Source organism: Hyla sarda, chromosome 9 (genome assembly GCF_029499605.1).
Source record: "Hyla sarda isolate aHylSar1 chromosome 9, aHylSar1.hap1, whole genome shotgun sequence".
NCBI classification, from domain to species: Eukaryota; Metazoa; Chordata; class Amphibia; order Anura; family Hylidae; genus Hyla; species Hyla sarda.
Window position 1 is genome coordinate 179,919,054 of NC_079197.1, and position 144,179 is coordinate 180,063,232.

Consider the following 144,179-nt stretch of genomic DNA (forward strand, 5'->3'; position numbering starts at 1 on the left):
CCCGGACAGCCAAAGGCTGTCCGGGCATGCTGGTAGTTGTAGTTCCGCAACAGCCGGAGGCACCCTGGTTGGGAAACACTGCACAAAGAGATTCCAAACCTTAAAAAAAACCTTTAAAAAAAAAAAAAAGCCCACAATATATAATAAGCTTTGTTAGAATATCTTATCATAGGCATCACCCTTCCCGAAACTGGGAACATGATTGTCCCTGGATTGGATAAAGCACACTGCGCATGCGCAGCTGCCACCTCATTCTCTACGGGACTGGTGAAGGTTTCCGATCACTGGACTCCTATAGATGGTGGATAACAAACTGATTGATGGGAGTTTGACCGCTGGCCCTGCTGATCCCAAGACTGGGGACATTATTGTCCCTGGAATGGATGTAGTACACCGCGCATGCGCTGCCACAGCTCTTGTCATTCTTAATGAGACTGCTGAAGGTTTCCGATCACTGATGGGAGTCTGACAAACTGATGGGAGTTTGACCGCTGGCCCTGCTGATCCCAAGACTGGGGACATTATTGTCCCTGGAATGCATGTAGTACACTGCGCATGCGCTGCCGCAGCTCTTGTCATTCTTAATGAGGATGCTGAAGGTTTCCGATCACTGATGGGAGTCTGACAAACTGATGGGAGTTTGACCGCTGGCCCTGCTGATCCCAAGACTGGGGACATTATTGTTCCTGGAATGGATGTAGTACACCGCGCATGCGCTGCCACAGCTCTTGTCATTCTTAATGAGACTGCTGAAGGTTTCCGATCACTGAACTCCTATAGATAATGGATAACAAACTGATGGGAGTCTGACCGTTGGCCTTGCTGATCCCAAGACTGGGGACATGATTGTCCCTGGAATGGATATAGCACATTGCGCATGCGCGGCTGCCCCCTCATTCATTCTCTATGGGACTGCTGAAGGTTTCTGATTCTGATCTCTAATAGATAGGGGAGAACAAACTGATCTTTGCTGGGTCTGATCTTTGTGGGGGTCTCTAATCCCAAAACTGGGGACATAAACAAAACTGATTCATCGGGGTCTGACCGCTGGCCCCACTGATCCCGAGACTGGGGACATAATTGTTCCTAGATTGTATATTACACACTGCGCCTGTGTGGCCACCGCTTCATTCATTCCTTATGGAACTGCTTAAGGTTTCCGATCCCTGGACTTCTATGGATAGGCAATAGCAAACGGATCGAAGGGAATCTGCTGATCCTGAGAATGGGGACATATTTGTCCCTGGAATGGATGTAGTGCACCTGCTGATCCTGAGACTGGGGACATATTTGTCCCTGGAATGGATGTAGTGCACCTCGCCTGCGCGGCCACAGCTGCATTCATTCTCTATGGGGCTGCTGATGGTTTCTGATCGATGAATTCCTATGGATAGGGGATAACAAACTGGTTGATGGGGATCTGATCTCTGGCCCCACTGATCCCAAGACTTTAGACACAATTGTTCAATTTAGCTCACCACTGCTCCCTGGCAGTGAGCAGGTGAGTTTGTCTGTGTTCCAACTGCAGTCTGAGATTTAGGACTCCTGCATGAGTCTGAAATCTATAAAAAAAAAAAGGACTGGTAGGGAGACCCCTAGTGGTCATTTTTTCAAAGTGGAAAATTAAAAAGAAAGAAGCATATTTTTTAATAACATGTTATTGGGAAGTTATTCTGCATACATTAATCTATAATATATCAAAAGTTTTTTTGATGAAAGGTATCCTTTAAATATGCAGTGGCTGGTGGGAGGTACTACTTACTCGTGCACGGCTGCTGTGCATTGATACAGCCGCCGCTGCCACACTGTAGCGCTGTGTCGGAGCAGAGGAGAGTCTCTCTACCGCCTGCTGCTGACTGAGCAAATCAGGTGCACCGCAGCTCCGCTGGCTGGCTAGCGCTAAGGTGGGTGGTGGCAGCGGTGGGAAATGAGCACTACTGCACTAGAGCCATAAATGTAAAGGAAAAAAAAAAATATATATATATATATACAGTGACCCCCGACCTACGATGACCCCGACATACGATCATATCAACATACAATGCTTTTGTATGTTGGGGCCATCGCATAAACGGCTATCCGACAGTGCTGACTGCTTCAGCTGCCCCCGGATAGCCGTTTACGGTGCCCCGTGTTGTCCGGAGACGATCACTTACCTGTCCTCGGGGCTCCGATGCGTCCTCTTCGGGATCCTCGGCATCGTCGGCGCTCTCCATCGTCGTCATCACGTTGCTGCGCATGCCGTCCCGTCATCCAATAGGAGCGGCGTGTGTAGCGACATGATGGCGGCGATGGAGAGCGAGGATGCCGGGGGAAGCAGAGGCCTTGCCGGAGCATCGGGGACACCTCAGGGACGCGGCGACAGCGATGGACAGCGACATCCCGGGGAGTGGTGACGAGCAGTGACGGTCCGGAGCGGCGGGGACACGTGAGTACAACTTCCTCTAACAGTGGTCTACAACCTGCGAACCTCCAGATTTTGCAAAACTACAACACCCAGCATGCCTGGACAGCCAACGGCTGTCCGGGCATGCTGGGTGTTGTAGTTTTGCAACATCTGGAGGTCCGCAGGTTGTAGACCACTGTCCTATACTTTACATTGCACGGGTCCCTCAACATACAATGGTTTCAACAAACGATGGTCCGTTTGGAACGGATTACCATCATATGTTGAGGGACCACTGTACATATCTAGTGATTTGGGGCTGGGGGGGCCCGGAGTCGGAACAGAACTTCATAGCGCCGGTGGCAGGCAGCTGAGCGGGGTCCTGCTGCCTGGGGAAAAGATATGAGGAATAAACTATATGGGGGCAACAATTAGCTGCAAAAAGGGACGTACAACAACTACATAGTGGCAAGTTGTGCCCCTGCCCATATAGTTGTTGTAGGCCCCTCTTTGTTCAGGCCTTTAGCTGTGTAAGGGGCCCCAAAATTCCTGATGGCAGCCCTGGTGAGCATCTGTAACCCTTTCCTTTCTGGTTTTATGCTATATACACACACACCGTGTGCTTACAGCTTTTGCAAAACTACAACTCCCAGCATGCCCACGCATCATTTGAGTTGTAGTTTTGCAACAGCTGGAGTCATATGATTGGTAAAACTCAGATTTACAGCAGTGTTGCTGCAGGCTGTGTTCCTCCTACTGTTGGAAAACTCCCAGCATGCCCACACATCATTTGGCTGTGCAGGGAGTTGTAGTTTTGCAACAGCTGGAGGTATATGATTGTAGTCCCCCTGTATTAGATACACACACATACATAGACTTAATTTATTCATACACATGCACATTACCTAGAAAACACAGATTTCCATATATATATATATATATATATATATATATATATATATATCCACACACACATATATACATGCAGTGACACTTACTTTTTAAACAAAAACTTCTCCATTCAGTCCCCATCTTATTTCACCCGCTTCTTTCATCATCTGCTCACAAGCAGCAGTGTACTCCCACCCCTGCCCCCTTCTCCTCACAGACAGCAGTGTACTCCCACCCCTCCCCCTTCTCCTCACAGACAGCAGTGCACTGATGCCCCTCCCCCTTCTACTCACAGGCAGCAGTGTACCCCCGCCCCTCCCCCCCTTCTACTCACAGGCAGCAGTGTACTCCCGTCCCTCCCCCCTTGTCCTCACAGGCAGCAGTGTACTCCCACCCCTCCCCCCTTATCACAGGCAGCAGTGTACTCCCATCCCTCCCCCTTCTCCTCACAGACAGCAGTGTACTCCCACCCCTGCCCCCTTCTCACAGGCAGCAGTCTACTCCCGCCCCTCCCCCTTCTCCTCACAGACAGCGGTGCACTGATGCCCCTCCCCCTTCTCCTCACAGGCATCAGTGTACTCCCGCCCCTCCCCCCTTCTACTCACAGGCAGCAGTGTACTCCCACCCCTCCCCCCTTCTCCTCACAGGCAGCAGTGTACTCCCCCCTTCTCCTCACAGGCAGCAGTGTACTCCACCCCTCCCCCTTCTCCTCACACAGACAGTGAGGCAGCCAATCACAGCAGCTTTAGATCTGCAGACCTGTCAATCATGAACAGGGTCCATGACGTAGGTGAGGACGAGTGGACACAGCCAGGCTTGTATGTATCCCAGGAGGCAGTATTTTGACTGGATTTTTCAGTATGAAATACAGAGAAAAAAAAATGATGAAAGCATTTGCAAAACCTATTGGTTACACATGCTTTACAACAAATCAAAAGTTTTTATATCTGACACTGCCCATTTAGCTCCTATGGAGAGGGAATAACAAACTGATTGATGGAGCTTTGACTGTTGGCTCCGCTGATCCCAAGACGGGGGACATGATTGTCCTTGGAATGGATGTAGCGCATCGCACCTGTATGGTCTCTGCTCCATTCTTTCTTTATGGGACTTCTGAAGGTTTCCGATCGCAGGACTCCTATGGATAGGGTACAACAAACAGATTGATGGGGGTTCAACCTCTGGCCTCGCTAATCCCAAAGACATGGTTCCCCCGGGACAAAGGGAACACACAGCGCTTGCGTGGCCACATTTCCATTCATTCTCTATGGTGCTGAACTCCCCTGAATACGTGTAAAACCGAGATGGGTTGATACCCCTTCAGGATGCATGCACCTGTTTAAAGGGGTACCCCCAGTGGAATTTTTATTTTATTTTTCAAATTAACTGGTGCCAAAAAGTTAAACAGATTTGTAAATTACTTCTATTTAAAAATATTAATCCTTCCAGTACTTATCAGCTGCTGCATACTACACAGGAAGTTCTTTTCTAATTGATTTTTTTTTTCTGCTCTCTGCTGACACCTATGTCCATGTCAGGAACTGTCCAGAGCAAGAGCAAATTTCCTTAAAAAACCTATCCTTCTCTGGACAGTTCCTGACATGGACAGAGGTGTCAGCTGAGAGCACTGTGGTCCGACAGAAAAGAACTACACAGCTTCCTCTGTAGTATATAGCAGCTGATATGTACTGGAATGATTAAGATTTTTATATAGAAGTACCGTATTTTTCGTCCTATAGGACGCACCGGCGTATAAGACGCACCCTATTTTTAGGTGCAAAATCTAAAAAATTAAAGATTTTGAACCCAATAGTGGTCTTCAACCTGCAGACCTCCAGATGTTGCAAAACTACAACTCCCAGCACGCCCGGACAGCCGTTGGCTGTCCAGGCATGCTGGGAGTTGTAGTTTTGCAACATCTGGAGGTCAGCAGATTGAAGACCACTGCATAGGAGGTAATACTCACGTGTCCCCGCCGCTCCGGACCCGTCACCGCTGCCCTGGATGTCGCTCCATCGCTGTCGCCGTGTCCCCGTCGCTCCGGAACGTCTCTGCTGCCGGCCGGGTATCCTCGCTCTCCGTCACCGTCATCACGTCGTTACGCACGCCGACGCACGTACGTGACGACGTGATGACGAGGAAGGAGAGCGCCGGCCATACAGGGGATCCCTGAACGGAGAAGACACCGAGGAGGCAGGTAAGGTCCCTCCCGGTGTCCTGTAAGCACTAACCCGGCTATTCAGTCGGGCTGTTCGGGTGAAATTGCGGCGGTCCCGAACAGCCCGACTGAACAGCCGGGTTAGTGTCACTTTCCCTTCAGACGCGGCGGTCAGCTTTGATCGCCGCGTCTGAAGGGTTAATACAGGGCATCACCGCGATCGGTGATGTCCTGTATTAGCCGCGGGTCCCGGCCGTTGATGGCCGCAGGGACCGCCGCGATAGGGGTGTATTCGCCGTATAAGACGCACCGACTTTTTCCCCTCAGTTTTGGGGAAGAAAAAGTGCGTCTTATACGGCGAAAAATACGGTAATTTACAAATTTGTTTAACTTTCTGGCACCAGTTGATGGAGGTTTTCCACCGGAGTTCCCTTTTAAAGTCTAGGCTGGTAACTCACAGAGCATTGTCTTAACTGGATACTTTTGTAACAAACACCCAGCTGTGAAGACTCTTAGATCACGGGGCGCAAGCTCAATATTTACAAAGCCTCAAGAGATACATTTTTGGCTTCACTTCTTCATTTTAAAGGTGAACTAGAATGTTAAATTTGTCCCGAATTTGTAAAAGTGTCATCCGTGGTTCTTTTAAAGCGACAAAAATACAAAAAGCTGCTGTTTTTTTTTTTTTAGTAAAAAGCGCCCCCTGTGGGCGGCCGGTGTATCACACGCACACACATTATAAAGTTTCCGCTTTCTCGTCTGTTCAGCATCTGAGCCGCGTTCATTGTACGTCCTTCCTGACATCATTTAGTTACCTTATTCTTTGCAGAATTATGGCGGCAGAAGATAAAGGGGAAAAGTGTGCAATAAATTACAATTGTGCTTCCACCGAAAATTGCTAAATGGAGTTTGAAATACATTAATCCTTGTGTCAACATATAAGCAAATGCATGCACTTCAGCGGAAACCTGCAGAGTTATACGAAGCCGCGCAGAGGATTGTCACAAAATCCCTGCCCCGGCACTTTTCTCAAAGTTATGAAGGAGCAGCAGATTCCGAAGATGGATCCATAATGTGTGTGTGTATATATATATATATATATATATATATATATATATATATATATATATATATATATGCTTCCCCGGTCTCTCCAGCCTCACACGACCACACTTTATACCAGTGTTTCCCGGCCAGCGTGCCTCCAGCTGTTGCAACACTACAACTCTCAACATGCCTTCGACTGTCTGGACATGCTGGGAGTTTTAGTTTTGAAACATTTTAAAGGGGTACTCCCATCGAAAACTTTTTTTTTTTTTAAATCAACTGGTGCCAGAAAGTTAAACAGATTTGTAAATTACTTCTATTAGAAAATCTTAATCCTTCCAGTACTTATTAGCTGCTGAATACTACAGAGGAAATGGTTTTCTTTTTGGAACACAGAGCTGTCAGCTGACATCATGACCACAGTGCTCTCTGCTGACATCTCTGTCCATTTTAATAACTGTCCAGAGCAGGAGAAAATCCCCATAGAAAACATGTGCTGCTCTGGTCAGTTCCTAAAATGGACAGAGGTGTCAGCAGAGAGCACTGTGGTCATGATGTCAGCAGAGATCTCTGTGTTCCAAAAAGAAAATAATTTCCTCTGTAGTATTCAGCAGCTAATAAGTACTGGTAAGATTACGATTTTTTAATAGAAGTAATTTACAAATCTGTTTAACTTTCTGGCACCAGTTGATTTAAAAAAAAGAAAAGTTTTCCACAGGAGTACCCCTTTAACCCCTTCATGACCCAGCTAGTTTTGGCCTTCATGACCCAGTCCGTTTTTTCAAATCTGACATGTGTCTCTTTAAGTGGTAATAACTTTGAATTGCTTTTACCTGGCAAAGTGATTCAGAGATTGTACTTTATATTATTGGTAAATTTTTGTTGATACTCTAAAATATTGTGAAAAATTCGAAAAATGTTCCCTTCTCTATGTTTGAAACTCTCTACTTGTAAGAGAAATGGTCATGCCAAATATATTTTGTTATTAATTCACATTCACAACATGTCTACTTTATGCTGGCATCATTTCTTAAACATTCTTTAACTTCTTTATGACATTAGAGGTTTTATATTATTATGAGCATTTATTTTTTTTTTGGGGGGAGCAAGTATATATATATATATATATATATATATATATATATATATATATACACAGGATGGGCCATTTCTATGGATACACCTTAATAAAATGGGAATGGTTGGTGATAACTTCCTGTTTGTGGCACATTAGTATATGTGAGGGGGGGAACTTTTCAAGATGGGTGGTGACCATGGCGGTCATTTTGAAGTCGGCCATTTTGAATCCAACTTTTGTTTTTGCAATAGATAGAGGGTCATGTGACACATCAAACTTATTGGGAATTTCACAAGAAAACAATGATGTTCTTGGTTTTAAAGTAACTTTATTCTTTCATGAGTTATTTACAAGTTTCTGACCAATTAGAAAATGTGTTCAATGTGCTGCTCATTGTGTTGGATTGTCAATGCAACCCTCTTCTCTATATACTGCTATATACTACTATATACACCGCAGGAGAAATGATAGCACAGGCTTCCAGTATCCGTATACACTGCTATATACTACTATATACACCGCAGGAGAAATGCTAGCACAGGCTTCCAGTATCCGTATACACTGCTATATACTACTATATACACCGCAGGAGAAATGCTAGCACAGGCTTCAGTATCCGTATACACTGCTATATACTAGACACAGTTCATAGACAGACAGCGCGGCACTACTATCCCTTCAGGTGCAGAACGATGATGACACGGCAGACCAGGACTATAGTTTGCTGGGGGTGGTGCTCTGACTAGCAATAGTGCATGGAATCGCAACAAAGAAGAAGAGAAGAATAATCGGCAACTCACCGCGGCCAGCTGAGTATATCTTCTTTTATTGATTCATACTCACAAACATCTCATTTGGGAAGAGGGTAGTGGGGGGACACAGGATGGCGACCAAGCTCCGTTTCGCACGATGTTCGTGCTTCCTCCGGCCGGAGGAAGCACGAACATCGTGCGAAACGGAGCTTGGTCGTCATCCTGTGTCCCCCCACTACCCTCTTCCCAAATGAGATGTTTGTCAGTATGAATCAATAAAAGAAGATATACTCAGCTGGCCGCGGTGAGTTGCCGATTATTCTTCTCTTCTTCTTTACTGCTATATACTACTATATACACCGCAGGAGAAATGCTAGCACAGGCTTCCAGTATCCATATACACTGCTATGTACTACTATATACACCGCAATAGAAATGCTAGCACAGGCTTCCAGTATCCGTATACACTGCCATATACTACTATATACACCGCAGGAGAAATGCTAGAACAGGCTTCCAGTATCCGTATACACTGCTACATACTACTATATACACGGCAGGAGAAATGCTAGCACTGGCTTCCAGTATCCGTATACACTGCTATATACTACTATATACACCGCAGGTGAAATGCTAGAACAGGCTTCCAGTATCCGTATACACTGCTACATACTACTATATACACCGCAGGAGAAATGCTAGCACAGGCTTCCAGTATCCGTATACACTGCTATATACTACTATTTACACCGCAGGAGAAATGCTAGCACAGGCTTCCAGTATCCGTATACACTTCTATATACTACTATATACACCGCAAGACAAATGCTAGCACAGGCTTCCAGTATCCGTATACACTGCTATATACTACTATATACACCGCAGGAGAAATGCTAGCACAGGCTTCCAGTATCCGTATACACTGCTATATACTACTATATACACCACAGGAGAAATGCTAGCACAGGCTTCCAGTATCTGTATACACTGCTATATACTACTATATACACCGCAGGAGAAATGCTAGCACAGGCTTCCAGTATCTGTGTACACTGCTATATACTACTATATACACCGCAGGAGAAATGCTAGCACAGGCTTCCAGTATCTGTATACACTACTATATACTACTATATACACCGCAGGAGAAATGCTAGCACAGGCTTCCAGTATCCGTATACACTGCTATATACTACTATATACACCGCAGGAGAAATGCTAGCACAGGCTTCCAGTATCTGTAGTTTCAGGTGATGCACATCTTGTATCTTCACAGCATAGACAATTGCCTTCAGATGACCCCATAGATAAAAGTCTAAGGGGGTCAGATCGGGAGACCTTGGGGGCCATTCAACTAGCCCATAATGACCAATCCACTTTCCAGGAAACTGTTCATCTAGGAATTCTCTGACCTGACACCCATAATGTGGTGGTCACCATCTTGCTGGAAAAACTCAGGGAACGTGCAGCTTTAGTGCATAAAGAGGGAAACACATCATCATGGAGCAATGTCGCATATCCAGTGGCCTTGAGGTTTCCATTGATGAAGAATGGCCCCACTATCCTTGTACCCCATATACCACACCATACCATCAATGTTTGTGTTCCAACAGTCCTGGAGGGATCTATGCAATGTGGGTTAGTGTCAGACCAATAGCGCTGGTTTTGTTTGTTAACTTCACCATTCACATAAAAGTTTCCTCATCACTGAACAAAATCTTCTGCGGAAACTGAGGGTCCTGTTCACATTTTAGATTTGCCCATTCTGCAAATTCAGTGCACCCATCTGGGTCATCCTCGTTGAGATGCTGCAGTAGCTGGAGTTTGTAAGGGTGCCATTTGTGAGTAGCTAATATCCGCCGAAGGGATGTTCGACTAATGCCGCTCTCCAGTGACATGCGGAGAGTGCTACGCTGTGGGCTCTTGCTGAATGAAGCTTAGACAGCCACTGATGTTTCTTCATTAGTGACAGATTTCATGCGTCCACATTTTGGCAAATCCAACACTGAACCAGTTTCACGGAACTTAGCAAGCAGTTTGCTGACTCTAGCATGGGAGATGGGTGGTCTCTTAAGGTGTCTTGCATTGAAATTTGCTGCAATGACTCGGTTAATGCGTTCACCAGACATCAACACAATTTCAATCCGCTCCTCACATGTTAACCTCCTCGACATTTCAATGGCTGTAAACAAAGAGAAACTTGTAAATAACTAATGAAAGAATAAAGTTACGTTAAAAACAAGCACATCATTGTTTTTCTTGTGAAATTCCCAATAAACTTGATGTGTCACATGACCTTCTTCCTATTGAAAAAACAAAAGTTGGATTAAAAATGGCCGCCATGGTCACCCCCCATCTTGAAAAGTTTCCCCCCTCACATATACCAATGTGCCACAAACAGGAAGTTAATATCACCAACCATTCCCATTTTATTAAGGTGTATCCATAGAAATGGCCCACCCTGTATATATATATATATATATATATATATATATATATATATATATATTTGATTACATTTTCTTTTATTTTTTTTTGAATACTTTCCAACAGTTCCCCTCTAGTGTCTAGTACGCAAAACATGCAGTACCAGGTTTAGGACACTAGGGAGAACTTTTATACAACTTAACAGCTCCTTTAAAAAATTAAAAAAGGAAGTGAAAGTGAAAGCAAAGCATGCCGGCAGGCACATTGTCGGCACCTCGGGACGGATAAGGGATGCCGGGGGAAGGGGACAGATAAGGGACACTGGGGCCTCCTAGCAGAGCAGTGTGTGTGTGCCGATCCCCGTGATCAGGACACATACTCTGCGCAGCACAGGATTTTTCTATGCAAAACGCTGCCATCAGCTAGTCAGATTTGACTAGCTGATAGGCGCGATCGCTGTAAGGGAGGGGGGGAACAAAACCCCCCTAGGTCCCGAGGCAAGATGGCTGGCTATCAGTGATAGCCACCATCTTACCGGGCGCAGTGGGATGCCGCGAGTAGCGGCCAGTATCTGCATGACGTACATGTACATTATAGGTCGGGAAACCCTTCCCGGTCATGACGTACATGTATTGCATGGGTCTGGAAGGGGTTAAGGCACAGTGGTTGGGAAACACTGATTTATACTTTACTTGCTGCTGGTGTATAAATTCCTTAAAGGGGTAGTCCAGTGGTGAAAAACTTATCCCCTATCCTAAGGATAGGGGATAAGTTTGAGATCACGGGGGGTCCGACCGCTGGGGCCCCCTGCGATCTCTCTGTACGGGGCCCCGGCTCTCCGCCGAGATAGCGGGTGTCGACCCCCGCACGAGGCGGCGGCCGACACGCCCCCTCAATACATCTCTATGGCAGAGCCGGAGATTGCCGAAGGCAGCGCTTCGGCTCTGCCATAGAGTTGTATTGAGGGGGCGTGTCGGCCGCCGCCTCGTGCGGAGGTCGACACGCCCCCTTCCAGCGGGCTGTCGGGGCTCCGTACAGGAGATTGCGGGGGGCCCCAGGGGTCGGACCTCCCGCGATCTGCAACTTATCCCCTATCCTTAGGAAAGGGGATAAGTTGCTCACCACTGAATCACCACTGGACTACTCCTTTAAGGACGTAGAGCGTACCTGTACGCCCTACGCCGGTCCCGGTTTTTAAAACTGGGTCACGCCGTGACCCAGCATCACAACGTGTCGATCCAGGCTGCTAATCATAGTCGGGACCCTGGGCTAACAGCGCGCGACATCGATCATTGTGCCGCACGCTGTTAACCCTTCAGACGCGGCGATCTCTGCGTCTGAAAGCGAAAGTAAACGCTTCCCGGCAGCTCAGACGGGCTGAGTGGGACATCGCGATAAAATTGCGATGTTCCGATCAGCTAGGACGCAGGCGGAGGTCTCCTTACCTGTCTCCACGGCGTCCGATCGGGGATTGATTGCTCCAAGCCTGAGCTACAGGCTTGAGCAATCATAGAAACATAGAATGTGTCGGCAGATAAGAACCATTTGGCCCATCTAGTCTGCCCAATAATCTGAATACTATGAATAGTCCCGGGGCCTTTTTTTTATATGAAGGATAGCCTTATACCTATCTCTTGTTGCATGTTATACTCCTTCACTGTATTTGCAGCGACCACTTCTGCAGGAAGGCTATTCCATGCCTCCACTACTCTCTCAGTAATGTAATACTTCCTGATATTACTGCAGAAACCTTTGCCCCTCTAATTTAAAACTATATCCTCTTGTGGTAGTTTTTCTTCTTTTAAATATGCTCTCCTCCTTTACCATGTTGATTCCCTTTATGTATTTAAAAGTCTCTGTCATATCCCCTCTGTCTCTTCTTTCTTCCAAGCTATACATGTTAAGGTCCTTTAACCTTTCCTGGTATGTTTTATCCTGCAATCCATGTACTAGTTTAGTATCTTCTCTGAACACTCTCTAGAATATCTATATCCTTCTGGAGATACGGCCTCCAGTACTGGGCACAATACTCCAATTGAGGTCTCACCAGTGTTCTGTACAGCGGCATGAGCACTTCTCTCTTTCAACTGCTGATACCTCTCCCTATACATCCAAGCATTCTGCTAGCGTTTCCTGCTGCTCTATTACATTGTCTTCCTACCTTTAAGTCTTCTGAAATAATTTCTCCTAAATCCCTCTCCTCAGATACTGAGGTCAGGGCTGTGTCAAATAATCTATATTCTGCCTGAGGGTTTTTACGACCCAGGTGCATTATCTTGCACTTATCCACATTAAATTTCAGTTGCCAGAGTTCTGACCAGTCTTCTAGTTTGCCTAAATCCTTTTCCATTTGGCGGATCCCTCAGGAACATCAACCCTGTTACATATCTTTGTGTCATCAGCAAAAAGACCAATACCTTACCATCGAGACCTTCTGTTATATTGCAAATGAAGATATTAAACAATATTGGTCCCAGTACAGATCCCTGAGGTCCCCACTGGTAACAAGACCTTGCTCTGAATATTCTCCATTGACTACAACCCTCTGTTGTCTATTACTCAGCCACTGCCTAATCCACTCAACAATATTGGAGTCCAAGCTCAATGACTGTAGTTTATTGATAAGTCTTCTATGTGGGACAGTGTCAAAAGCCTTACTAAAATCTAGATATGTGAAGTCTACTGCCCCTCTGCCATCTGTCATTTTAGTCACCCAGTCAAAAAAAATCTATACAATTTGTTTGACATGATCTCCCTGAAGTAAACACCTGTTGTTTTTCATCTTGCAATCCATGGGATTTTAGATGTTCTACAATCCTATACTTTAGTAGGGTTTCCATTAATTTCCCCACTATTGATGTCAGACTTACTGGCCTATAGTTGCTTGGTTCCTCCTTACTACCTTTCTTGTGAATGGGCACGACATTTGCTAATTTCCAATCTTCCGGGACGGCTCCTGTTACCATTGATTGGTTAAATAAATCTGCTAACGGTTTTGCTAGCTCACCACTAAACTCTTTTAATAATTTTGGGTGTATCCCATCAGGCCCCTGTGATTTATTTGTCTTCACTTTAGACAGCAAACATAGAACCTCTTCCTCTGTAAAGACACATGCATCAAATGATTCCTTAGTTTTTCTCTCTAATGGAGAGGTCCTTTTCCTTCTTTTTCTTCTATAAAAACTGACAGAAGTATTCATTAAGGCAGTCGGCTAGCCCTTTATTCTCTTCTACATATCTTCCTTCCTTTGTTTTTAATTTAGTTATTCCTTTTTTTATTTCCTTTTTTCATTTATATATCTGAAGAATGTCTTATCCCCTTTTTTCACAGACTGAGCTAGTTTTTTTTCTGCCTGTGCTTTAGAAGTTCTTATAACTTGCTTGGCCTCTTTCTGCCTAGTCTTGTAGATTTCCCTATCTTCATTGTTCTGGGTTGTTTTATAATTACTAAATGCTAGTTTTTTTAGTTTTTTTATGATTTTGGCCACTTCTGCTGAGTACCACAGTGGTCTCTTCCTTTTTCTGCTTTTACTGACAAGTCTAGTGCAATTTTCTGTTGCCTTCAATAAAGCGTCTTTTAAGTTGTCCCATTTCTCCTGAACTCCATGCAATTTATTCCAGTCTGATAGGGACTCATTTATGACTAATCTCATTTTTGAAAAGTCTGTTTTTCTAAAATCTAAAACTTTTGTTTTTGTGTGGTGTGACTCCTTCACTGTTCTTATATTAAACCACACTGATTGGTGATCACTAGATCCCAAGCTTTCGCCAACAATAACATCATATACCAAATCCCCATTTGTGAATACCAAATCCAAAATGGCCTCCTTCCGCGTTGGCTCCTCAACTACTTGTTGTAGAGATAATCCCAGTAGGGAATTTAGAATATCTGTGCTCCTGGCAAGCCCCTATCTCACTGATCCGTGCAAAGCTATGGCTCTGCAGGGATCAGCATAAGAGATCAGTGTGTGCAGTGTTATAGGTCCCTATGCGAGCTATAACACTGCAAAAAAAAAGTGAAAAAAAAGTGAAAAAAAAGAAAAAGTTAACAAAGGTCATTTAACCCCTTCCCTAATAAAAGTTTGAATTTTCCCATAAAAAAAAAGAAAACTGTGTAAATAAAAAATACATGTAAACATATGTGGTATCGCCGCTTGCGTAAATGTCCAAACTATAAAAATATATTGTTAATTAAACCGCACGGTCAATGGCGTACACACTAAAAAATTCCAAAGTCCAAAATAGTGTATTTTTGGTCCCTTTTTAACCATGAAAAAATGAATAAAAAGTGATCAAAAAGTTCAATCAATATAAAAATGGTACAGAAAAAAAACTTCATAACACAGCGCAAAAAATGAGTCCTCATACCGGCCTGTATGCGGAAAAATAAAAAAGTTATAAGGTTTAGAAGATGTGAATTTTTAACATATAAATTTTCCTGCATGTAGTTATGATTTTTTTCCGAAGTACGACAATATTCAACCTATATAAGTAGGGGATTATTTTAACCGTATGGACCTACAGAATAAAGATAAGGTGTTATTTTTACCTAAAAATGAACTGTGTAGAAACGGAAGCCCCCAAAAGTTACAAAATTAAATTTTTTCTTCAATTTTGTCGCACAATGAATTTTTTTTCCGTTTCCCCGTGGATTTTTGGGTCAAATAGCTAATGTCACTGCAAAGCAGAATTGGTGGCGCAAGAAATAAGCCATCATATGGAATTTTATGTGCAAAATTGAAAGCGTTATGATTTTTAGAAGGTGATGAGGAAAAAATTGAAATGCAAAAACGGAAAAACCCTGCATCCTTAAGGGGTTAAAAGGGTATCCTGCTGCTCCAGTGGGCAGGCAGTGGGGTTGTGACATCACAGCCATGCCCCTCGTGATGTCACGCTTTGCCTCCTCAATGCAAGTCTATGGTGGTGCCGGTGCCGGTACCACTTGTGCCATCTCCATAGACGACAATGCATTTTCCAGCAGAATCTGCAGAAACAATGAACCTGCCTGTTGTTTTTGTGGACGCCACAAATCAGGATTTTCCGGAAATTCCACCATGTCCTCAACAGAAACCCACAGCTTACAAACTGCCGTCACGCCCCCTCCCATAGACTTGCATAGCAGGGGCGGGGCATGACGTCACGCGGGACCCCGGCGGTCAGACATCTTATCTCCTATCCTTTGGCTAGGGGATAATATGTCTTAGGGCCGGAGTACCCCTTTAAAGCCTACATTATATCCCAGTGCACACGTGTATATTTGCGTTCCGCTGATGCCATCCAGATACGGCATTAATAGAAGGGAAGGAGAACAAGCCATGAAAAATCCCTAAATATCACAATATAATGAACTCTCCTGTAATATAAGGGAGCAGCAGGTCTCGCTATTCCACAGATGTCATGTGACAGGCGCTGATGAAATTTCCAAAGAGAAACCTCAGTGTTTCTTGTTCATTCAATATGACCTTTTGTCGGGAACGCTGGAGATGTGTCACTCCAATATTCCGAACAGGCTTCTGAAGTCTCTGGTGGAAACATGTAGTAAATTATAATGCAAAGCTAGAACTAGAGCTCCATCATAAAACATCGCACCGCGGGAACGTGAAAACACAAGCGAGGAATGATGGCGTCTAAATATTTTATTTCTTGTAGAAACGTCTTCTTATACTAAGAGAATAGAATATATTTACCGGAGAAAGTGCGGCACCTCGCCATGGAATAATGACATTTCAAAGGTTTTTTTATTTATTTTTTTGTCTTTTCTACGGAAAACGGCAACGAATCCTTCATGATCTCCTCCCATGTTACACGTCTGCAGTAAAGAAACATGTTACGTCTTCTCATCGACCATTGAGGGGCAACCGAAAGAAACCAAACAATTTACTCAGGGACATGAAAAATCTTTGTAGATATGAACAGTCCGAACATTCTCCATCTTTTCTTCTCCTTCTATCTTCACTTGTTCTATTCCTTCTTACTAGTGTCGAGCGCAACAATTCGAAATGCAAATTTTTACCTTGAATATCTGCCCTTCGTGATATTGTGAATATTTAGAATATAGTGATATAAATTCGTACAGACGAATATTCATTTTTTTATATGCAAATGTATGCAAATATTTATGCAAATATCAGCACTTCTAGACTGGACACTGATCCCCCCCCTTCTTTTAGGCGATAGATACAATTGTGCATGCGCACTATGCAAATTTCATTACGAACATAGCAAATTATTTCAGAATGAACATAGCGGATATAAAGAAAGAAATGAAGGAAAAAAATATTTGAGGGGCAAAATTGAAAAACAAAAAAAGACATTTTGTAATTTTAGCAGCTTCCATTTCTACGCAGTGCAGTTTTCGTTAAAAATGGCACCTTATATTTATTCTGCAGGTCCATACGGTCTCAAGGATACCCAATTTATATAGGTTTGATTTTATTTTACTACTAAAAGAAAAATCATAACTACATGCACCAAAATTAATATGTTGATAATTGTCCTCTTCTGACCTCTATAACTTATTTATTTTTCCACGTACAGGGCGGTATGAGGGCTCATTTTTCTGCGCCGTGATCTGAAGTTTTTTTCTGTATCCTTTTTGTTTTGATCCGACTTTTTGATCACTTTTTAGTAATTTTTTTATGGTATAAAAAGTGACCAAAAATACGCTATTTTGGACTTTGCAATTTATTTTACGTGTAGGACATTGGCCGTGCGGTTTAACACCTTAAGGACCAGGTTTTTTTCTGTTTTTGCACTTTCATTTTTTCCTCCTTACCTTAAAAAAATCATATCTCTTTAATTTTATACCTAAAAATCCATATAATGGCTTATTTTTTGCGCCACCAATTCTACTTTGTAATGACATCAGTCATTTAACCCAAAAATCTACGATGAAATGGGAAAAAAAATAATTGTGCGACAAAATTGAATAAAAAAACTGCATTTTAAAACACGTTTGGGGGCTTCTGTTTCTATGTAGTACATTTTTCGGTAAAAATGACACCTTATCATTATTCTGTAGGTCCATATGATTAAAATAATCCCCTACTTATATAGGTTTGATTTTGTCGGACTTCTGGAAAAAAATCATAACTACATGCAGGAAAATTTAGACATTTAAAATTGTCATCTGCTGACCCCTATAACTTTTAAATTTTTTTTGTGTACGGGTCAGTATGAGGGCTCATTTTTTGTGCAGTGATCTGAAGTTTTTAGTGGTACCATTTTTGTATTGATCGGACTTTTTGATCGCTTTTCAGTCATTTTTTCATGATTTAAAAAATAACCAAAAATACACTATTTTGGACTTTGGAATTTTTTTTGCGCGTACGCCATTGACCGTGCAGTTTAATTAACGATATATTTTTATAATTTGGACATTTCCACATGCAGCAACACCACATATGTTTATTTTTATTTACACAGTTTTTTTTTTTTTTTTTTTATGGGAAAAGGAGGGTGATTCAAACTTATTATGTAAGGGGTTAAATGATCTTTATTCACTTTTTTTTTTTAAATGTTATATCTCCCATATAGAGCTATAATACTGCACACACTGATCTCTTACATTGATCAATGATTCTGCTGCTTGACTGCTCCTGCCTGGATCATGACTGAGCAGTCATCGAGCGATCGGACACCAGGAGGCAAGGTAGGAGACCCTCCTGCTTTCCTACAGCTGTTTGGGATGCCGAGATTTCACTGAGGCGATCCCGAACAGCTCCCTGATCTAACCGACATTAGGGTACTTTCACTTTAGACGCGGCGTTCAACTTTGAAAGGGCTCATAGAGCACGGCACCGCGATCAGTGCCGTGCGCTATTAGCCACGGATCCAGCTAGGCCCGACCCGCTATGACGCAGTGCCACGCCACAGCCCCTGCGTTATAGTAAGGGAGAGGACTCAGGACGTACCGGTACGTCCTTGGTCCTTAAGGGGTTAATTAACAATGTATTTTTATAGTTCGGACATTTACGCACACACACAACATACTACATATGTTTTTTTTTATTTACACAGTTTTTTGTTTTTTTTATGGAAAAATGGGGTGATTCAAACTTTTATTAGGGAAGGGGTTAAATCCCATTTATTAACACTTTATTTTCCCATAGGGGGCTATAACATTGCACACACTGATTTCCTACACTGATCACTGCCATGCAATAGCATAACATTGATCAGTGTTATCGCCGCTCGATTGCTCCTTCCTGGATCTCAGGCACAGAGCAGTCATTCAGCGATCGGACAGCGAGGAGGCAGGTAGGGATCCTACTCGCATCCAGCAAGCTGTTCGGGATGAGCTAACCGGCAATGTTTACTTTTGTTTTAGATGCAGCGATCAAGTTTGATCGCTTCGTCTAAAGGGTTAATGCCGGACATCAGCCTGATCGGCGATGTCCAGCATTAGCTGTGTGTCCTGGTTGTCTATAGTGGCCTGGATCCCCTGGGTATGATGTGCGCTCACCTGCTGAGCACGTGTCATACCTCGGAAGCCGCAAATGGACATTAATGAACATCCATTTGTGGCAAGGGGTTAAAGTCCTCCATTAAAATGACTTCCCCAATAGGTATGGGGACCTCTTGTGATGGGATTTTCAGGGACCGTTTGCTTTATGAAATATACAAACAACTTTAAACAACCGTATTGCAAAAAGTTTTTCATTTTCATCAGTAACAACATATATAAAAGTTTTTGGATCTGACAGTGCCCATTTAAAAGTGAAAAATCACAGCCTGAAAGAGCATCAAAAACAGTGAGAAACAATTGTGTAAATCATCCAGATTGTAAGAATTTGAAAGCCACACCCAGATTTGGATTTTTTTTTTTTTAAGTGAAAAGGGGGTATATTGGGAAACTACTGGAAAAAATGATAATAAATATAGTGATGTGTGGTTCCCTTGACATATTTTTACCTAAATTTAAACAGAATTCAATTAGTCCATGGACCCCTTTAAAGGGGTTATCCAGGAAAAAACTTTTTTTTTATATATGAACTGGCTCCAGAAAGTCAAACAGATTTGTAAATTACTTCTATTAAAAAATCTTAATCCTTTCAGTACTTATGAGCTTCTGAAGTTAAGGTTGTTCTTTTCTGTCTAAGTGCTCTCTGATGACACCTGTCTCGGGAAACGCCCAGTTTAGAAGCAAATCCCCATAGCAAACCTCTTCTAAACTGGGCAATTCCCGAGACAGGTGTCATCAGAGAGCACTTAGACAGAAAAGAACAACCTTAACTTCAGAAGCTCATAAGTACTGAAAGGATTACGATTTTTTAATAGAAGTAATTTACAAATCTGTTTAACTTTCTGGAGCCAGTTCATATATAAAAAAAAGTTTTTTTCCTGGATAACCCCTTTAAGTCCTGTCACACATTGTCCTACTTCTCTTATTGAGTGTTTCTTCGCCAAGGCCGCACGCTGTACACCCGCCATCTACTTTGTCATTCACAAAGTAAAAGTTAATGTGCTCAATGCATTAAAAGGTAGCACACACTTTTATCACTACAGAGGGGGAAAAAAAACTTCTCATGGTGTTCTAGGCCACTTCCATAATGGACTTTTGCATTGAGTGTTTTTTGTCGAATAAAGTGACGTACTTAAGATTCCACAGACATAATGTGATCGCGGGCACATCGTGTTCTCCGCATAATGTCTTGTTTGTGTTCATATTTCATGGCTTGCTATAAAAGACATTATTTCAGCATACTTCCCCATAACTACCGCCATATTACAAAGTAGGTTCAAGTTCACCCTTTGAATTCTTGTCATCTCGTCCTCGCTCTTTTTTGTGGGTAATGCATCATTTTTACAGCGGAGAGATTCACTCGGTAAGTTATGGTTCACGGTCATAAAGCTGGAGAATAATGCAGAGTTAAACTGCTCGGGCTTCTTTCCATCACGGCGCTAACAAAGACATTTATTTAACTTGACCCTCACAAAAGACTCTCTGAGGAAACGCAGACTCGAAGTGAGAGGATTTGCGAGGGAAAAAACAACACAATTTTGTTGGGAAAGAAAGTTGTAAATGAATGAAGCCCCAAGAGGGCGCAGGCGAACCCCTTAAAGTTTAGAAATGTTTCAGAAAGTTTTTATTACCTTCATGTATTGTAAGTAATGTAATATACCGTATATACTCGAGTATAAGCCGACCCGAGTATAAGCCGAGACCCTTAATTTCAACCCAAAATCCCAGGAAAAGTTATTGACTCGAGTATAAGCCTAGGGTGGGAAATACCTCATCCCCCCCTGTCATCATCCAGACCCGTCATTAACATCCTCATCATCCCCTTGTCATCATCCCCTTGTCATCATCCCACACATCCCCCCTTCATCATCCCCTTGTCATCATCCCACACATCCCCTTATCATCCCACACATCCCCCCTTCATCATCCCCTTGTAATCATCCCACACACCCCCCCCCCCTTCATCATCCCCACCCCCCTTCATCATCCCCACACCCCCCCCCCCCCCCTTCATCATCCTCTTCTCATCATTCGCCCTCAGTGGTCTTCAACCTGCGGACCTCCAGAGGTTTCAAAACTACAACTCCCAGCAAGCCCGGGCAGCCATCGGCTGTCCGGGCTTGCTGGGAGTTGTAATTTTGAAACCTCCGGAGGTCCGCAGGTTGAAGACCACTGCGGCCTTCAACATGCGGACCTCCAGAGGTTTCAAAACTACAACTCCCAGCAAGCCCGGGCAGCCATCGGCTGTCCGGGCTTGCTGGGAGTTGTAGTTTTGAAACCTCCGGAGGTCCGCAGGTTGAAGACCACTGCGGCCTTCAACATCATCCAGCCCCCCTCTCACCCCCTTTAGTTCTGAGTACTCACCTCCGCTCGGCGCTGGTCCGGTCCTGCAGGGCTGTCCGGTAAGGAGGTGGTCCGGTGAGGAGGTGGTCCGGGCTGCTATCTTCACCGGGGGCGCCTCTTCTCCGCGCTTCCGGCCCGGAATAGAGCCGTTGCCTTGACAACGACGCATCTGCGTCATTGTCAAGGCAACGTGACTATTCTGAGGCCGGGCCCGAAGCGCTTAGAAGAGGCCTCCCCGGTGAAGATAGCAGCCCGGAACCACTATCCCACCGGACGACCTCCTCACCGGACAGCCCTGCAGGACTGGACCAGCGCCGAGCGGAGGTGAGTACTCAGAACTAAAGGGGGGTGAGAGGGGGCTGGATGATGTTGAAGGCCGCAGTGGTCTTCAACCTGCGGACCTCCGGAGGTTTCAAAACTACAACTCCCAGCAAGCCCGGACAGCCGATGGCTGCCCGGGCTTGCTGGGAGTTGTAGTTTTGAAACCTCTGGAAGTCCGCAGGTTGAAGACCACTGCGGGTGGGGGAGTTCACTCGAGTATAAGCCGAGGGGGGTGTTTTCAGCACGAAAAATCGTGCTGAAAAACTCGGCTTATACTCGAGTATATACGGTAAATGTGAATTTGGGTAGAAAAACAGACATGGTGCACATCTACAATCTTGTTTAATGATCTGATTGCTTCTCAGCATAATATCAAAAACTAACAGGTTGTTAGTATACATTTTTGATCAAAAAGTACAAGCCCACTCGCCACGTCAAGGCCACCTATTTTGAGTGGGTCCCTAACGTCCCTAGCATAAAATGGCGCAGCACCGAGCGGCGACCACCACCGCCGCGACACCAATGCCCACAGGGGGAAACGACCCACCGGCAGAGCGGCCCCAATGCCACTCAAACCAGTCTTTGGGCCGCACCCCCCCCGCAGACACGGCGCAACGGCAGTAACGGACACCGCACAGCACCACACCAGTGTGAACAGGGTGTAATGGCTCACTTACCATGCTCTCCCAGTCAGACTGGGAGGCTGCTAGGAATGAAATGACCCATGTGTAGCTAACTACTACTTATATAGGGTTGGGCTGAGGGGGTGGGGAAGAGTGCAGCACATGTTAAAACAAAGAAAAAGGAGGGGATAGAATCACAGTGTGAATTCGGGTAGAAAAACAGACATGGTGCACATCTACAATCTTGTATAATGATCTGATTGCTTCTCAGCATAATATCAAAAACTAACAGGTTGTTAGTATACATTTTTAATCAAAAAGTACAAGTCCACTCGCCACGTCAAGGCCACCTATTTTGAGTGGGTCCCTAACGTCCCTAGCATAAAATGGCGCAGCACCGAGCGGCGACCACCACCGCCGCGACACCAATGCCCACAGGGGGAAACGACCCACCGGCAGAGCGGCCCCAATGCCACTCAAACCAGTCTTTGGGCCGCACCCCCCCGCAGACACGGCGCAACGGCAGTAACGGACACCGCACAGCACCACACCAGTGTGAACAGGGTGTAATGGCTCACTTACCATGCTCTCCCAGTCAGACTGGGAGGCTGCTAGGAAAGAAATGACCCATGTGTAGCTAACTACTACTTATATAGGGTTGGGCTGAGGGGGTGGGGAAGAGTGCAGACAACATGTTCAAACAAAAAAAAGAGGGGATAGAAATCACAGTGTGAATTCGGGTAGAAAAACAGACATGGTGCACATCTACAATCTTGTATAATGATCTGATTGCTTCTCAGCATAATATCAAAAACTAACAGGTTGTTAGTATACATTTTTGATCAAAAAGTAGAAGCCCACTCGTCACGTCAAGGCCACCTATTTTGAGTGGGTCCCTAACGTCCCTAGCATAAAATGGCGCAGCACCGAGCGGCGACCACCACCGCCGCGACACCAATGCCCACATGTGCACCATGACAGCTCTTCTACCCGAATTCACACTAGAATTCTATCCCCTCCTTTTTCTTTGTTTTAACATGTGCTGCACTCTTCCCCACCCCCTCAGCCCAACCCTATATAAGCAGTAGTTAGCTGCACATGGGCCATTTCTTTCCTAGCTGCCTCCCAGTCTGACTGGGAGAGTATGGTAAGTGAGCTTTCACATCCCTGTTCACACTGGTGTGGTGCTGTGCGGTGTCCGTTGCTGCCGTGGCGCCGTGTCTGCGGGGGGGGGGGGGGTGCGGCTCATAGACTGGTTTGAGTGGCATTGGGGCTGCTCTGCCAGTGGGTCGTTTCCCCCCGTGTGGGCATTGGCGTTGCGGCGGTGGTGGTCGCCGCCCGGTGCTGCGCCATTTTATGCTAGGGACGTTAGGGACCCACTCTGGATAGGTGGCCTTGACGTGGCGAGTGGGCTTGTACTTTTTGATCAAAATGTATATTAACAACCTGTTAGTTTTTGATATTATGCTGAGAAGCAATCAGATCATTATACAAGATTGTAGATGTGCACCATGACAGCTCTTCTACCCGAATTCATAATGTAATATAAAGTTTACACGTCCTGTCCACTCTTGGAGCGCAGCAAGGATGGTCTGTGCGTTGCCATTTTGGCCGTACTCTGCATCTATGCTATGAAACATGTCCACGTGTTGCGTGGGAGACCTGTCCACATCACATGGGTAGTGTCATGGTATTGTGACTGGAGGGGAGGCCTTGGGGGCTTGCGAGGCCCATAAAGAGTCTTATTTTGGGCACCATAAAAGCAGAGGTGGTACAGTGGGGCAAAAAAGTATTTAGTCAGCCACCAATTGTGCAAGTTCTCCCACTTAAAAAGATGAGAGGCTGTAATTTTCATCATAGGTTATAACCTCAACTATGAGAGACAGAATGAGAAAACAGAATCCATAAAATCACATTGTCTGATTTGTAAAAAAAATTTTGGAAAATGATGGTGAAAAACAAGTATTTGTCACCTACAAACAAGCAAGATTTCTGGCTCTCACAGACCTGTAACTTCTTCTTTAAGAGTCTTCTCTATCCTCCACTCGTTACCTGTATTAATGGCTCCTGTTTGAAGTTGTTATCAATATAAAAGACACCTGTCCACAACCTCAAACAGTCACACTCCAAACTCTGTCTAACCTCAGTAAAGCTACCATTAATCCTTACTTGGTCTTGGACTATTATTGCCCTGCCTAACCTTGGGATAGCAATGGTTTCGTTCAGGTGGTTACCGGGAAAACCCCTCTGGTGTCATGAACATTAGGGGTTAATAACACCTTGCCCCTAGGCTATACCATCTGCCCCCATCCACCTACATCCTTCACACCCAATGGTCACAACACAACTTTGGCTTCACCACACAAAAATCCCAGAACCACATGGGGGGGTCTAGGGAATGACCCGCAGAGAGCTGGGGCCAAAGTAACAAAGGTTACCATCAGTAACACACTACTCCACCAGGGATTCAAATCATGCAGTGCCAGACTTGTCCCCCTGCTTAAGCCAGTACATGTCCGGGCCTGTCTGAGCATTTGGATGATCCAGAAGAGTATTGGGAGAATGTCATATGGTCAAAGCAGAACTTTTTGGTAAAAACTCAACTCGTCATGTTTGGAGGAGAAAGAATACTGAGTTGCATCCAGAGAACACCATACCTGTAGTGAAGCATGGGGGTGGAATAACATCATGCTTTGGGGCTGTTTTTCTGCTAAGGGACCAGGACGACTGATCTGTGTAAAGGAAAGAGTGAATGGGGCCATGTATCATGAGATTTTGAGTAAAAATCTCCTTCCATCAGCATGGGCATTGAAAATGAAACATGGCTGGGTCTTTTAGCATAACAATGATCCCAAACACACTGCCCGGGCAACGAAGGAGTGGCTTCATAAGAAGCATTTCAAGGTCCTGGAATGGCCTAGCCAGTCTCCAGATCTCAACCCCATAGAAGATCTTTGGAGGGAGTTATAAGTCTGTGTTGCCCAGCGATAGTCCCAGAACATCACTGCTCTAGAGGAGATGTGCATGGAGGAATGGGCCAAAATACCAGCAACAGTGTGTGAAAACCTCGTGAAGACTTACAGAAAACGTTTGACCTCTGTCATTGCCAACAAAGGGGATATAACAAAGTATTAAGATTAACTTTTGTTATTGACCAAATACTTTTTTTCCACCATAATTTGCAAATAAATTATTTAGAAATCAGACAATGTGATTTTATGGATTTTTTTCTCATTCTGTCTCATAGTTGAGGTTAGAACGTATGATGAGAATTACAGCCTCTCATCTTTATAAAGGGGAGAACTTGCACAATTGGTGACTGACTAAATACTTTTTTTTTGCCCCACTGTACGTGGAGGAGTGGTAGTGCTGGAGAAGCAGAACCACTATGCTCATTGCCCTGTGTTGCCTGAGAAGTGTCAGAAGTCCGAGCAGAGAAGTGTCAGAAGTCCTATGATGGGGATGCTTCTCTAGGATCATTTGGCTCCTTTCAGAGTGAGCAGGTTAGTATATAGGTCTTCTAAGTGTCCCCCAGTAAATGACTCCCTACATACTAAATTAGACATATAACCATACTTTTCCCTTTTTCCAGGGCTTGTGCAAGGATTTTTGCCACCCTAGTCAAAAGCTAATTTTGCCACCCCCTTGACTCCGCCCATTGACCCGCCTTTTGATATGCCCCACCTTACTACTGGGGTGACACACTGTAACAAACCTCCTCTTCATGCTGCTGGCTGAGAGAATGGTTCAGATGCTGGTTAACTTTCTTGTGGCAGGCAGAGAGGCGCCCCCATGAAAAGGGAACTCTAGGCGGCTACCGCTTTTGCCTATAGGCAGAGCCGGCCCTGCCTTCTTCCTACCCCACCCCAGGTCCTTGCCTAGTCAATCAGTATATTCTTGAGTAACTGCTAGTCCAAGTTGCGGTAGCACAAGTTTGCACAATGATTGTTGCGGCTTCATACAGAGAGCACCATACATTTCCTAGTGGCCATTACCTGGTACTGCAGCTCTCTGCATTACAGTCCCTCTGGTAAACACTGAAGAGGCCCCATTTGCTTCCGGCCCCTTGAAGTGACTCTTAGGTTTTGTGCCCATTTGACCAGTGTTTCTCTTAATAACTTGTCTTCTGTTGCAATTTCCATCACTTGAGAGCTACAAACAGCGATTAAAATTGTAATAAGGTTTATTAGAAATGCATTTCCTGCGTAATATAAAGACTTGACCCCTGCTGAGAATTTTTTTCCAGTGCAGTAAACTAGAAAAACCTTCATCATTTTTATTTCTAAATAGATTCTGTTCAATGTTTCCATAATGTAACTTGTTGCGATTGCAGAAAATAATTTGCTCCAGGAATCCTAATTACCGGCGGCTTATGCAGATAATTATACGTAAGCCGCGCTCGAGGTAGATTAGGCTCCAAGACGATATTAAGAGCCTACAAGAGTAAAAATATCCCAAGTCATCCTCCTGCTGCTCGGGATAGAATGGAAATCAGAAAAGACTCTCAATTCCCCAACATCTATTGTCTGACAGATAGGGAAGGGGGGGGGGGGGGGTAACGTCATTGACAATTCACTCTTTACTTTTTTATATGTGTAAATTGTATGAAAATCCTGGAGAAGTGAAGCGGTGGTGACTACAACACAGATGCATTATGGAAATGTGAACCGATGCCACAATAAGGGTCTATTCACACGACAGAATTTCCGCCAATGGAATTCCGCCTCAATGAAAGCCCAATATACTTCTATGGCATTCCGCACTCCCGTTGACACTTCAGAATTTCAACGGGAGTGCAGAATTCCGCAAGCAGAAATTCCAAAGTGTCATTGGGAGTGTGGAATCCCATAGAAGTGCATTGGGCTCTCATTTGAGGCGGAATCCCGCTGGCGGGAATTCCGCCGTGTGAATAGACCCTAAGCCTGGACAACAAGGGGTTAATGACAAGCGAACCCAAACGGGTTGTACAGATTTATAGAAAAATACCTGATTCCTTACAGTAACAGCGCCCCCACCTGACCATAGTTTGTGTGTAGTGATATGAAAATCTACAGTATTCTGGATTGATCTTTTTTTCATTTGACTCATCCAGATATTTTCTACCCCATGATGATGGCAGTGGATATCTTTTAAAAAGAAAATTTTAACCCAATAGGTGGCACACACCAGCCGGTGGTCTTCACAGGGAGACACATATGGCTGAGACCTTTGGGACCACAACCTATTGAGACATTGGTGGTTCTCCGTTGCCCATTTCACCAAGGGAGGAGGTCGCTGTCATCTAGGCAGAAATTCATGTGAAAAATAGAAGTAACCGGCTGCTGTCTTAACAGTTAGCACAGGGGTATAGGGACATAGTCAGAGGCTGCTCTTCCATTAGGCAAGTTAGGCGACTTCCTAAGGCCTTGTGTTTGAGGGGGCCTCACAGCCCCCTGAGTGGCAATGGGTACACTGCACACATCGCCACTGTGCAGAGCCGGGTTTGGGACTCATTTAACTATGAGCTCATCTTATAGACACGTCTATATGTTAATTGCGTCGCACGGCTGATTGACAGAGAGAAGAATCATTTTCTCCCCTGCCTTTTCAATCACTCTTGTGCCTGCCTGCGATATGCAGACAGCCGCAAGAGGCCAGAGCATCTCTTCCTCTGTGCTCCGGTGTGCTGTCAACACATGCCATCACGCCCTCTCCTATAGACTTGCATTGAGGGGACGGGGCGTGACATCACACGGGGGCGGAGTCGTGACGGGTGCCGAATGCAATAATGCGGGGGTCCCAAGCGGCGGGACCCCCGCGATCAGGCATCTTATCCCTTATCCTTTGGATAGGATATAAGATGTTTAGGGGTGGAGTACTCCTTTAAAAATGCTTTAAGACTACTTAAATACATTCCCAGCAGTATTATACAGGGGTTTAGACCAGGTTGGCAGTGTTAGAAATGTGTTAAGGGTCTTCTTGCCTTGCTGTTTTGCATAAAACGTGTGTGTCACAAAGTTTGTCGAGCCCAACATCATCCTAAAAGAAGTGCGTGCTAATAGAGATGTAGTAGTGCAGTGTTAAAGCAGTACCCATAGGGGAACTAAATGTTAAAAGGGTAATCCGGTGCTCCAGCGTTCTGAACAATTCGTTCAGAATGCTCAGAGCCAGAGGCCGTGATTGTTATGTCACGTGCCATCACGCCACACCCCCTCCATTCAGGTCTGAATGGAGGGGGCGTGACAGCACAAGGGGTGCGTCCATGACTTAACGACCACTACCGCAGGAACCCAGAAGCGGGACCCCCGCGATCAAACCGATAAGATGTCAAGCAGCGGAGTACCCCTTAAAGTAACAAACAGAATAAGAAAAAAAAAAATCAGTGGGGGAATTTGGCACAAGGAGAAATTAAAGGGGTACTCCACTGCTCAGTGTTTGGAACAATTTGTTCCGAACGAATGCTGGAGCCGGCGCCGGGAGCTTGTGATGTCATAGCCCCGCCCACACATAAATGTCATGCTCTGCCCCCTCAATGTAAGTCTATGGGAGGGGGCGTGACAGTCATCACACCCCCTCCCATAGACTTGCATTGAGGGGGTGGGACGTGACATCATGAGGGGGCGGGGATATGATGTCCCAAGCTCCCAGCACCGGCTCCAGTGTTTGGAACAGTTTGTTCTAAACGCTGAGCAGCGGAGTACCCCTTTAAAACGATCAAGGAACTGCAACAAGACTTGTCTATAAGTATATGACCCGCAGACAAGGGAGGGGGAATGGTTATTTTAGATACCAACAAATAAAATAAAGAATGTGTAAAACAATTAAATAATTCAAACACACACAACTACGAGGAGACCCCACAGTAGAATACACAGATCATCTAGGAACACTTTGTAATAAGGCACTAGAAAGGAATATTTTATCTCAATCAGAATTCAATTTCATCATGGGGACACATGAAAGAATACCCGTATTTTATACAATCCCAAAAATACACAAAGATCCCATAGCTCCTCCGGGTAGACCTATCGTCTTGGGTATTAATTCCCTGACGGTTAACTTATCTCAGTACATAGACCGATTTTTATAGCCGTATGTCAAAACTGTGCCATCCTATCTAAAAGACACGGCTCAGATGATAAAAATAGTAGAATCTCTAACATGGAATCCTGACTGGTTCCTAGGAACACTGGACGTCAGTTCTTTATACACGGTGATCAATCACAAACAAGGGCTAGAGGCAATAAGATCTATTTTAAGTAAAAAAAGGTGACCTACATCCAGAACGAATACAGTTTTTATTGGAAAGCATTGATTTTATCCTATCCCATCATTATTTTACTTTCGACCACCATTTTTGTTTACAAATCAATGGGACGGCCATGGGTACCAGGTTTGCACCATTTTTCATTGAGAAAGGGATGTGCTGTCCCGAAACGAGTCTGATACTGACTGAATAAAAGAATCCTTTGTACAATACCATAATTGTATTGTCATACATCACTACGGATTGCGCCTCTAACCCCCGGCATTTTTCCAATAGCGCTGCTATTTTTTGCATCTACTACTATCATCAGCTGGAACGTCCAGGACCTGATCTCCGGGTGGCTGCATCGCAAAAAATACATATTAGGCTCTGCAAAGTGGTGGTGTCTTCTAACACAACCCGGAGAGGTGAATACAAAATCTCACCACCTTGCTTATTCACACCTATTCAGTGATCCCTCAAAATACAATGGTAATTTGTTCCAAATGAACAATCGTTAGTTGAAACCATCGTATGTTGAGGGATCCGTGCAATGTAAAGTATGGGCAGTTATACTCACCTGTCCCCGCCACTCCAGACCGTTACTGCTGCCCTGGATGTCGCCCTCCATTGCTGTCGCCGCGCCCCCGGGGTGTCCCTGCCGCTGAGAGGCCATCGTATGTTGAAATGATGGTATGTCGGGGCCATCGTAGGTTGGGGGGTCATTGTATACCAGACGTACTGTCCCATGGGAGGCTCTGTCTTTTTTTTCTCTATAGTGCAACATTCTTATGACGCAATGTTTCCAAACAAATGTTGAGATCCATGCCGTGTTTTCCTATGGTGTAAGCAGCCCTCACAATTAGGAGGGTTTTCTGGGACTTCTGAAACACACACACACACACACACACACACACACACACACACATATATATATATATATATATATATATACATATATATATATATATGATCTAATACAAATGTTGCTTTTTATTATATTGAATTGCTGCTGAAGAAAGGACCTAAGGATGGTCCTGAAATGTGTCTAGCCCATATATATGCTATAGACTAACATTGCTGCTAACATTGTTTTTAGTCATTACCATCATCACCAACTGGCCTCCAAGCGGCCCTTTCTTCAAATTGTCATATCAATCACTGCTATCCTGCCAGTACTGCACAAAGACGCAGTCCCATCTCGTTCCTCCTCTATCTCCTACTATCCTTGGAATCAGAGCGGCGCAGCCCACAATCTATTACAGCGAATACATACATCAGAGCTGAGCAGCTCAGTCCACTATTCATCTCAAGCTAGTAGCACAGACCGCTGATTACCTGCCATCTATTAACCATTGCATACCTACACAGAAGCTGGTGCCACACGTGCCATCCAGCAGAGTGGCAGACCCCGACAGGAGCTCCATATAGTGGCACACCAGCCACTACTAGCTGACCTGATAGCAGTACGGAGGAGCGAGTAAGATCTACCCTATTATTACAGGCACATATAACTTATATCGGTGGACAGCAGAGGAGCCTGACAGCGACTTTTCTCGGCATTATTGAGGCTATTTGTTCTTGTAAATAACTATATCCCCAACAGTGCCATTCAGGCTGGCCAGGTGCCCGTGCTTGATAGCCACAATCACGGTGTATACTGCAGGAAGAAACTCCCAAGGGGAGGAAACCAGCACTCCAGATCACAGTCAGGATGTAGTAAAAATCACAAGCTTTATTTTCATCTTGTTAAAATCATCACAAAAAAGGGGGAAAAAAAAGAACAAAAAATATGCAAACCCCAACGCGTTTCGGGAATAGTGTTGAGCATGAATATTCGTAATGTGAAATTTTATCGCGAATATTGGCACTTTGCAATTTCGAGAATATTTTGAATATAGTGTTATATAGTCGTAATGATGGATATTCTTTTTTTTGTTTCACATGCAAATTTTTATGCAAATTCTTATCCAAATTTTCATGCAAATTTTTATGCAAATTCACAAAAAAGTGAATGAACATAGCGAATATGCGAATTTCGCGAACATAGGACAAATAATCGTCAATATGTTCGTGAAATAATGCAAATTTGAATATGGTCCCTGCTGCTCATCACTATTCGGGAAGAACCCTTTAACGAGGCATAAAGAAACAGTAATGAAACCCCAAATAAATAACCATACAATGTAAGAAAAAACTCCCCCTTTCTATTACTGATCTCACCAATGGAAAGGGGGAGTTTTTCCTTACATTGTATGCTTATTTATTCAGGGTTTCATTACTGTTTCTGTATGCCTTGTTAAAGGGTTCTTCCAGAAACGCGTTGGTGTTTCCATGTTTTTGTTCTTTTCCCCCCTTTTTTGTGATGATTTTAACAAGATGAAAATAAAGCTGGCGATTTTTACTACATTCTGACTGGAATCTGGAGTGCTGGTTCCCTCTCCTTGGGCGTTACTTCCTGCAGTATAAGAAACTTACTTTGAAACATCAACTACTGATCCCAACATGCCCTGTAAACTGACACCAAGGTTTAAAGGGGTACTCCGGTGGAAAACTTCTTTTTTTTTTTTTTTTTTATCAACTGGTGCCAGAAAGTTAAACAGATTTGTGAATCACTTCTATTAAAAAATATGAATCCTTCCAGTACTTATTAGCTGCTGAATACTACAGAGGGAATTCTTTTCTTTTTGGAACACAGAGCTCTCTGCTGACATCACGAGCACAGTGCTCTCTGCTGACATCTCTGTCCATTTTAAGAACTGTCTAGAGTAGGAGAAAATCCCCATAGCAAACATATGCTGCTCTGGACAGTTCCTAAAATGGACAGAGATGTCAGCAGAGAGCACTGTGGTCATGATGTCAGCAGAGAGCTCTGTGTTCCAAAAAGAAAATAATTTCCTCTGTAGTATTCAGCAGCTAATAAGTACTGGAAGGTTTAAGATTTTTTATCAGAAGTAATTTACAAATCTGTTTAACTTTCTGGCCCCAGTTGATTAAAAAAAAAAGTTTTCCACCGGAGTACCCCTTTAAATACATTTGGGACACGACCTTCAATAATAACTGATGTGGGAAGACTACAGGTCCCAGCCTGCCTCAGTTAAACTTTAATTATATCAGTTTTAAAGGGGTACTCCGCTGCTCAGCATTTGGAACAAACTGTTTCGAACGCTGGAGCCGGCATCAGGAGCTCGTGATGTCATAACCCTGCCCCCTCATGGTGCCCGCCCCCTCAATGCAAGTCTATGGGAGGGGGCATGACAGCCATCATGCCCCCTCCCATAGACTTGCATTGAGGGGGCGGGGCGTGACATCATGAGGGGGCAGGGCTATGATGTCACGAGCTCCAGCGTTTGGAACAGTGATGTCATAGCCCTGTCTCCTCATGATATCACACCCCACCCCCTCAATGCAAGTCTATGGGAGGGGGCATGACACCCATCACGCCCCCTCCCATAGACTTGCATTGAGGGGGTTGGCGTGACGTCATGAGGGGGCGGAGCAATGACGTCACAAGCTCCTGGCGCCGCCTCCAGCGTTCGGAACAGTTTGTTCCAAACGCTGCGCAGCAGAGTACCCCTTTAAGCAGCAGTTATTAGATCTGTTATTTTATGCATTTTAAGTATTGTTTTATATGTATTTTACTACTTATACATACTGGAGGTTGGTCACAAGGGCCCCCTGACTACATCATCCAGTCTTTGGTACTCATTGTAATAAATTTATATTTTACGTATTATAAATATCTCATTGTATTTCAGATAGTCCTATTATTTTAACACATAGAATAGAGATGAGCAAACTTATAGTAAATTCAATTCGTCACGAACTTCTCGGCTCTTGCTGACTTTAGCCTGCATAAATTAGTTCAGCTTTCAGGTGCTCCGGTGGGCTGGAAAAGGTGGATACAGTCCTAGAAGACTCTTTCCTAGGAATGTATCTACCTTTTCCAGCCCACCAGAGCACCGGAAAGCTGAACTAATTTATGCAGGAAAAGTCATCAACTGCCGAGCCGAGAAGTTTGCGACGAATCAAATTTACTGTAAGTTCGTTCATCTCTAATATAGAATAACATAATTATCACCTATATATTCTAATTGACCCTGATTTCCATTACGCCAAAATCTTGTCAATATTTACGTAATATATAAAATAAATACTCAAAGCCAGAACTGCTTTTTTTTTAATTCAAAGTTCGGCAAAGCAAGAGGCAAACATAACATAACAATCGAAATGCATTATAGTTAATAAAATGTATATATGCAGTTGCAGTAATGGGGAGCACTATAAAAAGAATTTATTTTTCATTTGTCTAATTTTTTTTTTTTTTTTTTTTAACTTCCTGTTATTCATTAACGCAATTTTGTAATGAACAAAGTTACAAATGTCAATAAAATAATAATAATGTTATGCCTTGTTTTTCATGTTGCATTATACATAAAATGTTACATATTCTGTATCTTCATGAAAATGGCGCCATTAATCTCATAGGATTCGGTTCTATTTTTCTCTATTCGCTTTGTTTCTTTACAGATACAATTACAGTAGATTAGAATAAATTGAGGTTGTTATTGGAGCATTTGACCTTTAGGCTTCTCGTCATTCTTCTCTATGATACGCCGGACCTTCTAGAATATTCCCTCCTATGGCAGAACATTATCTTATTAGATTCCTGTCCTTCCTCTCTGCTCCGTCAATAGATGTTATCTGGGACATTTCTCTTTATATAGTAAAGTAAACTTTTTGCAAACATAAATTTTTTTGCAACGTATGGTGGCGGGGGTACTTACTGAGATCAGTACTTTACACGCCGGTCTTTAGTAAATTCTGCTGCTTTTGGCTGATTCAGAGGTGCGCACCTTGTCTTTTTATCCTTCTGACACAGGGAACCTCCAGCTGTTCCTAAACTACAACTCCCATCATTCCCAGACAGCCAAAGGCTGTCTGGGAATGATGGGGGTTGTAGTTTAGCAACATTGAGCCTTCAGCAGTTGCTAAACTACAACTTTCATCAGCCTTTGGCTTTCTGGGAATGATGTGGGTTCCAGTTAAGCAACAGCTGTAGACTCCCTGTTTGGGAACACACTGGTTTATGGGTGCTCTTCCCCAGGGGAGAGCACCCTAAATGTACTAACCCACTTTTTTTTTTTTGTTTTCTTCTATTATCGTTTTTAGATCCATGTATCCTGTGTACTATGTCAGATTTGGTGGACTATGTCGACGGACAGCATTTTTTTTCTTTTCCTTTTAATAAAATGGTTAAAATGTTCTTGTTACATGTTATAATCCTCCCAGTTCACTGCCCCCATCATGATAAACCACCCTTTGCCTTAATTTTTTATATTTTTTAGTTTTCTACCTTTGTTTTCTATCTTTATTTCAGCTGAAGTCAGATTCACAGACTTGGAAGAGACGTTATCCGGCAGGCATGACATCATCTGAAGCCATACCGGGGAGAACTTCCTCCCTCACTCTGCTACACACAGCCCAGAGCATTTCAGTGTGAGATGAGCTACGATTGGCTTAGGCGGCATTTCCTGATTTAGGACTTCTGCCAGGCTAGCAGAAGTCCAAAGTCTGTGCAAGAGATGGGAGGAAATGTGCTCTGGACAAGTAGGGAGACACCTAGTGGCAGCTTTTTTAAACACAAATAAAACTTAGAAAACTTTTTCTTTTTTACATTAGAAAGATGTTTTATTTCCCATAAGGAGTGCAATAGCAAAGATTTGTTTTAATGAGTGCCCATTTAACGAGGGCTGTGGGTGTGTTTTTTTTTTTTTGTAATAAAACGTAGGTTAATTCATGTGTTTTTTATTTTTTTAGATTTACGTTTGTGCTTAGCAATATCTAAAATTTAGATACAGTCTTAGGAGACCTCAGAGTCTCATGCATAACTTCTCATGACAGTTTAGGACCAAAATGCACCCAAAAATATTTTTTTCAAAATCCTCTCATCTCTGGCGTTGTGTATAAAACCAGCAAAACAAGTAAATTTACCAATAAAAAAAATTATCTTGGGGTTCCTTGATATCTGGGTTATCTTTTTTTTTTTCGGGACACATCACTCCTATGGCAGAACATTATCTTATTAGATTCTTGTCCTTCCTCTCTGCTCCATCAATAGATATTTTTGGGGGCATTTCTCTTTATATAGTAAAGTAAACTTTTTGCAAACATCCATTTTTTGCAACGTATGGTGGCGGGGGTATTTACTGAGATCAGCCCTTTACACGCTGGACTTTAGTAAATTCTGCTGCTTTTGGATTCAGCAGATTCAGAGGTACACACCTCATCTCTTTATCCTCCTGATAGAGAGAACCTCCAGCTGTTGCGAAACTACAACTCTGATCATTCCCAGACAGCCGAATGCTGTATGAGAATGATGGGGGTTGTAATTTAGCAACATTGAGCCTCCAGCAGTTACTAAACCTACAACTTTCATCAATCTTTGGCTGTCTGGGAATGATGGAGGTTTTGTCATGTCTGTCTTGGTATGTGTTCACACACAGCCATTGGATTTGCTTGTGTGTGAACAGTTTTATGTTCCCCGGTGCTGGGAATAAAGCCTTTGGCTTGCTTGCCAATAGCTCCTAGGGTATGTCTATTTAAAGTCAGCCCAGTCTAGTCTCCGGGCTGGTGATACATTTGACATTTTGACTTCCTGAGATCCTGATATGCTGCTATGGCTCTCTTGGTGAAACACTCTTTATTTGAGCTTTTAAGCTACTATCTCTATCTTAGCATGCACCTTGTATGTTCTTGTTTTAGCCATGGTTATGTGGAATGCTATTAGTAAATTTAAAGCTGTGTTTGTTTAGTCGGTTTCAGGATTTGTATGTCCTTTCTGCTATGTATCTGTTCACACTCTGTTTTCTGTTTCTATAACTAGGCATCCCTGTTACCTGTCACTGGGGACTCCATGTCTACTGGAGGTTTTCTGAGGGATTGCAATTCCTGTCTTGTGTTCAGTGTGAACAGTGTTCTATAATTATATCCTGTTGTATCTGTTTTCTGAGTTGTAACTAGGCATTCCTCTTACCTGTCCATGGGGACTTCGTGTCTACTGGAGGTTTTCTGAGGGATTACGATTCCTGTCTAGTGTTCAGTGTGAACAGTGTTCTGTAATTATATCCTGTTGTATCTGTTTTCTGAGTTGTAACTAGGCATCCCTGTTACCTGTCCATGGGGACTGCGTGTCTACTGGAGGTTTTCTTAGGGATTGCGATTATTCCTGTCTGGTGTTCAGTGTGAACAGTGTTCTATAATTATATCCTGTTGTATGTTTTCTGAGTTGTAACTAGGCATCCCTGTTACCTGTCCATGGGGACTGCGTGTCTACTGGAGGTTTTATAAGGCATTGCGATTATTCCTGTCTGGTGTTCAGTGTGAACAGTGTTCTATAATTATATCCTTTTGTATCTGTTTTCTGAGTTGTAACTCGGTATCCCTGTCACCTATCCATGGGGATTCTGTGTCTACTGGAGGTTTTATGAGGGATTGCGATTATTCCTGTTTAGCGATAGATCTCTGTTACCAGTCCATGGGGACTTTGTGTCTACTGGAGGTTCTGGGGGTGAGGACTTTGTGTCTACTGGATCATTTCTGTCTGTTCCTGGAGTCTGTTTAGACTCATCTGTTTTCCTGTCTGGTGTTTTGAACTCTATTTGTTTTTTAGTTCCTTATTCAGATCTTTGAAGTTTTTATACATGCACTGATCTTAGAGTACATGATCACTTAGCTAGTGTTTTCATCTGTGCTTTACCATAGGTCTATAGTGTCCTCTGTGCTGCTCACTGATCTGTGTCCTCTGAACATACTACTATAGAGTTCTATGTTCCTGTTATATTTCTGGATTGTGACAGACTATTTATTAGTATGTGCTTTTAAGCCCACTGCACTTTAGTTCAGGGAGGGACTGGCCCCCAGTTGTTGATCCACTGTTTAAGGTGGATGGGCAAGTAGGCAGCGAGAGTGGTTTTAGGGTCAGTTTAGGGCCCACTTTCCCTGTTCCCTTCTCGGTCCCTGACAGGTTGTAGTCAAGCAACAGCTGGAGGCTACCTGTTTTTAACACAGGGGAGAGCGCCGTAAATGTACTAACCCATTTTTCGTATTCTTCCTCTCTTCTCATTTCAAATCCATGTATCCTGTGGACAACTTCAGATTCTGTGGACTGGGTCTACGACTAGCTTTTTCTTTTCTTTTTTTTTTCTTTTAATGGTTGACGAAGGCTTGCGGGGGTTGTAATATAATGTTTAGTTTATTTATTTATTTATTTATTTTATCCAGAGATACTACTAGACCTCAAAGTCTCATGCACAACTTTTCTGTGCAATTTGGGGAACTTTTAATTCAGACCAAATTAAATCCAAAAAATAATTTAGAAAAAATCCCTCATCTTTAGTGTTGAGTATAAAAATTGCTAAACTTGTAAATTAACGAAGAAAACTTTTCTCTAGGGGGTTCCTTGATATTTGGTCTCTCTCTTTTTTTCTGGACACACCAGTCCTTACCGCTTCCTTAGTTGAACCTGCTGGGTGACCGTGTTTTGTATCTGTTCTTACTACATTACTATTCTAATTTTGGTTGAGACGTGGGACATTAGTAATTTTCTCACATTTCCTTAATCTCTTTTGATGGATTCAGACCACGGTGTTCATTTACTCCAGATGTGATACCAAGACTGTCAGTTCTGTTTCAGCTTTGCCTTTAATCTCTCCCTGAGGCCAATAATAAGAGATAGGTCATTGACGGCGGTTGCCAGTCTAAGGGTAATATATATATATATATATATATATATATATATATATATATATATATATATATATATATATAGGTATGAGCCATGTTCTTTGAAGAGATAATTTGTGGGAGGTCTGGAAATAGGATTATGCTGTTATCTGCTGTGTAAATGACAAGGATGTTCAAAGTCCTAAAAAAAAAAAGTCAAGCCGGCTTTAATTAAAAATGCAAAACGTAAGGACAATATTCGACGCAGATACCGTCGGTCATGTCCATCAAACCTGGATACGACGCCATAAAGGAAAAAAAAAAAAGACAATGGTAAATAAGATTTGATTTTTTTCTCCCAATGTTTAATTAAAGTACAACTTACATAAACTCTTTATGAACTAATTATTCCAAGCAAACATTGCCTGCGGATTCAGATGACTGATAGCGGTGGATTTTTGCTTACTTTTTTTTTTTTTTTTTAAATTAATAATTCAATTACGAGAATAGAGAATGAGGCGAAAAGGACGAATACACTGAAATGGAAATCTGTGCATCGGTGTCAAAATATTGTGTGAACAACAAATAAAGAATTTACAGAGTGGCGAAGGCAACGCAGCACTGTCTGCACTCGCTAAGAATCCTACTAGGGTATAAGTGCAAAGTGCTGCTGAATCTCAGGCACAAGGCCATAGCATGACTCCATTTGAGCCAGATTCGTAATACATCACCTATAGACATCTCTGGGTCAATATGGTATAACCTGATTCTCCAATTTATATAAAGGCTTAAAGGTGTACTCCGGGGGATTTTTTTCCCCAAATTAACTGGTACCAGAAAGCTAAACAGATTTGTAAATTACTTCTAATTAACATATCTTAATCCTTCCAGTACTTATCAGCTGCTATATGCTCCAGAGGAAGTTGTGTAGTTCTTTCCACTCTGACCACAGTGCTCTCTGCTGACACCTCTGTTCATGTCAGGAACTGTCCAGAGCAGGATAAGTTTGCTATGGGGATTTTCTCCTACTCCTACCTGGACAGTTCCTGACATGAACAGAGGTGTCAGTAGAGAGCATGTGGTCAGACAGAAAAGAACTACACAACTTCCTCTGGAGCATACAGCAGCTGATAAGTACTGGAAGGATTAAGATTTTTTAATAGTAACTTACACATATGTTTAGCTTTCCGGAGCCAGTTGATATGTAAGAAAATGTATCCACCGTAGTACACCTTTAAAAGGATTTTTCTTTATCTCGAGCAGAAACAAAAATTGTGTTCTATGGTGCACATAGAAGAAGATAGCAACAACAACACCTAAATACAAATGCATACAACAAGAAAATCTATGTAAAAATATACATCTTTATTATCTTGTATAAATATAAAATACATAGAGAATATAAGGCTAAAAAATCTGGCAGCGATATACCTAGGAAAGAGACCTTTATCAGAATATAAATATAATTTAGCACATATGCATATAATTGGTACATCCACGTTAGGGTCTATTCACACAGCGGAATTCCACCTCAAATGAACCCCTTAAGGACGCAGGACGTAAATGTACGTCCTGGTGCGGTGGTACTTAACGCACCAGGACGTACATTTACGTCCTGTGCATAACCGCGGGCATCGGAGCGATGCCCGTGTCATGCGCGGCTGATCCCGGATGCTGATCGCAGCCAGGGACCCGCCGGCAATGGCCGACGCCCGCAATCTCGCGGGCGTCCGCCATTAACCCCTCAGGTGCCGGGATCAATACAGATCCCGGCATCTGCGGCAGTGCGCGATTTCAATGAATGATCGCATCGCCCGCAGGGATCCGATCATTCAGAACGCCGCACGGAGGTCCCCTCACCTTCCTCCTTCCGGCTCCTGGCATCTCCTGCTCTGGTCTGAGATCGAGCAGACCAGAGCAGAAGATCGCCAATAACACTGATCTGTTCTATGTTCTATACATAGAACAGATCAGTATTAGCAATCATGGTATTGCTATGAATAGTCCCCTATGTGGACTATTCAAGTGTAAAAAAAAAAGTAAGAACATGTAAAAGTAAAAAAAAAGTGAAAAATCCCTTCCCCCAATAAAAAAGTAAAATGTCAGTTTTTTCCTATTTTACCCCCAAAAAGTGTAAAAAATAAATTTTATAGACATATTTGGTATTGCCGCATGCGTAAATGTCCGAACTATTAAAATAAAATGTTAATGATTCCATACAGTGAACGGCGAGAACGTAAAAATAAAAAGTCCAAAATTGCTACTTTTTTAATACATTTTATAAAAAAAAATTACAAAAAATGTATTAAAAGTTTTTTATATGCAAATGTGGTATCAAAAAAAAGTACAGATCATGGTGCAAAAAATGAGCCCACATACCGCCGCTTATACGGAAAAATAAAAAAGTTAGAGGTCATCAAAATAAAGGGATTATAAACGTACTAATTTGGTTAAAAAGTTTGTGATTTTTTTTAAGCACAACAATAATAGAAAAATATGTAATTAGGGGTTTCATTTTAATCGTATTGACCCTCAGAATAAAGAAAACATGTCATTTTTACCATAAATTGTACGGCGTGAAAACAAAACCTTCCAAAAGGTTTTTCTTTTTAATTTCCCCACAAAAATAGTGTGTTTTGGTTGTGCCATACATTTTATGATATAATGAGTTATGTCATTACAAAGGAAAACTGGTCACGCAAAAAACAAGCCCTCACACTAGTCTGTGGATGAAAATATAAAAGAGTTATGATTTTTAGAAGGCGAGGAGGAAAAAATGAAAACGTAAAAATTTAATTGTCTGAGTCCTTAAGGCCAAAATGGGCTGAGTCCTTAAGGGGTTAAAGCCCATAGACTATGGGATTCTGCACTCCCATTCACACTTCTTAATTTCCGCTTGTGGAATTCCGCAAGTGGAAATTCAGAAGTGTAAATGGGAGTGCAGAATCCCATCGAAGTCTATGGGCTTTAATTTGAGGCGGAAGTCCGCGAGCGGAAGTTCTGTTGTGTGATTAGACCCTAAGAATACAATGAAGGGCATTCAGATATGTATATATGAGCGCCACTCTCGTATAAAGCGCGCTGCCCCCTTATTGATCAGAGAATTCCAGGACCAGTCATACGACTGGTCCTGGAATTCTCTGATCAATAAGGGGGCAGCGCGCTTTATACGAGAGCGGCGCTCATAAAAAGCAATGCTGTATTGTGCTATGCCCCTATTCATGGCATCACTACAAAGGCTAAGAAAAATCAAAAACTCCCAACACGTTTCAGAGACAACAGTCTACTTCATCAGGGAGATATTTCTACCTATGTTCTGCAGGGGAGTTGGGCGTAAGTATTGCACGGTCATTGTTATTATGTATTAGCAATACATATATACATATCTGAATGCCCTTCATTGTATTCTTAGGGTCTAATCACACAACAGAACTTCCGCTCGCGGAATTCCGCCTCAAATTAAAGCCCATAGACTTCACCTTTACAATGAATCACCGGAGAAAGGTAATTTTTTTTTTTTTCAAATTCAAAGTTTATAAAACATTTTTCAAGTACAAACAATAACAACTGTATGGAAGTCAAATACTTACAAGGTAAATTGTCGGTAGAAGTCGACCAAGTTGACTAGTGTTACATTGCGTAGGTATCATTTCGACAAGAATATCAAGCATATTTCAAAAGAACAGGAAAAAGAATAGTGGTATAATAAGACATAAGAACAACACATAATTTAACAGGATTTAATACAGCTGGCCGTGTATGACCATGTATTGAGGGGCTCAGCTAATGGAGTATTGAACATAATATACCGATAACACCAGAAAGAGCATCAGTAGTTAACTGGTGTACAATAATAGAGGGCCAATGGGCAATAAGAAAATGAAATGGAGGGATACATAGAGGAAGGAGAGGAGAGAAGAAGAGAAAAAGGAAAAGGGATGGAGAAAGAAAGAGAAGGAAAAAGTAAGAAGAGCTATAAGGAGGAGGAGTAGGATCACAAAGAGGTGGATAAGGTTAATGTTACGCCGAGCTCTCCGCGTCCCCGCTCCTCCCCGGAGCGCTCGCAGCGTTCACCTTGTCAAAGCACCCCGGTCAGACCCGCTAACCCGGAGCGCTGGATTATTGTCACTGGCGGGGATGCGACCCGCGAAGCAACCCAGTCTCCTTACCCGTCCTGTCCTCCGTCAGTTCAGTCCCGGAGCGCGCGGCCCCGCACCCTAGGACGCGCGCGCACCGGCTCTCTGCGATTTAAAGGGCCAGTGCGCCTCTGATTGGCGCCTGGCCCAATTAGTGTATACACCTGTGTCCTTGCCTATATTACCTCACTTCCCCTTCCCAGCATAGCCGGATCTTGTTGCCCTTGTGCCAGTGAAAGTGTTCCTTGTATGTCCCAAGCCAGTGTTCCAGATCCTCTGCCATTGTCCCTGACTACGATCCTTGCTGCCTGCCCTGACCTTCTGCTACGTCCGACCTTGCTCTTGCCTAATCCTTTGTACCGCGCCTATCTCAGCCGTCAGTTGGGGTTGAGTCGCTATCGGGTGGAACGACCTGGGGGTTACCTGCCGCTGCAAGTCCATCCCGCTTTGCGGCGGGCTCTGGTGAAAACCAGTAACCCCTTAGACTCCGTTCCCCTGGTACGGCCCACGTCATCACCCCACTGACACAGAGGATCCACCACCAATATCCTCACAGTACCCGGATCCTGACAGTAGATACGGCCATGGATCCCGCTGAGGTCCCGCTGCCAGTTGTCGCTGACCTTACCACGGTGGTCGCCCAGCAATCTAAACAGATAGCGCAACAAGGACATCAGCTGACCCAACTGACTGTCATGCTGCAACAACTCCTGCCACAGCTTCAGCAACCATCTCCTCCGCCAGCTCCTGCACCTCCTCCGCAGCGGGTGGCCGCTTCCAGCCTCCTCTTGTCCCTGCCGGACAAATTTGATGGGGACTCTAAACAATGCCGTGGTTTCCTCTCTCAATGTTCCCTACACTTGGAGATGATGTCGGACCAATTTCCCACAGAGCGGTCTAAGGTGGCTTTCATGGTTAGTCTCCTGTCTGGGAAGGCCTTGTCATGGGCCACACCGCTCTTGGACCGCAATGATCCTGTCACTGTCACTGTCCAGTCCTTCTTCGCTGAGGTTCGTAGTGTCTTCGAGGAACCAGCCCAAGCCTCTTCTGCCGAGACTGCCTTGTTGAACCTTGTCCTAGGAAATTCTTCTGTGGGTGAATACGCCATCACATTTCGTACTCTCGCTTCTGAATTATCCTGGAACAATGAGGCCTTCTGCGCGACCTTCAAGAAAGGCCTATCCAGCAACATCAAGGATGTACTGGCCGCACGAGAAATTCCTGCTAACCTGCATGAACTTATCCATTTGGCCACCCGCATTGACATGCGTTTTTCTGAAAGACGCCAGGAGCTCTGTCAGGATATGGACTTTGTTCGCACCAGGCGATTTCTCTCCCCGGCTCCTCTCTTCTCAAGTCCACTGCAATCTGTTCCTGTGCCTTCTGCCGTGGAGGCTATGCAAGTGGACCGGTCCCGCCGACCCTACAAGAGAGGACTCGCCACTGCAATGAGAATCTATGCCTGTACTGTGCTAGTACCGAACACTTCCTGAAGGATTGTCCTATCCGTCCTCCGCATCAGGAAAGACACACTCCGATTCCGCAGAAAGATGAGACAGCTCTAGGTGTGAACTCTGCTTCTCCACGTCTTACTGTGTCTGTGCGGATTTCTTCTTCTGCTAACTCCTCCTTCTCAGCTGTGGCCTTCTTGGATTCCGGTTCTGCAGGAAATTTAATTTTGTCCTCTTTCGTTAATAGGTTCAACATCCCAGTGACCAGTCTCGTCAGACCACTCTACATCGCTTGAGTTAATTGAGAAAAATTGGACTGCACTGTGCGTTACCGCACAGAACCCCTGTTAATGTGCATTGGACTACATCACGAAAAAATTGAATTTCTGGTCCCACCCAACTGCACTTCTGAAATTCTCTTCGGCTTGCCTTGGCTCCAACGTCATTCTCCTACCCTTGACTGGACCACTGGGGAAATCAAGAGCTGGGGTTCTTCTGGCCTCAAAAAATGCCTCACGTCTGCTCCCGGCTCCGTCAGTCAAACCCCTGTGGCTCCTCCTATACCAGGTCTTCCCAAGGCCTACCAAGACTATGCCGATGTTTTCTGTAAAAAAACAAGCAGAGACTTTGCCACCTCATAGGCCTTATGACTGCCCTATTGACCTCTTTCCTGGTACTATTCCACCCCGGGGCAGGACCTATCCTCTGTCCACTCCTGAGACTCAAGCCATGTTGGACTACATCCAGGAAAATTTAAAGAGGGGATTCATTCGCAGGTCCTCATCCCCTGCCGGAGCGGGGTTCTTCTTTGTCTCAAAAAAAGACGGTACTTTACGGCCGTGTATTGATTACCGCGGTTTAAATAAAATCACTATTAAAAACCGCTATCCCCTGCCTCTTATCTCGGAACTCTTTGACGGCCTTCATGGCGATAATATCTTCACTAAATTGGACTTAAGAGGCGCATATAATCTTATTCGCATCAGAAAAGGGGATGAGTGGAAAACCGCATTTAATACCAGAGACGGACATTTTGAATATCTGGTTATGCCCTTTGGGCTCTGCAACACCCCTGCTGTCTTCCAGAACTTTGTTAATGAAATATTTCGGGATTTGTTATATACCTGTGTTGTGGTTTACCTGGACGACATCTTGATTTTTTCCTCTTGTCTTGAGGAACACGGTCGTCATGTCCGCCTAGTGCTCCAGAGACTCCGTGAAAATCAACTATATGCCAAGATGGAGAAATGTCTCTTTGAATGCCAATCTCTTCCCTTCCTAGGTTACCTAGTCTCTGGCCAGGGACTTCAAACGGACCCAGACAAACTGTCAGCCGTTTTAGATTGGCCACGCCCTTCTGGACTCCGAGCTATCCAACGCTTCTTAGGATTTGCCAATTACTACCGACAGTTTATTCCTCATTTTTCCACCATTGTGGCTCCAATTGTGGCCCTAACCAGGAAGAATGCCAACCCTAAGTCCTGGTCTCCCCAAGCGGATGAAGCCTTCAATCGCCTCAAAACTGCCTTTGCTTCTGCTCCAGTACTCTCCAGACCTGATCCATCAAAACCCTTCTTGCTGGAAGGGGACGGTCGGAGCTGGAGCCGTACTCCTTCAAAAAAACTCTACCGGACATAACATTACTTGTGGTTTCTTTTCTAAAACCTTCTCTCCGGCGGAAAAAAATTACTCCATTGGTGATCGTGAACTTCTGGCCATTAAACTAGCTCTCGAAGAATGGAGGCATCTACTGGAAGGTTCCAAACACCCCAATGTCATCTACACGGATCACAAGAATCTCTCGTGTCTCCAGTCTGCCCAACGTCTGAACCCACGCCAGGCTAGGTGGTCGTTGTTTTTTGCCCGCTTTAACTTCGAGATTCATTTTCGTCCTGCTGACAAAAACATCAGGGCTGACGCCCTTTCACTTTCCTCTGATGCTTCCGAATCTGAAGCCCCTCTGCAGCACATTGTACCTCCTGAGTGCCTGATCTCCTCTGCTCCAGCCTCTATCAGACAAACTCCTCCTGGAAAGACCTTCGTCCTTCCACGCCAGCGCCTCAAGATCCTCAAGTGGGGACACTCCTCGCATCTCGCCGGCCATGCTGGCGTCAAGAAGTCCATCCAACTCATTTCTCGTTTATATTGGTAGCCTACCCTGGAGGCTGATGTCGCTGATTTCCTTCGGGCCTGTACAGTTTGTGCCCGGGACAAGACTCCTCGCCAGAAGCCTGCCGGCCTCCTTCATCCTCTGCCTGTCCCTGAGCTACCATGGTCTCAAATTGCCATGGATTTTATTATGGATCTGCCTTTATCCCATGGCAACATAGTCATCTGGGTGGTTGTTGATCGTTTCTCCAAGATGGCACATTTTATTCCGCTTCCAGGTCTTCCTTCAGCGCCACAGTTGGCAAAGCAATTTTTTGTGCACATTTTTCGTTTTCACGGGCTTCCCACGCATATCGTCTCGGATAGAGGCGTTCAGTTTGTATCAAAATTTTGGAGAGCTCTCTGTAATCAATTAAAAATCTAATTAAATTTCTCGTCCTCCTATCATCCCCAATCCAATGGGCAAGTAGAGAGAGTTAACCAGATCCTTGGTGACTATTTGCGACATTTTGTTTCCTCCCGCCAAGACGATTGGGTCGATCTTCTACCCTGGGCTGAATTCTCGTACAATTTCAAAAACTCTGAATCCTCCGCCAAATCTCCGTTCTTTGTGGTGTACGGCCATCACCCTCTGCCCCCCCCTCCCAATTCCCACTTCTTCTGGATTGCCTGCCATTGATGAAGTTACCCGGGACTTCTCTATCATTTGGAAGGAGACTCAAAAGTCCCTCCTACTGGCCTCATCCCGTATGAAGAAGCATGCCAATAAAAAGAGAAGAACTCCTCCTGTCTTCGCTCCTGCGGACAAAGTGTGGCTCTCTGCCAAGTATATCCGCTTCCGTGTCCCCAGCTATAAGCTGGGACCACGTTATCTTGGACCCTTTAAAATCAAGAGTCAAATCAATCCTGTCTCCTACAAACTTCTTCTTCCCCCTTCTCTCTGTAGTCCTAACTCTTTTCATGTTTCTCTTCTCAAACCTCTTGTCCTTAACCGCTTCTCTCCCAAGGTTGTCGCTCCAGCTCCTGTCTCTGGCTCCTCCGATGTCTTCGCTGTTAAAGAGATTCTCGCGTCCAAGACAGTCAGAGGGCATGCTGGGACTTGTAGTTTTGCAACAGCTGGAGGCACATTCTTTCTATGGAAAAGTGTACCTTCAGCTGTTGTGTAACTACAACTCCCAGCTTGCACAATCAGCTAAAGTGCATGCTGGGAGTTGTAGTGGTGCATCTGGTGGTTGCATAACTACAACTCCCAGCATGCCCGTTGGCTGTCGGTGACTGCTGAGAGTTGTAGTTTTGCAACAGCTGAAGGCACACTGAGTTAAGTAGCAAACCAGTGTGTCTCCAGCTGTTGCATAACTACAATCCCCAGCATCCCCAGCCAAAGTAGTATGCCTCCAGCTGTTGCATAACTACAACACCCAGCATGCCCTTCCGCTGTCCGTACATGCTGGGGGTTGTAGCTTTTGCAACAGCTGAAGGCACACTGGTTGCAAAACACTGAGTTTGTTACCAAACTCGGTGTTTCACAACCAGTGTGCCTCCAGCTGTTGCAAAACTACAACTCCCAGCATGCACTGATAGACCGTACATGCTGGGAGTTGTAGTTTTGCAACAGCTGGATGCTCCCCCCCCCCCCCAATGTGAACGTACAGAGTACACTCACATGGGCGGAGGATTACAGTAAGTATCCGGCTGCAAGTTTGAGGTGCGGCAAAATTTCTGCCGCAGCTCAAACTGCCAGCTCAAACTACTGTGAACTATTCCACCCCGGGGCAGGCCCGTGTGACTGTACCCTAAAAACACCACACTACACTAACACACAATAAAATAAAAAGTAAAAAACACTACATATACACATACCCCTACACAGCCCCCCTCCCCTCCCCAATAAAAATGAAAAACGTCTGGTACGCCACTGTCTCCAAAATGGAGCCTCCAGCGGTTGCAAAACTACAACTCCCAGCATGCACTGATAGACCGTACATGCTGGGAGTTGTAGTTTTGCAACAGCTGGATTCCCCCCCCCCCCCCCAATGTGAACGTACAGGGTACACTCACATGGGCGGAGGATTACAGTAAGTAACCGGCTGCAAGTTTGAGCTGCGTCAAATTTTCTGCCGTAGCTCAAACTGCCAGCGAGAAACTACTGTGAACCCCCCGCCCGTGCGACTGTACCCTAAAAACACTACACTACACTAACACAAAATAAAATAAAAATTAAAAAACACTACATATACACATACCCCTATACAACCCCCTCCCCAATAAAAATGAAAAACGTCTGGTACGCCACTGTTTCCAAAACGGAGCCTCCAGCTGTTGCAAAACAACTACTCCCAGTATTGCCAGATAGCCGTTGACTGTCCAGGCATGCTGGGAGTTTTACAACAGCTGGAGGCACCCTGTTTGGGAATCACTGGCGTAGAATACCCCTATGTCCACCCCTATGCAAGTCCCTAATTTAGGCCTCAAATGCGCATGACGCTCTCACTTTGGAGCCCTGTCGTATTTCAAGGCAACAGTTTAGGGCCACATATGGGGTATCGCCGTACTCGGGAGAAATTGGGCTTCAAATTTTGGGGGGTATTTTCTGCTATTACCCTTTTAAAAAATGTAAAATTTTTGGGAAAACAAGCATTTTAGGTAAAAAAAATATATATTTTTTTACATATGCAAAAGTCGTGAAACACCTGTAGGGTATTAAGGTTCACATTACCCCTTGTTACGTTCCCCGAGGGGTCTAGTTTCCAAAATGGTATGCCATGTGTTTTTTTTTGCTGTCCTGGCACCATAGGGGCTTCCTAAATGCGGCATGCCCCCAGAGCAAAATTCGCTTTCAAAAAGCCAAATGTGACTCCTTCTCTTCTGAGACCTGTAGTGCGCCAGCAGAGCACTTTTTCACCCCCATATGGGGTGTTTTCTGAATCGGGAGAAATTGGGCTTCAAATTTTGGGGGGGGGGGTATTTTCTGCTATTACCCTTTTTAAAATTGTAAAAATTTTGGGAAACCAAGCATTTTAGGTAAAAAAAATATATATATTTTTACATATTCAAAAGTCGTGAAACACCTGTAGGGTATTAAGGTTCACATTACCCCTTGTTACATTCCCCAAAGGGGTCTAGTTTCCAAAATGGTATGCCATGTGTTTTTTTTTTGCTGTTCTGGCACCATAGGGGCTTCCTAAATGCGGCATGCCCCCAGAGCAAAATTTGCTTTCAAAAAGCCAAATGTTACTCCTTCTCTTCTGAGACCTGTAGTGTGCCAGCAGAGCACTTTTCACCCCCATATGGGGTGTTTTCTGAATCGGGAGAAATTGGGCTTCAAATTTTGGGGGGTATTTTCCGCTATTACCCTTTTTAAAAATGTAAACATTTTGGGAAAACAAGCATTTTAGGTAAAAATTTTTTTTTTTTTTTTACATATGCAAAAGTCGTGAAACACCTGTAGGGCATTAAGGTTCACGTTACCCCTTGTTACGTTCCCTGAGGGGTCTAGTTTCCAAAATGGTATGCCATGTGTTTTTTTTTGCTGTCCTGGCACCATAGGGGCTTCCTAAATGCGGCATGCCCCCCAAAAACCATTTGACGCTCCTGCCCTTCTGAGCCCTCTACTGCGCCCGCCGAACACTTTACATAGACATATGAGGTATGTGCTTACTCGAGAGAAACTGGGTTTCAAATACAAGTAAAAATTTTCTCCTTTTTACCCCTTGCAAAAATTCAAAAATTGGGTCTACAAGAACATGCGAGTGTAAAAAATGAAGATTTTTAATTTTCTCCTTCACTTTGCTGCTATTCCTGTGAAACACCTAAAGGGTTAATACACACTGAATGTTTTTTTGAATACTTTAGGGGGTGTAGTTTTTATAATGGGGTCTTTTATGGGATATTTCTAATATGAAGACCCTTCAAATCCACTTCAAAACTGAACTGGTCCCTGAAAAATAGTGAGTTTGAAAATTTTGCGAAAAATTTTAAAATTGCTGCTGAACTTTGAAGCCCTCTGGTGTCTTCCAAAAGTAAAAACTCATAAATTTTATGATGCAAACATAAAGTAGACATATTATATATGTGAACCCAAAAAAAATATATTTTGAATAACCATTTTCCTTACAAGCAGAGAGCTTCAAAGTTAGAAAAATGCAAAATTTTCATTTTTTTCATAAAATTTTGGGATTTTTCACCAAGAAAGGATGCAAGTTACCATAAAATTTTACCACTAAGTTAAAGTAGAATATGTCACGAAGAAACAATCTCGGAATCAGAATGATAACTAAAAGCATTCCAGAGTTATTCATGTTTAAAGTGACAGTGGTCAGAATTGCAAAAAACGCTCCGGTCCTTAAGGTATAAAATGGCCTGGTCCTTAAGGGGTTAATGAAGCCTACTTGTGCGATGGATTAGAGATGTTTTGTATCTGAATTGATTAAAGAGATGGGACGGTAACTGGGGAAAACAAAGGATCCTTACCTTCTTTGGGGATGCACGTAAAAAGGAAGGGGAGGGGGGGGTGAGTCCACAGATATGGCATTGAAGGCCGCCAGCAGGAGGGGAGATAAGTTAAGATGAAGCGTTTTATAGAATTTGGCTGTATATCCATTAGGACCTGTGCTTTTCCTTGCCGACATAGAGGAGATGGTGGCCTCCAATTCCATAGGCATAAACAGACTTTCTAAGCCTTGTATTACTAACGGGTCAAGTTAAGGGAGGGCTGTGTTTGCAATATAGTGGGTCAGAGGGGTGGGTGCTGTCTCAGGGGTTGCGGATCTGTGAGGAGACGGCAAACTATATTAAGAGATATATATAGGCGGAAGGCTTCAAGGACGTACGATGTTAGAAAGCAGGGGGGGGGGCTGAATGTGGCTTCATAGTTGGGATAAACTTGACTTCTTTTCTCTGAGGGTGGAAGCAAGAATTCTACCAGACTTGTTGCCTCACTCATGGAAAAGGCGACCAGCAAGTTGTTTATATTATTTATTTTTAGAGGACAAATGCTTGAGGAGTTCACTACGGACTTGGATGAGTTCATGCAAGCTACCGTCTTGTTGGGATTGCTTAGGTCACGTTTAAGGGGTTGGTAATGATTGATGAAGTCTTTACAATTTTGTTGATGCTTCAGACGAGACCCATGTTTAATCAGTACACCTCTGAGGTCACATTTTAACGCCTCCCATTAAGTAGGGGAGGAATTGTCCGAGGCATGGTCAGAAGTGGAGTTCGTAATGGAGTCTCTGAGGTCTTGTAGGCACACGGAGTCTCGAAGGAGAGATTCGTTAAGCCTCCAGGAGGATTGGGGCCTGGAAAGAGAGGGGAGCGTCAACGAGCAGTAGACGGGGACGTGGTCAGATAAAATCCTGAGACCTATGTTTGTGGAAGTAACAGAGCAAAGTAAGAAGTGCGGGCAGAAGATGTAATCGATTCGACTGTATGTTTGTCTCAAGGAAGAGTAAAATGTGTAGTCTCTGTCGTGGGGGCGGTAGGATCTCCATACATCTCTAAGGTGTAGGGAATAGAGTTTCTTCCTCAGTGCACAGAGCTTATTATGGGATAAAGTAGAAGAACCCGAGGATGTGTCGACATGAGGAAATATAGGAAGATTGAAGTCTCCACAAAGGAGAATAGGGCCAGTGGCAAACGCATAAAGATTATTTAGTGTCTTTAAGAGAAACGGTATCTGATCTCTATTAGGCACATAAAAGGATGCTATGGTGAAGGGTTAATTAGAAATCTCACAATTAGCCAAGATGTAGCGGGCATGTGGATCAGGGTTAGTACTATGGAGCCAGGTAGTATAATATGTGGTAGATAGGGCAGGAACATGGCCTGATTTAAAATGAGTTTCCCGCAGGGCCACAATGTGGGTCCTCTGTTTGTGAAGTGTGTAGAGTATCTAGGAGCGTTTTTCTGGAGTGTTAAAATCCTGGGTATTCAGGGTTACTAGCTGTAATGATGAGGAGGAGTCGATGAAGTCACTTACCAGCAGTGTCGCAGAGGTCCAGAGTGTCCAACCCGCAAGTCACCAAAGAAAGCATCATCTAGGAGAATCCTAGGAAAAGGGGAGAAAGGAGAGATAGAAACATAAAATGTGTTGGCAGATAAGAACCATTTGGCCCATCTAGTCTGTCCAATAATCTGAATCCTATCAATAGTCTCAGGCCCTATCTTATATGAAGGATAGCCTTATACCTATTTCTATCTTATATGGAGGATAGCCTTATGCTTATCCCATGCATGTTTAAACTCCTTCATTGTATTTGCAGCGACCACTTCTGCAGGAAGGCTATTCCATGCATCCTCTACTCTCTCAGTAAAGTAATACTTCCTGATATTACTGCAGAAACCTTTGCCCTTCTTATTAAAACTATGTCCTCTTGTGGTAGTTTTTCTTCTTTTAAATATATTCTCCTCCTTTACCATGTTGATTCCCTTTATGTATTTAAAAGTCTCTGTCATATCCCTCTGTCTCTTCTTTCTTCCAAGCTATACATGTTAAGGTCCTTTAACCTTTCCTGGTACGTTTTATCCTGCAATCCATGTACTAGTTTAGTATCTTCTCTGAACTCTCTCTAGAGTATCTATATCCTTCTGGAGATACGGCCTCCAGTACTGCGCACAATACTCCAATTGAGGTCTCACCAGTGTTCTGTACAGCGGCATGAGCACTTCTCTCTTTCTACTGCTTATACCTCTCCCTATACATCCAAGCATTCTGCTAGTGTTTCCTGCTGCTCTATTACATTATCTACCTACCTTTAGGTCTTCTGAAATAATTTCTCCTAAATCCCTCTCCTCAGATACTGAGGTCAGGACTGTGTCAAATAATCTATATTCTGCCCGAGGGTTTTTACGCCCCAGGTGCATTATCTTGCACTTATCCACATTAAATTTCAGTTGCCAGAGTTCTGACCATTCTCCTAGTTTTCCTAAATCCTTTTCCATTTGGCGGATCCCTCCAGGAACATCAACCCTGTTACATATCTTTGTGTCATCAGCAAATAGTAAGGGAGAGAGAAGCAGAAGCAGAACAGGTCAGAGCAAGGAGTAGCCATAAGAGAATGGATACTAGGGGTATAGGTAGGAAGGCCCTAAGGGCCAATGTCAGGATTGGGTCCGGCCCAATTGTTGTACTAGTGGGGGTCAACATGGAAGAAGTGCCAGAAATGAAGACTGCATCGGCGCTATGGAAAACAAATATGTTTATCACAGGTGCAAAGTAGTATCGCACAGTTACAGAGCCTGGTGGAAAATCGAATGTTAGAGTCACCTCCTTAGATAAACTAGCGGAGGGAACCAAGAGGTGCAAGGCACATAAACAATTTGAGAACAGGTAATGTCTCATGGCACTAATAGAGTGAAAGGAAGTAAAAAAAAAAAAAGAAAAAAACAGGTATGTCGAGTCAGGCCTTGCGGTCTTGGGACGAGGGCTGTAGAGCTTGGGTCAGATGATTGGGTCTGTCATTATGCAGCAGCCGTTAAGCAGTTGGCACAGCCCGTGGCCATGTCGTGGGTAGAAACAGTCCATCCAATTCTGGAAGAGGGACTTGTGGGAGCTTGAACGTGGCTAAGAAAGCTGGTTGGACTTTTGGTCGCAGAATCATTGCAGTGTTGCGACCATGTCTCGCTGTCAAGGAGAAAGGGAAACCCCATTTGTAGTTGATTTTGGCGTTAGCATGAGAAGAAGTGGCTTAAGTGCTGGTCTCAGCCCGAGGGTTCGCAGTGAGAGGTCAGAGTAGAAAAATTAGGGAACCATTGTAGGTGAGATGTTTTAGGTTCCTGGCTCTCCGTGTAATTTCATCCTTTACCAGGAAGTGGTGGACCCTACAAATGACATCCTGTGGTTTTGCAGGACTTTTCACTTTCAGAGAGCGATGAACTCTGTCTAGATCTAAAGGAGCATCAGGTGGTTTCTGTAACATTTCATTGAAGATTTTCTGCAAGGTACTGGCAAGGTCTTGAGGAAGAGCTGATTCAGGCAGACTTTGGAGTCTAATATTGTTTTGTCTATTCCAGTTCTGGTGAGGGTGTGATGAGGGCAGATAGAATTACCCTTGGGGCAGATGGCATTAACCCCTTGTGTTTGTGATGCCAGGGTGTGGTTTAACCTCTTCATCACCAAAAGGAATACCGCTGGATCCTGGGCTAGACACGAGGGGAAATAATGACTCCAACGCCAAGTTACAGAACAATGGCAACTTTATTGAGTCAGACAGGTGTAACAGTCTATACAGCTTGGCTGGGCCCAAGGAGGTGACCAGTGACTTCAGAGACCTCAGGGCTTGCTAGGACTTATTGCGGACTGGTACAATTTGCTGCAAAGCCATGCTGACTGAAGACAGATTGACTTGGACTGACTTGACTATGGCTGACTATGACTGACTTCACCCCTTCTGTAGCTTACCAGGCTTTGACTTGACATGTGTGGTACTGGACTTTAGGATCTGTGGCTGCGTGGTAGACTTTAGGCCTCTTTAGGACTACAGACACTCACCTAGGACTTGACCTTACTCCAACTCAGCAAAGACTTAAAGAGAAAGAGAAGAGGCTCCACCCAGGGCTTATATGGAGGAGACTCTGGTGGGGTCCCATAGGTCAACCTTAGGTCACATGGTCACTGGTATCTCACTGGGTTATAATCACATGACAACAGGTCTTAAAGGCATAACATGTTATATACAATACTCTATATAACAAGCATAGAAGCAAATATAAAAAGGAAAAGGTGCAGGGGCCCAGTAAAGCTTGGAGTTCAGGGAAACATTTTTGTGTATTTGTTGCAGCTTCAGGTGTAGGCAGGCTGGGATCCACTGAGGAGCGAGTCAGGGTATGAGAGCGTTCGGGAGTATGGTAGCGGCACTGTGGGCACTTTCTATTTGTAAGGGTGTCATCAGAGGAAGAATGACCCGATCTTGAGAGGTCTGACGGAGCCAATTTACGGGGAATTTTAATCAACATTTTCTTTGCAGGGGGGCCCGTGCCCCAATATTCAGGGGTAACACTGTCAGCAGCAGAGTCCTGAGAGCCTCCAATAGAGTCAGAGTCCATTGTTACTAACCAGTCAGTCACATCTTGGGTTGGAGGGCCAGGGACCAGAGAATTGGCATTAGAGGCATGGACAGGTGTATTCAGAGCTGGAAATTCAGGAGTAGCAAAATATTGGTTGTGGGAAGAGGTCTCCCTAGGTCTTATATCTGAATTCGGCATAGACGCTATGGCAGCATATGAGGGTGTGCTGGTAGAGTGCTCATGTAGTGACTATGTGGAGGTAGGAACAGTCACATGTTGGGTGGAGATGGCTGGCTGGAGAAGTGATGGGGATCTCTCACAGCATTGCTGGCCTCCTTCATGTCTCCTGGCTGGAGTGTCATATCTGCGGTCGGTGGTGGTGAGGAGGTTATCTCCATGATTGCCCCCTAAGCAGCAGAGGGGCCTCTACCCCCATGCTGTGATGAAGAAAGCAGGGAGGAGGCCACACTCTGATTCATGGCACGATGAACTAAGAATTAGCACCAGTAACGCATGTTTTTATTATTAATATTGTTAAATTTTTATATTATTATTATATATATATTTTTTTTACTCTAAAGATCAAAATGGGCCTCCTTGTATGATTTTGCATCCCCCCTGGACAGAAAGTTCTGGTGTTGCTTTCCGTAATGATATCTACTTCTATATATTGTTTGATTGAAAGGTGGACTTTAGGGGGTCCTACCATCTCCATTAGCTGCAGACAGGGGGGTTCAATTCAATATTAGTTTGTGAACTAAGAATTAGCACCAGTAATGCATGTTTTTTTTAAATTATTATAATTATTATTATTTTATTTTTCTTTTATTTTTATATTATTATTATTATTTATTTATTTATTTTACTGTAAATTTCAAAATGGGCCTCCCCCAGGACAGAAAGTTCTGGTGTTGCTTTCCATGACCTATTGGTCAATCCCAGGGGTCAATTCCTGGGGGGAAAAAAGTGTGGGAACTCACCCAAAATTTCCACTCAAGGGCTGGTCCTGCAGCACTCCTGATAATGATAATGGTGTTCCAGCTGTGGAAAAGGTGCAGGAACTCAGTTCCCATGAGTTCCTGCAGGACTTGAGCTCTGGTCAATCCCCCTCTCCATTAATTTTTAGATAATGCAGTTCCCTGGAGAGAGGGGTTCTTTACATGCTCTTACCCATAGATAAAGGAATGGGACTATCCTGGATGGGGACCCCCTCTCCAAAAAGTACCACAGCAGCTGCATGATCTGCCGCTAGGATGCCATGTCCAGTTAGACTACATACATCTCTGATTACATGGTTGTATATTTGTGCTAAAAAGTTCACAGAAGAAACATGGTGGCCTCTAGTTTGTCGACACACAAATATTTAGGATAAATGCACAGCTCTATGGAGGACACCCCCAACACCAAAACCTTATCCAGTTTTGGGGGGAAGGGACATGATGGTTTGGGGCTGCTTTACTGCTTTAGGGGCTGGCCCCCTTGGAATCATTGTCCAAACAAGGAATTCAGAGGGTCTGAAAACTTTTTTTCTAGAAGAGCGTTTTCCTACAAGTTCTCCTTGGAAGACTAATATTGCTTGACATAAAACAGTGGTCTTAAACTGTGGCCCTCGATGTTGCAAAATTTCAACTTCCAGCATGCCCCGACAGCCAATGGCTGTCCAGGCATGCTGGGAGTTGAAGTTTTGCAACATCTGGAGGGTTACAGTTAAAAACCACTGCACAAAGGGATGACATGAGAGAGAAGCCTTGATTTACCTTTCAGGAACAGTGTGGATCCTTTGGAGAAGGTAGACAGGCTTTTCACTGTCCAGGCATGATGGGAGTTGAAGTCTTGCAACAACTGAGAGGCCATGGTTTGAAACCATTGACATAAAACCACCAGAATGCACCGAGCTCCCATGACCATCGCAGGACAGGACTGTCACATCACAACATATGAAACGTGACCACTTACGATTCATTGCTCTTGCACTCTCGTGTCCGTCCAACATTGAGTCTTCAGACGTCTCCACAGTGTTATCACAGGTTCTCGGTTTATTTATTTATTTTCAATTTTCCATCTTGCCCTGGATGTTAGAACAATCATCTTCTCCTTGGTAACATTTGTATTTCTCCTTCTGCCCGATATTTATGGAGGTTATCTACATAGAGAAGATTAAGAGCGTAATCCTTGGCTTCGGGAGCGGGGGGACGAGGTGGTGATTGACTGTGCGACTCCGGGATCGGAGAAGACCTTCATTATTTTTATTGTGAAACAGAAAGAAAAAAAACAAAAAAACGGATGAAAGTAGAAATTTGTTGATGTTACAAGTCATCTCCATTGATTAGGTTTGCCGGAGTGGAAAACTCACATTTCATATTGATACAGACCCGGCTGTTGATGGATCCTTTTGTATTACGGTGGTGTCTGCATTTTTATTATTACTTGTTACATGGAGAAATACCCAATCTTTTTCCTGAAATTCGTCCAGGAATCTTTAAATGACTATTGATGTTGTGTCTGCTTATCCATAAACATGGCGGGGTGCAGCCATTATAAATGTGTCATTTACGCACTTCGTAAAATTCCACAATTAATTGGTCATTTCTGAAATTGCACCAGAATATAAACCGTATATCGTGTCTGCCTATCTAGGAGAGAAGTTACCGGGTTCTCAGGAATCTCTTATGTGGTGGATACTTGGGTCTTCACGACTGGAATCCTTCACTCCAGAAGACATTGGCTCAACAATAAGGGGATCACTATTGGGGTCATCATTGGAAATCTCCTTCTTTTACGCCTCTTCTTTCTTCATTAAAATTTGTATGCGTTATTCCTGAAGGGTAAGAAGAAGTTTAGGGCTTAGTTGTCTCCTTCTGATCTAAGATGGTCTTCTTCTTGTCAAATTTTGGCCTTATATTGGAGGAACAATTCCGTAGGGTCAGGAAATATACCTTCGATCAAAAGCTGCAAGGCATATAAGGATATGTTCGCATGACGAAACTACCAAGCGGAGTTCCACGGGAATATCGTTAGCGGCAGCAGAGTCCCAATGGGATTCAATTATTTCAATGGGCGGAACATGGTGCACATGGCGGAATCCCGATTCCAGCATCCGGAGAAAGAGTGGACTTGTCTATTCTTTCTGCGGATTCCGTTTGGACATGCCTTCCTATCTATGAGGCTAGGAGAGAGGAGGACAAGGAGACAGCAGTGGTAGCTACTTCGCGCACCTTCTGCGCTTTGTTAGGCTCCGCCTAACGAAGCGCAGGAGGTGCGCGAAGTAGCTACCGCTGCTGTCTCCTTGTCCTCCTCTCTCCCAGCTTGCCTGCCGGCACGTTATATCATTTTTGATGGTGAGTGCCATTTACTATTTTCTACGAATATTTAGTAACATCATTGGGTCCCCCCAGCCGGTGAGTCTACCTCTCTTCTACTAGAGCTGAACCGAAAAAATGGTATATGGCCGGACCCTTTGTATCATTAGTATCTTAACCTTTTATACAAACAGAAACTTTCCAATAATAACAACCCTGAATTGCTGGAACAGAAATCACATTTTCATTTTGGAATCTCCTAATCCATTAGGTTTCTATGTACTGTCAAGTTTTACTACTCACTTTGGGCACTACATTGGCTATCTATATCCAGTGTGTATGGGGGGGGGGGTGGCACCCCTCACCCCACCATTGATGGCAGATGTGAAAGCAGCCATGTTGATTTCCATAGGCACACTCCATTTATTCCCCTTTTCAAAATACATGCATGCTTGGCCAAGCTGAGCATACATGTGTATGGGGGATTGGGAATGATGGAGGCAAGAACAGAAAACTCTTTCTACTCGATCTCATGTTGTCGACTCAACTTGACTGATGGACAAACAAGTTACTGTTTATTGGATCTTTTGCAGAACGGTACAGGAGCATGGCGGTCACAGTAAATGTAAATAAAGTAAACATAGCCCGTGTGCACATGCCCTTATCATGGCGATGCTCAGCTTACAAGCATCTGAGGTATATGGAGAAAAAGGAACAGGGAGATGGTGCGATCTAGTAACATTATCATTTTAGTATATAAAGAGGTAGGTGGCAGTAGGTGGGAAAATGTTGAACTGGTTGTGTTGCACTTCAGGCACAGCTGTTTTTTGGAATTTAACTGTTACTTATATTTGTGATTTCGGTGTATATGTAAGCACCTGACGAAGAGAGAGGGGAGTGTCTCGAAACGGGATGTCCAAATCAATATTTCATAATTTCTGCAAATTCGTTTGGTAAGAGTTACTTTGTTCCTCTGTGTTTGAGTGAGTCCTCAAGGCTGTTCTTCACAGTCCCTCTAATGTACCCTCTGTGGAGTTTTCACTGCTGTGACACTGTTACGGATCGGTTATACTGCTGCTCTACGGCTCCACCCAGATACTGTGATGCTACTCTCCAGATGTGGTGCCAAAACAAGGCTTAAAGGGGGACTCCTCTGACCCAGTGTTCAGAACATTTTGTTCAGAACACTTGGAGCAGGAGGCGGGGGTCGTGATGTCACGGTTACGCCCCTCGTGACATCACCCCATGCCCCCTCAATGCAAATCTCCCATAGACTTGCATTGAGGGGGTGTGGTGTGAGATCATGAAGGGCATGGCTGTGACTTCACGACCCTGCTGCCTGCACCCATTGTTCTAAACGAACGCCAGGTGCGAGACCCCCGCTATCAGACATCTTATGCCCTATACTTTCGGTAGAGGTAAAGATGTCTAGGGGCAGAGTACCCCTTTAAATAGGCTCCTTCTACCTCACCTAGTGGATTTCGGACCTCATTACAATGTTGCAACACTCCCTATTAGAGATGAGAGAATTTTTTTATAAATTCGCAGAATTTTCCGAAAAAAATTGGTTGGTCCGAATTCATTTGCAGCAAATCTGTTTTAAAAACGGCTATTACTAGCCTACAGAGAGCCTCAATATGGGTGTAGAAAACATTGCCTTGCTGTAACACACATTTGGAGTGTGCTGGGTTAGTGAAATAATACTGTTATTCAGAATGACATGCAGATTAGAGACGTCACTGTTAGAATCACTTATGCAGAGCGGCACAATGACACAGCCTGGAGGTAGCATCCGTATGAGGAGACCATATAGTGGCTGAATGACACAGCCTGGAAGTGTTGGCAGGATGAGGAGACCATATAGTGGCTAAATGGAACAGCTTGGAGTTGACGGCAGCAAGAGGAGACCATATAGTGGCTGAATGACACAGAGTGGAGGAGTTGGCAGCATGAGGAGACCATATAGTGGCTGAATAACACAGCCTGGAGTTGGCAGCAGCATGAGGAGACCTTATAGTGCCTGAATGGCAAAGCCTGGAGTTGGCGGCAGCATGAGTAGACCATATAGTGGCTGAATTACAAAGCGTGGAGATGGCGGCAGCATGAGGAGACCATATAGTGGCTGAATGACAAAGCGTGGAGATGGTGGCAGCATGAGGAGACCATATAGTTGCAGAATGAGACAGCCTGGAGGTGGCATCAGCATCAGGAGAACATATGGTGGCAGGATGAGCAGGGGTGGACTGACAACACTCGGGGCCCCTGGAACAAAAAAAGGCAAGGGCCCCTAGTAGACTCTGCAGCTCATCAATCTTCTGCCATGCCCCTATTCCACCCAAATCCAACATGCAATAAACTCAAATTTATATATGTAAGAAACACTTTAACATAGGTAAATTTCCATGAACAATAATACTGGAATACAAGGAGTAAATCTATACCACCACACAATAACTGGATAATACCGCTGTACTGAATAAAACCACTATACACAGACAAGTATACTATAAAGGATCTGTATAAGTGATTATATACAGGACCATATGGCGGTAGATATCAGCTGTACACAGGATCTGTACACCATATAAGTGATTACAGTTACATTTTGGGACTCGCAATTACGTCGTTTCTGATCAGCGGTGTCCTCTTCACCTTTCTTCTCCGACCAGATAAGACCACCATGTGGATATCTCTGCAGGACAAACATGTCAGACTCTGCCTTTTTCCAGTGCCCTCCCCTCCTCTACACAATCTTTCTATCTATAGGCCCACAAACTGTAATAATGCCCTCCATGGTGTCCTGCACAATAAAAGGGCAGGTAGGTAGGTATCCAGGTAAATAGGTAACTAGGTAGGTAGATCAGGAAGCCAGATATGTAGGATAGGTGACAAGACAGGTAGGTAAAGGGCTAGCTAGGTAGTTAGGCAGCCATGTATGAAGGGCAGGTATGTACATAGTTAGGTAGCTGAGTATGTAGGTTGCTAGCCTGGTATGTAGGTAAGTAGTTTGGCATCCAGGTATAAACTTAGGTAGCTCCCCCCCTTACCTGTAGGTATAAGCAGCAGAGTTAACCCCCCCCCCTTCCCCGCAGGTATAGGCAACAGAGTTAACTCCCCCTTCCCTGTAGGTATAGGCTGCGTGGGAGCGGAGGTCACGTCTCCTCTGTATAAGCTGCAGATGTGGCTCAGACAGAGGGGGCGCCTTCTCCTGTATGTGCGTGTATCGCACATACCTGAGAAGGCAGCTATGTCTGCTGGGGATCTGGGACAAATGTTCTGGAACCTCAGTAACGGCGACGGCGAGCCCTTAATCAGGGTCAGAATAGTAGCTGAGGCAGGTAGGCAGAAGAAAACGGTCTCTTTTGTGTAAGTGTTAGTGTGCACAAGTAAGTATTGATGATATGCATTACGTAAAACTTTTAATAATATTCTTAGGATAAAATATTAGGACCCAAATTTTTTTTCAATCAAACAAAAGGAAAGGTGTGCAAAAAACACCATGTGCCACCTACACCACCAAGTATTGATGTGATGCAAAGACCTCTAAAAGGTGGAAGGGAACAACGTATGGTCCATTGTAACATTATTAATTCCCTTCTTGGCAAGTGTTACTCGCCCTAAAAAGGGCAGCCCCACACAGGAACCTCTCCCTATTTTACCTACAAACACTGCCACTGTAAAAAAAAAAAAGCTCCACTACACTTAAGACAGTATTTGTCTACAACGCCAGCAGGTGTGTACTTTTGGCTGGTCTTTCACAGTATCTACCCTTAATACTTTAACAGGAACAACATTTTACACCACTTAGATGTACGCACAGCTTACACTTAATAGAGGACAATATGTTTTTAGTGCTCTGCTCACCCTAACTGACTGGCTACTGTTACCGTATATACTCGAGTATAAGCCAACTCGAATATAAGCCTAGGGTGGGAAATACATCATCCCCCCCATGTAATCATCCAGACCCCCGTCATCATCAAGACCCCCGTCATCATCACCCCCCTTCATCATCACCGCCTGTCAATCCCTTCATCAGTGGTCTTCAACTTGCGGACCTCCAGATGTTGCAAAACCACAACTCCCAGCATGCCCGGACAGTCCAGGCATCTCCAGGCATGCTGGGAGTTGTAGTTTTGAAACCTCTGGAGGTCCGCAGGTTGAAGACCACTGTGGCCTTCGTCATCATCCAGCCCCCCCCCCCCCTTTTGTTTTGTACTCACCTCCCCTCGGCAGGAAGTTAGGGTGAGCTGGTCTAGGCCATCTATGCTGCAGGGACCGTCCGGTGGGGATGGTTAGTCGTTGCAGGCTGTCCATTTTCACCGGGGGGTCCTCTTCTCCGCGCTTCGGGCTCAGACTAGTGACATTGCTTTGACGACGACGCACAGGGACATTGCACATGCACGTCCCTGTGCATCATTGTCAAGGCAACGTCACTAGTCCGGGCCCGAAGCGTGGAGAAGAGATCCCCCGGTGAAAATGGACAGCCCAAAACGACTAACCATCCCCACCGGACGGTCCCTGCAGCATAGATGGCCCGGACCAGCTCACCCTAACTTCCCGCCGAGGAGAGGTGAGTACAAGATTACAAAACAAAAGGGGATGATGATGAAGGCTTAAGTGGTCTTCAACCTGCAGACCTCCAGAGGTTTCAAAACTACAACTCCCAGCATGTCCGGGCTTGCTGGGAGTTGTAGTTTTGCAACATCTGGAGGTCTGCAGGTTGAATACCACTGATGAAGGGATTGACAGGCGAGTATAACTCGAGTATAAGCCGAGGGGAGCGTTTTCAGCATGAAAAAACTCGTCTTATATTTGAGTATACACGGTAGCTTTTCAGTTGTTGTACACACCAGTGCTGCAGCACACAGTCACTGTGTACTACACCCAAAATTTCTCTCCCTTCCCTATCAGTGCTTCTAGGCTGGATTTGGCCTTGAGGTGAATTGCTCCTGTAAAAAAGCTTTTCTGTGCAACACACACTGCTCTCTGTCCCTCTCTCTCTGCAATAGAACGCTGATGTGACTGGCCGCAAGATGGCTGCCAATTATATACAGTAGGGCTGTAACATCAGAGGGATGACTGGCTGCTGATAGGCTGCTTGCTGCATGTAATTCAGGGTCATCCCGCCAACCCTTGTTCCCGCCTTCCCATGATTCCTTGTCCCATGTCCTCACATGTGGATCTGCCATTTTAGATGCCCTGGAGCCTGGACAGCACTAAATGGAATTTAATTAAGCGATTCACGGCAATATTTGCATTCGTTAAGAAAAAAAAGTTCCTAAAATTCATGTCGAATTCGGATTCGAAAACCAGCTTTCCCAGCAGGAACAAATACTCAACACTCATTGGTTGATGGGAGAAGAGCTTCTGCCACCATTGTAAAGTAGGTGATGGCAGCACCGATAGTTCATATTGGTTTGCTGTCTCTGCAGACACAGGCTCCAAGTGTGAACAAGACCCCCAACTCTATAATGATACCTTTGAACATAGCATCAATACACTTTAAAGGGGTATTCTGTGATTTTTGTTTCTTTGAATGTAAGACAGGGGCAGCAAAGTGAGTTTAGTTTCTAATATACTTCACTTACCTGTGTTTGGTGACTAGTATCAGATTTATTTGTCTTTATTTGTCTTTATTTTCCCCAGAAGTTAATTCATTCTGCAGCCTACAAAATGAGTGTTGTCTCTGACCTTTCCCAGCTTGCTATGCGGTCCAAGACAATACATCACAAGTCAGGTGCTAAAAAGGGGCTTAGCTGCTTTGGCTGTGTGTGAAGCCGTACCCCTGATTATGTTACCAGCACACATGTGCATTCATCATCACACAGATCCACAGCTTGTGTGTCAGGTGATGTAAGGCAAGTCATGTGATCAAAGGGAGCATAGCTGTTCTGCAATGGGTGGGGAAACCGATGTGTTAGAGGGGGAAAAAAAGTCACCTCCCACCTTTAAACAAATGATCCTGGGGATTGTAGTCTGAGATAGGCCACAGAAGCAGAAAGTAGCCAGTTCCAAAAAACAAGGTAGCAACATGAGGGGGACACAGGACATGGCCATTTACCACCAACACAAGCACAGATCCTTGGTAAGCATGTCCATTACTGTATGACACGTCATTACTAAAGTCACCTTACAGTGGATACCCCCATATACAAAAGAGGAATATAAAATGTGACTCCTTGCATTATCACCCAGCATCTGTTGTCCATCGAGAGAATAAAGACAACTCAGAAGCAACTGGACCCTCACACATTTTACCCCAAAACCTTTATTACAAAGTTTATTATTTTATTTTTATGCTCTCTATACTCATAGTCAACTTTAGGGACCAAAATCTATATCACATTGCTTCCATAGAAAAAGTTGTTTTGAAACATATGAAGAAGAAAGAAGTTACTGATGTAGATTTCCCTGAAACCCTCCAGATATAGCCAGTAATGGTCTGTAAAATTGAAAGCACAGAACATTAGAAAGGAAATTGCGGAGAGTCTAGAGAGCGGCAGATGGGGTCTATAATTATTAGGACAATTATTGGGGGGTGAATAATCGATTCTTTGTTTACTCGGCCCCTTGACAAAAATCCAACCAAGCAAGACTTTCTTGTAGAAAGGATTTAAAGAAAAACAAATAAATATATATATATATATATATATATATATATATATATATATATATATATATATATATATATTGTGTTAAAATTCCACATAAGTCTCAGAGAGAACCAGGTAAAGATTCAAAGGGGTTATCCTCTTCCCAGGCAGTAATGACATGCGTATGAAGGATGTGTGCTTGTCTTCGGGCTAATTGGCTATGTTGTGATTCCACCATAACGCTGCTGCTTTCTTTTTGTGACATGGCTATTTCCTATTGGAGTTCCCTCCCTCTAACTACAACTCCCAGGATCCCATGTTTGTGTGGTCACCTTCCTCCCTCTCACACATCAGCTGCCCTACCCATTGAAGCACGCTATGCTGTAAATAACAGACCAGTATATTCTAACCAGGGTGCCTCGAGCTGTTGCAAAAGTACAATTCCCTGTAGAATAATCTCCCTCCCACCCAGCGGTCCCTCCACCCATTGTAGCACAGGCAGGCTCCCTTTCAACACTTGACTAGTAATGTAATGTATCGGGCCGCACTGCAAACCTGGAAAAACCTGAGATGACACTCATTTTGTATGCTGCCACAAAATAGACATTGGGGCAAAGATCACATAAGAATTGCGAGACCAGCCTTCGAGAATAGGTTCAGACACAAACTGAAGAGTGAGACAGAAACAAATAGACTCACAGAGAAGCTGCTGAATGCTCTAATAAGTGTTTTATCTCTTCCAGTGCTGAAAAACTTTTACTGCTCAGTATTGCTCTATAATGTCCTCAATGCTGCTACTGATTTTGAGGTCGATATAGGGGAGCAGTGAATGGCAGACATAATACCAGCTTGTCTGACTAATATATCACAATATACTGATATGCAGTTAAAGGGGTACTTCGGTGGGAAACATTTTAGGTCTTTATAAGTCAACTGGTACCAGAAAGTTAAACAGATTTGTAAAATACTTCTATAAAAAAAATTTAACGAGGAAATTCTGTTCTTTTTTTATTTATTTTTTGTCTTGTTCACAGTGCTCTCTACTGACACCTCTGTCCATGTCGGGAACTGTCCAGAGTAGCATAGGTTTTGCTATGAGGATTTTCTCCTGCTCTGAACAGTTCCTGATACGGACAGAGGTGTCAGCAGAGAGCACTGTGGACAACACAAAAAATAAATTCAAAAAGGACAGAATTTCCTCTGTAGCATACAGCTGCAAAAAAGTACAGGAAGGGTAAAGATTTTTTAATAGAAGTAATTTACAAATCTGTTTAACTTTCTGTCACCGGTTCATAAAGAAAAAAAGTTTTCCACCGGAGAACCCCTTTAATTCTTTTTAATTTGGTAAATGTCCTTTAAAGAGAACCAAACATCAGATTTTACCCTATATAATGCTTTGCAAAGTGTTATACAGGGTAAAAATCTTTATCCTCGCCATCCCTGGGGGACGCTCCTGCCCCCGGGATTGTGAGGATGTGAACTTATAAACTAGTCACCTCCACGCCCGTAAGTAGTCCCCTGGGCAGGGAGCTCCTCTCACCTAGTCCTGTTCTTCGGCCAGCAGCAACGCCCCCTCCGCTTGATTGACGGGCTGCGTCATCGCTCTGCTCTGTCTGTTCAGTGAGCAGAGTGATGATGCCGCCCGTCAATCAATCGGAGGGGGCGTTGCTGCCGGCTGAAGACACAGGACTAGGTGAGAGGAGCTACCCTTCCAGAGGACTACTTACCGATGCGGCGGTGACAGCATAAAAGCATTCTCTACATATATTACACAAATAAAGGGAAGATTGAAGAGGTGAATGCCACAAATACATTGATTTACTATTCAGGAAAAATAGTTCTAACAATGAGAAATGAAAGAAGAAGGTTTTGGTGGATGAACTTCCTCTTGTATATATTTTTAAGTACGGCATTGTAACCTTTTCCTTTGTATTTGTGGTGTATAGGACATACTGTATAGCAAACACCTTTATTACAATATATTGTGGCCCCATTCACAATCAGTAAATCTTATATGGCTGACAATGGCGGCCATCAATTATTTCCTGTCTGGAAGGGTTAGGAGGAAGGTTAAAGGTGTACTCCGCCCCTAGACATGTTATCCCGGCCCAAAGGATAGAAGATAAGATGTCTGATCGCAGGGTTCCCACCTCTGGGGACCCCAGCAATCTCAGTGCTGCACCCAGTGTTCGTTTACATTGTCGGGTTCAGCGACGGTGGCTCGTGGTGTCACGCCCCCTCCTATAGCTTTGCATTGAGGGGGCGTGGTCGTGACATCACGAGTGGGGCATGACTGTGACATCACGAGCTTCTGCCTCGCATCAGAAGTCATCCGGCATGTAGCGAAGTTTGATCCGTGCACCGGATGTCTGGGGTGCTGCAGCCGAGATAGTGGGGGTCCCCAGTGGCGGGACCCCTGTGATCAGACATCTTATCCCCCATCCTTTGAGTGGGGGATAAGATGTCTAGGGGTGGAGTACTCCTTTAAGTGAGGATGGGTTTGTGCTAGAAAAGGATAAGGTGGTTTAAAGGGGAACTTTAATCAACTGGTGCCAAAATGTTTTACAGAATTGCAAATCACTTCTATTTAAAAAGCTTAAAGGGGTTATCCGCCATAAGGTGACTTTAGTGCTTACCTGATAGACAGTAATGGACATGCTTAGGAATAATTTATGTTTGTCTTGGGGATAAATGGCTATGTTGTAAGTCCACAACACTGCTTCTTTCTTTTTGTGAAATGGCTATTTCCTGATGGAGCTCCATCCCTCCAACTACAAGTCCCAGGATACCTTGTTTTCTAAGTTTGAGGTCACCTTTCTCCCTCCCATACATCACCCACCCCACCCAATGCAGCACAACTAGGCTCCCTTCCATGCATGCTGTGCTGTAAACTACAATTCTCTGCAGCCCTGTGGAGAATGATCTCCTTCCAACACAGCGATCTTTCCACTCATTTAGCACATACAGGCTCCCTTTCAACACCTGACTAGTGATGTAATGTCTTAGGCCACACTGCAACCTGGGAAAGGCCCCATACAACACTCATTTTGTATGCTGCTAAAAATAAACATCCGGGACGAAAATCACTATAAAGGGGTACTCTGGTGGAACAGAACGTATTTCAAATCAACTGGTGCCAGAAAGTTAAACAGATTTGTAAATTACTTATATTTTAAAATCTTAATCCTCCCAGTACTTATCAGCTGCTGTATGTGCCAGAAGAAGTTGTGTAGTTCTTTCCAGTCTTACCAAAGTGCTCTCTGCCAACACCTCTGTCCATGTCAGGAACTGTCCAGAGTAGGTGCAAATCCCCCTAGCAAACCTCTCCTACTATGGACAGTTCCTGATATGGACAGAGGTGTCGGCAGAGAGCACTGTGGTCAGACTGGAAAGAACTATACAACTTCCTGTGAATTATACAGCAACTGTTAAGTTCTGGAAGGATTAAGATGTTTAAATAGAAGTAATTTACAAACCTGTTTAAAGGGGTACTCCGATGAAAAACTTTTTTTTTTTTAAATCAACTGGTGCTAGAAAGTTAAACAGATTTGTAAATTACTTCTATTAAAAAATCTTAATCCCTCATGTACTTATTAGCTGCTGAATACTACAGCGGAAATTCTTTTCTTTTTGAAACACAGAACTGTCTGCTGACATCCCGAGCACAGTGCTCTCTGCTGACATCTCTGTCGATTTTATGAACTGTCCAGAGCAGCATATGTTTGCTATGGGGATTTCCGTTTACCCTGGACAGTTCCTAAAACAGACATAGATGTCAGCAGAGAGCACTGTGCTCATGATGTCAGCAGAGAGCTCTGTGTTTCAAACAGAAAATAATTTCCACTGTAGTATTCAGCAGCTAATAAGTACAGGAAGGATTTAAGTAATTTACAAATCTGTTTAACTTTCTGGCACCAGTTGATTTAAAAAAATAAATTAATAAAACAGTTTACCACTAGAATACCCCTTTAAGAATTGTGAGACCACCATCAAACACAGGTACAGACACTATATTATAAACTAAAATAACTTTACAACCCCTGTAGCATAGTTAAATGGAAAAAAGAATCCCGGAATACCCCTTTAACCCCTTAACGACGCAGGACGTATATTTACGTCCTGCGCCGGCTCCCGCGATATGAAGCGGGATCGCGCCGCGATCCTGCATCATATCGCGTCGGTCCCGGCACTCATCAACGGCCGGGACCCGCGGCTAATACCACACATCGCCGATCGCAGCGATGTGCGGTATTAACCCTTTAGAAGTGGCGGTCAAAGCTGACTGCCACTTCTAAAGTGAAACTGAAAGTGACCCGGCTGCTCAGTCGGGCTGTTCGGGACCGCCGCGGTGAAATCGCGGCATCCCGAACAGCTGATCGGACACGGGGAGGGCCCTTACCTGCCTCCTCGGTTTCCGATCGACGAATGACTGCTCCGTGCCTGAGATCCAGGCAGGAGCAGTCAAGCGCCGATAATGCTGATCACAGGCGTGTTAATACACGCCAGTGATCAGCATAGGAGATCAGTGTGTGCAGTGTTATAGGTCCCTATGGGACCTATAACACTGCAAAAAAAAAGTTAAAAAAAGTGTTAATAAAGGTCATTTAACCCCTTCCCTAATAAAAGTTTGAATCACCCCCCTTTTCCCATAAAAAAATAAAACAGTGTAAAAAAAAAATTAAAAAAAAATAAACATATGTGGTATCGCCGCGTGCGTAAATGTCCGAACTATAAAAATATATCGTTAATTAAACCACACGGTCAATGGCGTACGCGCAAAAAAATTCCAAAGTCCAAAAAAGCGTATTTTGGTCACATTTCATACCATTAAAAAAATTTGTAAAAAGTGATAAAAAAGTCCGATCAAAACAAAAATCATACTGATAAAAACTTCGATCACGGCGCAAAAAATGAGTCCTCATACCGCCCTGTATGTGGAAAAATAAAAAAGTTATAGGGGTCAGAAGATGACATTTTTAAACGTATAAATTTTCCTGCATGTAGTTATGATTTTTTCCAGAAGTGCGACAAAATCAAACCTATATAAGTAGGGGATCATTTTAACCATATGGACCTACAGAATAATGATAAGGTGTAATTTTTACCGAAATATGCACTGCGTAGAAACGGAAGCCCCCAAAAGTTACAAAATGGCGTTTTTTTTTTCCGATTTTGTCGCACAATGATTTTTTTTCCGTTTCACCGTACATTTTGGGGTAAAATGACTAATGTCACTGCAAATTAGAATTGGCGATGCAAAAAATAAGCCATAATATGGATTTTTAGGTGGAAAATTTAAAGGGTTATGATTTTTAAAAGGTAAGGAGGAAAAAACGAAAGTGCAAAAACGGAAAAACCCTGAGTCCTTAAGGGGTTAAGTGATTGTCCACTCACTGTCCACACATAACTGGTCAGGAGCTAAGAATAATCTTCATCAGTGTCCAATAAGTTTTACGTAATTTGGAATTTTGCGTGCCCCTCATTTTGACCTGAATGATAAAAACATTGGGGGAGATTTATCAAAACTTTTGCAAAGGAAAGGTTGCCCAGTTGCCCATAGCAACCAATCGCTACTTTCATTTTACAGAGGCCTTGTTAAAAATGAAAGAAGCGACCTGATTGGTTGCTATGAGCAACTGGGCAACTTTTCCTCTGGACGGGTTTTGATAAATCTCCCTCATTGTCTTAGATTAATAAAAAATAATGGTAAAGAGTATGATAAAAATATTGGAGGTCAATTCTGTAATAAAAACCTTCACTATGGCTCTGGCACCTCCTTCATCCTTCTCATTCATGATAATTTTGTTGCCGTTCTTCATGGTCTGTGCAACAGGTGCTAAAGCATTAACTAAAACAGTAGCCAAATAATCAATATCAAGAAAAGAGACAAAAAAAAATAATAAGCTCCTTATAGCCTAAACAGTGCATGGAATATTGGAAACTGTGGCGGCTGTAAAAATCGTGTTTGTTTTCGCTAACAAACCTCGTCTGGATCCCCGAGGAGCCGAGAACATCAATAAAATGACATTTGCATTCAAATCCAGAAAGTTAAAATCTTCTTCGTGTCCTTTGTCTTCATACAGAACTTTAGCTTCATGGCTTGAAAGGGGGTTTGCTGGGGGCTGTGGTTTTAAAACGGCATCAAATAAAGGGTTAAGGCTGCCGTCACTGTCCTACATTTAGTTTTCCAAACTTATGCCGGTGAGTGGAGAAATTCATGTTTATTTGCTCATAGATGTAAAAGAGCAGCAAGTGTCCACAGGGAGAGGCCAATCACTTCAAGTGCCCACAGGGAGAGGCCAATCACTTCAAGTATCCACAGGGAGAGGCCAATCACTTCAAGTGTCAACAGGGAGAGGCCAATCACTTCAAGTGTCCACAGGGAGAGGCCAATCACTTCAAGTGTCCACAGGGAGAGGCCAATCACTTCAAGTGTCCACAGGGAGATGCCAATCACTTCAAGTGCCCACAGGGAGAGGCCAATCACTTCAAGTGTCCACAGGGAGAGGCCAATCACTTCAAGTGTCCACAGGGAGAGGCCAATCACTTCAAGTGTCCACAGGGAGATGCCAATCACTTCAAGTATCAACAAGGTCGGGCCGCTCAATACAATTGCCCAGCACTATCATCTCCTGCAGCACACATCACAGAGGATAGCAATCATACGCAGGAAGAGGAGGTAAGAAGCTATACAGGATGGAAATGCTGCTCATCCTTTGGGTAATTGAATTGATCAACCCTGACATATTCAGAGTCTGATGTGTCCAGCTTTGCCCCATGGGGACTTGAGGGGATTGGCTCTGACCTGTGGGCATTTAAGGTAGTCAGATCCACCATTTAGACACTGTTTTGCATCTATGAAAGAAACACAAATCTATCTATCTATCTCATATCTATCTATCTACCTATCTATCTATCTATCTCATATCTATCTATTGCAGTGTTATTCACAAAACTATTTACTGGTAATGGACGCCCATATGATTTGTATGTGTAAGTTGTAGGCCATTCCTGTAACAGTAATCTTAACCCCTTAAGGACCGTTTTTTTTTTTCCGTCTTTGCACTTTCATTTTTTCCTCATTACATCTTTCAATTTTGCACCTAAAAATCCATATGATGGCTTATTTTTTGTGCCACCAATTCTACTTTGTAATGACATCAGTCATTTTACCACAAAATCTACAACGAAACGGAAAAAAAATCATTGTGCGAAAAAATTTAAGAAAAAACTCAATTTTGTAAATTTTGGGGGCTTCCGTTTCTACACAGTACATTTTTCGGTAAAAATGATATCATATATTTATTCTGTTGGTCCATACAATTAAAATGATCCCCTACTTATATAGGTGATTTTGTCGTACTTCTGGAAAAAGTCATAACTACATGCAGGAAAATGTATACGTTTAAAATTGTCATCTTCTGACCCCTATAACTTTATTTTTTTTTTCGCATATGGGGCGGTATGAGAATCATGTTTTGCACCGTGATCTGAAGTTTTTAGCGGTACCATTTTTGTATTGATCGGATTTTTTTTTATCACTATTTATAAATTTTTTCCTAATATAAAAAAAGTGACTAAAATACGCTATTTCGGACTTTGGAATTTGTTTGCGCATACGCCATTGACCGTGCGGTTTAATGAAACATATATTTTTATAATTCGAACATTTCTGCATGTGGTGATACCACATATGTTTTTTTTTTATTTATTTACACAGTTTTTTTTTTTTTTTTTAATGGGACAAGGGGGGTCATTCTGACTTTTATTAGGGAAGGGTTCAAAGGATCTTAATTAACTTTTTTTTTTTTTTTTGCAATGTTATAGCCCCCTCTAGTGGCTATAACACTGCACTAACTGATCTTTTACATTGATGAATGGTTTCTCACAGGAAACCACTGATCAATGATACTGCAGCTTGACTGCTCCTGCCTGAATCTGAGGCACTGAGCAGTCATTTGGTGATCGGACACCAGGAGGCAGGAAAAGGGGCCCTCCTCGCGTCCTATAGCTGTTCGGGATGACGCAATTTCACCGCGGCGGTCCTGAACAGCCCCCTGAGCTAACCGGCAGCATTTTAGTTTCATTTTAGATGTGGCAATCAACTTTGAACGCCACATCTAAAGGGTTAATAGCGCACGGCACTGTGATCAGTGCTGCGTGCCATTAGCCAAGGGTCCCTGTTGTTGTTAGAGGCCTGGCCAGACCCGTTATAGAAAGGGAAAGGACCCAGGATGTACAAGTACGCCCTTCGTCCTTAACAGGTTATAAGAAATCTGTCATCAGTGTCACCTGTTGGTACAGACAGGTAGTGCACCTTGTCCCGTTCCGTGCTGTGGTTCTCCAACAATTCTTTTTAGTATCTTCAGCTCCTGGCCCGAATTGGAGCATGGGCGGAGCTTAGTGACATCACTGCTGCTGATCTCTGCTGGGTCTTTCTGCTAGCAAACAGCAGTGGTGATGTCACTAAGCTCCGCACATGCTCCAAGTTGGGCGCGGAGCTGAAGATACAGAAGAGGATTGCGGAGAACCACAGCACGTAATGGGACAAGGTAAGTACCGTTGTAGTGTCACCTGCACTACCTGTATGTACTGATAGGTCAGTGTAGGTGACAATGGTGACAGATTTCCTTGTATTTTGTAAATATTAGGGTTTTATTGATGTATACAGTTACGCTGCCATGTTATTCTCACCATATTTAGATAACTCTTTTTGTTATTCTGTGTCTCACCATATTTAGATAACGATTTTTGTTATTCTGTGTCTCACCATATTTAGATAACGATTTTTGTTATTCTGTGTCTCACCATATTTAGATAACTCTTTTTGTTATTCTGTGTCTCACCATATTTAGATAACGATTTTTGTTATTCTGTGTCTCACCATATTTAGATAACTCTTTTTGTTATTCTGTGTCTCACCATATTTAGATAACTCTTTTTGTTATTCTGTGTCTCACCATATTTAGATAACTCTTTTTGTTATTCTGTGTCTCACCATATTTAGATAACTCTTTTTGTTATTCTGTGTCTCACCATATTTAGATAACTCTTTTTGTGACATTTGTTGCTTGATAATGGCCGTGAGAGACGACCGATATCTCTTTCTGGCATTTGGGTGCTGATTTAATCCATGCTTGCTTGATCAATGGATGTGCTGCTGTGACTACTCTTTTTTGTGTAGGTTTTATGAAAGAAAAATATTCTACCCTGACATGAATCGTCATCAAATGGATGTGAACCAGCACCTGAACTACCAGGTTAATGCAGACCTGAGCTTTATCCTTTCTCTGACAGACACCATGGGGAGGTTTATTAAAACTTTGCAGTTGCCCATGGCAACCAATCAGATCACTTCATTAATTTTTAAAAAGACCTGTGCAAAAGGAAAGATACAATCTGATTGGTTGCTATGGGCAACTGCACCCCTCTTCCTCTACACAGGTTTTGATAAATCACACACCCATGAGCCCAGACCCCATGGGCTTCTGGGTCACCAGATTCGAAAATTAGCTAGAACTTGCTAAATTTGCCCTGGGTATTCTGTCATCTCCACCCTCCAGTATAGTATCTGAGAGAGTGTTCTGTGTGGCAGGGGGTCTCATCACCACTTAGCAAACAGGATTGTAAGCCAACAACATGGAAGAATTCACATTTGTTAAAACAAATCAGTCATGGTTCAGTGAGGAATTTAAAGGGGTTATCCAGGGGTTATCCAGGGTTATTTTTTATATATCAACTGGTTCCAGAAAGTTACACAGATATGTAAATTACTTCTATTAAAAAATCTTAATCCTTTCAGTACTTATGAGCTTCTGAAGTTAAGTTGTTCTTTTCTGTCTAAGTGCTCTCTGATGACACCTGTCTCGGGAACCGCCCAGTTTAGAAGCAAATCCCCATAGCAAACCTCTTCTAAACTGGGGGGTTCCTGAGACACATGTCATCAGAGAGCACTTAGACAGAAAAGAGCAACTCAACTTCAGAAGTTCATAAGTACTGAAAGGATTAAGATTTTTTAATAGAAGTAATTTACAAATATTTTTTAAACAGTAGCCAACCCCTCAAAGTTAGCATCAGTTACTTGATACAAAGATGAAAAAATGATAATAATAAAGACTGGATTGTGCTTCAATTATAATATGAAAATGTAAATTTATTACACAATTTAAAATATATGATTTTTTATATCAGTGAATCCTCAAAGCACAGGGCCCTTGTGCCGAGGTAATTAAAATATAAAAGTAAGTAAAAATAACAATATCAACAATCACCAATATCTTGCATAGAAAAATTTGACTATTTAATGTCACTTTTGATGGTCCGGCCTCCGGTAATCCGGAAAATGAGCTCAAGTCCTATAAATGATGTGGATTCCAAAGTAATATAGGTAGGTGAGATATATTATAATTACCAGTCTGCAATGAAACCTGATATTAGGTCACCTGGAGTTGTATTGTGAGGTCCGCACTTTTGAGATGGTACCAGCCTACTGAGGAAAGGGCCGTGTTTAAAACATATGAGAGCCCTGAAACGCGTCTAGGTTTATTCTACATCACCTCCGGTGACCTCCGATCCAGTTCTGCAAATCAGCATATTGCTCCTGAGACCACCTTCCAGGCAGCGCCTGTGACGTCACCTACAACTGAGTTTTCCAGAGGCCCGCACCCGTTACTCTGCTAAGTTACTACCTACAGCGAACAACTTCTGAACTGGTCTGTGGAAGGTGGACCGCCGCTAAGACGCATGCCAGCGTCTGGTACCGTCTCTTAAGTGCGGACCTCACAATACAACTCCAGGTGACCTAATATCAGGTTTCATTGCAGACTGGTAATTATAATATATCTCACCTACCTATATTACTTTGGAATCCACATCATTTATAGGACTTGAGCTCATTTTCCGGATTACCGGAGGCCGGACCATCAAAAGTGACATTAAATAGTCTAATTTTTCTATGCAAGCTATCGGTGATTGTTGATATTGTTATTTTATATTTCTTTTATATTTTAATTACCTCGGCACAAGGGCCCTGTGCTTTGATGATTCACTGATATAAAAAATTATATATTTTAAATTGTGTAATAAATTTACATTTTCATATTATAATTGAAGCACGATCCAGTTTTTATTATTATCATTTTTCATCTTTGTATCAGGTAACTGATGCTAACTTTTAGGGGTTGGCTACTGTTTAAAAATTTTCTCTGTCACTTTCCACCACCAGGTGTAGGTGTACAGCCCTCCTACCTCAGCCAGCTAATTGTGAGCTGCACATCCCCAATTTCTTTTTTATCTATCTTAATTTACAAATCTGTTTAATTTTCTGGAGCCGGTTGATATATATAAAAAAAAAAAGTTTTTTTTCCTGGATAACCCCTTTAAACTTCCTGAGTCAGATGCCACTGATTAGACAATACTTCCACAACCCTGTCTGTATGCTGGCTACTACCCCCAACCACTCCACCACTGTCTGCTGTCAGCTGGCTACAACCCCCACTAGCCCACCATCACCATTGCTGACACTACTACCTATGATCCCAAAAAGGCTCAATTTATTTGACTATTTCTGCAAAAGCAATTTTTTTCTTTACTACTTTGGAGCACTCATCCTGTTTCAACTCCCAAAACAGAGAATTGTTGGAAGCTTGGAAAGCCATTATGTCTTCTAATACCTCAGTGTGCATTTTAATATTATTTTATGGAGCTGTATTTTGGTCTTAAAAGAGCATACAAAATCCGCTACTCCTGCCCTAAGACATCTTATCCTTTGGATAGGGGATAAGATCTCTGATGGCGGGGGTCCCACCGCTGGGGACCGCTGCAATCTAGCATGTAGCACCCAACTGTGAGCACTGCAGGAAGCGCTGGGGACTCCAAGTCTTATGCCTCCCGACCACTGGGATGGAGTATAGTGATGTCACAACTCCTCCCCCATGTGATGTCACCCCCCCCCCCCTCAATGCAAGTCTATGGGAGGGGGCGTGATGTCACATGGGGCGGAGTTGTGATGTCCCAATACTCCGTCCCCATGGTCAGGAGGCATAAGACTTGGAGTTCCCTGCGCTTCCTGCAGTGCTCACAGGTGGGTGCTACATGCTAGATTGTGGGGGTCCCCAGCGGCGAGACCCCCACTATCAGACAACTTGTCCCCTATCCTTTGGATAGGGGATAAGATGTCTTAGGGCCGGAGAACCCCTTTAAAGGGGTATTTCGGCCATAGACATCTTATCCCTTATCAAAAGGATAGGGAATAAGATGTCAGATCATAGGGGGCCTGCTGCTGAGACCCCCCACATCTCTGAGCAGCACCCGGCACTCTGTGCCGGCTGCTGCTCCATCCTAGGAAACTTTTTAATTTACGGGAGTGGAGAATTGATGTTATGCCACGCCCCCTTGTGATGTCAAACCACGCCCCCTCAATTCATGTCTATGGGAAGAGGCTTAACAGCAGTCACACCCACTCCCCTAGACATGAATTGAGGTGGCGTGGCATGATGTTACATCTCCAATCCCGGAAACGCAGAGGTGGTAAAGACACTTTTTCTTATGGAATAACCACCATTTGAGTCACCATTTTTTTCGGCACTGTGTAAAGATTTTTTTTATTTTTTTCTGTATGAATTGCGGGCCTCTAACCATCGGACTCTGCCTGCGCTCACCATTGGAGTTTATTCGGATTTTCAATCTTATTTCTCCATCTATCTACTGTATGTATTTTGTTTTGCTCTCTGTGAATTACTCACAGCATCTGCTCGATCGACCTCACCCTGATATGAACTCCGGTAAAATTCTTTTTCATGCTAAAATAATTGGCGCTTTAATCTGTATTTATTTTCAGATGTCTTTATTGGCTCATCAAAAGAATACTGGAGAAGTGAGACTTTTGTCAGATGCTGTTAAGGACTCTCCTTATTGTCTCATTGATTTTCCCATCTCTGATCTCAGACGAGAGTAAGGTACATTTGTGAAAAAATGGCGTAATGGCGAAATAGATTCTAACTTTTCATTCCAAACATAAAAACCTTCCTGATATTCATGAATAGGAATTGAGGGGAAAAGACCTTTCCAGCAGGCGCTAAGAAGTCCATCAGAAGTATCACACATGAGTCACGTAGATAAAGTATTGGCAACTTTATTTGATTTACAGCAATGACGCGTTTCAGGGTACACACTGCCCCTTCTTCAGATTGACATAGTACATACTCAACAGCATACATGGGGGGTTTATATAGACATGTTTGTTAGCAATGAAAATGGAGGACAGTGCAAAGGAAAAATGTCACATAGGTGAAAAACAACATATTATGGTCAGTAATAACACAAGGCTAATAAGGATGAATCTGGAATCAGTAAGGAAACAGCTCTGCAATTGGAACCACGAAAAACGTAAAAACATAAGTGGAGCAGAGTGCATAATAGTGTGCTGGAACAAAATGTCCGGTACATAATCAGTAGTGAGACTTGGAAGATAAACACTGCTGAGCTGTTTCGTTTCACGGAGATAAACTCCGGCACGCTGAGGCTTCTGTTAGTCGCCAGAGGCTGTAGCTATGGACGCGTCGCTATTCAGCTGGTCATGTGACCGCTGGCGACCAGTGAGGATGCAGATGTGTAAGTAAAGGAGCGCTATGATAACTTCCTGATAATCAGTCATTTCATCTGCAATTACAAAAAATAAATAAATTAACAGGTTTCTCGAATTCTTGTAATTGAGGATAAAATGACTGAATGGAATCAAATATTCACCTCTGGTCACAAATATAGTGTACTGATCACTATTCTGCTGGTGAGGTCACTGTGTGCATACATTACATTACTTATCCTGTACTGATCCTGAGTTATATCCTGTTTTATACTCCAGAGCTGTACTCACTATTCTGCTGGTGAGGTCACTGTGTACATACATTACATTACTTATTCTGTACTGATCCTGAGTTATATCCTATATTATACCCCAGAGCTGCACTCACTATTCTGCTGGTGGGGTCACTGTGTACATACATTACATTACTTATCCTGTACTGATCTTGAATTATATCCTGTGGTATATCATTGTGGTATATCAGTCTCAGCAATTGGTGCGACAGGCGCAGCAACTTAACCAACTGTTTGCTATGACGCAACAGCTATCGGCCTTGCAGCAACAACATCAGCAGGTACCGCTACCTGGCCCACTCCCACCACCAGTTCCTGCAGTGTCCTCAGCCTCCCAGCCACGTCTGATTTTACCTTCTAAGTATGATGGGGATTCCAAGTCATGCAGTGGGTTTGTTACACAGTGCTCTGTGCACTTGGAGCTCATTTCTGAACAGTTTCCCATGGAACGTGAAGGTGGCCTTTGTCATTAGTCTACTGTCCAGAATAGCACTGGCCTGGGCTACACCTCTTTTGGATCAAGGTGATCCGGTATCCTCCAATATGTTGGCTTTCTTGGCAGAATTTTGCAGTGTCTTTGAGAAACCCACACGTGCCTCTTCTGCTGAGACGGCTTTGCTGAACCTCTGTCAAGGGAACTCTTCAGTTGGTGACTACACGGTTCAATTCCACACTCTAGCCTCTGAACTTGCCTGGAATGAAGAGGCCTTGTGTGCCACATTCAAAAAAGGACTGTCAAGTAGGATTAAAGATGCCCTCGCAGCACGTGATCCTCCATCTTCTTTGACTGAACTTATTCACTTGGCTACATGCATTGATGTGCTTTTTGCTGAGACACAGGAGGAACTACACCTAGAGATGGAACCTGCCTGAACAAGGAGATATCCTCACCTTGCACCTGTGTTTCAACATCCACCTCTTCAGTTTCCTGCGCCTCTTGCCAAAGGGGCTCTGCAAGTGGATCGTTCTTGTCTTACGCAACAGGAGAGGACACGACGACACAACGAGAATTTGTGCTTTTATTGTGCTAGCCCACATCACTTCCTCAAGGACTGTACAGATCGCCCACAGCGTCCGGGAAAACGCTCGCACCTAGGGTTTGTGGGAGAGGCTTCCCTGGGTGTGAATATTACTGTCAGGATCCAAGTACTGTGAGGATACTGGTGGTGGATCCTCTGTGTCAGTGAGGTGATGACGTGGGCCGTACCAGGGGAACGGAGTCTAAGGGGTTACTGGTTTTCACCAGAGCCAGCCACAAAACGGGATGGACTTGCAGCGGCAGGTCGTTCCACCCGATAGCGACTCAACCCCAACTGACGGCTAAGATAGGTGCGGTACAAGGGATTAGGCAAGAGCAAGGCCGGACGTAGCAGAAGGTCAGGGCAGGGCAGGCAGCAAGGATCGTAGTCAGGGGCAACGGCAGAGGGTCTGGAACACTGGCTTGGGACATACAAGGAACGCTTTCACTGGCACAAGGGCAACAAGGGCAATGCTGGGAAGGGGAAGTGAGTTTAAATAGAGAGGGCAGAGGTGTGATCACTAATTGGGCCAGGCGCCAATCAGAGGCGCACTGGCCCTTTAAATTGCAGAGAGCCGGCGCGCGCGCGCCCTAGGGAGCGGGGCCGCGCGCGCCAAGACTGAGCCGTCGGAGGACTGGATGGGTAAGGAGACTGGGATGCGAGCCGCGAACGGGCGCGTCCGGCTACGCGGGTCGCATCCCCGCCGGTGACAATAATGCAGTGCTCCCGGTCAGCAGATCTGACCGGGGCGCTGCGAGAAGGTGAACGCCGTGAGCACTCCGGGGAGGAGCGGGGACCCGGAGCGCTCGGCGTATCAGTACCCCCCCCTTGGGTCTCCCCCTCTTTTTGGAACCCAAAAACTTGCGAATGAGCTCCTTGTCGAGGATGTTATCCTCAGGTTCCCAAGACCTCTCTTCGGGTCCACAATTCTCCCAATCTACGAGAATTTTTTTTTAACCTCTGACTGTTTTGGACGCGAGAATTTCCTTAACAACGAAGACATCGGAGGAGCCAGAGACAGGAGCTGGAGCGACAACCTTGGGAGAGAAGCGGTTAAGGACAAGAGGTTTGAGAAGAGAAACATGAAAAGAGTTAGGAATACGGAGAGAAGGGGGAAGAAGAAGTTTGTAGGAGACAGGATTGATTTGACTCTTGATTTTAAAAGGTCCAAGATAACGTGGTCCCAGCTTATAACTGGGGACACGGAAGCGGATATACTTGGCAGAGAGCCACACTTTGTCCCCAGGAGCGAAGACAGGAGGAGTTCTTCTCTTTTTATCGGCATGTCTCTTCATACGAGACGAGGCCAGTAGGAGCGACTTTTGAGTTTCCTTCCAGATGATAGAGAAGTCCCGGTAACTTCATCAATGGCAGGCAATCCAGAAGAAGTGGAAATGGGGAGGGGGGGGCAGAGGGTGACGGCTGTACACCACAAAGAACGGGGATTTGGTGGAGGATTCAGAGTTTTTGAAATTGTATGAGAATTCAGCTCAGGGTAGAAGGTCGACCCAATCGTCTTGGCGGGAGGAAACAAAATGTCGCAAATAGTCACCAAGGATCTGGTTAACTCTCTCTACTTGCCCATTGGATTGGGGATGATAGGAGGACGAGAAATTTAAATAGATTTCTAATTGATTATAGAGAGCTCTCCAAAATTTCTATACAAATTGCACGTCTCTATCCGATATGCATAGGTAGCCCATGAAGGCAAAAAATATGCATAAAAAATTGCTTCGACAACTGTGGCGCAGAAGGAAGACCTGGAAACGGAATGAAATGTGCCATCTTGGAGAAACGATCAACGACCACCCAGATGACTGTGTTGCCATGGGATAAAGGCAGATCCGTAATAAAATCCATGGCAATTTGAGACCATGGTTGCTCAGGAACAGGTAAAGGAAGGAGGAGTCCAGCAGGCTTCTGGCGAGGAGTCTTGTCCCGGGCACAAACTGTACAGGCCCGAATGAAATCAGCTACACCACCCTCCAGCGTAGGCCACCAATATAAACGAGAAATGAGTTGGATGGACTTCTTGACGCCAGCGTGGCCAGCGAGGTGCGAGGAGTGTCCCCACTTGAGGATCTTGAGGCGCTGGTGTGGAGGGACAAAGGTTTTTCCAGGAGGAGTTTGTCTAATAGAAGCTGGAGCAGAGGAGACCAGGCATTCAGGAGGTACAATGTGTTGTAGAGTGGCTTCAGATTCGGTAGCATCAGAGGAACGTGAAAGGGTGTCAGCCCTGACGTTTTTGTCAGCAGGATGAAAGTGAATCTCGAAGTTAAAGCGGGCAAAAAACAATGACCACCTAGCCTGGCGAGGGTTCAGAAGTTGGGCAGACTGGAGATAGGAGAGATTCTTGTGATCTGTGTAGATGACAATGGGGTGTTTAGAACCTTCCAGTAGATGCCTCCATTCTTCGAGAGCTAGCTTGATGGCCAGAAGTTCACGATCACCAATGGAGCAATTTTTTTCCGCCGGAGAGAAGGTTTTAGAAAAGAAACCACAAGTAATATTATGTCTGCTAGAGTTTTTTTGAAGGAGTACGGCTCCAGCTCCGACTGAGGAGGCGTCCACTTCCAGCAGGAAGGGTTTCGATGGATCAGGTCTGGACAGTACTGGAGCAGAAGCGAAGGCAGTTTTGAGGCGATTGAAGGCCTCATCCGCTTGGGGAGGCCAGGACTTAGGGTTGGCATTCTTCCTGGTTAGGGCCACAATCGGAGCCACAATGGTGGAAAAATGAGGAATAAACTGTCGGTAGTAATTGGCAAATCCTAAGAAGCATTGGATAGCTCGGAGTCCAGAAGGGCGTGGCCAATCTAAAACCGCTGACAGTTTGTCTGGGTCCATTTGAAGTCCCTCGCCAGAGACTAGGTAACCTAGGAAGGGAAGAGATTGGCATTCAAAGAGACATTTCTCCATCTTAGCATATAGTTGATTTTCGCGGAGTCTCTGGAGCACTAGGCGGACATGACGACGGTGTTCCTCTAGACTAGAGGAAAAAATCAAGATGTCATCCAGGTAAACCACAACACAGGTATATAACAAGTCCCGAAATATTTCATTAACGAAGTCCTGGAAGACAGCGGGGGCGTTGCAGATCCCAAAGGGCATAACGAGACATTCAAAATGTCCGTCTCTGGTATTAAATGCGGTTTTCCACTCATCCCCTTTCCTGATGCGAATGAGATTATATGCGCCTCTTAAGTCCAATTTAGTGAAGATGTTGGCGCCACGAAGGCGGTCAAAGAGTTCCGAGATTAGAGGCAGGGGATAGCTGTTTTTCATAGTGATTTTATTTAAACCGCGGTAGTCAATACACGGCCGTAGGGTACCGTCTTTTTTTGAAACAAAGAAGAAGCCCGCTCCGGCAGGGGATGAGGACTTGCGAATGAATCCCCTCTTTAAATTTTCCTGGATGTAGTCAGACATGGCTTGAGTCTCAGGGGCGGACAGAGGATAGATCCTGCCCCGGGGTGGAGTAGTACCAGGAAGGAGGTCAATAGGGCAGTCATAAGGCCTATGAGGTGGCAAAGTCTCTGCTTGTTTTTTTTACAGAAAATATCGGCATAGTCTTGGTAGGCCTTGGGAAGACCTGGTATAGGTGGAGCCACAGGGGTTTGACTGACGGGAGCAGACGTGAGGCATTTTTTGAGACAAGAAGAACCCCAGCTCTTGATCTCCCCGGTGGTCCAGTCAAGGGTAGGAGAATGACGTTGGAGCCATGGCAAGCCGAGGAGAATTTAAGATGTACAGTTGGGTAGGACAAGAAATTAAAGTTTTTTCGTGATGCAGTCCAATGCACAGGGGTTCTGTGCGGTAACATACAGTGCAGTCCAATTTTTCTCCATTAACTAAAGAGATGTAGAGTGGTCTGACGAGACTGGCCACTGGGATGTTGAACCTATTAACGAAAGAGGCCAAAATAAAATTTCCTGCAGATCCAGAATCCAAGAAGGCCACAGCTGAGAAGGAGGAGTTAGCAGAAGGAGAAATCCGCACAGGCACAGTAAGACGTGGAGAAGCAGAATTCACACCTAGAGATGTGTCACCTTTGTGCAGAATCTGAGTGCGTCTTTCCTGACGCGAAGGGCGGATAGGACAGTCCTTTAGGAAGTGTTCGGTACTAGCACAGTACAGGCATAGATTCTCGTTATGGCGGCGAGTCCTCTCTTGAAGGGTCAAGCAGGACCGGTCCACTTGCATAGCCTCCACGGCAGAAGGCACAGGAACAGATTGCAGTGGACTTGAGAAGAGAGGAGCTGGGGAGAGAAATCGCCTGGTGCGAACAAAGTCCTTATCTTGACGGAGCTCCTGGCGTCTTTCAGAAAAACGCATGTCAATGCGGGTGGCCAAATGGATAAGTTCATGCAGGTTAGCAGGAATTTCTCGTGCGGCCAGTACATCCTTGATAATACTGGATAGGCCTTTCTTGAAGGTCGCGCAGAGGGCCTCATTGTTCCAGGATAATTCAGAAGCGAGAGTACGAAATTGGATTGCGTATTCGCCCACAGAAGAATTTCCTTGGACAAGGTTCAACAAAGCAGTCTCGGCAGAAGAGGCCCGGGCTGGTTCCTCGAAGACACTACAAACCTCAGCGAAGAAGGACTGGACAGTGGCAGTGACAGGATCATTGCGGTCCCAGAGCGGTGTGGCCCATGACAAGGCCTTTCCAGACAGGAGACTAACCACAAAAGCCACCTTAGACCGTTCTGTGGGAAATTGGTCCGACATCATCTCCAATTGTAGGGAACATTGAGACAGGAAACCATGGCATTGTTTAGAGTCCCCATCAAATTTGTCCGGCAGGGACAAGCGGAGGCTGGAAGCGGCCACTCGCTGCGGAGGAGGTGCAGGAGCTGGCGGAGGAGATGGTTGCTGAAGCTGTGGCAGGAGTTGTTGCAGCATGACAGTCAGTTGGGTCAGGTGATGTCCTTGTTGCGCTATCTGTTGAGATTGCTGGGCGACCACCGTGGTAAGGTCAGCGACAACTGGCAGTGGGACCTCAGCGGGATCCAAGGCCGGATCTACTGTCAGGATCCAGGTACTGTGAGGATACTGGTGATGGATCCTCTGTGTCAGTGGGGTGATGACGTGGGCCGTACCAGGGGAACGGAGTCTAAGGGGTTACTGGTTTTCACCAGAGCCCGCCGCAAAGCGGGATGGACTTGCAGCGGCAGGTAACCCCCAGGTCGTTCCACCCGATAGCGACTCAACCCCAACTGACGGCTGAGATAGGCGCGGTACAAGGGATTAGGCAAGAGCAAGGTCGGACGTAGCAGAAGCGGGGCCGCGCGCGCCGGGACTGAGCCGTTGGAGGACTGGACGGGTAAGGAGAATGGGATGCGAGCCGCGAGCGGGCGCGTCCCGCTACGCGGGTCGAATCCCCGCCGGTGACAATAATGCAGCACTCCCAGTCAGCGGGTCTGACCGGGGCACTGCGAGAAGGTGAACGCCGCGAGCGCTCCGGGGAGGAGCGGGGACTCGGAGCGCTCGGCGTAACAATTACCTCTCCATGCTTAACTATTTCTGTACAAGTCTTCGCTTCAGCCAAGTCTTCCTTCAGTGCCACAGCATTTTTGGATTCTGGATCAGCAGGTGACTTTATTGATGCTTTTTTGGTCCACAAGTATCATCTTCCCCTTACTTGGCTTGCCAAGCCCTTGTTCATCTCCTCTGTTAATGGACATAATTTGGACTGTATCGTTCACTTCCGTACAGAATCTCTCCTCATGCAAGTGGGAGTATTGTATAAATAAAAGATTGAATTCTATGTACTGCCTCACTGTACTTCTGCGCTTCTTCTTGGCCTTCCTTGGCTCCGAGGTGACTCTCTGCAACTGGATTGGAGAACTGGAGAAATTATTCACTGGGGACAATCCTGTCAAAATCTTTGCCTCCAACCAGTTCAGTCTAAAGTTGTTTCTCGTCCTCCTCCTTTACCTGGCCTGCCGCCACCTTACCAAGTTTTCTCTGTTGTATTCTGCAAGAAACAGGCTGAGTCTCTGCCTCCACATGGTCCGTTATGACTGCCCTATAGATCTTCTGCCTGGTACCACTCCACCCTCTATCAGTTCCTGAGACCAAAACCATGGCTGAGTATATCCAGGAGAATCTCCAAAAGGGATTTATCCGTAAGTCCTCTTCTCCTGCTGGAGCGGGTTTCTTCTTTGTAGGGATGAAGGATGGCTCACTCCGTCTATGCATTGACTACAGGGGACTTAATAAAATCATGGTCAAGAACCGTTACCCTCTTCCTCTTATCTCAGAACTTTTTGACCGTCTACGTGGTGCCAAGGTCTTCTCCAAGTTGGACTTACGAAGAGAGTATAACCTCATTCTTATCCGTAAGGGAGATGAATGGAAAATGGCCTTCAATACCCATGACGGACATTTTGAGTATCTTGTAATGCCTTTTGGACTCTGAAATGCTCCAGCCGTTTTTCAAGAGTTTGTCAATGATATCTTCCATGATCTTCTCTACACCTGTGTTGTCATATACCTAGATAACATCCTGATCTTCTCTTCCAACTTAGAGGAGCATTGTACTCATGTTCGTCTGGTTCTTCAGCGACTACGGAAGAATCATCTCTACGTCAAACTGGAGAAATGAATGTTCGAGAAGTCTAGTCTTTCGTTTCTAGGCTACATTGTCTCTCATTGGGGCCTGCAGATGGATCCAGATAAATTGTCTGCAGTGTTGGATTGGCCTCGTCCTTTGAGCCTTCATGCTATTCAACGCTTTCTGGGATTCGCTAACTATTATCGCCAATTTATCCCACATTTTTCGTCCTTGGTTGCACCTATTGTGGCTCTCACTAAGAAGACTTCTAATCCTAAGTCTTGGCCTCAAGAGGCTGAAGAGGCCTTCTCCCGTTTAAAGTCTGCATTTGCCTCTGCTCCCGTGCTTACAAGACCAGATCCGGAGAGGCCCTTTGCTTTCGAGGGTGATGCTTCATTTATTGGAGGGGGTGCCATTCTTACTCAGAAAATGCCAAGGGCAAGACTGTAACTTGTGGGTTCTTCTCCAAGACCCTCTCTCCTGCTCAGAGTAATTGCTCCATTGGAGATCGTGAACTCCTCGCTATCAAGCTAGCTTTGGAGGAATGACATTTATTGGAAGGTTCTTCTCATCTGGTCAGCATATACTCCGATCATAAGAATCTTCTATACCTTCAGTCTGCTCAGCGTTTGAACCCCTGCCACGCAAGGTTGTCACTGTTCTTTTCTAGGTTCAACTTCTTCATCCATTTCCGTCCAGCAGACAAGAACATCAGGGCTGATGCACTCTCCAGGTCCTCTGACGTCATTGGTTTGGACTCCACGCCTAGGCATATTATTCCTCCTGACCATTTGATTCTTGCTGCTCCTGCCGTAATTCAGCAAGTTCCCCGGGAAAAAACCTTTGTGCCCGTCAGATTGAGATTCTACAAAAAATGTATCCTGTCTCCTACAAACTCTGTCTACCTGCTACGTTACGAATTCCCAATTCCTTCCACGTCTCTCTCCTCAAGCCTCTTGTCATAAACCGGTTTTCTCAAAAGAATCTTGTCCCCACACCTGTCTCCGGCTCTTCTGACGTCTAAAAAGTTAAACAGACTTCTGCCACTAAAACCATGAGAGGTAAAAAAAAATTCTGGTCGACTGGGAGGGTTACAGTCCTGAGAAGATATCTTGGGAGCCTGAGTAGAATATCCTGCACCTTGACCTTCTCAGGAGTTTTCTGAGTCGTAAAAGGAGGGGGAGACCAAAGGTGGGGGGAGGTACTGTTACATTATGTGCTCTGGCCACACACGTTGGCCGTGAGCACATGGTCCCGTTACCTGCTGCTGCTGGCGAGGCTGGGATTCACATCGTGGGACGCACCTGCATGCAAATCCCAGTCCGTCACTCACCGGGTGCTTCTTCTGCCTTCGCCTCTGCTTCTCTGCTCCAGTGTGCGTGTCCCCATCCCCTAGGGCGCGCGCGCAGGAACTTTATGATTTAAAGGGCCAGTGTGCCCATTAGTGTAGTACACCTGTTGATCATTGATAAATTCCTCCTCCCACAATTCCCTGCCGGATCTTTGTTGCCTTGTGCTTTAGAGAAAGCATTCCCGAGAGCTGCCTTGCCGTGTATCTGATCCTTTGCTCTGTGACCTGACCTTGCTCCTCTGCCGCCTGCCTACTGACCTCCTGCTACGTCCTGACTACGCTACTGTGCCACCTGCCCTGATGTTCTGCTATCCTGACTACAAGTTGCCTTATCCCTCCTGTGCCTCGCATCTCCTCAGCCGCCTGTGTGGTCGAGCATTGCAAGGGGTAGCAACCTGGGTGCCTCCTGCCGCAGCAAGTCCATCCTGCTTTGCAGCGGGCTCTGGTGAAAACTAGCAGCACCTTAGACTCCGCTCCCTGATACGGTCCGAGTCATCTGCCACACAGGTCCAACAGATCCTCATCCACCATTCTTCCTGTCCTCTGAAACGTGAGTGTTACAATGGTGATAATATCACTCCTTGTATACTGGTATTATTGATAATATTGGTGTTATTATACAGGATTTGGTCAGTAACAGTATGATGGCAATATGTATGGTAATAATATTACTCCCTATATACTGGTATTATTGGTAATATTGGTCTCAGTATACAGGATTTATTCAGTAACAGTATGATAGTAATACGATAATATTCCTCCTTATTCCTCCGTATACTGGACTTGTTTGGAAACTGTACATTGTACATTAAAATTGTTGTGTGGTTATGTATATACTGTATGTATTTCTTTTGTTATTTATGTTAGTTATGTGGGGGAAGGTGTTGGAAATCCTATCTTTTTATACCCTAGCAAGGCCGTCATGGGACTCTAGTTACCCCACTGGTCTAGTGTTACAGGAACTTACATACAAACTTGGGTCTAGAATGCTGATGACGCTGACATCAGAGGCCACGACGCCATGCTGGTGTAGGTTAAGCAGTCGGCAATGTGCCAGCGTTGGGTCAGGCTTTCGCTGTCCTCTCTATGAGCGCAGTCTGGATCCTCCCTGAATCTGAGTCTTTGTCTCTTGTAGAATATGATTTGTATGCTGCAAACATGAAGCTGCATCCTCAGCCTCCAGATCTCGGATCCCTGCGGAGGTCTCTACCTAACTACACTGCAATTAAATCAGCACTGCGCCCGCATTAGCATGTGTAAATGTTCGACACTAAATTCTACATCCCCCTTTGCATAATGCGGCCACATTTACCACTTTTTTTTTCCACCCTCTTTGCAGCCCTTACTCAGTAACTGCGTGTAATGATACCCTGGGGACCCTCACGTCTAGAGGAGTCGGCGCTGCCCCATGTTATTACAGGACTCGCTGCTGTAAAGAAGAGTCTTAGGAAAAGTTTACACTCACCTCACTAGTCCTGGCCAGGGCAGAGTGTCGTGTCGGCATTTTCCCCTGGCACCCAATGCCCAGGGCACCTTTGCCCCCCACAATTCAACAGTATGAGAAACAGTTTAACCCTAAAGGGGTACTCTGCCCCTAGATATATTATCCCCTATCAATCTCCCTGCTGCACCCGGTGTTTGTTTAGAGCGTCAGGTGCAGCGCTGGAGGCTCGTGACATCATGGTCATGTCCCGCTCGTGACATAATGGCCACGCCCCCTCAGTGCAAGTCTATGGGAGGGGGTGTGACGTACGTCACGCCTCCTCCCGTAGACTTGCATTGAGGGGGCATGGCCGCGACGAGCCTCCGCCCCGCATCACCAGTCGTCTATGCACCGGATGTCTGGGGTGCCGCAGCCAAGATTGAGGGTGTCAGCAGCGGCAGGAACATGCGATAAGGCATCTTATCCCCTATCCTTTGGATGGGGAATAAGATATCTAGGGGCAGAACACCCCTTTAAAGGGATCGACCGGAAAAGAAAGGTTCTGCAACTTTCTGATTTACTTTGTGTTTTATTTCTTTTCTACTTTCAAGAAATGTTTGAATGTCTGGATGGTGACTTGGTGTTTGGCAAATCTTCTGACCCTTTCACTTCTTTCACATTTTGTTATGTTGCCACATTGTGCTAAAATAAAATGAAAGTCCTCCTTCATCATTCTACACTCAATATACCATAGCAAGAATCTGGAAATAAACATTTCCTATATTTTTCTGAATTTATAGTAAAGGGTATTCAGACCCTCTGCTATGACACGTGATATTTAGCACTGGCTCCTCCCATTTCTCTTGATCATCTCTGAGACGTTTCTCCACTTTGGTCGGAGTCACTTTTGGTAAATTCATCTGATTGGAGCAAACACCAAGGCATGAGGAGAAAAGAACTGCCTGTAGAGCTCAGACACAGTCCTGTCTATATAAGGTCTCACAGCTGACAATGCATTTCAGAGCAAACACAAAGCTATGAGGAGAAAATAACTGCCTATAGAGCTCAGACACAGCCCTGTCTATATAGGGTCTCACAATTGACAATGTATTTCAAAGCAAACACCAAGCCTTTAGTGGGAAAGAACTGCCTGTAGAGCTCAGAGACAGGATTGTATGAAAGCACAGATCTAGAGAAGGGGACATTTTTTTTATGCTGCCCTAAAAGTTCCAGAGAACACAGTGAACCCCATATTTGTACAGGGAGTATGATTGAAGTAACCAGGATTCTATCTAGAGCTGCCGCCCCACCAGACTAAGTTATCAGGCTGAAAGAGCCTTGGTAAGAGAAGTGACCAAGAATCTAATGGCCACTCTGGCTGAGCTCCTAAGATCCTGTGGGCAGATGGGAAACCATTCGCTGACCATCACCTGCCCAATACCATCCCTACAGTGATCATGGTGGGGGCATCATCATGTCTGGGGGAAACCAGGCACTGCCCATCACCTGCCCAATACCATCCCTACAGTGATCATGGTGGAGGCAGCATCATGTCTGGGGGAAACCAGGCACAGCCCATCACCTGCCCAATACCATCCCTACAGTGATCATGGTGGGGGCAGCATCATGTCTGGGGGGAAACCAGGCACTGCCCATCACCTGCCCAATACCATCCCTACAGTGATCATGGTGGGGGCAGCATCATGTCTGGAGGAAACCAGGAACTGTCCATCACCTTCCCAATACCATCCCTACAGTGATCATGGTGGGGACAGCATCATGTCTGGAGGAAACCAGGCACTGCCCATCACCTGCCCAATACCATCCCTACAGTGATCATGGTGGGGGCATCATCATGTCTGGGGGAAATCACTGCCCATCACCTTCCCAATACCATCCCTACAGTGATCATGGTGGGGGCAGCATCATGTCTGGGGGAAACCAGGTACTGCCCATCACCTGCCCAATACCATCCCTACAGTGATCATGGTGGGGGCAGCATCATGTCTGGAGGAAACCAGGCACTGCCCATCATCTGCCCAATACCATCCCTACAGTGATCATGGTGGGGCATCATCATGTCTGGAGGAAACCAGGCACTGCCCATCAACTGCCCAATACCATCCCTACAGTGATCATGGTGGGGGCATCATCATGTCTGGGGGAAATCACTGCCCATCACCTTCCCAATACCATCCCTACAGTGATCATGGTGGGGGCACACCATGATCACTGTAGGGATGGTATTGGGCAGTTGATGGGCAGTGCCTGGTTTCCTCCAGACATGATGCTGCCCCCACCATGATCACTGTAGGGATGGTATTTGGCAGGTGATGGGCAGTATTACGCTTTGGGGGGCAGGAAGACAGGTTACGTTTAATGGGAACCTCAACTGAGCAAAGTACAGAGATATTCTTAATGAAACCCTTATCCAGAGCTCTGGACCTCAGACTGGGGTAAAGTTTCACCTTCCAACAAGACATTGGGGGAGATTTATCAAAGGATTAAACAAATAAACAGTTTTTCCCGTCTAAATATGTATGACTTTTTCGCTTTAGAGGATTTTTAGAACATGATGCATTCTAGGCTATTTTAGACGGAAAAATGCATTGGTGCTGAATTTATCAGTAGCGACTTTTCGGCAAAAAGTCGCATTGGCCGGAAGTACGCTGAAATGTCAGACCATGCTGGAGCAGGTCTAAATACAGTCTAAACCGTAGATCCCGAAGTCTATGCGTGGAATTTATCAGGAGCGCACAATAGACCGGCCTAACCCTCTGTTGGTTGGTCCATATCAGTGGTTTTCAACTTGAGGACCTCCAGATGTTGCAAAACTACAACTCCCAGCATGCCCGGACAGCCGTTGGCTGTCCGGGCATGCTGGGAGTTGTACTTTTGCAACATCTGGAGGTCCGCAGGTTGAAGACCACTGGTCTATATTGATTCGGGACATAGACAACTTTGATAAATCCCCCACAATGACCTTAAGCACATGGCCGAGACAACACAGGGCATGAACGGTCTTTGTATTACAGGGATTTTACCTCCATTGAAGCCTTGATGAAATTCTCTTCCCTCCCCTTGAGGATAATTGGTATCTACCTCACAGGTAGTTTTTGATTCTTCTGGATTAACATGTCTTGGAAATGATACATTGTATCTATTTGCCTCAACCTTTATAAGAGAAATATTACAAAGAATGAATTATTCTGCGGAGTCTCATTGGGGAATAAAAAGCGGAGTGTTAAGGTGAATCTTAAGGAATAATTATAATGCAGCCTCATGAAACATTGATAGAAGGAGATGTAATCAGTCTCCAAATCTCTTAACCTGATGTCACATTTCTCAGTGCACAAATATTCCCTCATTACAGCGCAGAAAACTTCTAAGGTGAAAGCATTAAAGATGTTGTTAGAATATTATACACTGACCTTCTAAATAATACAACGTGGATATTATGTTATCATGTAGATAGGGAGCGCAATAAAGAAGGCTCCCGGGGAAAATATGTGCTGTCAGGACTGCAGCTGCTGAGGAGGAACAGAGGATCTGCACTGACTACAAATACCCAGAGGGGCAGATGTTACCAATATACAGGTATACGGTGTGATACTAGAAAAGTATGTAATATGGAGGGTAGCTCTGGAGTATAATATAGGATATAAATCAGGGTCAGTACAGGATAAGTAATGTAATATATGTACACAGTGACCTCACCAGCAGAATAGTGAGTACAGCTCTGGGGTATAATACAGAATATAACTCAGGATCAGTACAGGATAAGTAATGTAATGTATATACACAGTGACCTCACCAGCAGAATAGTGAGTACAGCTCTGGAGAGAGGTTGGGTGTGTCTGAGCTCCTGTTACTTCCAGACTCTTCCAGTGAAGCAGTGATTTCCATCCGCCCCTCCCCAGGTGTGTGGCAGATACCTGGGTAGAGGGTTTTCCTGCTATGGAGCCCCAGGAGGCTTCATCTTGCACTCCCCGTACCCGGCCGGCGGGGGGTGCAAAGGAAAATGTGACGGCCAGCAGCCAGGATGGGGTGAGACGATCCACCAGGGCCCATCGCCATGTGGGGCCCCCTCCCCCATCCCCAGCTGGGAGCTGCAAGGCTTCCAGCAAAAGTTCCTCTGGGAAAAGAAGCTCATCCAGGCAGAGGAGTGGAGTGAAGGCTTCTACCTCAGGCTCCTCAGAACCCCAGCAATGGGGGGTAAAGGAGCCAAGGGAATCCCTGGAGACTTTCGGATCTAGAATCCAGGCAAAGATGGCCCAATATGAACAGCTTGGGAAACAGCTTCGTGGTCTTAGAGAAGACATAAAGTTTGCAACTTACCAGGCGGATACAGCAGCCAAGGGCAAGAAAGCATCATTCACTGCAAAGGTGAGAGCACTAAAGAAAGAGGTGGAGGAGATTGTTCAGCTGAGAGCGGACATTGTGGCTGGAGCCGGCTTCTTCAGTGAGAAGATTCTTAATGAAGAGAGGTTCCCCAAAAAGGGGGTCTCCAGAGGTGCAGAAAAAGAAAGTCACCAAGATGAGAGTGAGGAGGAGATGGAGGGAGGTGAGGAGGGGGATGTGAGTGAGGGGGATATGGACACGGGTTCTGCTTGTACCACCACTGTTACCCCAGACCCCCCACTTACCCTCAGTGCGGACTACATAAACCCGGCTCAGGTGGCCTTACCTCCCTCCAGTGAGGACGATGAGGATGGCAGTGACTGTAGTGATTGCAGCGGCTCGGCAGATGGGGGTCTCCTGCGTGCGATTGTTATGCAGGAGTCCCCCACCCGTCTGGAGAACTTCACTTTTGGTGATGATTTGGGCCCAGAAGAGAAGGGGAAGAGGAAGAAAGTGAAGGGCAAGAAGAGGAAGAAGGCACAAGGAGTGAAATTTGTATTTTCTTCTTTCCAGCAACCTGGGTCGGCTGAGAAGTCAGCTCAGGGTGCTGGGTCCCCCAATCTGCCAGACCCCGTTTCTGTAGTGGAGCGGGGCCAGCATGGGGGATACAGTAGTGCACCCAAAATGGCCGCGGGTGCTATAGAAGAAAAAGGGCACCATCCTGTGAGGGGGGAGGGTGTCCAGGCACCAGAAAATGGCGGCAGTTTCTCCCGTTCAGGGGGCGGTCCCCGGGTTGAAGTGAGCGGTACAAGTCCTGGCGCTGCAGGGCACTCCCCTGTGAGGGGGGGGAGTGTCCGGGCACCAGACCTTGGTGGTTCAGGGGGCGGTCCCCTATGTGCGGTTGGTACCGTTTCTGGCGCTGCGGGGCACTCACCTGTAAAGGGGGAGGTTCCCTGCACGTCAGCTGCAGTAGGCGGGGCAGGAGTGCGTCCGGAGGGACAGCTCCTGCCAAAATCCATGACTTCGTGTGAGGGGGCGGTGCCATCCATATCAGAGGCGGAGCCTGTGTCTGCACCCCAGAAGACTGGAAATGCAACCTTAGTCCTGAAACCAGCGACCCTTATACATAATGCAATAGACCCAGCCAGCCCAGCCTGTAATATACAGAGTGTAAGCAAGAGTGAAAGTGAGAGCAAAAATGTGTGGAAAAATGGTAATGTCCAGAGTGTGAGTTATGGTAGTGCGCATGGGAGGAGTTGTAGTAGCAGTGTGGATGAGGGGTGTGCAAGTGGGGTGCAAGAGAGGGGTGCAAGGGGAGTGCAAGAGAGGGGTGCAAGTGGAGTGCAAGAGAGGGGTGCAAGTGGAGTGCAAGAGAGGGGTGCAAGTGGAGTGCAAGAGAGGGGTGCAAGTGGAGTGCAAGAGAGGGGTGCAAGTGGAGTGCAAGAGAGGGGTACAAGTGGAGTGCAAGAGAGGGGTACAAGTGGAGTGCAAGAGAGGGGTGTAAGTGGAGTGCAAGAGAGGGGTGCAAGTGGAATGCAGGTGAGGAGTGGTAGTGGAATGCCAGAGAGAGGTTTGACTGACACCTCAGCTAAGAACAAGGGTCCTGGTTTGGGATCTGGGTCAGGTCCTGGTTCGACTGCCCCCCCGGTAGTGGCTGCTTCTCCCAGAAGCTATGCCAGAGTCACTGCCGGGGGATCAGGGGGATCCCCATCTCCATCTGGCTCTGGGGGTCACTTGCAACAGCGCCTCCTGGAGGCTCTACGTAGGGGAGACAGGTCAATCCATGTAGAGGGGAGGGGTGAGGTTGACCTGTCTTTTTGGATAGAAAGACACGGCTTAGGCGCCTTCCGAGAACAAAACGGGGAGGTGGTCTGGTCCCTCCCGACATCCGGGCAGGAAAGTGGCCGTAGGAATGTGGTCCGTTTAGTGTGGAGGGGCGAAGATGCATGTCCGCCTCGGGGTAAGGTGGTTGAGCTCCTCCTCCGGATGGAATTCAGGGCAAGTGACATCTTTGCCCTGATCCACCCCTACGGTACTTCCGAATTTGACATCAGCTTCGTTCGGCCGGAGGGTTTGGAACTCTTCTGGTCGAACTATGAGGTGGTGAAGAGTGAGCCCGGCTGGCGGGATTTCGCCGTAAAGGCGATATCCCGTCAGAATCTGGCCAAGAAAGTGACCGTATTGACACGTAACGAGTCACTATCTTGCTATGACATCATGACCTGGCTCAGCCGATATGGGGATGTGACGGACATGCCAAAAAAGAACTATGACGAACATGGGATCTGGTCTGGGGCCTGGACGTTTTCCGTCAAACTGAAGCGTTCGGGGAGCACTGTTGCCCACATCCCATCAGCTGCTTTTCTTGGGAGAGACAGAATCCAAGTTTTCTACCAGGGGCAGCCCAAGGTCTGTCACAGATGTGGCAGCCCCACCCACTTTAGCGCAGCTTGTACCGTGCAGGTCTGTGCACTGTGCGGTGGGGTAGGTCATCTTGCCGCATCCTGTAGGCAGATCCGGTGTCATCTGTGTGGTGTCTTAGGACACCCTTTCAGCCGTTGTCCTAGCGCTTTTGCCCGGGCAACTGTCACCTTGGCTGGGGAGAGCAGTAATGTTGCCTCAGCTGGGGAGGGCACGAGTGCGGGTGAAGGTGCAACAGGGTCAGTGAAGAGGAAAAGTCCCGCCAAGCTGAGGCGGGAGGCTAATCGCAGAAGGAGCAGGGAACTGGAGAGTTCCCATGTGGCAGGGGTAGCTTCTGACCCTGCTCCAGAGGTTAGTCCTGAAACTGCTGAGGCCCTGGAGGAAAATGTGCTGGAGGAGGAAGTGAGGAGAATCTGTGGAGAAGAGGGCAGCAAGGCCGATCTTTCCGATTCCTCCCACTTTGAAAGTGTGGATGAGGAGGGTGAAGAGCGGCCAAAAAAGAAGGGCAATAAAAGGGGAAAGAAGAGGTCGGAGCCCTCTAGTCCCCGTGCTACGGACCAGGTCCCAAGCGGAAGCCTACCTGCCCCCCCTCTGATTGATCTGTCTAACCGGTTCTCTGTCCTTGATGACATCTCCTCCCCCTCTTTGGAGGGGGTGGTCGAGGATGGGGTACCTGAAGTGGGGGAGCCTCCGGGGGGAACTGGGCCCTGTCCTGATGGGGCAATTTCCTCAGGGGATGGGGCCAAACCAGAGCCAGACGGAGATGGGGATTCAAAAATGGACCAATCAGAGTCTAAAAAAAGGCTAAAAGAGAAAGAAGCCTCCTCGTCTGGGGATGAGGGGGTAAAGAAAAGACAGAAGTGAGGGGGTTAGGGCCGTCTAACTCAATCACCCATGATGGCGGCACTCACCCCATTGACGCTGGCATCTATTAACTGTGCCAGTATAAAGTCTGATATGGCTAGATTCGCAGCCTTTGATTTTCTCGGCCGTGTTGAAGCCGATATTTTGTATCTGCAGGAGACCAGGTTGTCAGATCTTGCCTCCCTGGTAAAAGCAAGGAGAGAGTGGAGGTGCGGGCCCTCCCACTGGTCTCTTGCGGCTGAGCCGTATAGTGGGGTGGCGGTCCTTTTTACCGCTCCGGTTGAATGCAGACGGGTTATTGAGTTAGAAATGGGGAGGTGCCTGATCTTAGATGTCCTCATGAAGGGACAGGAGCTCCGGCTCATTAACATCTACGCCCCACAAACCAAGTGGGGCCGCAAAGATCTCTTTATGAGGATCAAGCCCTTCCTTTTTACTAGCCGGCAAGTGATCTTTGGAGGGGACTTCAATACTGTCACAAGGTCCCAAGATAGGAGAGGTTCCAATGGTCCGCTGGCTTACGATAGCATAGCTCTCAATAATATAGTTAGGGAAGCTCGCCTAGAGGACGCCCACATCCGGAGCCCCTCAGGCCACGCGGGTTTCACCTATCATCGAGGTAGCTGCAGGTCTAGGATAGACAGGTTTTATTTAAAGGAGGAAGCCGTCTCTTCCGCAGTGTCCGTGGTTGAGGTGGAGTTCTCCGATCACTGTATGATTTTGTTTTCCTTGAATGTTTCAGAGACCCCCCGGATGGGTAAAGGTTATTGGAAGCTGAATTCGTCCCTCCTGGAGGAAGCGGAGGTAAGACAGTCCTTTGAGGATTTTCTTCAGAGTCAGGTACCTTTACTGGACCTTTGTAGTAGTAAGTCAGAGTGGTGGGAGATATTCAAGAAGCGGGTTGCGGGGTTCTTCCGCCAGCTCTCGAGCCTCAGGTCCCTGAACAGGTATCGCTTGTATCAGGGTCTGAGGAGGAAACTCGAGCTTCTCGTCTCGACTGGAGGTAGTCGTGATGATATCTCCAGAGTGAAGTCCTTGTTGATGAGGTGTCAGTATGATAGGCACGCATCTTTGGTTTTTGAGAGGGATTTTGGGAAGTACCGCTCGCCCGACCCTTACAGAAACTGCAAGATGTCAGTGAGTAGTAAAATCATCTCAGGACTGATTGATAGTACGGGATCTCTGAATCGGTCCAGATCAGGGATCCTGGAGGTCGTCAGATCCTTCTACTTGCACCTCTTGGGGAGGAAGGATCTAGATCGGGACAAGATGTCGGCTTTCCTGGCTGAAACCATTCCTGAGCCAGGGGTAGACCCCTCTCTTGGCGTTTTGGCAGAAGAGATTAAGGAAGAGGAAGTGAGACTGGCGATCGAGGGGCTTGCCCCCAAGAAGTCGCCAGGTCCGGATGGCTTAACATCCGAGTGGTACAAGACCTTTAAGGAGTCTTTAGCTCCCCTCTTGACTGTGGTATTCAATGAGTGTCTCTCCTCGGGCACTCTGCCTAGGTCAATGAGGAGGTCAGCCCTGATTCTTCTCTCAAAGGGTAAAGATCCTAGCCGGATTGAGAATTGGAGGCCCATAGCTCTTCTCAATACGGACAGGAAGCTTCTGGCCAAGATACTGTTTAATCGGTTGGTGGATTTTGCACCCCGACTCCTTTCGGGGGCCCAGCACTGCTCTGTTCCAGGCCGAAGCACGTTAAGTGCTGTCCTCAGTGTCAGGGAGGCAGTGGAGCGGAGCAGTGCAGGTCTCTGGAAGGGGTACTTACTGTCCTTGGATCAGGCAAAAGCATTTGATCGGGTGAACCATGACTACCTCTGGTCCGTCCTTCTAAGATATGGCTTACCGAGTACTTTTGTTAATTGGCTCAAGATCTTGTATGCAGGGGCAGAGAGTTTCCCGCTGGTGAACGGTTGGTCTGGCCGCTCTTTTGAGGTTGGGTCCGGAGTCCGTCAGGGTTGTCCTTTGAGCCCGCTGTTATACGTGTTCGCAATCGATCCCTTCGTCCGGAGGGTAGATTGTGGACCGTTGGCGGGAGTCGGGATGAGTCTGGCGGAGCCGGATGTCGCCCAGAGAGTTGTGGCGTATGCTGATGATGTCACCATTTTCGTCTCCTCGAGGGGGGAGGTCGATGTGGTGATGTCAGAGGTGGACCGCTACTCGGAGGCTTCCGGGTCTAAGATCAACCGGGATAAGTGTGAAAGTCTCTGGCTGGGAGGGGGGGATCCCACATTTGATCTCCCGGACACCCTTCCGGGGCCCCAAGAATCAGCAAAAGTTTTGGGCATCACATTCGGCCAGGATGATTATCCCACCAAAAACTGGGATGGTAAGCTCCAGGATGCCACTCAGAGGGTGAACCAGTGGAAGGGTTGGTCTATGATCCTCAGGGAAAGGGTACACCTGATCAAATCGTACCTGCTCCCCTTGTTTATCTACCTGGGCAGCGTATGTATCTTGCCAGAGGCTTACTACACTAGGGTCTACAGCCTGTTTTTCCAACTGTTATGGGGGAACAGGATGAACCTAGTCAAGAGGGAGGTTACGTACCGCACGAGGAGACTAGGGGGTTTATCTATGGTAAACCCTGTGGTGTTCTTAACAAACACCTTCTTGAAAGCCAACATCTCAAACCTCTGGTCAGAGAGGGCTTTTCCGTGGGTACTCTCCTGCAGGGAATGGTTTCGGCCTTTCTTCCAGGAATGGGAGACAGGAGGGCAAGTGAAGGACCTCCGTACGCCCCATGGATATCTTCCGGCTTATGCTACCCCGACTCTGAAGGCGATACGTCGGTGGGGTCTGGGAGTGTGGGAGATCAGGACCCAGTCAAGGCAGTTCCTTGACAAACGGGTTCTGTTGACCCACTTCCAGAAGCCTCTGGCGCTCAGGGACTGCCCAGGTCAGGATCTGAGGGTGGGGTTGTTTCTTTTAAACATGAAAAGGATCCCCCAGAAGTTTTGGGACTTGGCCTGGCGCTGCTTTCAGGGGAAGCTATATGTGAGGGACAATTTGAAGTGTAGAAGATCTGATGACCGGGACTGTCCCCGAGAAGAGTGTGTGGACACGCTGGAAAGCATGGACCATTTCCTCCTTCATTGTCCCTTTAATATAGGGGTTTACAACAGGGTGGGCGCTTCCATTGGCTGGAGTCAACTTGCCGGCCTTACCTACCCGGAGTGGGCTTATGGGGCATTCAGGAACCTGGGTGGTCGAGACCGGGGCACTTTATTCTTAGTTAGCTTAGTGATTAGGTACCACACGTGGAACGCACGGTGTTTAGTGTCTACGCAGCGTAAAGTCCTCTCCGAGGTGGAGGTCTGTAGGAATATCACAGGTGACCTCGGGAAGATCAGGTCTTTGGAGTATGGCAGTCTTGGTACCAGTAGGGCTTCTCTCCTATGGAGAGGGTTTTCTTTTGATGTGCCCTAGGTACTAGACCTTCTGGGTAGAGTACCCTTGTTTTGGTTAGGGACAGTGATGTAAGGGGACAGGGTTAGGGTGATAGTAGGGTCAGTTTCTATTTTAGGGATAATGGTAGGGTGAGAGGTAGGGAGGTGTTAGGGAAAGTATGTAAATTTTTGTATGTATCAGGATTGCCATCCTTCTTCCTGGTGGTGGGCTAATGCATGTGTACCATAGCTTTTTGTTTTGTTTTCCGATGTTTAGGTTATGAAGGGCTTACAGGCACCGAACTTGGGCCTAGTGTGGGTTATATTGTTTATGTATGTTATAAAGTTGGTTATGGTTAAGTTGGTTGGGAGGAGTTCTAGGTTGGGTGGGTGTATTTGGTGGGTGGTGGTTTTTTTTTGGTGGACCTGGCATCGGTCAGTCGTGGCTGGACATTGAGAACTGTGGACTCTGACCCATGTACAGAAGGGCGGGTGGTGTGGGTGAAGGGATAGTTTAGAGTAGGATGTTTTATTGTATATTTAGGTGTGTTTCCTGTATAATAATAGGTGTGTATATAGTGTATATAGTTTATATGTATAAATTGTGTACATTACATGTAATTACTATAAAAATATATATATAATTTTTTTTTTTTTTTTTTTTTATCTTGATTTGTGAATTATATATTGTTTATATTGTGTTTATAGTAGAGATAGATATGGCAGTCGAACCAGATGTTATTTTTGTAGTAATTTTTGTATCCAGTTGTGGTTTATGTCTTGTGGGATAACGTAGAAAACTAATGTATATATGTGTGTGTGGAAGGGGGGAAAAAAAAGTGTGTGTGTGTGTGTATATATATATATAACATTTGGTGTGCAGTGGGAGTGTTTTCGGTTTGTAATATGTGATTTTTCCCAAGTTTGGGTGTTTTTTGAGTTGTAGATTAATTTATCTTTATGCCTTTGTAAAGTTATGGATCTGTGATGCATGTGTGTGGCATAGTATTATTATTATTATTATTATTATTATTATTATTATTAGTGTTATTATAAAAAAAAAAAAAAAAAAAAAAAAAAAGAAAAAAAATAGTTTACAAAAAAAAAAAAAAAAATACAAAAAAAATAAAAAATAAAAATAAAAAAAAAAGGGGTGTGGTGTGTAGTGGGAGTGCTTGTTGTGTTTTCTGTGTGTTTGTGTTTTTCCCAAGTCTGGGTGTTTTTGAGTTACAGCTAAATAGTGCTATTTTTATGTTTCTTTTTGGTTATGTAAGTTGAGTATGCATGTGAGTGTGTTGTTAGATATTAGGTTATGTAAGGTGTGTTTCTTTTTGTTAGGAAAACTGGGCTGGCCGGTTAGGCAGGATTTATGTTCTTTTATTTTAAATGTAAAGTTTTGGTTTATGTTATTTCATGTTGCTGTTTTCAGTTATGGCCAAGTTGTGCTGGTTTTGTGTTTTTGTTATGATTTATATTTTTCTAATAAAAGATCTACAGGATATAACTCAGGATCAGTACAGGATAAGTAATGTAATGTATGTACACAGTGACCTCACCAGCAGAATAGTGAGTACAGCTCTGGAGTATAATACAGGATATAACTCAGGATCAGTACAGGATAAGTAATATATGTACATAGTGACCTCACCAGCAGAATAGTGAGTACAGCTCTGGAGTATAATACAGGATATAAATCGAGATTTTCCTAGCTAATGTGACGGAAAATATTAGTTATATGAAGACAGGAGGCGAGTATCTTGCATTAATCTTTCTTCTTTAATGCCCATAGCAGAATTTTTATACAATTTTAAAACGTATATTAAAGAAAAAATCTTCAAAACTACAACTCCCAGCAGCCCTTTGGACTCTCTTCACCCCTCCTAGCTCGACTGGCTCCTATATAAAGGGCTGTCTGGGACATCTCCTCCTCTTTCTTTATGCGGCATCCAGCACAGCAGACTCCATATGAAGAACAGGAACTGCCACCTGATGATGCTTCTTGACAACGTGGTCAACAGGACCGCCGTGACCTGAACGAACTGGAACAAAAACCCGATGAACAACGAATCAGGAACATATCAGCCTCCTTGCAGAAGGTGGAAGACTTTCTCTTCAATAACCTGGAAAGACAAAAAAGAACACCATGATAGGGTTGGGTCGGGAGGGAAGATACTCGCCTCCTGTCTTCATATAACTAATATTTTCCGTCACATTAGCTAGGAAAATCTCGATTTATATATCAGACAGGAGGCTCATATCTTGCAAGTTCAAAGCTTACCAAGATAAGTAGGAATCAGAATCATAAAACAGACATAGAGACATGTTCTTCAGGTCGAAAATAAAACTGACGGAAAGTGGTCTGGGACGACCAGTCGGCGGCCAGTAAGAGATCCGACAGAGAACCTCCTGATATAACAACCTTAGTGGCCATAGCCCCTCTAGAGGAGTGGGCGCCAAATAAGGATACATCAATCCCCGCCATCTCCATGGCTAGACGAACCCACCGAGCCAATGTAGCCGAGGAGACCGGGAGATGAGGTTGGACATAAGAGATGAGTAATTGAGTATGACTAGTAGATCGGAGAGGTGCTGTTCGCATCTCATACTCCTGAAGACATCGAACCACACATAGTTTGGGATGAGCCGGAAAAAACGGATAAAAGATGGATTGAAGACCCGTCTTAGTCCTGCGGACAACCGAAAACTGAACACCTCCAGGCGAGAATTGACGCCGAGAGACATTTAAAGCTCGAACATACGATACCCTTTTGATAGAGACCAGACATAAGAGAACGGTCAGTTTTACTGAAAGAAGCTTCAAAGAAAGATCCTTGTTATCTTCCCATGAAGAAAACATATCTAGCACGCGGGAAACATCCCACGTAGCTTGATATTTAGGGCGAGGAGGACGCTTAAATTTGATTCCCCGTAAGAGTCTGCAAACTAAAGGAGGTTTGCCCACCGGTAAGGAATCCACCGGATAGTGGTATGCAGAAATAGCTGATCTATAAACATTTATAGAACTATAAGATTTGCCTGAATCGAATGCGTCGGCTAGGTAGTTGACTACCGCCTGCACAGGTGCCTGAACGGGACTAATCTCCCGTTGATCACACCAACGCACCCAGAGTCCCCATGCAGATCTAGTCCCTGGGGCCCAGGCCAGGGCGAGGAGATTTCTAGCTGATTCAGAAAGATCATTACCTGATGTCGGCACCCCGAAACCAACCAAGCAAGGAGAGGTAGGCTGCCGTCCAGAACTAGAGGGTGAAGACCCTTGTTCGGATTCGAGAGTAGATGAGGCAGAGGGGGTAACAACCTGGGGAAATCTATCGTCTTCCCCAACAGAAGGGGGAACCACGGCTGAGTCGGCCACCATGGGGTGATCAACGCTACTGTTGCTTTCTGAGACAGGATCTGGAGAAGAACCTTGGTGATCATCGGAAAGGGGGGAAATGAATAATGCGTCCCTTCCGGCCACCGTTGGTAGAAAGCGTCCACAGCTGACGCCTCTGGATCTGGCCTCCAACTGTAAAACCGAGGTAATTGTCGATTGAGTCGCGAGGCAAAAAGATCCATATAGAATGGACCCCAAAGGTCCTGAAGTGACAGGAAGACTGACCGGTCCAGCGTCCAGTCGCTGGAGTCGATCAAGTAACGGGAATTCCAGTCTGCCACGGAATTGGAGACTCCTGGAATATATTCCGCAATAGGAATAAGGTCGCGAGACAGACAAAAATGCCAGAAGTCGGACGCTATGTCCGCTAACACCCTGGACCTCGAGCCCCCAAGGCGGTTGATGTATTGAACCGCTGCTATGTTGTCCATGCGTAAAAGTACGCAACAATTGGACCTCTGTGATAGAAAGCTCTTGACCGCAAAGAATGCTGCCAAAAGTTCTAGAGCATTGATGTGGAGAAGAGATTCCTCTTCTGACCAAATCCCGCCTGTTGTGTCCTGACCACAGCGGGCTCCCCAGCCTTGCCGACTCGCGTCGGATTCTATGATCACGTCTGGACAAGAGTTGAAAATGGTCTTGCCATTCCACTCCACAGCGTGACGGAGCCACCAATGTAGCTCCTCGACCGACTCCGGACAAAGAGTCACTTCGTCTGCATAACGTAAACCTTGTCGAAGATGAAGGGTCTTGAGGCGCTGTAGTGCCCGATAATGCAGCGGGGCCGGAAAGATCGCCTGAATGGAAGTCCTCTCCAGGGTTGACCTCGGGGTGGAAAGAAAGGTGCAGGTTGTGCCATCGGCATGGTATATTGTTGTGGAGGTGGCACATAGGGCTGAGCGGGAGGTCTAGCATAGGGTCTATAATAGTTGCCTCGGCCGGCAGAACGACCTCTTCCTCTGCCGGCCTTGTTAAAAACCTTGCCACTGGATTTTTTAAGCAAATTTTGCGCTTTGTCCAGTCCTGTAAATAGGCCTACAAATTTATTAATATTCTTGAGAAGGTCCTCCCCAAAAAGAAGGCCTTCTGCCGATGGGCCGGGTTCATTTTCCGCCAAATATGAAAGCTGGGGTTCCAGCTTCATGAGGATGGATCTCCTGCGTTCAATGGAACAGGTGGTATTCGCCGTTCCCAACATGCACATTGCACGTTGCGCCCATCCTCTGAGTTGCGTGATATCCACAGGGTCACCAGAGGAAGCTGCTTGCTCCGAAAGATTAAGGATTTTTGTTAGTGGACCCAATAGGTCCAAAATCCTGTCTTGGATGGCCTTGAACGACCTTTCAATGCCCTTTTTTGAGTATTTTCCGGATTTTGTTAAGTACTTCATAAGGACAGGATCTATTTCCGGAGTTATGGCCACTTTCTTGGAGAGGAAAGGCCGTGGGCATTCTGCCCTCAGTTTATTACGGTTGACCCGATCAAGGGTTCGCCGGGTCCAGTATTCTATATATGCAGCCACCTGGGGCAAGGGGGCCCAATCCCCTGAGCGGGGGTGTATGATGGCCTCTGGATGGAAAAAGGGTTGCCCCAAAGTATCCAGGATAGTCTCTACTTGGACACCCGGATCGGTGGATGGGAAATCCGCCTGTAAACCCGCCTCATTTTCAGACCCAGAATCTGTGCCTTCTGGTTCACCAGATTCTTCCTCCGCCGAGTCCTCCTCCGACGCATCGAAGGAGTTAGGCTTGGAACGCCTGACGGACTTATGCCTCTTAGTACACTCCCCGAGGCCCGGGGGTCGAATGGGGTCGTTTGTCATTGCGGGGTGACAGGCCATGGTGGGCTCTGTCTGTTGCATATACGTTTCTTCCCCTGCCGGGGAGTCATATGCGACAGTATGTTTGCGCTTATAAAGCGCTTTGCCTTTCTTGGCAGAGTCAGCAGTAACTGGCATATGAGATACCGATGGTGCAGCAACTGTCGCCAGAGCTGCCTTAACTGATCTATTAATAAGCTCTTGTATTTGTGCTGCAGATAGGGGAGCTTCTGAGAGCATATCCTGCCCCAAGCCTGACTGGGAAGATTCTCCGGCCATTATAGATTAGAATAATAAGTAACACAATTCAGGTTGTGACCTCTTATGTCAGAGAGAATGATCTATATAAATTTATCAGAGAGCCCAGTCTCCTACCAGACAAGCTAACAAGCTGACAGGTAAGGTACAATGAGTTAATATATACAGCGATACCTGAGGCTCTATCTAATACCAGACAGTGACTGCTCCGATGCTAAACCCTCCACCGCTCGCCACGGAATGGCGAGAGGGGAAGGAGGGGTTGTTAGTATACAGCGCTCGGGGCCGTAATCACATGCGATTACGGCCGTGAGCGCCGCAATTGGTCAGACGCGCGGTAAGCCGCGCTTTGATTGGCTGCAAGGAGGATCGGCAGGCCGCCTCTGGGACTATGCGACTCCGCCCCTAAAGGTTCCCGCGCGCGGTTTAGCAGCGAGAAGAAGGGGAAGGGGAAGAAAGCCACAGAGGACCTAAGATGGCGTCTGTGAGTAAAACAGGGATGGGAAAATCTGTGGAAATAGAGAACGAAGCCCCTTACCCTTCCGACCGCAACCAGGGGTCTGCGGTCTATAAAGGACTCGTCACAGGACTAAATAAAAGAAAAATATAAGAAATCTAGACAGAGAAAATATATACATATACAGTTACAGAAAAATAGAAATATACAGATAAATCTGAAGCTACAGTAAATATAGAGTAGAGAATGATAAAACGAAATATACAAGAAAAGGAATCCAAAGGATATTAAAACAACTTGAATCACTTAACTGATGTCTGCCATGAGCAGAAAGAAAGAGGAGGAGATGTCCCAGACAGCCCTTTATATAGGAGCCAGTCGAGCTAGGAGGGGTGAAGAGAGTCCAAAGGGCTGCTGGGAGTTGTAGTTTTGAAGATTTTTTCTTTAATATACGTTTTAAGATTGTATAAAAATTCTGCTATGGGCATTAAAGAAGAAAGATTAATGCAAGATATGAGCCTCCTGTCTGATATATAACTCAGGATCAGTACAGGATAAGTAATGTAATGTATGTACACAGTGACCTCACCAGCAGAATAGTGAGTACAGCTCTGGAGTATAATACAGGATATAACTCAGGATCAGTACAGGATAAGTAATGTAATGTATATACACAGTGACCTCACCAGCAGAATAGTGAGTACAGCTCTGGGGTATAATACAGGATATAACTCAGGATCAGTATAGGATAAGTAATGTAATGTATGTACACAATGACCTCACCAGCAGAATAGTGAGTACAGCTCTGGAGTATAATACAGGATATAACTCAGGATCAGTACAGGATAAATAATGTAATGTATGTACACAGTGACCTCACCAGCAGAATAGTGAGTACAGCTCTGGGGTATAATACAGGATATAACTCAGGATCAGTATAGGATAAGTAATGTAATGTATGTACACAATGACCTCACCAGCAGAATAGTGAGTACAGCTCTGGAGTATAATACAGGATATAACTCAGGATCAGTACAGGATAAATAATGTAATGTATGTACACAGTGACCTCACCAGCAGAGTAGTGAGTACAGCTCTGGAGTGCTGACCAATTAGTTGCGGGTGTGGTCGTGCTTCAGCTGTGCTGTGGGTGTCTGCTGTGTCTCCTGAGCTCCAGGGAATTACCATCTGTTCCACCTGGGGCCTGCTTCCTCCTCCCCAGGGAGGGAGTGGGTTTCCAGGCATGAGTGAGGGAGGTGAGGCCCAGGTTTCTGCTCCTCGGACTAGGCCGCAGGGGAGCAGTAGAAGCCAGCAAGCGGCCGGAACATCGGAGGATTTGGGGGTGAGGCGTTCTACTAGGAGTCGCAGCAATGCTGCTCCAACTCCCCCCACAGAGGTGAGAAGCTGCAAGGCTGGATCCTCCTCGGAAAAGCTGGGTGCAGCCAGCGGAAAGCTGGGTTTGTCTGGAAGAAGGCAGAGTGCTCACGGAGGTGAAGCCGACCTCAGTGAGGAAGGCTGGGGAGTGCTGAGGACCCGGGAGTCTATTTCCACCTATACCTCCCGGGTAAAAAGTCACCTCCGTGAGTATGAAGACGCCTGTAAGGCCATCAGGAGGCTCCGAGAGGAACTGCGCTGTGACCGTGCCAGGGCTAAGGTAACTCCAAAAAAGAAAAAGACGGAGATCCAGGGGCAGATAAAGAGACTTATGGCTGAAATACAAGCTTTGGAGGAGAGGAGAGCCGAATTATTGGAGAAGAGTGGTCCATTTAAAGAGAAACTGGAAAATGAGGAGCGCTTCAGGGTGAAAGAAGAAGATAAAAATAAAAGGTTGATGGGGCTGCAACCTGAGAGCCAGGTGGATGATGTGGAGGAGATGGAGGAAGAACAACAGCCAGATCCACCTGGTGGCCTGCGGCAACAGCAGCAGGCCCCGTACAGTGGGCCCCCTGCACAGCAACCAGCAGTATCACCTGCCGACTCAGGGGAGGACAGTGACAGCAGCTACCAGGGAGGGGCGCTAATGGCCCAGATTCGTATGCTGGAATCCCCAGTGTGTCCTCAGAATCTGGTGTTTGGAGATGAGCTCCCAAATGAGGCACCTGGGGGTAAGAAGAAAAAGAAGACCAAGCCAAAGCAGCAAGAAGTGGTGAGTTACATCTACACCCCCCTCCCTGTATACCCTGAGTCGGCCGCAGGGTCAGCTCATTGTGCAAGCCCCGTTACCCAGCCCAGCCCGTGTTCTGTGGTGGACTCGGTGCAAAGGTGCGGGGAGAGTACAGATACTAAAAGGGCGCAGAGCTCCATGCCTGTTTGCAGTAGCAGGGATGGAGCAGAGAAGGCATCGGCCGAAAGGCCGTACAGTGAGGGCGGCCCAGCGGTGGGCATAGAGGCAGACTCCGGTGCTGTAGTTCGCTCCCCTGTGGGAGAGGGGGGTGACTCAGTGCCGGAGGTAGCAAAGGGCATAACGGACACTCCCAAAAGTGAAGAAAAACGTTTGTTTTGTATTGGTGCCGCTGATCCCATTGATCAGCGGCGCCATGAAAAGACTGGAGATGATGTTGATGAGGCGGAGGGCACTAATAAGAACAGGGCTGGGGCCTCCTCTAGACCGGGCAAGCATGCTGCCCGGTCCCTTAAAGGGCCAGCGGAGGTTGTCCCAGCCCTAGTGCCCCGTGATGCTGAGGCCGGATTATCTGTTTCTGGTCCAGCCAGTGTGAATGAGAAGGTAAATGGGGGTACGGGGTGTATGACTGGGGAGCGGATGGAGGTTAATATTATTGGAGAAGGTGATTTTGCTGTTGCTGAAATTAGGGGTGGTGATGGGACTACAGATGATGTTATTGGAAACAATGTTGTTGGGGGAAGTGCTAATGTTGTTATTGGGGGTGGTGGGGATGTTGTCATTAGAAGTGGTGTAGGTGTAGGGTCTGGTCCGGTTGCCCCCCCAGTGGTGACAGATCATAGGTTCAGTACTGGGACCGCTGTTGTTTAATTTATTTATCAATGATATAGAGGATGGTATTAACAGCTCTGTTTCTATCTTTGCAGATGACACCAAGCTTTGTAGCACGGTACAGTCTATAGAGGATGTGCATAAGTTACAGGATGACTTGGATAGACTAAGTGTCTGGGCATCCACTTGGCAAATGAGGTTCAATGTGGATAAATGTAAAGTTATGCATCTGGGTACTAATAACCTGCATGCATCGTATGTCTTAGGGGGGATTAAACTGGCAGAGTCACTGGTAGAGAAGGATCTGGGTGTACTTGTAGATCACAGACTACAGAATAGCATGCAATGTCAGGCTGCTGCTTCCAAAGCCGGCAGGATATTGTCATGTATCAAAAGAGGCATGGACTCAAGGGACAGGGACATAATACTCCCCCTTTATAAAGCATTGGTACGGCCTCACCTGGAATATGCTGTTCAGTTTTGGTCACCTGTCCATAAAAGGGACACTGCGGAGTTGGAAAGGGTGCAGAGACGCGCGACTAAACTAATATGGGGCATGGAACATCTTAGCTATGAGGAGCGATTAAAGGAGTTACAATTGTTTAGTCTTGAGAAGAGACGTTTAAGGGGGGATATGATAAACGTATATAAGTATATTAATGGCCCATACAAAAAATATGGAGAAAAACTGTTCCAGGTTAAACCCCCCCAAAGGACGAGGGGGCACTCCCTCCGTCTGGAGAAAAAAAAGTTTAGTCTCAAGGGGCGACACGCCTTCTTTACCGTGAGGACTGTGAATTTATGGAACGGTCTACCTCAGGAACTGGTCACAGCAGGAACAATTAACAGCTTTAAAACAGGATTAGATACATTCCTGGAACAAAATAAGATTAATGCTTATGAAGAAATATAAAATCTCATCCCTTCCCCAATATCGCGCCACACCCCTACCCCTTAATTCCCTGGTTGAACTTGATGGACATATGTCTTTTTTCGACCGTACTAAGTATAGGAGTTATGCCAATGTCACTGCTGGGGGAAGTAGAATACTTTCCTCGTCTCCTGACTCTAGGGACGGTTTATTGCAGCGACGTCTCCTGGAGGCTCTGAAAAAGGGGGAAAGGTCGATTAATGTAGAGGGTAGAGCAGTTGATCTGTCCTTCTGGATAGAGAGACACGGTCTCTCTGCCTTCCGAGAGGAAAGAGGGGGCGATACTGTGTGGTCCCTCCCAACAGCCGGGGCAGGTAGTAACCGTAGGAATGTGGTCCGTCTTCGGTGGCAGGGCGAAGATATGTGTCCTTCAAGGACCAAAGTGGTTGAGCTCTTGCTAAAGATGGGCTTCAAGGCAGTTGATATCTTTGCCTTGATACATCCCTACGGTGCTCCTGAATTCGATATCAGTTTTGTTCGGCCAGAGGGGCTTGAGCTTTTCTGGTCGAATTATGAATTGGTAAAGAATGAGCCCGGCTGGCGAGACTTTGCCGTACAGGCATTGTCTCGTCAAAACGAAATCAAGAGAGTGACCGTTTTGACCCGTAACGAATCACTCTCTTGTGTTGACATCATCACCTGGTTAGGACGGTATGGCGAGGTAATGGGGGTCCCGCAGAAGAACAGGGACGAGTTTGGCATCTGGTCAGGAGCCTGGACGTTTCTGGTAAAACTTAAACGTTCAGGAAATACAGTTACCCATATTCCATCCTCTGCCTTTCTCGGCAGGGATCGTATCCAGATTTTCTACCGGGGTCAGCCGAAGCTCTGTCACAGATGTGGTGACCCCACACACTTCAGTGCAAACTGTACGGTGCAGAAATGTGCCTTGTGTGGGGGTGTAGGTCATCTTGCCGCATCTTGTGCAGAGATTAGGTGTCACCTGTGTGGTGACTTAGGTCACCCATTCAGTCGTTGCCCTCGTTCTTTCGCTAATGCGGTCTTGTCCCCAGCGGGTGAAGATCACGAGCCGGAATCTGCTGGGGAGGGGACTAGCAGGGGTGGAGGAACTGAGGGGTCAGTGAGGAACAGCAAGAGAAAGACACCAGCCCAACTAAGACGTCTTGATAAACGCCAAAGGGATAGGGTGATGGGGAAAGCCCGGGTTACTGGGACGACCTCTCATTCTGTCCCAGAGGCCAACCTTGCTGCTGAGACCCTGAGGGATGGCGAGCTGAATGAGGAGGTCAGGAGGATCCAGAATGAGGAAGGTGCCATCTCCTCAGATAGCGTGGAGGAGGATGATGTGGGATGGCAGAAGGAGACACGAAAGCGGGGTACAAGTAAAAAAAAAAGGGAGATTTAAGATCTTCTCCCACCCTGGTCCAGGTGCCAAAGGAAGGCAAAACTGACTCCCCTCTGGTTGGCCTTTCCAATCGTTTCCGACCCCTCAGGGACATCTCTTCCTCTTCTTCGGAAGGGGAGGATGAGGGGGAGGTGGCAGAGGGGCTTCCAGGGGGCACCGAGTCCTCTTCCCCTGGGGAGGTTATGTCCTCGGGGGAAGGGACTGGCCTAGAATCCGGAGACGAGGAAAGTAAAACGACGTCTGGTGAGATGGACACTTCCATTTCTCTAAAGAGGGTGAAGAGTTCTTCTGATGTGGAGGGTGAGAAGGGGAGTGGGAAAAAGAAAGCTGTTTAACTCAATCACCCTTGATGGCGGCACCCTCTCCGTTGACGCTGGCGTCCATTAATGTCGCCAGCATTAAGTCAGATACAGCTCGTTTTGCTGCCTATGATTTTTTTGCCCATATTAATGCTGATATTTTATTTTTGCAGGAGACCAGGCTTACAGATATGTCATCTATCTACAAGGCTAAAAGAGAGTGGAGGAATGGGCCCTCCTACTGGTCTCTTGGGGCCGAGCCGTATAGCGGAGTGGCGGTCCTTTTTACCGCAGCGGTAGAATGCCGACGGGTTATCGAGTTAGAAATGGGGAGGTGCCTGATCTTAGATGTCCTCATGAGGGGACAAGAACTTCGCCTTATTAACATCTACGGCCCACAGTCTAAGTGGGACCGGAAGTGCCTCTTTATGAGGATCAAGCCCTATCTTTTTACAAGTCGGCAGGTGGTCTTTGGAGGGGACTTCAATGCTGTCACGAGGCCCCAAGATAGGGGAGGTTCCAGAGACAAGCTGACTTATGATAGCGTCGCCCTTAATAGCATAGCGAGTGAGGCTCGCCTGGTGGATGTCCACATCCGGCACACCCCAGGCCACGCGGGATTCACCTATCATAGGGGTAGTTGTAGGTCTAGGATAGACAGGTTTTATTTAAAGGAGGAAGCCGTCTCTTCAGCAGTGTCTGTTGTTGAGGTGGAGTTCTCCGATCACTGTTTAATTTTGTTTTCTCTGAATGTCACAGAGACCCCCCGGATGGGCAGAGGCTATTGGAAGCTGAATTCGTCTCTCTTGGAAGAAGCGGAGATAAGACAGTCCTTTGAGGATTTTCTTCAGAGCCAGGTACCATTGCTGGGCCTTTGTAACAGTAAGTCAGAGTGGTGGGAGATCTTCAAGGAAAGGGTTGCGAGATTCTTCCGCCAGCTCTCGGGCCTCAGAAGCCTAAACAGGTACCGCTTGTACCAGGGCCTGAGGAAGAAACTTGAGAACCTTGTCTCGACTGGAGGTAGCCGAGAGGATATCTCCAGAGTGAAGTCCTTGCTGATGAAGTGCCAGTACGATAGGCACGCATCTTTGGTTTTTGAGAGGGATTACGGGAAGTACCGCTCGCCCGACCCTTACAGAAACTGCAAGATGTCAGTGAATAGTAAAGTAGTCTCAGGACTGATTGATAGTACGGGATCCTTGAAGAGGTCCAGATCAGGGATCCTGGAGGTCGTCAGATCCTTCTACTCGCACCTCTTGGGAAGGAAGGATCTAGATCGAGATAAGGTATCAGCTTTCTTGGCTGAAACCATCCCTGAACCAGGAGTAGACCCCTCTCTTGACGTTTTGACAGAGATGATCCGGGAAGAGGAAGTCAGGATGGCTATTGATGGGCTTGCCCTCAAGAAGTCACCCGGTCCGGATGGCTTAACATCTTAGTTCTATAAGACCTTTAAGGACCCTTTGGTTCCCCTCTTGACTGCGGTTTTTAATGAGTGTCTATCCTCGGGCACTTTGCCAAAGTCAATGAGGAGGTCAGCGCTGATCATCCTGTCAAAGGGTAAAGACCCGTCCCACATTGAGAATTGGCGTCCCATAGCACTTCTCAATGCAGACAGAAAGATTCTGGCAAAAGTGCTGTTTAACCGGCTGGTGGAGTTTGCACCCCGGCTCCTTTCGGGGGCTCAGCATTGCTCTGTTCCGGGCCGCAGTACATTTAGTGCTGTGCTCAGTGTCCGAGAGGCTGTGGAGCAGGGTAGGGCTGGCCACTGGAAGGGGTACTTGCTGTCCTTGGATCAGGCAAAAGCGTTTGATCGGGTTAACCATGAGTACCTCTGGTCTGTCCTTCTGAGATATGGCCTGCCAGGGGGTTTTGTTGATTGGCTTAAGACCTTGTATGTAGGGGCAGAGAGTTTCCCGCTTGTGAATGGTTGGATTGGCCGCTCTTTTGAGGTTGGGTCTGGTGTCCGTCAGGGTTGTCCTTTGAGCCCTTTGCTGTACGTGTTTGCAATCGATCCTTTCCTTAGAAGGATTGATTGTGGACCGTTGGCGGGGGTGAGAATGGACCTGGCGGTGCCGGATTCGGCTCTGAGGGCGGTAGCGTACGCTGATGATGTCACCGTGTTTGTCTCCTCACAAGAGGAGGGCAGATGGGTGATGTCAGAGGTGGACCGCTACTCGGAGGTATCCGGGTCCAAGATCAATCAGGATAAGTGTGAGAGTCTCTGGCTGGGAGGGGGAGATCCTGATTTTAACCTCCCGGACGCCCTTCCAGAGCCCCAGGAATCCGCAAAAGTCCTCGGCATCGAATTTGGTCACGGGGATTACCCCAAACAAAACTGGGACAGCAGGCTTAAGATCGCCGCTCAGAAGGTGGATCAGTGGAAGGGTTGGTCTTTGACCCTCCGGGAAAGGGTTAACCTGATGAAAACTTTCCTGCTCCCTTTGCTGATATATCTGGGCAGTGTATGCATGTTGCCAGAACCTCTTTGGACCCGGGTCTACAGTGTGTTCTTCCAAATGTTATGGGGGAATAGACTGAACCTAGTGAAGAGGGAGGTTACTTACCGTACAAGGAGACTAGGGGGGTTGTGTATGGTCAACCCCGTGGTATTCCTAGTGAATACCTTTCTTAAGACCAATATAGCAAACCTCTGGTCAGAGAGGGCTCCTCTGTGGGTATCCTCCTGTAGGGGATGGTTTCAGCCTTTCTTCCAGGAATGGGAGACAGGAGGGCAAGTGAAGGATCTTCGCACACCACACGGGCATCTCCCGGCTTACGCTACCCCGGTTCTGAAGGTTATTCGTCGGTGGGGTCTGGGGATGTGGGAGATTAGGACTCTGTCGAGGAAATTCCTTGACAAGAGGGTCCTGTCTTCTCATTTCCAGAGGCCATTGGCGCTCAAGGACTGCCCAAGTCGGGATCTGGAGGTGGGTTTAGAGCTTTTGAATTCTATCAGGATCCCCTTGAAGTTTTGGGACTTGACTTGGCGCTGCTTCCATGGGAAACTGTGTGTGAGGGACAATCTGAAGTGCAGGAGCTCTGATGACCGGGGATGTCCCCGCGAAGAGTGTGGAGGCATGCTGGAAAGCATGGAGCATTTTCTGCTTCATTGTCCTTTTAACACAGAGGTTTATAACAGGGTGGGCGCTTCCATTGGTTGGCCTCGGCTGGCCAGTCTCTCCTATGCGGAATGGGCCTATGGGGCATTCAGAAACCTTGGAGGCTGGGACCGGTGCACTTTATTCCTAGTCAGCTCAGTGGTCAGGTATTACACGTGGAACGCACGGTGTTTAGTGTCGACGCAGCGTAAAATCCTCCCTGTGGGTGAGGTGGTTAGGAACATTCTTGGTGACCTGGTGAAGGTGCGTTCTCTGGAGTACGAGAGGCTGGGTGCTGGCAGGGCCTCTCGTCTGTGGAGGGGCTCTGCCTTTAAAGTGCCTTAGCCTGTCGTCTCCCCCTGGTGGTGGGCTGATGCTGGCACATTAGTCTTTTTGTTTTGTGCTGTAGATATATGGTGATATAGGGCTTGCAGGCACTGAACTTGAGCTTTAGGGGTTTGTGTGATTGAAAAGCCTTATTGTTGTTTGTTGTTTGGTTTGTATAGTTTGTATTATTTTGTATATATTTGTTTTGTTTGTACATTTATGTATATGTGTATATATGTATATATATTGTATTTTTTTTTTCTAGGGGTTGTGTTGTGTTGGGGTTTAGTGTTAGGTTGGGTGGTGGGTAGATGGGGGGAGGGGGGTTTCTGTGTGGGACTTTTTATTTAAAAAAATAAATAAGTAAAATCCTGGACTGGTTCATGGACGTCTGTTATCATGTACTGGGGGCATGGGATGCGGGACCAGCTCAGGGCCAAAAAAATAAAAAATAAAAAAATAAAAAAAAATTGTATATTCTGTTTTTCTGTTTGCGGTGTTTGTTGGTGGTTTGACACATATTTATTATATTTATTATTTTGGGTGGGGAAATGCAACCGGACCAGTTTTTAGTTATTATTGTTGTTATTATTATTACTGTAAGTATTATTATTATTGTAGAGTGTTTAGTAGTTGTTGTTATTATAGCTGTGTGTTTGGTGAGAATGAGGCTGGACCAGAAGATACTTGGATGGACATTTTTGGACTAATATGGACTCATTATTGTATATATTATACAGGTGTATGTTGTTTGTATTATTGTTATGGTGATGTTCGTTCTTTTTGTAATGTTTTATATTTTTTAATAAAAGATCTACAGGATATAACTCAGGGTCAGTACAGGATAAGTAATGTAATGTATGTACACAGTGACCTCACCAGCAGAATAGTGATTACAGCCTGTCTGGAGTATAATACAGGATATAACTCAGGATCAGTACAGGATAAGTAATGTAATGTATGTACACAGTGACCTCACCAGCAGAATAGTGAGTACAGCTCTGGAGTATAATACAGGATATAACTCAGGATCAGTACAGGATAAGTAATGTAATGTATGTACACAGTGACCTCACCAGCAGAATAGTGAGTACAGCTCTGGAGTATAATACAGGATATAACTCAGGATCAGTACAGGATAAGTAATGTAATGTATGTACACAGTGACCTCACCAGCAGAATAGTGAGTACAGCTCTGGAGTATAATACAGGATATAACTCAGGATCAGTACAGGATAAGTAATGTAATGTATGTACACAGTGACCTCACCAGCAGAATAGTGATTACAGCTCTGGGGTATAATACAGGATATAACTCAGGATCAGTACAGGATAAGTAATGTAATGTATGTACACAGTGACCTCACCAGCAGAATAGTGATTACAGCTCGTCTGGAGTATATATTATAAAATTTTTCTGGGATGTGATGTGACCAAAAAAGCAGCAATTTCTTACTTTTTTTTAAAAAAAGTTTTCACCGTTCATCGTATGGGATCATTAACATTATGTTATGATTGTTCGGACATTTACACATGTGCTGATACCAAATATGTTTATCAATTTTTTTACGCTTTTTGTTTTTTTTTGTAAAATGGGAAAAAGGGATAATTTACATTTTTATTGGGGAAGGGGCTTTTCACATTTTTTTAAAACTTTTTCTCACATTTTGTGACATTTTTTATGTCCCCATATCGGACAATTTATAACAATCATCAGATTGCAGATCCTGATCAGTGCTATGCTTAGGCATAGCACTGATCAGTGTTATCTGTGATCCACTTCACTGGTCTGCTGGAAGGCAGACCAGAGAAGAAGACCCCGGGATGACGGCCGGAGCAGGTGAGGGGACCTCTGTCCACCATCTTGGATGATCGAATCTCCGTGGCAGTGCCGTGGAGAATGCCTGCACTGCATCAGATGCTGTGATCTATATTGATCACAGCATCTGAGGGGTTAAGGGCAGAAATCAGCGTGATCGCTGATGTCCGCCATTAGCAGTGGGTTACTGGTGGCTGATAGCAACCAGGACTTTCCGTGCATTATGCAGGCACTGCTCTGGTGCTTGTTTCATGTACAAGACATAAATGCAAAACAGAGAAGATAGCAGAGAGAGGTGAGGCGACCTCTGTCCGCCATTTTAGATGACTGAATCCTCGATCCAATCATCCATTAGAACACCTTCATTGCCGCAGATGCTGTGATCTGTATTGATGATGGCATGTGAGGGGTTACTGGCATCCATTGTCCTTAAGGGGTTAAATGTAGTATAAGGGGTTAACTGTCTGCACTTTCAGTTCTGTTTAAAGCTGGTAAAATGTCACATGTCACCTTCAGTCAACCGGGCTGAGTGTCTTGTCTCTACACCAGTCTCCAGGGACAAGGGGGGACCCAAAGCCCTTGGTAATCAGCCTAGTTGTGGCCTATGGTCAGGGAAGAACACACCTCTATCGCGTCAACACCTTCAGTGGAGTCTGCCTCCCAGCTCAAGATTTCTGCTGAAACTGACACCTTACTGGAGTATACGCTGCAGTGGTAGAACCATCTCAAGTGGGGCTTTAGGGACAAAAGCAAAGCTGACAGGCCCTCTAGCAAAAAAGTACTAGGCTCAGATATCCTCAGGGCAGGCCTGTTCAAAGCAACAGACTAATGTTTGGGGTCTCCCTGCTGGCTGCCCTCAAGTCAGTGTCTTCTAAGTGCAACCCTTGGAAACCTAGGTGTGGAAGGAAGACATTGTAAGTGTTCCACGGACAACCCTTGTGAAGACCCCTGCAATGCGCACTCTTTTTGGATCAATGCCAGTACCAGCTACCTGTCTACAGTTTTGTGAACCCCAAGAGCCAAAAGAGACAAGTCAAGTTCCCACAGGTCACATATGATAAATTGGTCCCGGTACCACAACCCTCTGAGCCATATCGTGTATCACAGGAAAATCTAAGCTAAATAAATTCAGCTCTGGATGACACGCCCCTCCCATAGACTTGCATTGAGGGGGTGTAATGTGACATCACTAGGGGCATGGCCTTGGCATCATGACCCCCGCAGCTTGCACCCAGCGTTTGGAGCAAAATGTTTTAAACGTTGGGGCAGCAGAGTACTCCTTTAATATTCCTGTCATACGGATGACAGCTTCATTTGAAGTAATGGTAAGTGGGCACTGTTATCTCACTACGACCTCCATCATTATTCTACACATAGACACGAACCTGCCAGCAGAAAATCCTCACTGTCTGTCTAGTTCTCCACCTTCTCCTATAATATATCTGTATTGTGGGAGATTAGCTCCATAGAGCCAGGCAAATAGCAGTCAGAGTTAAAGCGGTACTCCGCCCCTAGATATCTTATCCCCTATCCAAAGGACCCCCCGTGGCTGCAGCACCCCAGACATCCCGTGCATGGAGTGAACTTTGGTCCGTGCCGGATGACTGGTGATGCAGAGGCTCATGATGTCACGCCCCCTCCCATAGACTTACATTACGGGGGCATGGCCGTGATGTCACGACTCTTCGGTGCTGCACCGCTGCTCTAAATGCAGAAATATAGGAAAAACCCTCAGATTTCGTGGACCAAAGCAAAATCCTGGACCAGTGCTTCAAATCCAAAGGCTACCCCGCCTCACTCATCAACCAGAACAAACTCAAGGCTAGCAAATTCTCACAAAAAGAGTGCCTGAAACCTAAGGTCACCAACAATGACTTACCTGAGCAAACCCACTCCTTCAACTTCATCACTACCTTTAATGATGACCACAAAATCATCAAAAAAATCATCAGTGACCACTGGAAGCCTCTCCTGCTGGACCCCTTCCTCAAAGACATCCTGCCACCCAGACCTAACATCACTTTCAGAAAGAACAGATCTCTTAAAAATATGCTGGCACCCAGTAAACTCAAAGCACCAAAGAAACAAACTACCCTGCTGGACACCCCACCTGTCACCGGCTCCTACAAGTGCAGCAAACCCCTTTGCAAATGCTGCAACAACATTACGAACAAATGCACCAAGTTCACCTGCAGGATCACCAACATCACTTACCCCATCAAGAGCTTCATCAACTGCAGCACCTCCTACGTGATCTACCTCCTTGAGTGCCCCTGTGGTCTTCAGTACGTCGGGCGTACCATCCAGCCACTGAATCAGCGCATTAACAAGCACAGATCCAATGTCACCAAGGGGTAACAACTCCACAGTGTCACCAGGCATGCAGCGGAAAAGCACAGCAGCGACTTCAGGTGCCACACCATCACACCCATTGAACACATCTCCGCTGACACTGCCCAACGATTCGCAGTACTGAGGAAGCGGGAAGATTTCTGGATCTTTACCCTTAAAACTTTGACACCGTCGGGTTTGAATGAATACATCGAAAACGTCACCTAATTCATACCCCCAGTCCACCCATTGATGCCAGCTAAAAGACAGTACAAGATCCTGATGACATCGCGACAGCCGCACCGATGCCTCCTCACTACGGGACTAGCCGACACCGAGCCGCCGCTAAAGCCACCTGTCTCTCCCCTCCCCTCTACCTCTTCCTTCCCTCACAGGTCTCATAGCTCCTCAATGAACATTTCCGAGTGTGATCCGGATTCCGATGATCACCAGATCGGATGACAGCCTGACCTGACGATGATAAAGTCTAACACCGGCATCCTGACAGCGCTACAACACTTCCTTCTTCCTGATTGGTCGCCACCAGGACCTGCCCAGCAGCGATTGGTCTTCTTCAAAATGGATTGGCCGCCGATGCATCTAAGAATCACCCGTAGAGGATATACACGTCTCTACCTGATTGGCCGCCACCTGGACCTGTCCAGCAGCGATTGGCTGACACCTTTTGAACTTTATTCTACCGCCACCAGCGGCAAAGACTTGCAAACCAAACTTATACGTCCCCCCTCTGATTGGCTCATTTAATATCTCGGACAGCCAATCAGAATCTAGCCCACTATCCCCATACCCATGTTTGGACTATATCCCCATACAGACTCTTTGTACGGCACACTCCTGATTGACCACCTCCATACCATCTTACAGCGAGCGACCAATCAGCTTCAAGAGGCTCATCTCCATTCATTTCCCACCGTGGCAACCCTGCACAGCGATGACAGCCTTCTCCTACTGCCTCCTGATTGGTCCCACGGACACCGGCAGCTCTCTGATTGGTCGCCACTACGGACGTTTCTCGCGGTTCAGTTTGAACACCTAAATACTCCTGTAAAAGACTATACCTATGCATTTTTTCATGTTTTATGTGGTTTTCATGCTCCTTTATTGAAAATGTTTTACTATGTAGGTTTTTTGTGCCCGATTCACACCTGGCCCAGGCACCTATCCAACATGACGTCACCAGCTCACCTGGTTTTGGCGCCTTTTTTCCATGTATTTAAACCCTCATACCTGTCACCTTGCCATACAGCAACAACCTGCAATTGAGAAAGGGAGCTGTGACTCCCGAAACGCGTCTTGTTTTGCTTTATTATTTTCTTTGATTTATTTATTATTATTGAAACTAATTATTTATTAATTATTGAAAATTATTTACTTTTCATCAATACCCACGACTTCGGGTTACTTCCTTGGGAGCGCCATCGCAGCTTTTTTCCTATATTTCTGTATTCTCCATACGGACTCACCTCTAGGCTCCGTCCACACGCTGCAGGCCTGCATACCAAGCTACCATCACCAGCAAGGGACGCACTACCCCCCACTTGGGTACCTATCTACACCGGCTAAAGACCTACACCGCACCCGGCGCCACCTCCGCTTTTTTCCTTCATATATTGCTGATGCTCTAAACGAACACGAACACTGGGTGCAGCAGGGAAATTTCTGGGGTCCCAAGCGGCGGGACCCCCATAATCAGACATCTTATCCTTTGGATCCTTTGTACCCAGAGAGTTATCACTGTGTTATCTGTGGTGTTACATAGGACTGCAGGTCACATCTATTACATTATCTGTACTCAGAGAGTTATCACTGTTATCTGTGGTGTTACATAGGACTGCAGGTCACATCTACTACATTATCTGTACTCAGAGAGTTATCACTGTTATCTGTGGTGTTACATAGGACTGCAGGTCACATCTACTACATTATCTGTACTCAGAGAGTTATCACTGTGTTATCTGTGGTGTTACATAGGACTGCAGGTCACATCTACTACATTATCTGTACTCAGAGAGTTATCACTGTGTTATCTGTGGTGTTACATAGGACTGCAGGTCACATCTATACATTATCTGTACTCAGAGAGTTATCACTGTTATCTGTGGTGTTACATAGGGCTGCAGGTCACATCTACTACATTATCTGTACTCAGAGAGTTATCACTGTTATCTGTGGTGTTACATAGGACTGCAGGTCACATCTATACATTATCTGTACTCAGAGAGTTATCACTGTTATCTGTGGTGTTACATAGGACTGCAGGTCACATCTATACATTATCTGTACTCAGAGAGTTATCACTGTGTTATCTGTGGTGTTACATAGGACTGCAGGTCACATCTACTACATTATCTGTACTCAGAATGTTAGCACTGTGTTATCTGTGGTGTTACATAGGACTGCAGGTCATATCTACTACATTATCTATTCTCAGAGAGTTATCACTGTGTTATCTGTGGTGTTACATAGGACTGCAGGGAACGTTTACTACATTATCTGTACTCAGAGAGTTATCACTGTGTTATCTGTGGTGTTACATAGGACTGCAGGTCACATCTACTACATTATCTGTACTCAGAGAGTTATCACTGTGTTATCTGTGGTGTTACATAGGACTGCAGGTCACATCTACTACATTATCTGTACTCAGAGAGTTATCACTGTGTTATCTGTGGTGTTACATAGGACTGCAGGTCACATCTATACATTATCTGTACTCAGAGAGTTATCACTGTTATCTGTGGTGTTACATAGGGCTGCAGGTCACATCTATACATTATCTGTACTCAGAATGTTAGCACTGTGTTATCTGTGGTGTTACATAGGACTGCAGGTCACATCTATACATTATCTGTACTCAGAGATTTATCACTGTTATTTGTGGTGTTACATAGGACTGCAGGTCACATCTACTACATTATCTATTCTCAGAGAGTTATCACTGTGTTATCTGTGGTGTTACATAGGACTGCAGGGAACGTTTACTACATTATCTGTACTCAGAGAGTTATCACTGTGTTATCTGTGGTGTTACATAGGACTGCAGGTCACATATATACATTATCTGTACTCAGAGAGTTATCACTGTTATCTATGGTGTTACATAGGACTGCAGGTCACATCTACTACATTATCTGTACTCAGAGAGTTATCACTGTGTTATCTGTGGTGTTACATAGGACTGCAGGTCACATCTATACATTATCTGTACTCAGAGAGTTATCACTGTGTTATCTGTGGTGTTACATAGGACTGCAGGTCACATCCACTACATTATCTGTACTCAGAGAGTTATCACTGTGTTATCTGTGGTGTTACATAGGACTGCAGGTCACATCTATACATTATCTGTACTCAGAGAGTTATCACTGTTATCTGTGATGTTACATAGGACTGCAGGTCCCATCTACTACATTATCAGTACTCAGAGTTATCAATGTTTTATCTGTGGTGTTACATAGGACTGCAGGTCACATCTATACATTATCTGTACTCAGAGAGTTATCACTGTGTTATCTGTGGTGTTACATAGGACTGCAGGTCACATCTATACATTATCTGTACTCAGAGAGTTATCACTGTTATCTGTGATGTTACATAGGACTGCAGGTCCCATCTACTACATTATCAGTACTCAGAGTTATCAATGTGTTATCTGTGGTGTTACATAGGACTGCAGGTCACATATATACATTATCTGTACTCAGAGAGTTATCACTGTTATCTATGGTGTTACATAGGACTGCAGGTCACATCTATACATTATCTGTACTCAGAGAGTTATCACTGTGTTATCTGTGGTGTTACATAGGACTGCAGGTCACATCTATACATTATCTGTACTCAGAGAGTTATCACTGTTATCTGTGGTGTTACATAGGACTGCAGGTCACATCCACTACATTATCTGTACTCAGAGAGTTATCACTGTGTTATCTGTGGTGTTACATAGGACTGCAGGTCACATCTATACATTATCTATACTCAGAGAGTTATCACTGTGTTATCTGTGGTGTTACATAGGACTGCAGGTCACATCTATACATTATCTGTACTCAGAGAGTTATCACTGTGTTATCTGTGGTGTTACATAGGACTGCAGGTCACATCTACTACATTATCTGTACTCAGAGTTATCAATGTGTTATCTGTGGTGTTACATAGGACTGCAGGTCACATCTATACATTATCTGTACTCAGAGATTTATCACTGTTATCTGTGGTGTTACATAGGACTGCAGGTCACATCTATACATTATCTGTACTCAGAGAGTTATCACTGTTATCTGTGATGTTACATAGGACTGCAGGTCACATCTATACATTATCTGTACTCAGAGAGTTATCACTGTGTTATCTGTGGTGTTACATAGGACTGCAGGTCACATCTATACATTATCTGTACTCAGAGAGTTATCACTGTTATCTGTGGTGTTACATAGGACTGCAGGTCACATCTATACATTATCTGTACTCAGAGTTATCACTGTGTTATCTGTGGTGTTACATAGGACTGCAGGTCACATCTATACATTATCTGTACTCAGAGAGTTATCACTGTGTTATCTGTGGTGTTACATGGGACTGCAGGTCACATCTACTACATTATCTTTACTCAGAGAGTTATCACTGTGTTATCTGTGGTGTTACATAGGACTGCAGGTCATATCTATACATTATCTGTACTCAGAGAGTTATCACTGTGTTATCTGTGGTGTTACATAGGACTGCAGGTCATATCTATACATTATCTGTACTCAGAGAGTTATCACTGTGTTATCTGTGGTGTTACATAGGACTGCAGGTCACATCTACTACATTATCTGTACTCAGATAGTTATCACTGTGTTATCTGTGGTGTTACATAGGACTGCAGGTCACATCTATACATTATCTGTACTCAGAGAGTTATCACTGTGTTATCTGTGGTGTTACATAGGACTGCAGGTCACATCTATACATTATCTGTACTCAGAGAGTTATCACTGTTATCTGTGGTGTTACATAGGACTGCAGGTCACATCTACTACATTATCTGTACTCAGAGAGTTATCACTGTTATCTCTGGTGTTACATAGGACTGCAGGTCACATCTACTACATTATCTGTACTCAGAGAGTTATCACTGTGTTATCTGTGGTGTTACATAGGACTGCAGGTCACATCTATACATTATCTGTACTCAGAGAGTTATCACTGTTATCTGTGGTGTTACATAGGACTGCAGGTCACATCTACTACATTATCTGTACTCAGAGAGATATCACTGTGTTATCTGTGGTGTTACATAGGACTGCAGGTCACATCTATACATTATCTGTACTCAGAGAGATATCACTGTGTTATCTGTGGTGTTACATAGGACTGCAGGTCACATCTACTACATTATCTGTACTCAGAGAGTTATCACTGTGTTATCTGTGGTGTTACATAGGACTGCAGGTCACATCTATACATTATCTGTACTCAGAGAGTTATCACTGTGTTATCTGTGGTGTTACATAGGACTGCAGGTCACATCCACTACATTATCTGTACTCAGAGAGTTATCATTGTGTTATCTGTGGTGTTACATAGGACTGCTGGTCCCATCTACTACATTATCTGTACTCAGAGAGTTATCACTGTGTTATCTGTGGTGTTACATAGGACTGCAGGTCCCATCTACTACATTATCTGTACTCAGAGAGTTATCACTGTTATCTGTGGTGTTACATAGGACTGCAGGTCACATCTACATTATCTGTACTCAGAGAGTTATCACTGTGTTATCTGTGGTGTTACATAGGACTGCAGGTGACATCTACTACATTATCTGTACTCAGAGAGTTATCACTGTGTTATCTGTGGTGTTACATAGGACTGCAGGTGACATCTACTACATTATCTGTACTCAGAGAGTTATTACTGTTATCTGTGGTGTTACATAGGACTGCAGGTCCCATCTACTACATTATCTGTACTCGTATTTCACTACCGCACCACATATTTCCATGGATATTGCTGGATAATCCTTTATCCCGCCATAAACAAATTCTCTTCTCAGAGAAGGTTTTATCCTCGCAGGTTGTTACGGCAAATACCAATCCCGACCGTGTTCTGCTCCGAGTCCACCGCTTTCCTGCAGGGGGCAGTGTTTGTCCATAGAAGAAATCCCTGCGTCTTTATTTTGCTTCTGTGTATATTGAGAGACGGCGGCCCCGGCGTTTAACGCGCTCCGCTCCGTCTTGTGCGCACAACAATTTTCCTAAGTTATTTTCTTGATTGATAATGTTGGCGAAAGCTAAATCACTTCTGTTTGCAAACTGGTGTCTGTGCGAATTTACATTTGTATACCTGCGCGACAAAGAGAGATAAGTCTGGAGCGGCGCCCGCTGTGTCATCCTGTCACCGTATTATCCCTCTCGTAATATAATATTGCGCTACGCTCTCAAATTAACGCCGGCAAAATCCTGAGATGTCATTGTGTCTTAGTGAATAATGTAACCCAGTGTTTCCCAACCAAGGTGCCTCCAGCTGTTGCAAAAACTACAACTCCCAGCATGCCCGGACAGTTGAAGACATAAGACGTCTCACAGTTGAAGGTTTGCTACAATTGTATTTAGTCTAGACCAGTGTTTCCCAACCAAGGTGCCTCCAGCTGTGGCAAAACTACAACTCCCAGCATGCCCGGACAGCCTTTGGCTGTCCGGGCATGCTGGGAGTTGTAGTTTTGCCACAGCTGGAGGCACTCTGGTTGGGAAAAACTGATGTAACCAGTGTTTCCCAACCAGGGTGCCTCTAAAACTACAACTTCCAGCATGCCCAGACAGCCGAAGACATATGGCGTCTAACAGCTGAGGGTTTGCTACAATTGTATTTAGTCTAGACCAGTGTTTCCCAACCAAAGTGCCTCCAGCTGTTGCAAAACTTCAACTCCCAGCATGCGCCCGGACAGCTGAAGATATAAGACATCTCACAGCTGAGGGTTTGCTACAATTGTGTTCCGTCTAGACCAGTGTTTCCTAATCAGCGTGTCTTCAGCTGTTGCAAAACTACAACTCCCATTATGCACAGACAGCCAAAGATCTAAGACATCACACAGCTGAGGGTTTGCTACAATTGCAATCAGTCTAGACCACTGTTTCCCAAATAGTGTGCTTCCAGCTGTCGCAAAACTACAACTCCCAGCATGCCCGGACAGCCGAAGACATGACGTCTAACAGCTGAGGGTTTGCTACAATTGTATTTAGTCTAGACCAGTGTTTCCCAACAAAGGTGCCTCCAGCTGTTGCAAAACTACACCTCCCAGCATGCCCGGACAGTCTAAGAAGTAAGACATCTCACAGCTGAGGGTTTGCTACAATTGTGTTCAGTCTAGACCAGTGTTTCCAAATCAGCGTGTCTTCAGCTGTTGCAAAACTACAACTCCCAATGTGCACAGACAGCCAAAGATCTAAGACGTCTCACAGCTGAGGGTTTGCTACAATTGTGTTTATTCTAGACCAGTGTTTCCCAATCAAGGTGCCTCAAGCAGTTGCAAAACTACAACTCCCAGCATGCCCAGACAGCCAAAGACAAAAAGCATCTAAGGCTGGGTTCACACCACGTTTTTCAAATACGGTTACCGTATACGGTTTTCCGCTAAAAAACTTATCACAAAACCGTATGCAACCGTATACAACCGTATGATTCTAAATTAAAACGTATACGGTTTTTCCCCGTACGGTTCTATCCATTTGCATCAGTTTTTGCCAACGGTTTTGCTATTTTGTTGGAATTAGTTTTCCAGCAATTTAATAAAGTTACTATTGTTCTATTGAAATTCCAATCTGCGCATGTGTCAACTCCAAAAACGGATTAGAAAAAACGTGTGCAACCGTATTGTGAAATTCTGTGTACGGTTCTCATAGACAACAATGTTAAAAGAACCGCATACGGTTCACATACGGTTTTCCAACCGGAGGCAAAAACGTGGTCGACAGCGTTTTTGCCTACGGTTGAAAAATCGGCAAAACCGTATCCGAGGCAAAACGGATGCAACCGTACACAATATTTGGAATGCGGTTTACAATGCACTCTCTATGCATACGGTTTCGGATACGGTCGTATACGTTTTTTTGCGGAAAACCGTTTACGGTTACCGTATATGAAAAACGTGGTGTGAACCCAGCCTAACAGCTGAGGGTTTGCTACAATTGTATATTGTCTAGGCAAGTGTTTTTAAAGCAGTGTGCCTCCAGCTGTTGCAAATCAACAACTCCCAGCATGCTTGGTTAGCTAAAGACCTTAGGCGTCTCACAACTGAGGGTTTTCTGCAATTGTGTTCAGTCTAGACCAGTGTTTCTTAACCAGTCTGTCTCCATCTGTAGCAAAACTACAACTCCCAGCATGCCTGGACAGCCAAAGACCTAAGGCATCTCACAGCTGAGGGTTTGCTGCAACTGTATTTTGTCTAGGCCAGAGCTAATTTCTTTCAATTTCTTTCTAAAACAGATGATTTCTTTCAAAAACCGCTCCCCGTCTGTCTCCAGCTTGTGTGTGGTTCTGAAGCTCAATTCAACTGAAGGGAATAGAACCAAGTTGTAATTTCACTCCCGACCTGGGGACAGACATGGAGCTGTTTTTGAAAGAAATTAGCTCTGTTTTTCTATTCCTGGATATTCCCTTTAATGGTCTAGATCAATGGTCTCGAAACTGTGGACCTCCTCATTTCACACAACTACAACTCTCAGCATGCCCGGACAGCCGTTGGATGTCCGGGCATGCTGGGAATTGTAGTTGTGTGAAATGAGAAGGTCTGCAGTTTGGAGACCGCTGATCTAGAATATTCTAATCACGTTCACACGGGCAGATTTTTTTGCGGGTTTTCCGTTGCGTATTTGAAAGTGGGCGGGCTCTTCTCGGCTGTCCGCAGCAGATTTTACGCTGCGGAATTTACGCTGCGGATAATCTGCCGCAAGCCCCATTGAAGTCAGTAGGGACTGTGGCGGATTTTCTGCAGCGTAAATTCCACCGCGGAAAATCTGCTGCGGACAGCCGAGAAGAGCCCGCCCACTTTCAAATACGCAACGGAAAACCCGCAAAGAAATCCGCTCGTGTGAACGTACCCTTAGTCAGTGCTATTCAAGCAGTGTGCCTCCAGCTGTTGCAAAACCACAACTCCCAGCATGTACGGCCCTGGTCAAATGGTAAGTACCATGTAAAAGGTGCTGAGCACTAGTGTTGAACGGCATAGGCCATATTCGAATTTGCAATATTTCGCGAATATAGGGACGAATATTCATCATATATTCGCAAAATTTGCATATTCGCAATATTCGCAGCCTTTTTTTACTATGCGCCATAAAATTAGCATGCGCCTTCACCATGAAATTTGCATGCACATGCGTAATATCTCGTGATAAAAGAGCTAAAAGAAGAGAGGGATCAATATGCGCGAAAATTCGCATATGCGCATTTTCGGCCGCACGCCAGTCTGACACAGTAACTAGTATTGGAGCCTTGTTTACACCACAAGCTGGAAGCAGGGAGGGATGATCACTGTGATGTGTACTGTGAAAAAAAAAATGCTAATATATGTAATTGCGAATATTTAGCGCTATGTTCGCAATATTCACGAATTTGCGAATATGCGATATTTGCGATAAATATTTGCATTTGCCCAACACTACTGAGCACCGACAGACTATATCAGAGAGTGCAAGGTGTAATGGAAACCCAATGAAGACCGTGAGAGGCTGCTTCACCGGAATTACGCTTGTAAATTCCGTAGTGGGAATGTAGCTTAAAGGGGTACTCCGCCCCTAGACATCTTATCCCTATCCAAGGGATAACATATCTGATCGTGGGCGACCCCCGCGATCTCAGCTGCGGCACCCCCAACATCCGGTGCACCGAGAAAACTTTGCTCCGTGCCGGATAACTGGCGATGCGGGGCAGAGGCTCATGACATCACGGCCACGCCCCCTCAATGCAAGTCTATGGGAGGGGGCTTGACCGTGACATCACGAGCCTCTAAACTAATGCTGGGTACAGCAGGGAGATCCGCTAGGGGCCCCCGCAAACAGACATCTTATCCCTTATCCTTTGGATAGGGCATAAAATGTCTAGAGGTGGAGTACCCCTTTAATTCCTCCTTCTTCCCCTCTGGTCAGGATTAGAGATGAGCGAATTTACAGTAAATTTGATTTGTCACGAACTTCTCGGCTCAGCAGTTGATGACTTTTCCTGCGTAAATTAGTTCAGCCTTCAGGTGCTCCGGTGGGCTGGAAAAGGTGGATACAGTCCTAGGAAAGAGTCTCTTAGGACTGTATCCACCTTTTCCAGCCCACCGGAGCACCGGAAAGCTGAACTAATTTATGCAGGAAAAGTTATCCACTGCCGAGCCGAGAAGTTCCTGACGAATCAAATTTACTGTAAGTTCACTCATCTCTAGTCAGGATCAAACCATATCCAGGAGAAGAAGAAGCTGCGGTCATGTAGTGTTACGTTCCTAGTTGGAGGTTTATTGAGGTCAAAGATCTACATATTTTCAATATTTTTTAAGTATTATATATATATATACAGTATATATATTTGTACAAGAAACTTGAAGGAGTTAATAAAACCCAAAGTTTTTCTTCTTATTTGGTCTAGTTTAGGACACAGAGGTTTCAAGCGTCAATCTTTCCAGTCTAGAAGAAAATACAAAGGCTTTAAAGGCGTTATCCAGGAATAAGAAAAAACAGAGCCAATTTCTTTAAAAAAAATTCCATTAAAGTGAATGAAGCCAAATTGTAATACCACACCCAATCTGGGGATAGACGGGGAGCTGTTTTTTAAATAAATAAACTTTATTTATTCCGAGATAATCCCGGACATGCTGGGAGTTGTAGTTTTGTTACATGAGAAGGTCCACAGTTTGGAGACCACTAAACCGGCCATGCCTTTCAGATCGCCACTTCTTGGTGGATCATATATGATGTCTGGATGGGGAAAGGGGCTTATGCGGGAATAGAAAAACAGAGCAAATTTCTTTCAAAAAACAGCTCCACTTCTGTCCTCAGGTTGGGTGTGGTATTACAACTTGGCTCCATTCACTTTAATGGAAATGAGCTGCATAACCACACCCAACCTGGAGACAGACAGGGAGCGGTTTCTTTTAAACAAATCAGCTCTGTTTTTTCTATTTCTGGATAACCCCTTTAAAACCAGACTACTCTAGCAGCTACTTATGTCCTGAAGAACAATAATTTCTTTGACATTGAATATGTCTTCTCTCTCCTGACATTTGCCCTTGTTAGGTGGCCGATCCCACCAAAATGGCAGGTTGGGTTGCATTAATGTAATGTGTATGGACAGCTGTAGTCTCTTAAGTTAGCACTGTCATTAGAACAAATTTTTGCTATTGCATTTCTTATGGTAAATAAAAAAATCTTTCTAATGTACTTTTTTTTTTTTAAATGACATTTTCTATGTTTTATTTGAGCTTACATGGGCACTGTCAGCATGCACCAATAGGTTTTGCATTTGCTTTCATTTGAAAAATTTCAGAATTTCATACTGAATCAGCCAGTCAAACAACTGCCCCCCACCCCCCCCACACCCACCGCCACCTGCATGGATACATACTAGTCCTGCTGTGTCCATGAGTCATCACCTATGTTCTGGACACACTTCCTTGATTGACAGCTGTGAGCGCAGGAAAAATCCTCCCACTGTCATCTTGTGTCTCGCTACTGTCAGTGATGACATGCTGGGGGTTGTAGTTTTGCTAATGCTAGGGGAGATGTGAGCAGACAGCATACTGAGGGAGGGGGCGGAGACCTGCACAGGGAGGCCACGCCCCCTCCATATGAGAGGAATTCAGACTAGTGAGCTAAATTAAAAGTGTAATGAAAAAAATAAATAAAGGTGCTAGACACATAAAAATTAGATGCACATTGTCAGGATTAGGTACAGCCTTAGCCAATCATAGCTCATCTCATACTGAACAGCTCTAGGCTGTGTGTAGCTTAGGGAGGGAGGAAGTTCTCCCCTGTATGGCTTTAGATGATGTCACAGCCTGCTGGGGAACGCCCCTTCCCAGTCTGTGAATCTGACTAAGACTGAGCAGAAAAAACAGCAATATCAAGGTAGAAAACTAAAAAATAATAAAAATAAAGGCAGAGGGTGGTTTATCATGTTGGGGGCAGTGACCTGGGAGGATTATAGCATTTAACAAGATCATGGGAGGTACTCTTTAAGGGTTTGTTATTCTCGGTTAGTGATAAAAAGTTACCTGAACCGAGTATCGTTGACCATTATGAATGAAGCTTAGTAGTGGGTCCAGTCTCCATACAGGGTGATTCAAAAAGAATGTTGCAAGAGTAAAGACCTGTAGTTAAAGGGTTAGTCCAGAGAACTGAACTTCTATCCTATACACTGGGTAGAGGATAAGGGTCTGATTGTAGAGGTTCCGACTGTGGGGGCCTTCTGCAATGTCCTGTATGGAGCCTGTCCTACTTACCACCCCTTGGCATGCTCTGACCCACCACCTTCCTGAACGTGGACAATTGACGACCCGCCCAGCCTATTACTGGCTACAACAATGTCCCACCTCAGCCGGTGACTTGCCTACATCTAGGAAGGTGAGGATCAGAGCGTGTCAAGCACAGGTAAGTAGGACTGGCCCCATACAAGAGATCGTTGAGGGCCATGGCAGTCAGACCCTCCACGATCAGAAATTTATAAGTGTACTTCCCTGGACGACCCAGTTTAAAGTAACATCAGTGGTGAATGGTTGGTGACTGATAATCCAAGCACAACCGGGAACAACAGGAACCACACACCAGGAGACAAACTGAAACACTGACTTGTGCATTATCATGCAGGGCCAACTGGTAGAGGACGGATTGGCTGACAGGATCAGAGATGAGGTGACATTTCACCTCAGTGGGAAAGTCAATTGCCACAACGTTCCTGGTTGAACTTGATGGACTTATGTCTTTTTTCAACCGTACTAACTATGTAAATATGTAACATTAAAGGGGAACTCAGAAATTTCACAACTTATCCCCTATCCACAGTATTGGCAATAAGTGTCTGATCACAGGGGCTCCGACCACCCTCTGTAATCTCATGTCCGGCACCTAGGCATGGAGCTGTGTGGACCACTGCACAAAGCTGTGATTGACATGCCCCCACCGTGCATCTGTATGGAAGAGCCGGAGATGACATGAGGGCTGTATCTCCGACTCTCCCATATAGATGCATGGAGAGGGCCGGGCGGCCACAGCTCTGTGTGGTGGTGGACACAGCTCGGTGCAATGGCTGCTCTGTGCTCGCGGAGAGCCGGGGCACCAGGCAGGAGATTGCATAGGGTACCATTGGTTGGACCCCTGCAATCAGACACTTATCCCCTATCCTGAAGATAAGGGATAATTTGTTACGTACCAGAGTTCCCCTTTAACATTTTAGGTTCAGAAAAAAACATTCTCCCTTATTAAGAATATGAGGGACACACCCAAAGTAATAAAGTAATAGAGTTCTATGCAATGAGCAGGCGCATAGTCTGTGGGCTCTGGACTCCTATCCAGACACATTAAGGTAGGTTCACATGTAAACCACTCACAAGTCTAAGTAAACCACAAATGGATGTGCAAAAACAAGACCAACCTGGCTCAGTGTTGCAGACATTCTTGTGGTATACTTTTTTTTTTTTGTGGTATACATTTGAATATCTTTTAAACGTGTACCGTATATATATATATATATATATATATATATATATATATATATATATATATATATATGTATATATATATATATATATATATATATATATATATACATATATATATATATATACAATTTTTTTTTTGCTAATATGTTAAACTATGTAAAAACTGTAAAACAAGCAAATAAAAAAAACCGAACAAGTAAAAGTATACCACATCATATGTCGTTATTATGCTTCTATGGGGAAAAAAAAACTATACCTATACACATAATAATTTTTTTTTCGATACAGAAGAGTAACGCATGTAGAACATACCAGTCCCGCAAAAAAAAAAAAAATCATACACGAAAATACAGGGGACAAAAACAGGTCCAGACAAACTTTTGGCAACTTTTACATAATGGAAATCTATGGGTTTACCACAATGTACGTTTAGGTACTGTTAAGGTGTGACACGGCAGTGTGACGTCCGTCGTGTAACCTGGGAAAAATACATAATGCAACATTTTTTCCTCCCGTTACTCCCGTCAGAAAACAACGGCGCTTGACGGGCCCCATAATAGTAAATGGGATCTGTCGGGACCTGTTGTTTCCCATTGTGTCCAGTCAAATATAACGTCCATTAAGGCACAAAAAAAAAGTGCCTGATGGACGTTTGCTGATGAGGCACAACGGCAGTGTGAAAGGGGTCTAAATGTACCTCCTGGCGTACCGCTGTGGTATAGATGTGAACCAGCCTTTATAGGAATGGTTTATACCACAGATCTGCCAAACGTAGTCTGTCAACAGGATGGTCACCTCACCATTTCCCGTCTACCAAAACCTGAAGACGGCTGCACCAGAAGCAATGATTCACCAATGTTGCACTGGCCTCCATGATCACCAAATCTAACATCTTTCCGTTGGGACATCAAGGGGCATCTGAACCGCCCCACCCTCACCTGCCACAGGATCTGACCAACCTGAGACAACCCATCACTTACACAGGGGAGTCCGTATCCGAGGAGATGCTGACAATGTCTGGACAGAACTGGACCACCACCCAGACATCTGCCGTGTAACCAATGAAAATCACGTTGACCCTTTGTAGTGCATAGATAAAATCGGGATAGATGGTGCGTCGTTTCATGTTAATAGATTTGTATCATGTTCTTTCTATAATTCTTCACCATCCTTTTCGAGTCACCCTGTATTTCTGAGCCACGATCTGTTGGATCATTGAGTCCTCTGGATGTAAAACATGATAAACGTCCCATCATACTAATGGTCCATCCTAGAAACGTCTCGAGCTGAGACCCTGTGACTGCTCCAAGTGAATCTATCAGAGAATCAGCTGACAGAAATAATAGATCCTGTGGGCTGTAATGAGGCAGAAGAGCAGTCGTGAAGTGAATAATCACCGAGTGAAGACAAGGTAACGCACAGCACGGACAAGAAGCAGAGGACACTGGTAAACAACATTCTGACTATTCACAGTCCCTTCGTTATGAAGATGATGTAAGTTCATTCTATAGAAAGTCTAAGAAAGACATTTGGGAACATGTATCAACATAAAGCCTATGGGCAGCACTGCGTTGTTGTTTGCTTTTGAATTTTTAACCGGCCAAAGACATCTTATCCCATATCCAAAGGATAGGGGATACGATGTCTGATCATGGGGGTCCTGCTAATGGGACCCCCGCTATCTCCTTCCAGCACATCTTATCCCCTATCCAGCACATCTTATCATAGACATGAATGGAGGGGGCGTAGCTTCCTAAATGTGAAATAAAGCAACAATCCTACCATTTTGCTGCAGAGACAGAGAGATCGGAAAAATCCACCAGCTGGTGACTATGTCCAGGTCATTTTCTGAGCAATCAATGGTTTTAGGTCAAAACTTGGAAAAGCTTGAAAAATTACTCGAAAGTAATCGCTGACTACATTCAGACCATTTAAATCATAGTGTGGAGAGTTGGGAGAACATACATGAAGGACAGCTCACACAGGCTGGACATGGAGAGGCATGCAGGGGAGCCGGGAGCTGCTGAGACAACACCACACTGACAATGAGAGGGCCACATAACTTTTTGTAAGGAGAGAAGGAGGAGCTGGGAAGCTGCTGAGACAACACTACACTGACAATGAGAGGACTACACAACTTCCTGTCAGGAGAGAGGGAAGAGCCGCAGAGCTGCTGAAACAACATCACGCAGACAATGAGAGGCCTACACAACTTCCTGTCAGGAGAGTGGGAGGAGCTCAGAAGCTGGAGACAACATCACACTAGCAATAAGAGGACTACACAACTTTCTGTCAGTAGAGATGGAGGAGTAGGGGAGCTGCTGAGACAACACCAAACTAAAAATGAAATAACTACACAACTGTCTGTCAGAAAAAAAAACGGAGCCAGGGAGCTGCTGAGATAACGACACACTGACAATGAGAGGACTACACAACTTCAGGAGAGAGGAGAAGCCAGGGAGCTACTGAGACAACACAACACTGAGAATGGAAGGACTACACAATTTCCTGTCTCGAATGAATCAAGCAGAAAACATGCTGAAACCAGCAAATTGGTGATAACACTATTTATGCTGGGATGATAGTCTTATTTAAATACAATGCTCTGACACTGGAATTCCCTTTTAACCATTAATTGAAGGAGTCAAGAGCACAAATACTCTTTTAGCAGTGACATATTTCAGTGCCTTTTTGTTTATAAAATGCATGAAAATAAATAAACTTCCTGCATTCTACTGCCCCCTCCCATAGACTTGCATTGAGGGGGCGGATCATGACGTCATGAGGGGCGGGGCTATGACATCATGAGCTCCCGATGCCGACTCCAGCTTTTGGAACAGTTTTTTTTCCAAACACTGAGCAGCGGAGTACCCCTTTAATAATACTCATAATAATCATCTCTATTATTATTATTATTATTATTAATAATAATGGGAATATGGGTAGATATATTTGTATGTACAGTATATATATACATTCCCAGATGAAGGAGACCGTCCAATCTCCAAAACGCGTTGGAAGGATTTTTTGCACTGCATATACGATCCGTAGTGATGTCACTACCCCCGCTAGTTCCATCTAGCTAACCTTGCAGTGCGGTGTACGGCAGTAGAGGCGCCACCGGCCGGGGCCGACTCCTGCTATCCCACAAACAGACATCATTTTAACTATAGGAGCAAAACTCCAGGACTAAAAGACTGATTTTCCAGGAGCCGTTACTACAAAGGATCCATACTGCATGATATTAAACTAAGGACACTCCAGCACTCCCAGCTTCATAAGATACATCTCATTATCAGGTATACACTAATCTTTTTACATTTTATAACTTATCTACATTATACTTTTAAGCCCAATACAGCGCTGACTTTTATAGTCATTTTATTGGTTTATGTTATATGGTATACAGGGGCCCATATTAAGTTTTAGCGGCAGTATTGGGACCTCAGCTTAGATCCACAGCACCAGCACTAGGGCATTATATCTATACATTGTATATAGAGTTTTTTTTATTTATTTATTAATTTATAGAAAAAAAATAATAATAATTATTTTACACTATTTAAGTTATTAAAGGGGTATTGCAGGCAAAAACATTTTATCCCCTATCCCCCCGCGATCTCCCTGCAGCACCCGCATTCTATGCGGATGCTGAATCTCCAATTTTGGAAACCTCTGGGGATGTGACATCACAACACGCCCCCTCCATTCATGTCTATGGGAGGGAGCGTGCATACAAACTGTTCCAAACATGTGGTAGACAGGAAGAATATGGCTATGTTCACATGGCGGAACTTCTTAGTGAAAGGGGGGGGGTGTCCAGCCTCATCCAATCATAGCTTCTCTCACACTTAACTGCCATATGCTGTTGGTTGGACACGCCCCCCTCAGCACTCCAGACTGCACTTCCTGTGTTTGGACTTCGGTCCAAAGTCTGTGTATAAGATGGGGGAAAATGTGCTCTTGAACTTTTTTAAGTACAAATAAAACATAGAAAACTTCATTTTATTTTAAACAAAGTATATTAGAAATCTTTTTTATTTACCATAAGGAGTGCAATAGCAAACATTTGTTTTAATTAGAGTGTCCATTTAAAGGGGTATTCCACTGCTAGACACCTTATCCCGATCCCGCAGTACCTAAACAAACGCCGGGTTGGGGGAATATTTCACAGGTTTAGAAAAAATGTATGGTGTGGAAGAGTTGCAGAAATGAACACATCCATTGTTTCTGTGGATTCAGCGGTCCTAGAGCAGAAATATTAAGCTGGCGCTAGAGATGAGCGCATTTTTTATTCTTTATTTGATTCGGCCGATACGCAGAATTTTCAAAAAAAAAAAATTGTTTCAGCCCGAATCTATTCGCAGTGAATCACTATTATAAACGGCTATTTCTGGGCTACAGAGAGCCTCAATAGGGGTGTAGAACACTTTGCCTTGCTGTAACCTGCATAGGGAGTGTGCTGGGTTAGTGAAATAATACTGTTATTCAGAATGACATGCAGATCAGAGGTGTCGCTATTAGAATCACTGTTGCAGAGCGGCACAATGACAGAGCCTGGAGGTGGCATCAGCATGAGGAGACCATATATTGGCTGAATGACACAGCGTGGAGTCGTTAGCAGCATGAGGAGACCATATATTGGCTGAATGACACAGCGTGGAGGTGTTAGCAGCATGAGGAGACCGTATATTGGCTGAATGACTCAGCGTAGAGGCATTAGCAGCATGAGGAGATCATATAGTGGCTGAATGACACAGCATGGAGGTGTTGACAGCATGAGGAGACCATATAGTGGCTGAATGACACAGCCTGGAGGTGGCGGCAGCATGAGGAGACCATATAGTGGCTGAATGACACAGTGTGGAGGGGGCAGCATGAGGAGACCATATAGTGCCTGAATGACACAGTCTAGAGTTGGCGGCAGCATGAGGAGAACATATGGTGGTGTAAACCGTGTACCGGGGTGGGCTCCCCAGCAAACAGCAAAGTCACAAACAAGGAAAACAACTTCCCCACCAGCTTTTATCAGAACCAAATTTTACTTAAACGTGGGAATGAACCCAAACATAAATTCTGGAAACATACAATAAACTTACATACACCCAGCCTAAGGAATGCCGCGAACAGAATTACGTGCTGTGAACATACACATTAGTGTGAATAAGTCTTCCACGAGACTCAGACTCCGCCACTGCAGAAATTTAGTGGCGGACAATTCCGCTGAAATTGTTCCGCGCAAATAAAGAAAATGTTAATTCTTTGGGCGGAAGTCCGCAAACACTGCATAGTCATCAATGGTGACGGCGCAGTCTGCCACACCTTACCTGTTATTACCCTAAATACACAAGAATACCTGTATAGGTGTGTGGTTTGGGCTAGCCTGCGGCGCAGCACAACAGCTTACAATTTTACAAAGGTCTACTGTATTCCCCCTCCCCTAACCGGAGTTGTAGCACGTGTATTCCTCCTGAACAAAACTCCAACCTGGCTTGAATTTGTCAGGAGTTTATCAGCTCTCCAATTGTGAAATGTCACTTTAAATTATGGAGTCCTTACAATGAACACTTGTGGCCTGACACAAACAGAGACCCTGACTAACTACCTATAGGCCTGGTCTAGTCTCTAGGCGCCAACAAAGTAATGAGGTGCGTGCATAATCCTACTGACCCGGGTCTGCTCTGCATCCGCTGGTGACTGAACAGAACAAATGTCTCTCCAACAAACGTGCGGTCCCACAGTCTTGGTTGTTTTTCTCCTCAGCTCTCATCCATGTTCCTGGACAGAATCAGGGTCTCGGACACAAGCAGCTTCACTTAGTTCTGGTCACTGAAGTATGCTCCCACACCGGGATACAGTAGGATCCTCTCACAGTTATTCAGTCTCAGCTCTCTCTAAGATGGCTGCTCCCCACCTTTTACTGGCTTTTTTTTTTTTACTGGTCACTCCCCCCTCTCATGATTATGGAAAACATGCAGTCTGTTGGCTGTGTTAGGAAACAGCGGCATCTTGTCGCCAAACAGCAGAATGTCAGTCCAGACATTTAACTTAATTTAAACAAACAGTGTTCAGACAATGAGAGTTTTCCCATCTCACAGTGGCAGTATAAGACAGCTTGGAGCTGGCATCAGCATGAGGAGAACATATGGTGGCAGAATGAGACAGCTTGGAGCTGGCATCAGTATGAGGAGAACATATGATGGCAGAATGAGACAGCCTGGTGGTGGGAGCAACAGCATCAGGAGTCCTGAAAGTGATCTGGTGACAGTGGTGTGCAATGGGTGGCAATACCAGTACCCTTTGACGAAGATGAATGAAAAAAGGAGAACTTGGCATCAGATGTGTGGCATCAGGTGGGTGGCAGGATAAGAAAACGGTCTCTTTTGTAAAAGTGTTAGTGTGCATAAGTACATATTGAGGATATGCATTACGTAAAACTTAACTTTTAATAATATTCTTAGGATAAAATATGTGGACCCCAAAACACCATGTGCCATCTACACCACCAAGTATTGATGTGATGCAAAGACCTCTAAAAGGTAGAAGGGAATAACGTATGGTCCATTGTAACCGGCGGGGGGTAAAAACTTCCCCTGTAAGGCCCTACTCTCGCATTATTAATTCCCTTCTTGGTAAATGTTACTCACCCTAAAAAGGGCTGCCCCACACAGTAACCTCTCCCTATTTCCCCCTACAAACACTGCCATTTCCCAGGGTTTTTAGGTGGAAATAGGGATTGGTTCCTGTGTGGGGCCACCCTTTTTAAGACGAGTAACACTTTCCTCAAAAAGGTGGAAGGGAACAAAGCATTGTCCATTGTTGCAGGTGGGGATAAAAACTTTGCCTGTAAGACCCTACTCTCACCCTATTAATTCCCTTCTTAGCAAATATTACCCTAAAAAGGGTGGTCCTGCACAGAAAACTCTCTTTATTTCCACCTAAAAACCCTGGGAAATGGCAGTGTTTGTAGGTGGAAATGGAGAGAGTTTCCTGTGTGGGGCCGCCCTTTTTAGGGCGACTAACACTTACCAAGAAGGGAATTAATAATGCGAGAGTAGGGCCTTACAGGGGAAGTTTTTACCCCCACCGGTTACAATGGACAATACGTTGTTCCCTTCCAGCTTTTAGAGGTCTTTTTTTTGCTCACCTTTCCTTTTGTTTGATAAAAAAAAAATAATTGGGGTCCAATTATTTTATCCTAAGAAAAGTTACGTTTTAGCCAATACATATCCTCAATACGTACATGTGGTCTGATGCGGAGGAATGTCTGTAACTGGGGAGCAGCACCTTAAATCTGTTTGGCACTCTCCATATTTGTGAAGTGTTGGTGTGGCACCATGGTCAATCTACTCTGAGGCATCCGGCATTGGTGGGTGGAAATCCTGGCTGATCCATCCCTGATTCATCTTGACAAAGGTCTACTCTCCACATTTTTCATGGAAAGACAAGTTCTCCTTGGGGTAACTATGGCCCCCACCGCACTAAACACCCGCTCTGATGGCACCGATGGTCCGGGCAGGACAGCTTTTCCAGGGCAAACTCTGCTACTTGGGGTCACAAATCAAGTTTGGCTGCCCAGAAGTCTAGCGGATCTTCAAGGTGTGTTGACATGGCCATGTCAAGGTATGCTACCACCTGCTGGTTCAGGTCCTGCTCCATGTCTACCTGCTACTGATGAGTTGCTTCACTATGCGGGTGAAAAAAGGTACTCATCAGCCACTGTAGAGTCAGGCTGCTGCCGATGGAGCTGATACTGCTCCTGCCATCCCTCCCCTCCCCAGCAGCCATGGCAGTGGAAGGTGAGCGCAGGGGCCCCCCCGAATCAGACCTGTGAGAGGATGGATGATGGCGCAGATAGGCATCCGCCAACTGACTGCGTAGGATGTCTCTGTAGTAGGTCAGTTTGTCCTCCTTCTCAGTGGGTGTAAAAAAGGCCTCCATTTTGTGCCGGTAGCGAGGGTCCAATAAGGTGGAGAGCCAGAAGTCATTCCGCTGCCGAATGGTGACAATTCGGCGGTCACTATGCAAGCAAGTGACCATCCATCGTGCCATTTGTTCAAGTGGCTCGGAAGGACTCCCTGCCTCCATCTCCACTGCATACTGCCACTGTGTGTCTGGGTCCTGTGTCTCGTCTTTCTCATAATCCTCTAGCTCCTCTGGCTGTTCCTGCTCCTCCTCTCCTGTCAGATGACTAGAAACACCGGCCATCTTATCCAACCTAAACTGTGCTCCGCTCTGCCCCTCATCCTCATCCTCCAGTTTAGCCCCCACAGGGCTCATGTGGCCGTGATATGTAGCGCCATGTCTCCATTGCCCTAACCAGCCATTGTTTCCAACACGTGTTTGTCAGGATCCGGACTGGTATGCAGAGAGGACACTGGAGGTGGATCCTCTGTGTCAGTGAGGTGATGGCGTGGGCCGTACCAGGGGAACGGAATCTAAGGGGTTACTGGTTTTCACCAGAGCCCGCCGCAAGGCAAGATGGACTTGTTGTGGCAGGTAACCCCCAGGTCGTTCCACCCAATAGCGACTCAACCTCGGTACACAAGGACTAGGCAAGAAGGAAGGTCAGATGTAGCAGAAGGTCAGGGCAAGCGGCAACGGTTCGTAGTCAATGGCAACGGCAACGGTCAGGATACACAGGCAATGGACACACGGGAATGCTTTCTCTGGCACAAGGCAAAAAGATCCGGCAGGGACAGGAAGGGGAAGTGGGTTTATATAGTGTAGGGAGTGCTTGGAACTAATTGGGCCAGGCACCAATTAATGGTGCACTGGCCCTTTAAATCTGAGAAACCAGGTGCGCGCCCTAGAGAGCAGGGCTGCATGCGCCGGGACTGAGCAGGAGGGCGGGGCAGTTGAGAGACACGGGATGCGATCCGCGGGCGGGCAGGCACGTCCTGCCGAGGGGATTGCATCCCCGCCAAGAAACACAGAGCAGCGCTCCCGGTCAGCGAGTCTGACCGGGGCGCTGCAAGGAGGAGAAGAACGCCGCGAGCGCTCCGGGGGAGGAGCGGGACCCAGAGCGCTCGGCGTTACAGTGTTGTTGTAAATGAAGCAGTGGAATGACAATGTTCATCACGTAATCCTGGTGTCTGACCAATAATGTGACTTCTTCAAAGAGCCTGAGCAAACTGCAGGTGTCACGTATGAGCTGCCACTGGTTGACATTGAAGTTACACAGAGGAGTCCCCCTATCCACTTGGATCATCAAGAAATTGATTATGGCTTTTTTTCTGTTCGTATAGTCAGTCCAACGACTATACGGACATCGCAAATCAGACTATGTTGGGGGGGCGCCGTTCTGACGCTGCAGCTCAAGGAGGGTGTGCTTTGTGGTGTAGGAGTGGCTGAAGTGCATGCAAAGTTTCCTTCCCAATGTTAGGATGTCTTGCAGATGAGGGGGAACACTTCAGAAACTGCTGGACAACCAGATTGAACACATGTGCCATGCAGGGCGCATGATTCAGGCTTCCTTGTCGCAGCACAGACAAGAGGTTCTTCCCGTTGTCAGTCACCATGGTTCCCATTTCCAAGGTAAACCATGTGAAGAACAGCCTGACACTGCCATGCCCTGCGCACATGGTTTGCTGAAGGGGCACTGAGACTTGTTCGTGCAGTGGAGGCTGAGAACACAGTGGAGGATGAGGAGGCGGACTCGCACACTGTCACAGGACCAACGGCCAGAGAGCATGGAGGAGGAAGCGGTGTTACCTGACCAAGTTGCTGTTGTGGCTGTGCAGGAACCACATTCACCCAGTGAGCCGTAAAGGACATGTATTGTCCCTGACCGTAGTTACAACTCCACACGTCGGCGCTGCCGTGCACTTTGGTACACACCAACAGGCTCAAGAACTGGCACTCTCCACCTCGGCTCGGCACAAGCAATCAGTTCTCTGAAAGGTGCAGAGTCCACCACTTTAAAAGGGAGGGACTGCAGCACCAGCAACTTGGACCACAACACATTCAGCTTCTGCGCTGTTGGATGAGTGGGCGCATACTGTTGTCTCTTTTACATGGCTTCACCGATTAATTGCTGGTGTAATAACTGATTCGAAGTAGGAGGAGCAGGAGCATCTGGAGTGACAGAAGATGGGTATGACACACAGCTCCCTTCGGCTGAGGTGGTGGGGCCTTAGCTGGCTGAAACAGGGAGCGGCGTGCCACTGGGTGATGCAGCAGGCTGGACCACTACATCAGAGCCATGGTTCTCCCAGGCAGCTTTATGGTGATGCTGCATTTGTTGACACAGGACCGTGGTGCCAACATTGGGACCCTGGCCATGCTTCACCTTCTGCCGACACATCTTGCAAGTGGCTATGTGAACCTCCTCCAGATGCTTGATGAAAAATGACCACACCACCGAATAGCTGATTTTCCCATCAACAGTCCGCACTAATTGACTGTTACTGCCGCCTACTCCAGGAACCCCTTTTCCACTTCCTCCCGGGAAGGTAGGCTGCCGCGAAGCAGGTGGTCTCCCCCGGAACGTTTGGCTCCAGACTTCCCACTTCTGCCACCATGCTGACTGCCAACCATGCTATCACCTTGATGGCTCAGTTGCTGCCTCACAGGCAACCTGCAACTCTCTTCTCCTGATGATGATGAAGCCCCTTCTGCACCCGACTCCCAAGTGTGATCGGCTTCATAATCATGGAGTTGTGTCTGCACATCACTGATGTCCTCCTCAGGTTCCTCAACAGTGTCTGCTTCAGGAGCCTGAACGCTCGCAACACCACCTCACACACCACTCTCCTCATCACTACTTGCTCGCCTAGCGGAGGAAGTGGCTGATGTATCCTCCACTTCTTGGATGGGCAGTAGCAGCTGACTGTCCTCTAGATCGTCCTCATTAAAAAGTGGAGCTGAAACCACAGCATAAGATACTTCTGTAGGAGAAAGGCAATGGGAGGACAGGGACTGCTCCCGGGCCATACCAACTGAGGGTTGTGTCATAGGAACACTCCTACTGTTGACTGGGGGTCTCAGATGTCACTTGTGATGAAGTGGATGACCGTGTTAACTATTCGATGATGGCAGATGGGTTGCTGGTCGTGAGACACTGCCGCTAGCTGATACTGGGAGCTCAGGCCTCTCGCTGCGACTCCTGCTGCCACTCGCCCCTAATCGCCTGCCAACTCTGCCTG